This window comes from Platalea leucorodia (genome assembly GCF_965183815.1).
Source record: "Platalea leucorodia genome assembly, chromosome: 2".
Lineage (NCBI taxonomy): Eukaryota > Metazoa > Chordata > Aves > Pelecaniformes > Threskiornithidae > Platalea > Platalea leucorodia.
Window position 1 is genome coordinate 60,458,191 of NC_138824.1, and position 142,759 is coordinate 60,600,949.

At 41.6% G+C, this 142,759-nt stretch overlaps 5 protein-coding genes across 14 annotated transcripts; 4 read left to right on the top strand and 1 right to left on the bottom strand.

The window, feature by feature from the left end:
- Nucleotides 1–13,914: 13,914 nt before the first annotated feature.
- TEX30 (testis expressed 30) lies at nt 13,915–20,671 on the top strand (the record flags this gene model as incomplete). Its single annotated transcript, XM_082337629.1, has 5 exons — nt 13,915–13,952; nt 15,828–16,058; nt 17,531–17,582; nt 19,104–19,309; nt 20,498–20,671. Exons 1-5 carry the CDS (start codon nt 13,935–13,937, stop codon nt 20,669–20,671), a joined length of 681 nt encoding a protein of 226 aa, XP_082193755.1. The 5' UTR covers nt 13,915–13,934.
- Nucleotides 20,672–22,336: 1,665 nt separating this feature from the next.
- POGLUT2 (protein O-glucosyltransferase 2) lies at nt 22,337–34,339 on the bottom strand. The gene is made up of 10 exons (XM_082330717.1): nt 33,954–34,339; nt 31,516–31,721; nt 30,892–31,097; nt 30,065–30,142; nt 25,977–26,149; nt 24,696–24,933; nt 23,897–24,106; nt 23,468–23,557; nt 22,825–22,929; nt 22,337–22,608 (listed from the first exon to the last, which is right to left on the bottom strand). Exons 1-10 carry the CDS (start codon nt 34,130–34,132, stop codon nt 22,591–22,593), a joined length of 1,503 nt encoding a protein of 500 aa, XP_082186843.1. The 5' UTR covers nt 34,133–34,339; the 3' UTR covers nt 22,337–22,590.
- Nucleotides 34,340–37,650: 3,311 nt separating this feature from the next.
- BIVM (basic, immunoglobulin-like variable motif containing) lies at nt 37,651–52,697 on the top strand. Of its 8 annotated transcripts, XM_082305090.1 has the most exons (12): nt 38,061–38,560; nt 39,197–39,800; nt 41,270–41,396; nt 42,301–42,396; nt 42,492–42,596; nt 44,494–44,588; nt 45,931–46,063; nt 47,180–47,251; nt 48,121–48,204; nt 50,167–50,263; nt 50,437–50,485; nt 51,203–51,362. In XM_082305090.1, the coding sequence occupies exons 2-12, from the start codon at nt 39,311–39,313 to the stop codon at nt 51,244–51,246; spliced, it is 1,392 nt and encodes a 463-aa protein (XP_082161216.1). In that variant the 5' UTR covers nt 38,061–38,560; nt 39,197–39,310; the 3' UTR covers nt 51,247–51,362. The 8 variants fall into 8 exon arrangements, with proteins under 8 accessions (XP_082161213.1, XP_082161212.1, XP_082161216.1 ...); XM_082305087.1 differs by lacking the exons at nt 38,061–38,560; nt 50,437–50,485 and adding an exon at nt 37,651–37,718 and having other exon boundaries at nt 51,203–52,697; XM_082305086.1 differs by lacking the exons at nt 38,061–38,560; nt 50,437–50,485 and adding an exon at nt 37,723–37,834 and having other exon boundaries at nt 51,203–52,697.
- A 1,238-nt stretch (nt 52,698–53,935) lies between these two features.
- Nucleotides 53,936–68,119, top strand: ERCC5 (ERCC excision repair 5, endonuclease). Of its 3 annotated transcripts, none has more exons than XM_082305083.1 (16): nt 53,936–54,012; nt 54,436–54,554; nt 55,180–55,355; nt 55,863–55,978; nt 56,070–56,162; nt 56,969–57,029; nt 57,949–58,092; nt 59,008–59,215; nt 59,490–60,428; nt 60,834–61,066; nt 61,450–61,569; nt 62,037–62,250; nt 63,977–64,121; nt 64,959–65,159; nt 66,086–66,170; nt 67,526–68,119. In XM_082305083.1, exons 2-16 carry the CDS (start codon nt 54,467–54,469, stop codon nt 68,078–68,080), a joined length of 3,378 nt encoding a protein of 1,125 aa, XP_082161209.1. In that variant the 5' UTR covers nt 53,936–54,012; nt 54,436–54,466; the 3' UTR covers nt 68,081–68,119. The 3 variants fall into 3 exon arrangements, with proteins under 3 accessions (XP_082161209.1, XP_082161208.1, XP_082161210.1); XM_082305082.1 differs by lacking the exon at nt 53,936–54,012 and adding an exon at nt 54,074–54,258; XM_082305084.1 differs by lacking the exons at nt 53,936–54,012; nt 54,436–54,554; nt 55,863–55,978 and having other exon boundaries at nt 55,291–55,355.
- A 2,717-nt stretch (nt 68,120–70,836) lies between these two features.
- On the top strand, nt 70,837–90,284 carry LOC309586577 (protein-lysine methyltransferase METTL21E-like). The gene is made up of 5 exons (XM_082303719.1): nt 70,837–70,934; nt 71,890–71,974; nt 84,736–84,893; nt 87,436–87,553; nt 88,473–90,284. Exons 2-5 carry the CDS (start codon nt 71,905–71,907, stop codon nt 88,895–88,897), a joined length of 771 nt encoding a protein of 256 aa, XP_082159845.1. The 5' UTR covers nt 70,837–70,934; nt 71,890–71,904; the 3' UTR covers nt 88,898–90,284.
- Nucleotides 90,285–142,759: the final 52,475 nt, after the last annotated feature.

Genomic DNA, 142,759 nt, shown 5'->3' on the forward strand with positions numbered 1-142,759 from the left:
GTTGCCTCAGCTACCGATCCACCGGGATGGTGCCAGAGCGTTGCCTCTGATATCTGTCATAGTGTCAGAGGTGCTAACATCCAATTACAGGAAAAAATGAGCTCTGCAACCAAGGGAAAAACTGATGCTGCCTTTCCGTTGTCCTGGGAGATTTTTGTTCCTGGGAGAGAGGGGTTTTTTTGTCAAGTATGAAATAAATAAACCTACTGTGAGATGTGACTCCATTAAATTGAAAACAAGGGGTTCTTTTAATGTGTAGATATTCTTCCAAAGTACAAGGGACATTATACACAGAAAGATTTTGCTGATGTATGAGAATGAGGAAATTAAACTGTCTAGCAGTATCAAAAACTAAAGTTATCTTGATCAACCTCTGAGACCTCACTAAGTTTTGGAAACACAATTTACTTTTCCTCATTTTTATTCTGTTCATTTTACATGTCCATTGGCATGGTTTTTCATGCTTGTGGTTTTCAGGGTCCGTGGTGAGCTGTTACGTGAGTTAAACAGGCTGATGCAAAGAATGGCACCAGACATTACCCCCTGCACATCAGTATTTAGGAACCCCTGCCTCTGTGGGCATTAGGTTACCGGTGAACAAGAAGGCCTTCATGGTCAAAAATACCCTGGGGACAGTCCATTTCCCAACTTTCCATAATAACCTGCAACAAAAGAAAATCTGCCATGTCTACACGCAGACATAGCTGCTCCTTTCACTCTCTCACACAGGTTTGGGGTGTCTCTGCCTCAGCAAGCTGCGGTTCCTACCCTCACCCCAGGAGGAACTGGGAGATGCTCTGTCTTGAGACATGCTCCCCAAGGGTGACAGAGGCTGTGCTGGCCCTTTGCAGCTACAGCAATGAGATGGCAAAGTGCCACCTGCGGGGCCAGGCTGCTCCCGCTGCTCCCTCCCGCTCCTGTCACCCCACAGGGAGCTGACGCAGAAAACAGTCGGCAGGACACTAACCCTATAGGGGCAACACAGGGAATAATTTTCTCCAGCTTTTTGCCCATTCAGTTCCCTGAATGCCACAAGTTACTTTCTATGGGAGCGTTGTAAAGCAACTCATTGAAGGAACACAGGAGAGAGCGGGAGGAGGGCCAGGCAGTCATTGACAGGGGAAGGAGCGAAGTTGAAGGGAGTATAACCTCACATGGCCACCTTCCGACGGGATGTGGACATCTTGTCTCATAGCAGAGGCTGAACCACATGCTTGTGGCTTTTGGCAGTCAGAAGAAAATGGAAAGATGAACCTTCGAAGACTTGCTTCAGCAGCGGGAAGTCCAGCCCTGCTCACAGCCCCTCCGTGAACTCGCTGCCAGGTCCCCAGGAGGGTGCAGGCAGAGCATCCTTCCTCTCCAGCGACTGAAGCAAAGAGAAAGGTAGCCATCACCCCTTCCCCCACAGCCCAGCCCAGTGGCTTCTAGCCACACCAGGGCTGCCTCCTGCTGCCAAGAGGTTTGTCACCTCTCCTGACTGACCGGTAACAGCACTTTGGGCTGCTGAGGACAAGATGGCAGTGCTGACTTGCCCAGAAAAGGAGAGTCCATCACAGGGAACAGGAGCTGTGGGGCACGATCCAGTTGGGATTTTGTGGGTATCTCTCTACTGCCTGGGGGGACACCCAGGCATAGCCGTGATGGTGGTCACCTCATGCTTTTGGCAATATCTCCTCCACAGCCGTCCCCAGCACTGCCTTCCTTGCCCTTCCTGCAGGCACCCGGCAATTTACTGATCATATCCCATCATCATTTCAAAGCCTACCACTCTGCTAGGCCAGGCAGCCTGACATTACTGTTTGGGACATGGTGGCAGTAGGGTGGGAGGCTCCTCCAGAGCTAGATACTGCAAGCAGTTAGGGAAGTGGGCCCCGAGAAGAGCTTTGTGCTACACCCAGACCACTCCTATCTCAAATATGGCCTCAGACACGGTCTCATATCAGCAGAGAGAAATCCCTGACGTGCCTACCTCTTGCTCACAGAGCTGCCTCATGGGCTGCCTACTAACGCTACATATCTCAAGCACAGCCTGAGGAGCATATCTAAAAAAAATCATCTTCCGTGGGGGACGTTGGTCTTGCAGCATCTGAATGCTGAAAGCGAGGAGGACACTGCTGCCAGCACGCACAGCCCTGCCCAGGTGCAGGCATTTTCTGAGATTCCTCGTAAGCCCCGCGGCGCACATGAGGATGTGCTGTCCTCACCTCCATGGCATTAGCCACGTACGTTTTGCCTAAGCCGCACACCAGATGCCTTTTGCAAACGTGGTGTCCCTTGCACAAAGACTTATTTGTTTATATATTGCTGACTGATTGATCCCAAAGGACAGGCTTTGTCAGGGAAATACTCAATACGTGTTTCTGCCCTGTGGATGTGCCTTCAAGCTCATTACCGTAAGCACTGGTGGTTAGCTACCCACAGCAGCATGGGCTTCAGTCTGGGCCTCAAGCCCTACCCCACAAATGAACAAAACAGCTCAAGCTGAGCTCCATGCTGCAACATTCTACTGGTTTGATGCTACCCACCTAGAAGTGGTTTCACAGAATCATAGAATCGTTAAGGTTGGAAAAGACCCTTAAGATCATCGAGTCCAACCGTTAACCTAGCACTGCCAAGTCCACCACTAAACCATGTCCTCGAGCACCACGTCTATCCATCCTTTAAATACCTCCAGGGATGGGGACTCAACCACTTCCCTGGGCAGCCTGTTCCAATGCTTGACCACCCTTTTGGTGAAGAAGTTTTTTCCTAATATCCAACCTAAACCTCCCCTGGTGCAGCTTGAGGCCATTTCCTCTCGTCCTGTCACTTGTTACTAGGGAGAAGAGACCGACCCCCACCCTGCTACAACCTCCTTTCAGGTAGTTGTAGAGAGCAATAAGGTCTCCCCTCAGCCTCCTCTTCTCCAGACTAAACAACCCCAGCTCCCTCAGCCTCTCCTCATAAGACTTGTGCTCTAATGGTCTTTTGATGGGCTTTCTAATGGGTTTTCTAATGGGTTTCTAATGGGCTTTCTAATGGGTTTTTGATGGGCTTATCTGAAATGAGGGCACTACAGACATACCTCAGGCTGTTTTCACAGCACCGCTGCTCTTTCCCTTCTGATGGGTGTTTTGATGGGGATTTCTGCTGTCCAGGGAATATCTGGAGAAGAATTTTCTGAAGGGAGCAGCTGACCGGCAAGGGATCCAGCCACCCTCAAAGCTGTCATGTGAGATTTTTCACAGGATGCCAGAGAGGGCACCGAAATCAGCAAGATCACAGGTTTTCCAGGCATGTATTCCCAGTCACCCTACCTGTAACTATTAACACAAGCATTACTTCACAGTGAGCGAACTCTACCCACTCCACTTGCAGAGATGTAGCATGAGGCTCCTGCAACATTTAATACTATTTAAGCTCTCAAAATAGGGCTTTAACAAGGCTTAAATGCCAAGTTTGTGATAGACCTTCCAGAATGAAGTTTATTTCATCCTGCAGGCCTAATATTTATGAACTTGAAAGCAACCCTGGTACAAGTAAAAAGAAAAAAGTGCTGTTTCACCTGTGCATAAGCATATCTGCATATTTTTGTCAGTATTCCCATGTGCTGGTATTTGAAAATGCACCCCATGAAGTTTCTAGCCAAAGATTAAATGGTATAAATATAAACATGAGAAGACCTGGGGTTTTCTTCTGCTATATTTTATTGTCTACAATTAGCACTGCAAATGAAGAATGGGAAGCTCCAAAACTGTGAACGTAGCCCACCGATGCGTACGTATTGCAAGTCTCTATGTGCACCCACAGTGCACTGGACAGAAAGCCAGTCCTTGTGGCTTGGAAAATCCTTTTATCAATTGCGTGTAGGTTAGTCAAGACTTGTGTGCTGCCATATAAATGATGTAATAAATGTACATGTATCTTCCAAAGATGTAGTCTTATTTTCACAGCTGCTTTGGGACTGGGAAAAGTAAACTGGGAAATACAAGACCTTTTTTATTAATATTTCCATCATTGTCTGCCCTTGCTTTTCTCAGCAGTTTCTTGCCATCTCTAAGATGCAGAAGAAGGAAGCCTACGCTTACTACGCTCCTGCAGTTCTGGCTAAGACAGGAACTCAGGGAGCTCCAGGAGGACCAGGTACTTCAGCACGCAGAGGCAGCAACAGGTCCTCCATACGGAGGAACACCTAACTTGCAGTGTGTATTAGCTTTACCAGCACAGCTACTACTTTGGTGGCTTCAGTGCCTTTGCTGCTGAACCCATATCCTGTGGTATGTGCAGGTACAGCGTAGGCCAAGCTGCCTGCAGTTGGTGTGAGAAACTGTTAGCGCAATTAACACGTGACTAAACCTTCCTCAAGTTGATTGATAACAAAAAAAAAGCAACTGCCACTGGAGGATTTAAGGTGCCTTAAGAAGAACAGAAAGAAAGAAAGAGAGAGAAAGAAAGAAAGAGAGAGAAAGAAAGAAAGAGAGAGAAAGAAAGAAAGAGAGAGAAAGAAAGAAAGAGAGAGAGAGAAAGAAAGAGAAAGAGAGAAAGAAAGAGAGAGAGAGAAACAAGGGAAGTTGAGAAGAGTGTCCTGGGAAGGTAAAGAAAGGGATGTAACTACTGGGGGGGAAAAAGCAACACTTGACGTATTTGAGGTATTATCAGCCTCAAACAATAAACCAGAAAACTTGTGAAAGGTGGCCAGAACAAGAACCCATAAGCACAGGAACTTAAAGGAGTACATCTTCATGAAACTGTGAAGTCTCTGTCTTCAGGTTTCCCAGAGTCTCTGGGTGTTTGGCCAGCAGGCTGGTGATGAGACCTCTCAGCAAGGTCTGCAAACAGAAAACAAGCAATCCGCTTCAAAAGAAGGTACGCGGTGGGTTGCACACTTCCCCTTGGCAGAGGGGGAAAGGACAAACATCTGATGTTAATGATACTCTTTAATATAGGTGTAAGCTTACAGGGAGTGAGAGGGCTAAAGGGACTAAACAGATTACCTGCTGTGTTTGTACTGGTACAGCCTCTTCCTCCCTCTATTTGGGGCTGTGTCACCGCAAACACAAGGACTGCTGTCATAATGTAGCCTTAAAAGTTCTCAACAGCTACCACAGTGAATGCCATACAGCGTGACACTGGCAGGGACAGGACTAGATGACATGCTTGGCTTCTGACTCTCTAATTTATATGGTCTTAGGAAAATGCCCTACCACTTGCAAGATACTTAACTGCAGTGATGTCAAAGCATCTACTGAGATACGTTTCTGCTGCATCTCCTTCCATGGGATCCCATTAATATATATGGAAAGAAAGATTTTAAGAATTTTAATAGCTTGATGCATTAATGCAAAATTGATGCAAAACCATTCTTTTCTTCCAACTCTTATTTGACAAATCAACTGACCGAGCTCACCAATCAACTGAACTCACCTCCTTCTTTGCTGGTACAAATTCACTCCTGACTTCTAGTTGAGACAGGGTACAGACCATGTGAGGGCTTATAATCTCAGCCCAGCATTTAGACAAGGCCAAGAGCTCAAAGCAAACCAAGCATCCAAGAGAACGACAAGTTAATAAACACAGTTGGCCACCTAAGACTGATTTGGCCACGTTACAACATTGGGCTAAATCTGATCTTGATCCAAACTGAGGGCTGATAGATCTCCCTTAATCTGGAAGTGATTCATTTTCTTAAGGGTCAAAATTCTAAACTCACTGCCCAGAACATCATTTCCAAACATCAACCCTTTGGAAAATTAAAAAAAAAAAAAAAAAAAAAAAGAAAAAAACCAACCCACAAAACCAAATGCTCCACAGGGAGCATATATTCCCTTTGAAGTGTATAAAATTGCTGCTTTCCATCCTTCCAATTAAATCACAAAACAAATAGCACCATAAATCCCATCCTGCAGATGATCTTTCCCTAGGTTCCCTTTTCACCACCCCTTTCATTAGCTCTGCCCCTGTCCATCATGCTATAAAGCACAAGGCCAAAACCTCGCCATGTGCACCGGCACAACTGGCACAGGCGTGATGCAGTTTGCCAAGCCTGCCTCCTTCTGACTTTATCACCAACTTGCCTCTTGACTCCAGGGACGGCGTGCCTGATGTCATTGCTCAGACATCCTCAGTCTGATCTACTGCCATTGGCAAAGACCTATGAATTCCCTACGGAAACAAGTCCTCCAGCTTCTGAGTGTAATGTTACTATCCTTAGCGTTGTCCCAAAAGGCTAAAGTGCAATGAGCCTTTTTTTTTTTTTTTTTGTGGTTGTTTTTCAGCTAATGGGATTAATTGCAGAAGAGACATGTGAGAGACCTGTGATCTTAGATCCAGTCTCTGAAGTAAATGATTGGGCTTTGCTTGTTGAAATAACCAGGTGATCAAGGCAAGGCTGCGTGTCCCAAAGTTCAAAGGTTAAAACTGGGATGACAAGTCTCACATAAATAAAAGTCATGTGATGCTACAGGCTCTCTGAAATACTCCCCATGGATGAAGTCCTGTGCTTCACCTTTCTTTGAAACTTATTTGTGTCATATAATCTATTGATTTACAAGTGCTGAGGAAAAGAAGTGCCAAACACATCTGGGACTAAAAGCTGTCATGTGGACTCCGGTAATTTGTTGCCCCTGCAGCATCTCGTGGAAGATTTTCCACTTGGCACTAACAGAGTCCTTATAAAAGGAAGGCAGATTTTGTGACATGCAACCCGTAACTTCAAGTGGAGGTCAGAATACCTGACACGGTTAACTTCACATAGCAAGAAGCTCAGAGAAGAAATAGGTCAGGACACATTTACTGGTGTATCAGAGAAGCTCTTATGAGGCTCAGCTTTATTTAAAATGGATTTTAAATGAGCCACATGTACAACGTGAGTGTTACTACCTGCACCATTCCCAAATCTTCTCTTCCAGCCTATCAAAGTCTTTGCAATGGCTGTAAGAGCCACTCCTATACAATTTCATAACAGCTTTGATCCATTAATTTCAGCTGAGTTCCAGATGACTGACCCCAGCACGAGAAAAAAAACTAGCATAGTCTGACCAGGTCCTTCAGCCTTATTCAAAGAGCATTCTTTGTTTGGCCAACATATAATATTCCATTTTCTATGCATCTCTTTTGTACATTTTGTAACCAGAACTACAGAGCACAAAGAGGTGGGGTAGAGATCACTGACACCATACTTAACCGTGACTTTTCAGGTAGCTGTAAAAGATGTGAAGCGCACCGGTAAGAACTGAGGTGACAGTACAGTTGATTGGGATTGGAAGCTCCTGAACAACATTGCTTCCAGCTGGCCTTTCCCTCAGAGGGAGATTGCAGAAAAGAAAGGAGGGTGAATGCAGGACAGCTGAGATGGAAAAAATATAGTACACAGAAACAGAAAGCGGGGAGCTTCTGCTCAGTTGAGAGAGCATGCATACAAGGACGCAGGAAAAGGGTAAGTGGAAGGCTTTTCAGCTAGTGATGTGGCTGGGAACACAGGAGGGCTGTAAGGCAGGACATCGTCTTTCTACAGTTGATTTCTCCTGTACTCAGAAGAGCAGGTCTTGTGAATAACGAGATTTGCGCCAAAGATACTTGACTCAAGACAAATGTCATCTGTTCATATATGCTCAGACTGGTTTTAGATATGGCAGTAAATGCAAGACTTCAAGAATGCCCACCTACTTGGACTACCAAGTGCAGCAAGCTGTGAGCTCCTGAAAGCACGGGTGTGTGGAGCACACACACCGAGATGAATTCACTAGTTTGCTGAGCATTGAGCATAGCTCTGCATGACACCAGAGGATTTAAAGTAGCTGGCGATAGCTATGATGTAAGCGTTCCCCCACCTAAGACTCATCGAGCATAGTCAGGTCATGTCTGAACTGTCCTTTGGGCACACTGTGAGCTAAAGACGGCTCTGAGCAGTACCAGGACTTTTAAAAACCTCTGTCTGGGGCCATCCGTAGCCACATCTGTCAGTTTTCAGACATTTACAGGCTTGTTTCCTTGCTTCCTAACACTTTCAGTGCGCACGCATTGGTAGCACACCACATCCTGTTACATATGTAAATTTATGACAATGTGTAAGTTAAAAGAGGAAAATAAGGAAAAGCCAATAATTAGATCTTTCAGCTTAACTTCAGTTCCTAGGCACTACTAAAGCAAATACACGCTCTTTGTGTACACTGAAATCTACTTAAAGATGAACACTATACAGAATGGATTTGCTAAGTTGTGTCAAACCAAATTACTTTTTCCTCCTACCCCAGTGTAGCAGATTTTGTGAACAGCAGTAGATGTTGACTTTAGTAAACTTTGCCACTGCTTCTTTCTATCAGACTAGAGAATCATAATACAAATATTAAACTTCCAACAGCACACGTGCAAAGCCAGAAAACGCTTCTCAGTGATGCGAGCGATATCCTATCGGAACAGAAGAATAAATCAAAGAGGGTTCCACGCGCTCCTTTCTGGAACTCACTATGTTTAGAAATATACTGAGTTATAGAGTAGATAATGTACTTCTTAAATGTACAGGTAATGTGAGGCTGAGAGGGATTGCTGGAATGCTTTGGAGAATGGGGTTAGAAGGCAAACATCTGCATAAACAAAAGAAATGACCTGGAGGAACGATAACTGAGGAAGGTACGACAGGCATCTGCAGAGCCTCAGGGTTACCCTGCAGTTGCCCATGCTCTGACAACTTATGGATAAACAAAGGGCTTTATTTTCTAATTTGTGTGAATCTGTGCGAGGTAAAGGTAAAGAGAGGTGTAATGTCATTTTCTGCATCTTAGAATGAATCAATTTATTAATGGAAGAAAAAATGGCCTAGAAGCTTGCAACAAGATGCAAAATGTACCGAGTTCCCATATTTAAGGGCTGTAACACAGCGTTTATAACTATAAATAGCCATAATATCCAGATAAGTAATTCACTTGGATGACTGATGACATGACTGCAGAGGGTATCAGTTTTTTGGACTGAAAATTAAATGTTAATGAGTTTCAGATCTTAACACAATGTTCACGATAAAGGTAATCCTAGCAGCAGCAACAATGTTCTTTACCATCCCTAACCATGCTAATCTTCTGAAGAAGCAACAGATAGAAACAGAGTGAAACTTCAGAGTGAAAACATACACGGAATGGAGTTCAGCACTCCAAGATTGTACGAACATGCCAAAACTATTAATTCTTCCCTTGCAGCAGAGGGAGCAGAGAGGTTTGTTCCACGGGCTCCTGGCCAGGTCACTTCACTGTCGGCCAAGGGGAGAGAGCAGCTGGAGCCACCTCCCGCCAGCAGCCCCCCGTGCAGTCCCAGCACCCGAACGAATTGTAACAGCTGCCGCTGGAAAACAAAGTGGTTGCATTTATCATGAACGATGAGGGAATACAAAATCCCTAACAAAGTCCCTGAGAAATGTATAGCATCCAAACGTTGCCATCCAGAAGCACGCGTTATGATGACATTTTCCGTAACTAAAGTAAGGACCTTCCATTTAGCACCGCAACTACAAAGCCAGAAATGTTCCCAAAGAGTCTCGTGCAGTTCGAAAGGGAGAGAAAGTTTTTATGCATTGCACATTTGTTACCTGACGTTATCCGTGCTCCCAGAGCCTGTGACCAATATAATGCTACAAGACACCAGTACTCTGTACATGTCATAGTTTTGTGAAAATCAATATCTAACAAATACACATTACAGTGTTACTGATATCTTACAGTATGGATAGGCTAATTAACGATTGATGGACACAACGAGAAAGCTGAGATCACAGGACAAACTAGAATAATAAAACAATGATATTGTTATCAATGTCAAATGAACAAATCGCCTAATGAATACATTTTATCGGCCTGAATTACAGAAGTACCACTAATAGAAATGGTTTCAGTTTGGTTTGGGTAATTCACCTGACTAGCCTAAGGTCCCAAGGGAAGTTACAGCCAAGACAGTTCCTGATATCACTGGTGGGCAACATCCACGTCTGCAGAACGCGAGCATCTGGCTTGCTCTTCCACCCTTCCCGGAGAAAGCTGTCCCATGCAAACGGCTGAGTTCTCCGGCTCATCGTAAAGACGTGGCGATTGACACACGCCACGCTAAAATCCTGTATTTTTCTGCACGTTATAGTGGCCCTGCTTATCGCCTGCGCATCACGTCCTCCTTCACAGAGGACCTCAAAATCTTTTCAGACCCTCAAGAAGTTCGATGCAATAGTTAAAATTAGCCAGCGTTATGGACATCACTACTTTTTAACTCAGGAAACTATACTAGCTAATCAAACAATAGCTTGCTGATCGCTGTCAGAAAAATTAGTACAGGTGCTTTTGATACCGGTGCACACAGCATGTCCATGTGTTGCTGCGTATCCACATTCTCAGGAAAAGAAAAAATGAAGGGTGTTGGTCAAAAGTCAAGTTTCTAATTTAGAGTGAGAGTTGAACTTTTTAAATAAGTATGTATGTCTCCAGGCAAAACAAGAAAAAAAAATAATTTTGATAGTCTTTTATTAAGAAGTTCAAGAAAAGAAAAAATTGGTCTGTTTCTGATCCCCCCATGCCCTTCAGCCTTTAGTTATTTTGCACTGAAATACAGAAAAAAAATATTATTTTATAATTATTTTTATACATTTTTCTAAACAAATCTATTCTGACACAAGATTAGTGGGAAAGGTCATCTCTGTTGTTCCTATTGCATATAAATCTAAGTCTCTGGTATGAAAAGCTGTATTTATAATCCAAGGAAAAGAACAGGGATTGTCCGATGTGCTACCGAAAGTTAACAGGTTCCAAGTTTAGATGGGGGATAATCTCATTCTTTGATAAACAGCCACTGTTTCTTCAAACCCAGCTGTCTTTGGCATATCAAATCTGTCAGAGGTGCTTACAGCAGCATATAGGTTATTATAACACACAACATATATTCTCACTGGGACATATCAAATCACATACCTTTCATAATTTTCATATTTGATGACAAATTTAGATTATTATGCACTATACATTGTTTTCAGAATAAACTTCTATTTCCAGGAGTGATGTAAGGTTAAAGTTATAAAATGATGCCACGCACCTAAGAAACCATGTTTTCTTAGATGTTTAATTAAAAAAGTTAATTCAGAAGTTCACAAAAGATTTATAATCAGTATTTTCAAAGGTGGGAGCTTAGACTTAGACTCTTAATTCATATTTAAGCATGTAAAGAAAAGCATTATGATTTTCAATGACTGCTGGCAGTGAATACTTCTGGATTTCAGAAGAGTTACTCAGCACACTTGAAAATTAACCAGAATCTACTTATATGTCCCCCTAAAACCACAGAAACCTAATCTTGAGTGGCTAGATATGAAAGTTGCCTACTGTTGCAAAATTAAAAAAACATTTCATCACATTTAAGTCAACAGATTTCATTACACATACAGAAAGTCACAAAACCAGAATTTATCCATCATAAAATACATACCCACGAGCTGGAATCTAATATACCTATTTGTATCTAAAGTTCCTAGCCTTTGACACGTTAGCAATACTTGGGCCAGTATAAGGGACCCTTATCTTCCAGACGGAGAGCTATTGCAGAAAAAGTGTGGCAAAAATAGACTGGTCCGGCCCTATTCCCACGGACCAGAGGATTAAAGAGCAACAGAGTCTCTCCTTCCTCTGCACATTCACGTGTTCATTTGCATTGTTCAGGACCCTAGTGGGTCTTAGCTAGCCTACCTTGACCGCTGCTTATGCACAGAAGGGTTTTAAGTGTTGAAAGGAGATTAGGGCTAAGAAAACAAACAGAGAAAATAGGAAGTAAACTGGTAGCAGCTTGCTGTATGCAGAAAGCATAAGAAAAGTTTTCCAGTGGGAAGGGGTTACACATGGACAGATTTAATAGGATCCACGTTCCACAAGGGCTGCTCTGGAAACAAGCATGTGAATAACCAAAAACAGGAGAAATACAGCAGGTGGACTAAAGAGGGAGGAAAAACAAAAAAAGACAGAATGCAAAAATCAGACCAAGAAAGAACCAAAACAACACCAAAAATATAAGCTATACCAGAGCATGCATGCATCCATCAATTATAAGAAAGCAAGCAATGAAGAAGAAAAAACTAGAAAATTAATACAAAGTTTTCCTTAACTCACTCTCTCCTTTCTTGCATTCCTTTGTTCTGAATTGAGGTTGAGGTTGAGGTTAACTGCCTTGGGGTAACAAATCTTCTCAGTCCCCTTTTGCTAAGTATTTAATTTATAAAGGCTTAATTGGTGTTAAGTATTAAACAGAATAGTGTGGTCTCCACCCAAGATAAGTTAATCTGGCATTACTCTGAAGCATTTTCCTTCCCCTAGTCTGCTGGACTCCCCGAATGTGGGCTATGGCTCAAGGAGCTGCTACCTCAACACCGTTTGCAGTTCAGCTCCCAGCGACCTGAAGCGCATAACAACTCACGCAGGCTGTGCCGGTGGCTTTCACTCAGCTTTATGCTTCCGCATCTCGCTTTAGCTTGACATTTTTTAGGCAAGGTAGAAATTTAGACAAACAAAGCTTCCTATCTTTTTCGGCTTGATTACAGCTAAACTTCTACAAGTGTGTCCTTAACACTCAAAATTTTACAGTAATAAGGCCTGGGCCGGGAAATTGCCCGTGAGGCTGGCAGTCCTCAGACAGCACGGGTGGTCACTGAGGTAGCGGGTGCGTCCCAGCTGCCCTGCCGCGTTCACTTCTCAGAGGGCTGCGATATTCGGATCCCAGCGTTTGACAACATGCAGCCGGCAGAGTGACAGCGAGACGCTTGGAGCACAAGGCAGAGCACGCCTATTTCCCAGCAGGTGAACACATGAGAAACAAAGTTCCACTTGGTGATGGCATCTTCAATCAGCTAAGTAATAGGGCATTTTATATCATTTCATAATTTTATATAAGTTCATAATTTATATGAGTTTTATACACAGATAATGGAAGAAAACATGATCTCTGGCTAAATACCTTGCCATACAGGATTTCAGAAAATTTTTTTTTTACGTATCTGTGAAATACCCAATATATAGATACCACAAGCATTGCTGTAGAATACTGGTGCTGTCTTCCATCAGTTTAAGGCTGTGTTTTGAACACACTAGGTTTTTTATTGTGCAACGAAGCGCAGCGCAGGGGACAGCTGTATGTTGGTGCTTCCAACGGCAGCCACGGAGCCCGCCTCTCCTGCTTGTGAACGCCGCCGAGGTCCAGCCTGCCGACAGAAAACCGGCCTGGTGTCGCTCCGGACGCCCAGCTCATGTTAAGGCTCATATCCATGCTCCTTGAGGCCGGCAAGAACCTGATTTTCCAAGCAATTGCTAAGCGATTTTGTGTCTTACTTCTGAATTTTCACCAGCAGCCTGTGTTTTCCGCTTGTGGATGAATAAAAACTATTTACGGGGAGCGGCACGGACTCTCCAAACAGCACAGCTCAGGCGTAATGAATTCAGCAATTAAATAACCATCATTTTTAAAATTCCCTCTCTAGTCACTATGATTATTAAGACGTTTCTTCTTGATAGACCAACAGTGTTTAAAAATACAGTTACCAGTGCCCGATGCCCGCGCGGTGTGCGCTGAACCACGCAACCTGGCGATTCAGGCACGGCGATACCGGACGGGCCCCAAGTGCTCCGGCTTCTCTCGAGGCCCGGTCCGGGGACCCCCCCGCCGCCTCCCCACACGCCTCGGCCCAGCCCCCCTTCAAACTCCCTCCAGCGCGGCCCCCGCTGCCGCCGCCCGCGCAGCCCCGCCCCGCGCCGCCATTGCCGCTCCCCACAGCCCCCGCGCGCGCCGCCTGCCTAGCCCCGCCCCGACGGGCGAGGGGCGGGGCTTCGCGCACCTGTGGGCCAATCAAGCGCCACGGCAGCCACCCCGCGCGGGGAAGCCCTCTCAAGCGGCGGCGGAGCGGAGGGCTGTCATTCGCGTGACGTCACGGGCGCGGGGCCGGCGGCGGCATGAGCGGGCAGGCAGAGGTATGGCCGCCGTCGTCCTGGCTCCTCCCGCCGCCGTCAGCCGCCCCCTCACGCGTGGAGGGGCCCGGCGGTTCAGAGGCGGGCTGCCCTCCTCGGCGAGGGGCTCGTGAGGCCCCGAGCCCGGGGGGAGCCCCGCGGGGTCACCGGCGGCCGGGGCGGCCCCGGGGTGGCCGCAGGACGCGTGGCCCGGCCCCGCGGCCGCGGCTGGAGGCAGAGCGGCCGCCGCGGGGGTCCGTGTGCCTGCTTTGCCTTCGGATGCGTGAGGTCCCGCAGCCGGTGGCAACTGCTGTTGGCCTCTAAGGGGCGCCCAGAGCGGGGGAAGCGGCGGGGGGCGGGCGTGGTGCCGCCCCTGCCTTGCGGGGAGCGGGGTGGGCACGGCTGCCGGCCCGCCGAGCCCCGCCTGGCCTGGCGTCTTCCCTGGGCGGTGGCCCGGTGGTCAGGAGGCAGCAGCCCGGGCTGTTCAGACTCCTGCCCGTCTCTGTACGCCCAGGCGTGGCTGCTGCCCGTCCCAGGCGTCTGGCTGCCATCCTCTGCCGCCCTCCGCCCGTTGCAGGTGGGCAGAGGGTAAAGGTAGCAGCTCCGGGAGGCCGCTGGCAGCCGCCGCCTCCTTCCCCGCACGCAGCGCCTCTGTAGGGCCGCCGCCAGGGAGAGCCTTCGGGAGGCGGCTGCCCCGTGGAAGTGTGTTTCACCCCAGCCCCGGCGTCTTTTCCTTTTTTGCTTTCGGAAGCTGCAGCGCGTACGGGGGCACCTGTGCTGTCCGGCCCCCGTGCATTCGGCTCGACAGCAGCTGGTCTCGTGCCTCATGCAGCTCCTCGCGACGCCTGCCGCGGCTGCAGGCCCGCCGCCAGCCCGGAGCGGGCTTTGTCTGACCCTAGGCTGTCTCCCCCTGCCCTTGGGGACAGGCCGGCCTTTGACTACATGCCGGCTGCCGCTCCACTGAGTGGTTACCGCTGTGTAATTTGGAAATGCTTGCTGGGCTGTGTCTTACATTTCTGTGGTTTAGGCCGCTAGTTAGAGAGTAAGTGCCTTGCTTATCTTAGAATATCAGTTATACAAATAAATGAAATACATATCTTGTGACATCTGCCGATGTCTATTATTGAACACTTAATGAAAAAAGTCATTCCTGTCATTTTTTTCTTATAGCTGCGTGTAATATCTAAAACTAGTGTATTCAGAGCCATTTTTCATAATACTCTGTTTTGGTCTTTTCGCTATGCAATCGAGCTTGTGCATGGATCCTACAGCTACAGGATTAAACAGTTGCTGCCAGCACGGAGTTCTCTTAATCCTAGGTACTCCATATGGCTCTAGAGACCCAAAGTAATTTGGTTGTAATAAATGTTTAGAGGCTTCCTTAATTCTTTTATTTAATAATGTCTGTGAGAGAGGGGAGATAAAAATATTTTTTTTCACTACAAGAAACTGTAATTATAGAAGAGTTCATATTCCCTATTTATTTTTAAGTCTTATAGAAGAGTTAATTTTTCTTATTGTGGAAGACTTAATAGTCAAGTCAGTTATGGCAGTTAGCTCTTGAATAGCTAGATATAGATATATAGAGAAGGTAAGAAGCATTTCAGTTTATGCCTTGAAGCATCCTTTGAAGCTAGGGACACTTCATTTTCTGATGGAGAAAATAAGGTGTGGAGTGATAAGGTGACTTGCCCATTATTGCATGGAAAATCTTTGAGCCAAAGGTAGAGCTACTCATTTAGTACTCTTAAACAGAAGAAATAAAAGTGGACTTGCAATTTTAATTTCTTTCTTTCTTGTCTGATTTTTCTTCATCATAATGTGTAGACTGGGAACATGCTTTCCTTTTTTTTTTTTTTTTTTTTTCCTTAATTATACTGTTTCTTGTTTCATTTCTAGGTTAAAGTGAAAATACCTTTTGGAAACAAATATCTTGATGCTATCTTTTCTGTCCCAGAGAAGAAATCAAGATATGGAGTGATTCTTACCCATGGAGCTGGAGGAGATATGAATTTCCCTCACTTAGTGTCTTTGGCAGCCTATCTTGCATCCCATGGAGTTCTGTGCCTGAGGTTTACTTGTAAAGGCCTTAACATTGCTTATAGGACTAAGGCCTTCAAAACAGTTGTGGTAAGAAGTGACCAAATTATGCCAAAACTTAGATCCATGGGTGCACAGGATCAAACAAACAAAAAACCCCCAAATCCTGCCTGCTTCTGGCTTTCTTAAATTACTACCAGCTATTAGTCAAGCAGCAATGGGAAAATTAGAAATGATGGTTAGCTGAATGGAGCAGTGCCCATGAGCAGAAACAGCAGGAACAATTTTTATACAGGCAATAGCTAGAACAGCTGCAGCAAATATGTGGGTTTGAGGTCGGGGAGAAAAAGAAAAGCTTGAGAAAAGGATGTGAAGAAAGCAAGGATATTTTGTGGAAAACCAGCTGGCAAAAATGAAGTATTTAGGATGGTAACAAGGGGCAGGTGTTCTGGGAGGGCTTGGTGAGGGGAGGAGGATTAAGGGATACAGCTTTGGGAGTGGTTTTGAGAGGAAGGAAGCTGACCTGGGAATTGTGCTGGGTCTCTGAGGATTGGCAGCTGGGAGAACAAGCCTTGGGGGAAAGAGTAGGGGAATCTGGGTCACAGGAGGAGTTGAAGCAAAAGAGATTGGGAGTAGCATGTGGGAGCCCTAGAAACTAAGTAGTCTTTGATTTCCAAATCAGTTTAAACTGTTACATGCATGTTTTTATCTCTTTCTGCTGCTGCTACATTACTTGTTCTTATATACCTAGATTTATTTGTTAAAATGAGCAACCTTTTGTTGTAATAGTATCACCTTAGAGTATCCTCCTGTTCTGGAGGGTGTAGGAAAGAGTGGGAATTTTCTCCTGATCAGCTGCTTTTACTGGGGCGTGGGAAGGTACCTTGAGCTCTTTGCATCGAGCATCAGACATTTTTATCGGGGAACTAAGTCCAATTCTTAAAATTTGTATAATGTTATTGTAATTATATGTACATTAATTTGAGGTTAGACTTTGCTAGCTTTAATGGGGATCTGTTCTCTGTTCTTTTTTGAAAAAGCATAATGTTGTTAGTGCGTTTATATTAATGGGCTGCTGTGTAAAGATAATTTAAAGGCCTCGATTGCATCTGATTAGTTATCTCCTAAAACTGAAAAATTTGTTGCTGAATTTTATCTTCTCTGTTAGACATAAATGATTGTGTCTTAAACGTTGAAGGGCATTTTTGCTAACTGACTTTGCCTTCTGATGGGCTAAGAGTGTGCATGTGGTCTGTTACTAGAACTGAGTTGATACACAGTAACCATTTCTGTTTTGGTAACCTGATAGGGCATTTGAAACTTTAGACTTGCTGAGAACTAATGTGAAATTGCTTATGTTTATTATGTTGTTACTGCAAAATATTATGAAATCATTTGTGTGAAAAAACAAGGTAGCAACTTGTATGTATCTGTTCTTTATTTAATCTGCAGTGCTGAAAGAGTTTCCCATTTTGTGTTCAGTAGCTACAAACAAAAATATCCCCACCTCTCCGCTGCCTTAGTTCTGACTTGTAATGTTTCTCTTTGTCTCATTTCTTTAGGAATACTTAAAGCTTTCTGATGATTATAAACTTTCGGGTGTCTTCCTTGCAGGTATTGTTCTTGTTACCTATAATTTTCTCTCTTACACTGCCTCTGATGATAGCAATCTGCAATTACTTCATTTTTTAAGTCTGTCCCACTTTGGTAAGAAGTGAACGAACAGATGTGGATGGCAGGTGTCAGTCTGAGGTGGGCGCTAAAAGCTTGCTGTCTAACTTGGGAACAAGCTGAATAAACTCCTGCTAGTCAGTATTGCTTAGGGAGAGCACTTCAGCTATCTGCTGGGAGGACCCCCTTTACAGAGAGCTGAATGCTCTGTGATCTGCATTAATTGATTAGCAGGCCACTGACTGCAGGTGCCAGGCCCACTGACAGATCTGCGTTGGGGTGCCTGAATGCTGCCAGCCCCACAGCTGGCCGCGGCTCTCCCGCGGCTGGCTTGAGCAGCGCTGCTGCTCGGGTCGCAAGTGGGAACATCCAGCCTGCGGCTTTCACCCATGCTCTTGTGGGAGCGCGGCTGCCTAGGCCTATTCACCCTCCTCGGGATGCCACAGATCTTCCTCCAGAAGGAGGAAGGAATGAGGAACAGACGGAGTTTTCTAGGTCCCTTGGGAGAAAACTTCCTTGTCGCTTTTAAGTGACAGGGCATGAGTTCTCTGATAATCCATGTGTACTCATTAACTGCGGGTCTTGAAGAATTCTGGTTACTGGTAAATGGAAATCCACTTTTCTAAAGCAGGTTTTGGTAGATAAAACCTAGTGGCAGATAGAAAATCAGTTATATTATGTGAAAAAGGGAAGTAGATGGGTGTGATTAGGAATGACGTGATATGGGAAACCCTGAATGTTCTCTGACTAAGCGAAACCAAATCTGCGCTGAGGCAAGTTAATCCCACTGGAATCGGCTACTTCTAACACTCAATTACAGAGCATTGTCAGCTCATATGCCTCTTCTTTGAGGAGGTATTTTGATATCCCCTTGCTGTTACTGACTGATGTCATGCTACAAGTTCACACTTTATTATTTTTTTTTTCCCCCCTTCTACTTTTACTTTTAGGCTGAAGTTTGAGGTGTGCATAAACACTTGCTGGATTTGTTTTGGGAGTAAGGCATATAAAACTTTGTTTTTAGTTTAGGCTAGTTGGTTTAGTTAAGATTAAGGTTGCATGAAAAAAATGATAAAAGATAACAACATTGCTATCTGGAATTTCAAGGGTCTGGAGCATAGGACCTGTCCCTCTCTTCCTCCTGCCCCCAGGATGGGCTGTTGTTCCTTCCAGTATTGCAAAGGATCCTCTCCATTTATCTCTTTTTTTTTTTTTCCCTCCTTCTTTTTTAAATGAGGATTTGAAAACATAATATAACCAGACAACTATTTTAGCAGAAAATGTTGAAATTAGGATTAATATTTTTCATGGAGTAAATGAATAAAAGCATCCCTAGCATCTGGTACTACTGGTAGGCTGAAATACACTCAGCTGGGTTGTTTTTAGGAGTTGTTTACTCAAACAGAATGTAGATGAGATGACAGCAGATACACTTTTTTCCCTTTATTTTAACATGGGAGAAAGGCCGTTCCATGGGCTCACGAGCTGCCGCCTCTGTGATACGTCATCTTAGCCAGGAGGATGATGATGACTTCATTCAAGGTCTAGTATGTTTATCTTACCCATTGCATCGACCAAAACTTCAGTCCAAGTTCCGGGATGAAGATTTATTATTTATCAGGTGTCCGGTGCTGTTTGTCTCAGGATCAGCAGATGAGATGTGTGAAAAAGTGAGTACCCTTGTAAATCCTGCTGTGAAGGGGCAGTATGCAGGCATAGGAATGAGTCTGAGTGATGTCTGTACTGGTATACACAGCTGTGACTTTGATTAACAGCCTTCTCTAAATAGATACAGGTCTTCTGAAGGAAGCCTTGGGTAGGAAGCTTCATCGAACATGAGGAAGCCTGGGCGTGCTTTCTTTTGCTGCTTAAAACTTCTGGATCATGCTTGATCATCCACTTTAGCAAACTTATCTTTGGGCCACTAAAATACTGCTAATTTAAATATTTTGTCTTTTTTGGTAGGATAAGATTGGGCAAATTAAAAGTGGCCTGTGGAAGGAGCGAGTTAATTGCTATTCTGTTTTAACCATTTCAGGTTACAAAACATAAACACTGTGCTGTGCTACCAGTCCACATTTGTCACGTTTTCATGAGAAATTCTAGCAAAGCAGTTCTACCAACAAGTCAGACTTCTGTGGTAGAAAGTGGTATTTTTGTAGAGATGAAGAACAGGTGTGCCGAGATCCGAATACAGTGGTTTTCTGCCTTGTTTCCTTAGAAATAGGTATCTGTTGTTCTTGAGCAGTTCAGCTTGAATTTGGGACTGCGTGCAATTGGCATTTTCCATGCTTGGCAGTTTCTAAGGAGTCACAATGCTTTCGTGAGGAGTTGTCACCAACAGAAGTCAGGCTAGCAACCAGCAGGTCCTCGGACTGCCCTCTTTATGGGGAAAGACTTTCTGAGCTGGTTCTTGGATCTGTTTGCCGAGAAAGTTGACCAGAGTCTAAGCCAGCCTCTAGGGAATTATATTGCTACTCTGCCACTGTAGACAAATCTGACGTAAGAAGTTCTGTCATTTTACTGTTAGTACTACCCTCTGGCAGCAAGACTGCATTCCTTCGTCCTTCCCCCTTTGCGGGGAAGGAGCCTGCACAGGGTTGTGACCTTTGCAGTTTTTAAGTTCTAGTTTTCTGCTACCCTGTGTCTGAGTGAGGGCTAACCTTTGAGCAAATTCCACTACTGAACACAGTATCATCACGCCTTTTCTATCAGCATGTTTTTAATGTGCATGCAGATCCATTTTGTTTTTAAGAGCTGCCTATTACGTGTTGCACAAGCAACACGAGAGACAGCTGTGAGTTGTGCAGTTTGTAGCAGCTGGTTCTCTAACTTTTTCATTCTTATTTTCTCCATAGCAATTACTGGAAGGTGTGGCAAGCAAAATGAAAGCCCCTAAAAAAATCCACTGGATTGATAAAGCAAACCACGGGATGGCAGTCAAAGGACGAACAACAGATGATGTCATGGAAGAAATAAATGGACAAGTTTTTTCTTGGCTTAGAGAGATTATTGAACTGGAGGACAAATGATTCTCAATGTTTAAGCAGTATCTTCATGTGGCTTTTCCTAAATGCAGCAAATTAGAGTTTGTTATTTCTGAGAGATGTGTTTTTTAAAACAGGTATTTTCAGAGGTCTAAGTGTAAATGCAAATAAAACATTTTTGTGTGAATGAAAAAAAAATGTGCAAAACAATAAAGAACTTTTTAAAGGAAGAACAGAAAATGTACCGAATATTTAATACCATGGCAGCATTGTTTTCTGTGTTTCTATGCAAATAACTGTATGTAACACTCGGTGCTCTGCATTAACAAGTAAATGCTTTTGACTGATATTTGAAGTAATATACTGGAAAGAATCTATTTTGACAGAAAACCTTTACATGTATTTCATTTCTGAGTATATTGCTGACGCTATACTTGTTTGAAATGAAAACCTACCGCTTTGTAGGATTCTGTGAGCCCATCCCCTGAGGCTGGCCAGCGTGGGTTTTACTACTCCGGATGAAGCACTTGGTGTGTGCTTGCGGCTGCAGGCTTCCCCGCTATGGGCTGTGAGCAGCCTGTTGCTATAACCAAAGGTTATAGCAGGCATTAATTGCTTTCAGCCAAGCCATCAGCGAGTATCAGCTGAGACGCAACGGCTGGTTGGTCCCAAGAAAAGCGTCTTGGGTTTGTCTCCTGAGATGGCGGGCTCATCTCTACTGCCACGAGTGGCCTAAAACCTGCTCCGGCCATTCTCCATCTTACGGCTCACCGCTGGCTGCTGCAGCGCAACCACTTGGGTGTGAACAGGCAGCTTTAGCCTGGAGGTGCTGTATTGTATAAAAGACCTGTTTAAGGCTCTAGGTTAGTATAGTTAAATTATAACATATATTGTTTAGCACATGATCAAACAAACTATCCCTTAGGCTAACTTTTACTGTAGTAAAAATAATAGGCAGGTGAAAGTTAAAAATTGGCTACAATATTCTTCTGTTGTTTCTCACAAGATGCCTCAAGAATGCTGATCTCCCAGCAGTAATGTTGTTCAGTAAGCATAGCACACATCTAAATGTTTGCAAAGAAAATAACCATGTGGTTTTTAAATTGACTGGCTGTGTTACAGAGAAAATAAATCCTCGCTTTGGACTGGAAACATGTGTGGTAACTTTAGAATTTGATGAATTTAGACTTGACTTTAAATCCACCTATGAATCATTTTCAGATGATGCTGATATGCTCACAAAGTAACAGTTGAATTACTTGGTACCAGTGGAAAGCAAGTATTTTAAAAGCAGACTAGACTGTTCAAACAACAATCAGTTTAGTTTCAGTAGTCACTGCTCAATGCTACTTAATTCTTTTCATATTGCCAAAGAGACAGAGTTTCACAGACAAAACATCTGTGAAAAACCATATGGAACTTAAAACTTCTATCTAATATTCCTAAAGCGTCCGATGGTACTGTGTTTTTCTTACAGGTTAAAAAGATATATTATAAACCCCACATCATTGTTTTTGAGAATACTGATTCTCCCAGAAGGAACAGTTATGGTCTGAAAAAGAAGGCTTTGGACAGCTACAAGGGGTGGGGGAGTAGATTTACAATTCTTATCTGCCCTTTTTAGCAGAACATGCTGGTGAATAGACTCAGTATAACAAGCATGAGTAAAAAGTATCTGCGTTTCAAGGTATCTCAGGACAGTAACACATGACTGATACAAACATGGGTTTTATTTAAAAAAAAATTATAAAAATGTTTTTGAACAAGGCTCTGCAACCACTGCACAATAAAAAGGAAACAGGGGGTGCTTGGTTTTCTTCCATATGTAGATCATGATACGGCAAACTTCATAATATCCATTGACATTATCCATTGGCATTTTAATCCAAATTTTTCTTCTTTCCTTAAGAAGGCATTCTGAACGTAGGTAAATATTAAAAAAAAAAATATTTTACTTCTTTCTGTTAGAGTTCATCTTTGGCCTGTAATCAAGAAAGAAGAAACATTTTTCAGTTAATTGGAAACTCAGTTTTTAACTCCCTAGTCCTGCAAATACATTAAGAAATGTTTCCAAGTTCGACAGGCGTTAATGGTCTGGTAACTGATACCAAGGGCTACTGAGCAATGGCTGTTCCAATTTGGTTGAGTATGCACTGAAGACGCCCAGCGCTTTACATCTGACAGTGTATGTACCGTACCTTTTTTCTGTGGCAAGTACACGGAAAAAGGTCATCATCAGGCTGCGGCACTTTCTCCATCCCATCTCTGATTTTTGGCTCACTCACTTGCAAGCTGGCATATTCCTAGTTTTAGAAAAGGAAGGTATCGTTAATTCATAAACTTGCTAGATTGTACATCTGGTTGTAAATACTGCAGCAGCTCAGCCGAGTAATTCTGTAAAAACTCTGGGGCTACGCAATCTGTTACTCCATGGCGTGCCGCAGACAGGGTAAGCGGATACTGAGCTGCAGGCAGGAGCCCCTTCGGCTGCCTCACTGGAGTTTTGGTATCTTGGTGCTAATGCACGGGTATTTTCAGCTGTGGTTCACAGGGTGTGCGTCTGATGTGGAATTCTTTGATCATCGTGGGCAACATATTCTTGCAGATTAGATCAAGATTTATGCGATCCGACTGCTTGTCTCAAATTGCCACCGTAGTCTTAAGGCGTTTCACAGGAAATAATTGCATGCAGTGTTTGTAAACCAACTGAAGTTCTTAATTGCTGCTGCTTGCTTTGTGGCTTCAAGTACTGGACTGGCCAATTTCCAGCAGCTCCGTGGCCCTGAATTCTTTCTGTGGGATTTGTATTTTTGTGGTAGTAGTCGTTAAAAATATACTCACCTGGAAAAGTTTGAAATAGTAACAAAAAATGTGATCTCCCATGAGATTGTTTCTTGCAAATTCTTGTCCAGATTTTGCAATATTTTTTGCCTGTCAAAGAAAATAAAAGTTGGGGTTTTTTAAAAAAAATTCTCAAAAAATAGTAGCTATTTCAGTATTGATTCTGGAATTAAGTATAGTGCTGACAGTTTAGGATAACTTATTTATTTTTATTTAAGCATTCTTAATTTTAAAAGTAAGGCATTCTTATTTAATTTCAAATTAAGGGCAGTATTATGTATTTTTTAAAAAGTTAAACTATTTGTGGAGTTGATGACAATAATTTTTAAGTCCTTCTAAAAGATTTTTTTGTTTTAAAGAAACGCACTTTTTGTTCTCTCTATTTTGTCTGGAAACATCATTGCTAAGTACTTCTAAATGTATATTTACCTCTTCATCATGCTCTTTTGCCCACTGTAGTTTTTCTAGTAGATCACTCAGGTCACTTTTAAATGGAATATAATGTTTCCACGGCTGCAGCTCGTTATAAAAATGCTCATAGTAGATGGAGTCTTGCTTTAGCACCACACTGTTTCCTGCTAGTAGATAAGGCAATCTGTATGCTGCCACTGTGCCATCAATATTGATTTGATATTTATACTGGAAAGAAAATAATGACCGTAAGTTATTAACAAACAGAAGATCCAAGTAGCTTGGTTAGGTTATAGTATTCTGAGGGCACTGGTATTACTGACTTGCCGATATTGAGAAATGTAGGATTGGCTAGGCAAGCATCAATGTTTAAGGAGCTTTTATTATTTAGTTTGGAATTCATCACAGTGCAGGGTACACAGAGATGCCCTCTTCATCAATTAAGTTCTCCGGAAATTCTTAGACGCTCATCCTCGGATGTGAGGGTAGACGTGCCACTTCATCCACTGATTTTCCCACTATGTTAGTTATGTTAGTAGTCCTGATCGCTGAATCAGGAAAAAGAAATAAAAAGGAACTTGGAGTTACATAGATTACACAAGGTTCTACAGAACCTTTAGATGTAAATCAAACATTATTATCCTCAGCGTAAGAGCTACATAGCAGTTAATCCCACTGGAGGGATGCCTATTCATGCTTGTTATTGGTGTTGTGCTGAAAAACTAAACATCACTTTATTATCAATAATATATACAAAGTTATTTGATAATGGGAAACACCGAGAACCTAGTTCTATCAACAGCGGTTAGTGGCTTACCTTAAAAAAATCAAAAAATGAAATGTGCTTAACAATGGGCCCATAGAGGCTTTCATCGTGTTTAAAAAAAAAAAAGTTTGTGAAAGCAGCATCTATGATCTCTGGGTATTTTCTGCTCAGTTTTACAAGTTCAAGCCTCTCTTTGCGGCTGTCACGTCCTCTCCAGAATGCTGTGGTATTCTTGTCTTCCCATGATGGGCCAGTATTTGCTTGAACTGACATCATATCCAGACTGACTCTGGAGCAGAAAGAAGTGATTTAATAGCGAAGCCTACTGGAAATTTTTTTAAGTGCAATTACTTAAAAGAGTTTACAGTACCAATAGGCAAATACCAAGGATGAAGGTAAGTCCTGAGCACACCCATATATGCATTGTATCAGTATTTTTGCAGCGATAAAAATAGATAAGGAATGTAAAGTTCCCAGGCCTGCGGCAAGACAGCATCAGTTCAAGAACAACATGGCGTGTGGAAAGAGTACCTGTCAGCTGTCGTGGAAAAAAGTGGCTAGAGGTGGACACGATTGCCTGACAGATGAAGGTGATACAGGGTAACACAATAGCTCATAATGGTGATGAGGCAGTCACCATGGTCCAAAGCAAGGTTTTTATGTAACTAGCTTAATACAACATTTCACTTCCTTTGCTAAACTAAAACACATAAATTGTGGGGGCAGGAGGGAGCAAATTTAGGAAAAGTCTTGATAATAAAGACAAGGAACCTGAACGGAATGCAGTGAAATGACAAACAGGTTCAAAGTGCATAACAAAGATCTCTTAGAAGCTGGCTTTGTAGTGTTTCAAGACAGCAACAGAGTAGTTACAAAGGCCAGTTATGATCAGTAATCAAAGTGGGAGATGGTAGGTCCTAGGTCGAGAGTTCTGGCTACGTTGGGCTTTAATAGGTACAGAAAAAAGATTCTAGGAACATCAGGAAAAGAGAGCTGGCCAGTTGTCAACGTGTTCATGGATGGGAAACAAAGCAAACAAAATACCTACTCTTGAAACATTCCCTCTAAGTGCTGTTTTCAGTGACTTGACCATGTTTAGATTAATTTTGATTTTTTAAATAAAACAGGGAAGTATTTCAATATCTGTCATGTTATATAATACATAACTTGGTTAATGTTAAGATATGGATTACACAGTTATTGCCTACCTACAGGGTGCCAATGTCTCAATGAATAAATAAAGAGTAAAGCAGTTAATACACTGTTAATACAAATATCTTTTTGGAAGATCATTCACTGTGAATTCTGTGAAAATTTTAAGCAATTTCTTACCGTCCCATAGTCTCCAAAACTGAGTCTGTTAAGTCATATGTTGGCATGACAATGTCTTTTGACTCACTGGACCCACACCAAGAGAAGATGGGGTGCAGATTCTGTGGGGACTTCTTTTTCTCCAGAGGCCAGTCCCCCAAATTAACAAAAAATTCTACATCTGGCATTTTCACCTAAACAGAAGCAAAGCAGGCACAAATGCATTTTATACAAAGCAGTATTCTTCTGCCGTCATCTTGCATTTTGAAAACAACCTCACTAAGAGAAAAAATAGCCAGGTCTCTAATATACTTACTGTACCTGTAACAAATTATTAAAGTTTAGAAACATGTTAGAAATACTGAGATCACAGAGTAAAGCCTGTAAGATGATAATATTTTTTTTAAAGATCTGCACAAAGTCACATAAATGCTCTCTCTTTTTTTAAGGGATAGGAACACCCCAGTTTAGAGGATGTTTTCTTGTTATACTTTACATGATTGGCCACACAATCTTTGTACCAGGCTAGCACTGGGATCTAGTAAGCAATCGTATAGTTCCAAAGTAGGTTGAAGCACCTTGTTGACTGTATGGAAAATTGCTGTTGGGTGGTAAATTAGTTTTCTGTCACATCAGTGAACTGATTTGCCCTGTGACTGCACGATGACTAAATCCAACAGAAGAGAAGGAACAGAAATGAACAGCCATGATGAGAAGACCACATTTAATCAGCGCTGGGGTTACCCATTAAGCATAACATCCTCACTTATTTAAAATAGTTGGTAGTATGGAACCATATCTGAAATCACTGTCGCAGCCAAAAAACAAGCAAAATACTGTTGATGGCCAGGACGTGTTGTAACAACAGGACAGAGGGCATAATTTTGCTGCTGTCTGAAACTTCGATGCACCCTCCCTTGAGGATTGTGTGTGGTTCTGGTATTTGCAAAAGAAGTAAGGGAAGGTACAAAGAAAGGCAGCTACTACGATAAAGATGGACCAGCTGCCTTGGGAGAAGAAACTGAAAATGGTGGGACACTTCAATCTGGAGAGCAGAAGGCTGAAGGCGACATATGGTTGAGTTTTCCAGAACCCTGAAGGCATGTATAATGTCAGTGCAGAACTGATGCCATATCTGTTCTTAGTTCATCCTCTTCATGACATTATATTTTTAAAAAAATAAATCTTTACTACATCCCCGTCAGTTGCCTCTTTCAAAGCAAAACAATCCTACTCAAATTAGCTTGTCTTTGCATGCCCAAACAGCCTTCTTGCTGTGTAGTTCTTTTTCAGAAAGTGAAACGAGAATGGCAACGTTTTCACAAGACAGGTATGTCACAGGTTTTATACTGTGACATAGTCTTTTTTCTTTTGTTTTTGCCTCCCTCCTTAATAAGTATTAATTGGGTATTTGACTATTACGAACATCTGATTATTATACTGGCATTTTTGGAAAACTGTTGTAATAACTCCAAGATCTCTGTCCGGACTACTAACAGATAATTTAAAGATAGTGATTGTATGTGTGTGATTAGGACGTTTTGTTCAAGTGTTATCAACAACTACCTTAACATCTACAGGAGAAAATACCTTCTCTGAGGAAAGAACAATCATGAATGTTAATAATTCTCAAATTAAAATACACATATACATGTAAAAATAGAGTTTAAACATTGCTGACTCCTCATCATATATACACATCAAAGCATTTCTCTTCTCAAACCCCTTTATTCTTCAGATCAGAATGTCTGGTCACAGGCTAACATTTCATGATTCTTCTGTGGCCCAAATAGGTTTCATTAAGTCTCTAACTTAATTTATCTTTACGGACAGAGATAGAAATTAAGAATTTGCGAAATATCAAACACCCTCCTAAATGGTTGAAGATATGCTTCTCTAACTTGACAACATGGTAAAACCTTTGGCAGAGACATCCAGAAATTCTAAAGACAGAGACCCAAAGCAGTACTTTTGGTCTTCAGTATACAGATGGACAGAAAAGGTTTTATTGTGTACCTTCATTTCAAAAGGGGTTTGGCTACACATTCTAATCTTCAGAGCTAAACTTTTATTAGTACAGTGCCATCTAATGGTTATAATGGACATAGAAAAGCTACAAATTATATTTTATCTACATCCTCAATGGCAGAATCATTCAACAGGTTAAATCTTCTTCTCCAACCCCGTAGTGTCTTTCAGTGACACTGTCTTAATAGAAATCCCTGCAATATTTAATGGGGATGAGAAAAAATGTGTTTTCTAGATCTGTAAAGAGTTTCTGTCTTTGGAGTTAGCAAATCTTTTCCAACATTTAGCCTAAATACCTTTGATGCAATTTAATTCCATTATTTCTTGTCCAACACTACAGACACCAAGAACAGCTTATTCCATCTTCCACAGAGCAACCTTTTAGATAATTAAAGGCTACATTCATGTCTTCCCTTAGACAGTGTTAGATGTCCCCACTTAATCCTCACTTAAATGAATCTGCATTTGTATGTCTAGTCATTCTTACCACTTTCCTGTGCAATGTCAGTAATATTGAACAATCTTTCTTGAAGCATGACACCCAAAGGCGGACACAGTAGCATAACTGATCCATTACCAATCCTCAGCATAGTGGAAAGGTTACTTTACATTTCTTTCACGTTTTTGTTTTGTCAGTGTGTGTGCTTAGCTTTTCGCAACAGCATACCACTGTTGACTCATGTTAAATTTGTGATGCTGTAACCTTCACGCTTTTCTGCAGAAAATAACAACTCACTCCCTGTTTTAAATAGGTGTCATAACTATATGACTTATCCAGCCTTTGTGTAGTATCCTGCCCTTGTCACTTTATTTTATCCATTTTTCCATACAATTTCTCTTACTTGTTAAGAAAATTTTTAATTATGATGCTGTACTGTGAGGTGCTTGCAGGTTCTTTCATTTTTGTTATCTGAAAATTCAATAAACGTATTCTCTAGTCCATCATTCAGTGAAAATATAGCTAAGTTATTAAATGGGGACTGCACCTAGGACAAATCACTGAAGAATATATTTGTGACATCTTTCGCCTCTCTGGAAACATTGGCAACTATTATTTAAGAAAGGCTTTCCAAGCAGGTTACAGTAGCTTCTTCTAGGCAAAGTTTTCCTATCTTGTTTATGAGAAACTTGTGAGACTTACCCTCAAAAGCCTAACTAAAATTAAGATACTTGACATCCACACAGGAAGCCTATTATCTTATTATAGAAATAAATTATATAGTTATGACTTATTTTTTATGATAGATGCATGTTGTTTCATACCAATCACCTTATCTTTCAGCTGCTTATAAATAATGTGTTTATTTTTTATTAGATTTTTACAGAATTTCTTTTAGGCGAACAACTCCATACTTCAGTAGCTCCTCTCTCTTCTTTCTCTCCTTTTTAAAAGACAAAGTGCTTTGTCTTTTTACAGTAAAAAAATAGATATTAACTCGGATATCTTTGTATTTCTCTTACTGCTCTCTTTACGTAATAATCACATATTTGTGTGTGCTGAAACTTCAGCCCTGCTATATTCTGTCACTATGTACGTAACGTCAGTTTTTTTCCAAAGTTTCCCTAGGAAAGAGTCTGTGTGTACATGCTTTTTGCTTGTACATCAAGGGAGTTTCCCCACATACCACCTGTTGGGGTTTTGGTGCTCTTTCTCAACCCTTTCAGTCTTGTTTTCAGCATATGGAATTTAATGGAGAATGATGTACATTCCCTATTTTTTTCAGTCATCCTGTAAAATGTACTAGCAGAGACAGCATTTTCTATTAGATGCTACAGGATGATTTATTTAGTCTATAGAAAAAAAAACCAAACAACAACACACTGTGTCCAAATCTATCAAACTCTCCTATAAAAGCCTGCTATTCAATTAACTTTTGTGATACTCCATACACTGATCAGATAGCATTCTAGAACATGCCAACTTCAAACAAGGAAAATCCATCTGACCTTTCCATTATTAATCAAAGAACGAGAAGGGCTTTTTAACAGAAATAGCAACAAATATGCTGAAGTATATTTGTTAAGCCCAGGCTTCTATAAATTAGGACATATAAAATAAATGACTGTACAGATGTACTCACTTTTCTTGTCAAAGAAAGCAGTATGGCATCCATGAAAATTCTGAAGCCAACATGTTCCCCATACGTCTTTATATACACCTGAAAATAAACAAAGGTTTTACTGGTCTGGTGTTTTCATTTCAGAGAACGGCTGGTGCAATTTAGAGCTCTTTTAATCACTTAGTAAGTAACTACTCAGACAGATTGTATGGCTGTATAGATTTATAAATCAGCTGGGAAGCTTTAGAAATCTCATCTCTCTAACCCCTCACAGAAAAATGAACAAAAAAACAAGGACAAGCTTTGCTTGCTTTCACAGACGTTTTAGGTCTGTCTCATGGAAACAGAAACTGGTCGCCTGTTTCTGTTTTGTTCCATTGTTCTCATTTCCATATGAAACTCCACAGAAGTCAGTACAGTTTTGTTGAAAGAATTGTCGCTCTGATCCTCAGTGGAGCTAAAAGTGGTATTTCTTTACCTCAGAATTATGCACAACGTAATTTATTGATGCATGTCAAATTAGATGATTGTGGCACTCCACAGCAATATTACTCAGAGAACAGGAAACTGAATTAGCATTTAGGAGACTTGGGTCTGTGCCCAGTACTCATATTGATTGCTTGGAAAGTAATCTGCCTTCACTGTGCTTCAGTTGCAACATGGACAAAAAGCACTTTACAAAGTAGGGCAGATATTGTTGAGCTCATATACAAACTGCAAAGTATGCAAGGACAGAGAAGCAAGCAAGAGAAGTTTCCTGAAGAACAGACTACAAGAAGCCTCGCAACTGGGAACAGCCAAACAGCCACCAAACCCCCATATGGACTTCAGATCAACCCACTCCATACCTCGTTATCTTTGATGGTGTAATGACACAAACTCTGTCTTTGTCCAAACCTCTGTGGAATTTCTTTTGCAATCTTATCGGGATCAACAACGGGAAAATTTGCTAGGTCTCTTTGAATCTGTGGAATGCTTTGAGGGCAGTTCATCTCTTCCAGCCATGCACTGCTCTCCTCCTGAGGACAGTCACAGTTTTCATGGTAAACAGGTCCTATCAGGAACACAATTATTATTTTATTTTTAATAAGTCACACTATTGAGCTGTTGAGATCACAAAAGAGGGTCAGGCACTGAGCATTCATTCCTTAGGGCCAAACCTTCAACAACTCTAAATGGAAATGTTTAAACTTTTTTTGACTCCAATGGAGTCATGCCAAGATGTATCAGCTTGTGTGCAAGCCCTCTACATGTATTTGCTAGGCAACGGCTTCACAGCATTTGTTTCTTTTTATTATTTTTAATAGTACGCACAGGACACGTATAACAAATCCATAATCCCAATGGGATTTGATAGTCCGGAGAAGTACCGAGGTCCTGCAGAATCCTATCCTAATCCTAGAAGACATTCTGGGACACAGTTTATGAGAAAAAGCCATGATAAGAAATCTGTGTGTAGTGCTGCTTCTTACCTTTTAAAATATATGGAGACTTTGCAACATGTTTATCTCCAGTTTTGACTTCTATCTTCAGGTTTTTGTAGCTTGCATACATCCTGTATCTTACAAGGAAGGAACCATCCTTCCTGTCTAATACTTGCACACCAACCCGAGTGAACTGTTCATCAGGAGCAGTGATCTTCACCTGGAATGTATTTTCACCCGGTGATGAAGTGAACCTACCGAGAGAGTAAGTGGGAGCTTAATAAAAAAGGAAACACACAACAGCTTTCTTAGTCTGATCCATTCCTTTTCAAGGTGATAGATTTCCAGTGGCTTTACTGAGCCAAGCTAGGTCTTTATGAGCACATCCTAATGTTCGCAAGCAAGGCATGATTTTTCCAAAGAGAATTTTGTTAGGCTACTTAAAACGTCTCATGCTGTTAGAAGCATTAGGTATCAAGAAGGTTCCACTCAGACACTCATGAACACACCTCCAAAACCACCTGGTGCCCTGCATGTTGAACAGTGTTGGAAATATGGTTTTTGATTATATGGGAGCAGAGCACCTTTAAAAATCCAGCACAGCTCTTGACTAGTAGTAGCTCAAGTGTAAAATGATGGGAAGGTAGAGAGCATGCAGGTAAATGGATCTTGGTAGATGTATCTTGGTGTCCTGACCTGTAGGACAGGACAAGGGACAACAGTTTTAAACTGAAAGAAGGTAGATTTACATTGGATATAAGGAAGAAATTCTTTGCAACGAGGGTGGTGAGACACTGCAACAAGTTGCCCAGAGAAGCTGTAGATGCCCCATCCCTGGAAGTGTTCAAGGTCAGGCTGGATGGGGCTTTGAGCAACCTCACCCAGTGAAAGATGTCCCTGCCCATAGCAGGGGGGTGGACTAGACGATCTTTAAAAGTCTCTTCCAACCCAAACCATTCTATGATTCTATCAAAAAAAAAAAAAAAATGCTAGAACAAGCTTCACTTTAGCAGCTTACTAAGTCTGTTATTTTACATACAGAAGCAAAGTGTTTCCAGATTACTTTATTTTGCAGGTATTACTTAAGGAAGTAAAGAATGAAGTTAAACTCCTTAATCATTACGATATCTCATACGGGGGGGGGGGGGGGGGGGGAAGGATATTACAAATGCCAGTGTCTTGGTAGGGAAAAAACATTATAGTGGGATTATGTAATTCAATGTGTACTTATGACATTTTGGTAAAATTCAGCATACATCAATCATAGAAAAATCTCCATAAAAGCAAATAAAATAATTTGAAAAATCATGAAGTTATCACTTATCATTGAGGTATTAACAAAGTCAGCACAGTCAAAATGCTGCATTTGCCAACTTTCTTCTACCTCTTTAAACACACTCCCAAATGCATAAGGAGAGTTTGGGATAGAGAGAGAGGTGGTGGGAGTGGCTGGACTAACGGATTACAGCCCAGCAGCCCGGTCACCTTTCCTGAAACTTGTCCAGACATAGTAGAGAGCTGCCGGTTCAACTAAATGCAGGATATATTTACTCTCCAAGATAAACTGAACTGGCAGCTTCCAGACTTGCACGTGCCACAGTGCGTCTAATCTGGACAACCTGGGTGGAGCACTCTGAGCGCCTGTCTAGCTTGTACAGTCAGGGTTTCTTTCCTGTAGAAATGGAAAGCCATGACTGTCCTCTGAAAACTAAGTTTACCCATTTCATTCCTATGCAGTTTACCTAACGGCCTATAGAGTAATTCCTAAATTACTTTACTGATCTTGTGCCTATGCGTTTATGAGAAATACTGATGTTCCTAACAGTGGAAACAAGCAGGACACCTGAGCAGGTATAACATAAATTAAATATATTAGTTACTGTTAAGGTTTTGACAAAGCAGAATAAATCATTAATTGTTAGTTGGACTAATATGTGTGTTTTGCTGTTGAACATTTTCATCCTCTTATCTCATCCCCTTGTGCAGTTATTTGATACTCCTAAAAAGATTAATTAGCTTTTTCTAAGTGATAGACAGAAAAAGTCGCGTAGGGAGCCTTCAGCCTTCCCCTTCCACGAGAAAACCCCCGGTAGATTTCTGCCTAAAAGGTGAGAGTGTTCAGCTGGGACTCGGGCAGGCAAGGTCAGCCTCGCCGAGGACGGGGCGCTGCCGCCCTGCACGGCGGAGCGGGGGCGCGGAGCGGGACCCTTCGCTCCCTCACAGGAAATCCAGCAGTTACGATTTGGAGCCAGGGCCCCCAAGTATTTGAGCGGCCGCCCGAGGCGGGCAAAGCCGCACACCCGCGCACCGCGGGGGCTGCCGCCGCCCGGGGCAGGGCGCGCAGCGAGCTCTGCCGCTCCCCGCCCGCCTCCTTTCGCCCCCCTGGCCGGGAGGGGGGCGGCGGGCAGGGAACGTGACTTTTTAACCGATCTCTCGGGTTTTTTCTGCCCGCAGCCTCCGTGAAAAGCAGCAGCCGCCGCGCTTACCTCTGCCCTTCGGCGTCCACGGCCTGCACGTAAAAATAGCGGGCGGGGAGGGCGGCCTCCGCCCGCAGCCCGGGCCCCCATACCGCGCTGCGCTCGGGGCTCAGCCGCCCGCCCCCGCCCGCCGCGGCGCCCGCCGCAACGGCTCCCAGGGCCACGCAGAGCGGCCACAGGCCACGCATTTACAGCGCTTCCCCGGACGGAGAAACACCGCCGAGGCGCGGGAGGGGGCGCAGCCGGGACCTTCCTCCTTCCCTCACCGCGGCACCGGGCAGTCCCGCCTTCGGCGCGGCTGCATGGAGCGGGGCGGGGGGGGGGGCGGCGGGAATCGCGGGGCCGCTGCCGCCCTGTCCTGCGCCCGGCTGCCGGCTCGGCCCCTCAGGGCACCATCCCCGCCGCGCCTGAGGGGAGCGGGGCGGGGCGATGGCCGCCTCACCCACCGGCTTCCGCGGGGGCGGGCCGGGCCGGGCCGCACTTCCCGCGCGGAGCGGCGCTGCTGGGAGACGTAGTCCGGGGCGGCCGTTGAGAGGCGGTTGGCGGCGGGAAATCGGGGTGAAAAATGGAGAGTTTACAACGGGGAAAATGAGTTTTCAAAATCCTCCCCCGTGCAGCTGAAGCAGGCGCGTGAGGCCCGGCGGCGCAGGTGACGGCCCCGCAGGGCCCGGAGCGGCGGTGAAGGGGCAGCTCCCCAGCCCGCCGCCACGGCACCCGGCCCCCGCCTGGGGGGATCCAGCCGCCCTCGGGCCGGCAAATGACCCAACCGCCGGTTACGGACAGCTCGTGTGAAACACCGGTGCTGTTCTTAACTACATATAGCATCGTAGAATCGTTTAGGTTGGAAAAGACCTTTAAGATCATCAAGTCCAACCGTTAACCTATCACTGCCAAGTCCATCACTAAACCATGTCCCTAAGCACCACGTCTACCCGTCTTTTAAATACCTCCAGGGATGGGGACTCAACCGCTTCCCTGGGCAGCCTGGTCCAGTGCCTGACTGCCCTTTCAGTGAAGAAATTTTTCCTTATATCCAACCTAAACCTGCCCTGGCACAGCTTGAAGCCGTTTCCATTGCTTGTTACGTGGGAGAAGAGACCGACCCCCACCTCACCATCAACCTCCTTTCACGTGGGCTGTACACACGCATACCCAAATGCTTTTCTTTGTCATTTAGCTACAGAAACCTCACCAAAATTAAGGCTTCTTCGTGGGACAACTTCAATCCTAAAAGATACTTGCAATTTTGCTCTTTATTGCTTTTCTCTTATTAAGGCAAACAATACAGGAAATTGAACATCATTGAGGAGTCATGAATTTCAAGAAGATTTTGTATTTTGCACTTTGAAATACTGCAAATATGTTTATAGAAAAGCACACAAAAAATCACTTGCTTTGAGAAAATTGCAAGATGAGAAAGGATCGCTTGGGTCAATGAACGTAGTCTTTTCCAACCAGCAACATCATTACAAAATGCCTTAAAAAACTATCAGGCTCCAACTTTTAAAGGCAAAGTTTTTGTCTCCTGCTGTTCCCATTGACATGACTTTTCAGGACATCCAGCAGTCAGAAGAATTGCAATTTCCAGCCTGAAAATTCATGCAGGCCCTGTTTCATATCCACAACCCTTTAGCTCTTCTCCCTTCCCCATCTTCACTCTCTCGATGTATTTTACAGGCTGAAATCACGCTCCTTCTCAGCTTATGTTTTGCTTTATGACACAAGCCAGTCTCCTTCAGTGAAAGAGAACTTTAAGGATGGTTTTATTCAAAATGAAATTTCATAGCTATAGAACTCACAGAACATCCATCCTCTTCCTAGTGGGGTGGCATCGGCACATTAAAAACAAGCACAGCTGCAATGAAGTAAAGGTGACACACTTCTACCCTCCTGCTTTCGTCTCCTCCAGCTTTTCTCCCCCACATAAGCGCAGCTTGGGGAATGCGTGTAGAGATCTGGCGCTATTTGTCAGCAGGCAAACAAGTTGTAAAATAAATCATGCAACCTACTTTTAGTCCTGGCTGGCAAAGCCAACGTTGCTGCTATCCTAATGCCTATAATTTGGCTCAGAGAAAAATGCTTTGGAGGCAGAATTATTTACTTACTTCAAAGGTTGTTGGCTGACGAAGGCCCAACAGGCTTCCAGCTGGCAAAGACATATGAGACGCTCTCCATTATAAGCAGGTTGCCTTGGGATGAAGACACATCCAATTCTGAACCCGATCTAGGAGGTCTTGTCCTACTCATGTCCAGGGGACGGCAAACTTGGCTGTGCCAACAAGCGTTAATGGGCTTCTGTGCTGTTGCTCTGCCTCACCAATGAAAACTACCGAACGACAACATTTGAGGATAAATTTGATTCTTCCTTCCATTATGTGCAGCACCTCTCACAGGAACTATTGCTGGGAGTAGGGGCTCCGTGGGCTGAGGGCACTGTGCTGTAATCGCTAGCATTGAATCTTCTGTCAGCAGGACACCATATTAATGTTTTGATCCTTCTCTGTTTCTATTTTAAATTTTATAACTACTTCGTTATAAAAGCAATCATTTAATATGACAAATCTGAGTATTTAAAAATAAATAAATGTTAAGTAATTGTGGCAGTACCGGAAGTGCTCCCCTCACGCCTTCAGCGCGTGTCACCGCGTTTGTTCATGTTGACAATACGCTGGCTGCACTGAGACGGGAAATATCGTCAGTGGTTCCAGAGACTGTTACCTGAAGTGATCTTTTGCTCCTTTACACAGTTTTCCAGACGCATTTTTGTTATCTGTATTCTTACTACGGTCAGGGTAAACCAAGAGAAGCCTGGTGCAGATGAGATGTCCAGACGTCTGTCCCTTGCTCCCCAGGAGGGACCCTACGCTCACTTTTATGCTCCCACACCCTCCCCACCCTGAACGGGACGGTGAAGCCCTGTTAGAAGCGCGACACCAAAACTGAGCCCAGCCCTGCCGTGAGCCCAGCCCAGCCCAGCCGAGCCTGCTTTAACCTGACGCCGGCCGGGGGCAGGTGGGACGGGCGCCCCGGGCGCAGCCGAGCGGCCTCCGGCCTCGCCACCGGCCCGCAGCGGGCGGGCGGGCAGGGCGGCGGGCAGGCCGCAGTTTCGGCGGTCGGCTGCTCGGGAGCGGGGCGGCTGCGCTCAGCCCCTGCAAGGCGCGGGGCGGGCGTCGGCGGCGGCCGCTTTGGGTCAGGTGTTCCCGCAGCCGCGCACCCGTGAGCCGACGCAGCTTCACTTCTCCGACCGCGCCGGGAGCGGGCCGGGCCGGGCCGGTGAAGCCTCGCGTCCGGCTGCCCTCCTTCCCCCGGCAGCATCGCCCGCTCGCTCTCCCGTTTACGCCTTGCCTTTCCCGAATCCCCGTGCGATACCCGCAGCCTCCCCGCCGCGGGCAGGTGAGAGCTGGGGCCCGGGAGGAGCGCAGCCGCCGGCCGCAAATTCCCCGGCCCGGCCGCACGCCGAGACCCCCGGCCCGGCGCCGCCTCTCCGAGCTGCTCCTCCCCCGCCCGCCCGCGGGGCAGCAGCGGACGAGACCATGACGGCGCGGACGGGGGGGAGCGCGGCCAAAGAGGCGCCTCTCACAGCGCCGAGGCGCAGCCGGGGCCCGGCCGGGAGACGCGCAGCCGGTTCCTCCGAGACGCCGTGAGGGGCCCCGGGGGGAGCGCGGCCGCCGCCACCGCCGGGCAGCCCCACGCCCCCTCCCCCCGGCCGGCTGCGGCAGTTGGTGCCGGCCGGCGGCGGCGGCGCCGAGGAGGCGGGGGGCGGTGGGGGCGCAGGTGAGCCCGCGGCGCCGCGCCCTCCCCCCCGCGCGCCGTGTCTGTTTCCGGCGCGCTCGCGTCCCCGCTCCGCCGCGGCCCGGGGAGGCGACGCAGGCGGGCGCCGCGCCGCGCAGGTAACGGGCCGGGAGCGCGGGCCGCGCCGCCCAGCAGCCGCCCTTCCCCTCTCCCCTCACCGCTGCCGCCCCGCCGGCCCTCGCCAGGCGCTGAGGGGGGGAGCGGGGCCGCCCTCCCGGCGGGCCCCGCTGACGCCCAGCCGCGGCCCCTTCCCCCAACCCGGGGCTGTTCACTCTGGAACCGACTGGCGGCAGCGCGGGGGGCGGGGCCGTAGAGCCGCCCCGAGGCCCCGATTGGCGGCGCCCCGGCCCTCCCGCCCCTCCCCGGCGCTGAGGCCGGGTGCCCCCCACCCCGTGGGGGAGCTGGGCGGGCGTCCCCGGTGGGCGAGCCCCCGCGGAGCCGGTGAGAGCGGGTCCTGCCGGCGCTGCTCGGCAGAAGCGGGGCTGGGTGCCGCTGGGCTGCCTTCATTGCAGGCAGCTGCGGAGTACGTGCGTGTGTTTTATTTCCTCCTAATCTTTCAATTGGAGCCGCACTTGCGTGTGGTTGCAAGACCCGCTTCTGGCAGGGGAAGGCTCTGTTGGTTCCGTGCGGTGACCAGGAGCCGACGTCGCAGGAGTCCGCTCTCGAGTGGAAGTCCTGCCTCCTGCCTGCCAGGTTTCCCATCTGCGGCGTGTGTCTTCGTGCTACAGGCGTGTGAACTGCTGAGATGATGGATAACACATACTATCAATTTGCTTTTTAAAAAAGATCATTAGAAGCAAGCCAGCCTGCTAAATTTGTTTTTGGTAATTCTTAGCTACTATAAATAAAACCTGACGCTTTTTTTTCTCACATCTTGAAGAATAGGAGGTGCATAAAAATAAAAGGGAACCCTTAACAGCCATGCGAGGAAAGCAATGAAACAGATTGAGGCTAGTGTTGTTAATTTACAGTCAACAGAGGTAATAGTTACTGTGATTTTCTGTAAGCTTCAACTTCACTTGCAGCAAAAGTATGCAGGATTCTTCAGAATCAAGTGACCTTAAGTTGCTGTTCCTGTGATTTATTAATTTGTATAAGTCATTTTGTACTCCACATATGTAGGGTATCGTGACCGTAAGGAATAGAAGTGAGCAACCACAGCTATATAAACGTAGAAAGCTTTTCATTTTTTTTAATTTTATTTTTTTATTCATGTGCTGGTTTACAATTGTAATTACTCATGATGTCTTCATCATGGTATCGCTATGGTGTATGCTGTTGGCACCTCACAATAAAAAGTGCTGTTTGTAGAATTCTAGAGATGCTTAGGAAGACACGGTGTATGTTGTGATGTATCTTGAAGGGTATTTCAACTTTTATTGGATATGAGTTCAAAGATTAGCTTTGTATATATTTTGTGTTGATTGAGACACCTGTACTAACTTCTCATTTTCTTTCAGGTACCTCATCGATACCTTGCAGGGGCGATGGAGGCAATGATGCAAACTCTGTTGTAACTAAAACATAAAGAAAAAAATATTCTTAGCTGTACAATACTCTTTCAGTATCATTCAATGCCTAACATTTCAGAAGATGAAAAGGAGAATGGTTCTGGAAATAATGGAAACACTGAAAACAGACCTGGGAAAGAATCCCCAGAAGCTTCTTTTCGTGATCCCGTGAAGCCATACTGCATGTCAGACGCCTCCGCTGCGTCCTTGGTGTCTAGGGGAGATGGGCATTATCCATGGGGATGCCCTGTGACTCATACACGAGAGAAATTTTATACCATCTGCTCAGACTATGCTTTTTTAAACAGAGTAACATCTATTTGTAAAAGCCCAAGTGCTTCAGTTAGTGCTTGCCTGTCAAGCAGTGCTGCCTTAAACGTTGGAAATAACACACCTAGCTTACTCGGCATTCAAACTGGTGCTTCAGAGATAATCTATAGTGAAGATACTAACTTGGAAAGCTTGCCTGGCGACCTTGGAAAGCTTCCACTGGCATGGGAAATCGACAAATCAGAGTTCAATGGCGTGACCACAAATCTGAAGAACAAAGCAGGTGAGGTGGGAAGATTTGATGTTTTGAGAGGAAGAAGCTTCGTGTTTACAACTTGTTTGTGGAGGGGGCTGGTCAGCACATGTATCTCATGAGGAAGTGCTGTAGAAGAGCCTGTACGTCATTTCAAACAATTTGCTCATCTGGAAAGGAGAGAGTGATGTAGGGGGAGTGAAAGTCAAGTGTCAAGCCTGGGGAAGCGGCTCTAAAAGAAGGCTGGCTTCTACTTAACTGTGTGTGGGTGTTTTGGGGGTATTGTTTGTGGTGAATCTGGGTTTGAGTTTCGGATTTTTTCTCCTTCGTTTTTTGGAGTGTCTTTCTTTTCTTTTAGTAGGACCTAGTGCGTTGTGCAAGTGATTACTTTTACCTGTTAAGTACAGGTTTGTCACTTGCAGAAATGTTTCAGGGTACTTCAGAGATGTATTTTGAAATTACAGGTGCGGTTTATTTATGACAAAAAGGAAATGAAGTCATTACAGTTATTTAGGAAAGCAGTTGGTTTCTGTAACAAAATCGTATGTATTTTGATTTGCTATATGTATACGGTGTTAGGGAGCCCATTTCTTTAAAACTGGCTTCTTTGCTGCCTATGTTCTTTCTCTGCCTGGTCACAGCTTGCAGCTGTGTGTGCATCAGGCACTTGCATACACGCTTGGTTTTCTTTGTCCTGTAATCCCTCTGCTAATCTAGAGCTGGTGGTAGATTTTTTCCTTGATGGGTTGGCTAGCTAGTCAAGTTCCTGGTTTGTCTATTAGTGTGAAACCGGTTTAGCAAAACTTAAATACGGTTAGCAGATTGTCATTACCTTTTCATGTGTACATGTAGTGTCTTTAAAAATAAGAAACAAATGACAATATCTTACAGGATGCTAAGTTTTGCTAACGTGTGGTATATTTCATTTGGATATGATGGCTTCAAAATAGGACAGAAATATTCTGCTCTAGCACGTGGCCCAACTCTTAATTTTCCACTGTCTCAGTGGCTTACAAAAAGGAAAAGGCCTTGAGGGTATATTATTCTCACTGGATTTACATGTAAGTTTTCATCAGGAAGTGTAGCTGGTTACAGAGCTTGGCTGTGAAAAACAAGTGTTTCATTAGATTTCCCTGTGCATTTAATGTTAGGGGATTGGAAGTCCATGTTGGTCTGAGAGTCTTATTTCTGGGATGGCTGATTTAACGCATTAGAGTAATCAGATTGACTGCTCTCTCTAAACAGTCAGGCAGGTCGTCATTAATTCTGCTCAGAAAAACACGATGTTGTTTACAGAGCTAATGGCAGCTTTACAAACCTGTTGACAATCTTGATTATGCATTTGAGCTTTTTCCTTCAAGTAATATTTAGTCCCAGTTTGCACTTATTGACACAACCAGCATCTCTATTTGAGGTGCGTGCTGTTACTACAAATATTTAAGAAGAAAGATATAAAAGCTAAACTAGGCATTCATTTGTTTCTGAAATCTGTTTTGCAGGCAACATGAAGAAACAGGCGACAAAGAAAAAATCCCTAGACAAAAAAAGCAAACAATACAGGGAGTGTCCTCAGCGTTCTGCTCTTGAAGACGTGAAGGAGAGGAAAGTGTTGGACCTCCGGAGATGGTAGTATTTATGAATTGTGTTTAAGATTATCCCCATACAGTTTGTTGGTAAACACTGTTGTGGGTTACCTGATTTCAAACTTCTTAATAACGTCTTCATACTTTTTTTATTAGAAATGGGGATACGTTAAGCATATATAAACTGAATCTCATACTTTCTACAAGAAGAATGAGAGCTTCCCTCCCTTCTCTTGAAATTCTTAAAACATTTTTCTTTCTGAACATTTTTTTTCTTTCAATAAGGAAAAAATTTGTGTGGGGATTCATTGCTAAAAAAAATTGCAAGTTCATTAGCATGGTCAGGCACAAAGTAACCTTGAACATAGTAGTGATATATCTTGCTCCTGATTTTTCTTTTGACTGGGAAATACTTGATCTGAATCTGTCAGTTCTGTACAACCTATATCATGTGAATATAGTTCACTAAATTCACTTAGTTTAATGAATCCGTCTGGTTCTTACTGTGTATCTGTGACATCAGAAAGTTAGAGTTAGCCTAGGGAATCTGCAAGCCGGAATGACACTCCTTAGTAAATTGGTAGAGATGCAGTTTACTACAAGTTCACATGTTAGAAGAGACTGGATCAAACTCTACATTATGTTGGTACAGAACCATTTTTTCCTGCAGGATCATTTGTATAGAACTCGTATGGGGCTGTTAGAAATTTGACTGATCTGTATGAAATAGGGTAGTAGTATCCGACAAACTTAGAAATTGGTTAACATATTTGCTCAATTTTTTTTTTTAAGAATGTGCTCCTTTTTTTTTTTTTAATACAGGCAAAGTAAAAACCTTTAATATAACATGGCACTTCAATGGCGTGGCACACAGAAAAGTAGTTCAGGTGCTCCTGTAACTAAATCAAGAATGCTTACTAATGTGTTTGGGTTTTTGTTTGTTTTAGGTATTGTGTTAGCCGACCTCAATACAAGACTTCCTGTGGAATTTCATCCTTAGTGTCTTGCTGGAATTTCTTATATAGTACACTGGGAGCTGGAAGGTAAGTCACACATAGACCGCTTTGTCTCTAGAGAGTCTTAAAATATATTGCTAATTACTTTATTAAACAATACTTTTTTTTTTTTTTTTTTTCAGTTTACCACCTATAACTCAAGAAGAAGCTTTGCATATATTGGGCTTTCAGCCCCCATTTGAGGAGATTAGGTTTGGTCCCTTCACTGGCAATACAACTTTAATGAGGTATGTCTGGTTCTTTTGATGCAGCTAAATTGTTAACGTATGCAAAAATAACAAAACTAAGAGGTAGAACCTGTAAAAATACAGTAGTAGTTCATTTATTTAAAAAAAAAAAAAAAAGCGGCTGGCACAAATTAGTCTCTTTAAGTTTTCGAATAAAGCATACCTGGGTACTCCGACAGTGCCCAAGGAAACCTTTCGAAGAGTTTTTTGCACTAGCCATTTTGTATAATGCAATATCGCTACACAGATCAGGTGAACATGAAATTCTCTTTGATTTTTGGTTCATGGTTGCATAATAAATAAATAAATAAATAAACCATTGTTTAATGGCTGTATAATACTCTAATGAATCCGGTCTCCTGGTTAGGAAATTTTTTCTTTACCCTCATTTTCCTGTTTTTTGCAAATGCTTGTTAGATGCGTATTAATGTCAATGAAACAGCCTGAAAAGGCAATTAATATACTAGTAGCTTTATGTAGAAATTAATTTAAGAATTGAAAATGAGATAGTGAATGCTGCACCTTTGCTGCAATGAAGCTGTTCAGAAGGGGGGGGTGAGGGGGAAGAAAAGATGGGGCTGGAGTCACAGAAGACTTGGACTTTGAAATTCTGTTTCACTTCTGCTCTGCTGTTTCCTGATCTTGATGAGCTGTGTCTAAAATCATTGTCCTTTTGTTTGTTTGTTTGTTTGTTTTATTAAACTCATAAGGAATTTTAGAATTAAACAGGGCCAGGAGCATATTGTACCTGAGCCTTGAACATCTTGACAGGACTTTGGTGTGTTACCCTTCTGTGACATTTAAAAATGTTGCAGTGTTCTTGGCTGTTTCATGAGTTGCATTTGATCCAGTTAGTGTTTTTTGAAGGAAATATATAAGGTTTGGCACCAAATGTGAGTGCTAGTTTTGAAAATGTGGCAGCAATCTGTCTTCAATGATGTAGCCAGTATGCTACCATTAAAGAGTGTCATGAAAACTTCCTTCTCTGCTTTAGGAGACTTGGATCCAGATCCTGTATCTCTTTAGGAATATGTCAGGGTATAGCAATGCTTATAGACCAAGCTGATAAAACGTTTTGTTTCTTTATGTCAACAGTCTATACAGACAGAAGTTAAACTTAGAATTCTTCTTCCTTTTCCCCTGTGAGTGCCCTAAGCGCTGCAGAAAAGTTACCCTTATTAGTTTTTTTTTCTGCCTGGTCAAGTAATTTTTAAGTACTTGGCAGACTGGAAAACAGGAGGGCTGAGAGCCAAACCCGTCACTCAACATGGCCTTATAATTGAGGTATTATCTTCAGACATGTGAATTTGAATCTTTTGATGTGGAAAAGTAAATATCTGAGACTAAATGTTCTTGGTAGACCTGTCATCACTTACTGCTGCTGTGAGGAGTTGCAGTGTGGGACTCCTGTAACACTTGGGCATTGTGGAGCTTACGTGATGGAAGCCCAACACAATATGCAGAAAGTCTCACTTGAAGGGTCCTTCCTTCTGATGTCTTAGAAGATTCCCTTCATGCAGCTGACAAATCATGGTTGAAGCTTGGCATTTCAGAATTTGAGTGCCTTTCTAAAGGCTGAAATTAGAGATGACTGGACTGAACACATTTGAAACCAATGTTTCAAATCCAGCCCTTTGGTTTTTACGGATCTATGTCTGGTCTGAAAAAGCAAGATGGAGGAAAAGGCTTTGAGTATTTATTTATCTCTCTAGGATATGTTAAGTTTTGTTTGTATTGGGGAACCATGGTCACCCACAATCTATATACTGATGTGGTAGGTACTTAGTAGCACACCAACACTTTTTTCCTAAACTGTCAAGCAGAGGAAAAGTGGGAGGAAGGGCAATTGCATTTAATAACTCTTGAGTTACTACAATCTTTAAGCTTATTGTTTCAGATGGTTTAGGCAAATAAACGATCACTTCCATATCAAGGGATGCTCATATGTTCTCTATAAACCTCATGGGAAGAACAAGACAGCTGGAGAAACTGGTACGTAGCTAATCCTAAAGCATTCATCTCACAGTATATAAACTGAAAAATCCTGCAATGTGTAGCATTTGACAGGACAAATTCTGTAAGTAGTACTTCCAGTTTGAGCTAAGCTATCAAATAGCTCCAAGTTGCATGATTTTTCTGGTTTTACTTTTTCTCTTATTTTGCTAACAATTTCATTTGTACTTTTATTTATATAAAATATATTCTGTGCTATATATCATGCTATCACAGAACTGGAATTTTAAGGTATCCAGGAGGACACTGCACTTCCAGTTCTGTGTTGGTGTCCTGGAAGATAAGTTTGCTGTAATACTCTGGGGGAGCAGCAGGTTGTTATTTACGTGTTTTAGAAATCTATGTTGTATAAAAACTGAGAATGTACAGCACAAAAGTATTAATGTCTTTAATAAATGTTTTGTACTTTTAAAAATGCAGTTATAAAGTTAGAGAACTCCTCTATCTTGCATGACTTTAGCTAACATCTGTCTCGAAAAGTTAGGTGATTATTCTCAATTAGCTTACGAAACTGCATTTTTATGTTTACTTTTAAGTGTGCTACCTAAAGAAAAATTATACTTTCATATACAGTTTTATTAGCCTTTGGTATGGTCTGGGTAATCATCTTCTAACTGGAAGGTTCTTTAAAAGGATAAAACCATGCCAAAAGAAGTTTTGGGGGAGATTATTAAAGTGGGAAGCCCCTTGTTGTTCATGGCATCCCGTTTGAGAATTCTTTCATGTTTCAGGGCTTTTTCTAGTCTTTTTCCTGAAACTGAGCACTGCAGTCACGTTACAAAATATTGTATGCCCCAGTGTGGGGGGTGTTCCTGAGACTAGGAAGCTCCGAGAAGCTCATGATACCAAAATGTTTGGAAGCATTTAGGGGTTTGGGCAGTATCATTGATACGTGCTGCATCTGACTTGGGGCAGTGGGACTGCATTGTGTTGCAGTATGTATTTCTTAGGTTAAGAGATACTTTCGGTTGTGGGTTTTGTTGTGGGTTTTTGTTGTTGTTGTTGTTTTTCCCCAGAACAAGTAATTTTTAATATGACTTTAATCTAAATACAATGCATACTTTATATTGCATTTCCCTAGTACAGACTGGGTGGCAGATGTTGTTTTTTTGGGTTTGTTTGGGTTTTTTTTTGTACCAGGCAGGAAATTAAATACTAAGAAATTTGAAATCAAAACTGTATTTTGTGCATGCCTGTGAGGTCATGTCCTCTAATTTAAAAAGCAGTGTAACTATTTTATGTTACCAAATAGGTCTTTCTTGCTGAATATGTTATGCAGGATCCAAAGCACTCTGGACTGTAACCTGATCTTTCTTTGTAGCCGCAGGGGCCCTTGCAAAGCTAACACGTGGACTGAAAGATGAATCAATGGCCTACATCTACCATTGCCAAAATCATTACTTTTGCCCGATTGGATTTGAAGCAACCCCAGTAAAAGCTAGTAAAGCGTATAGGTAAGATATTGTGTTTATGCTTATTTTAGTGGAGGAAACATATAGAAAAATTTACTGCAAGTTAATACCATTTTTCTCCCTAAATAACATGAGTCTAAGAAGACAATCCCTGCCAAAATTAGCAGATACGGATAGTGGGGAGTGCTAAACAATGAAAAGAGTAGGTCACTGGTGTCAGGTGAGCCTCAGTCTTGCACTTTGCTTACCAAGCAGTCTACCTTTGGCTTTGTTGAAGATGTATTCACATCAAAGAACGGAGAATGCTAGCTCTGCTTTTGGAGTTCAAAATGGTAATTGTGTGCAGGTAATAAAGCGTAATCAACTGAATCTAATTTGTTCCCAGTGTGAGACTGTGACCATGGGGTTAATAAAAGCTTTTAGTATGTGAACAAAAGAATACAGAAATTTTTTATTAAGACTGCATTCACTGACATGCCATGTGAGTGGGAAGAGTTTGGAAAATATGCCCCAAGCAGAAGTCAAACACATCAGTCTGCTTAAATTTACCAAAAGGTTAATGGCTTGCTTAGTTGATCAGTTGCTAAGAATCTGCACTGGAAGAGCAAAGTAAAAAAAAAATTGTTTACTAGATCAAAATTGCAGTTTGAGAAATAATACGGTCCAATGTGTGGAAACTTAACATGTCTTATATCTAGTTTGAATTTATATTGTTCAGTAATGACTGAGAGCACAAATTTCAGTACTTTACCCATGATTGAAATGGATTCTCAGTCACTAGTGATGTTGTTTTTAAGTCAATATTAGATATTCTTCCTAAAAACAGATCTCTTCTAACAATGTAAGATGAAGTAATGAGTTCAAGGAGCTTTTATAGCCTTATTTTAGGCTGGAGGTCAGACCAGAAGAACATCCTGTTCTCTTCCTATCTTCTAATATCATACTGGGAGAAGTTCTGTTCAGGTTCCAGAAGCACTATCAGTAGATTCTGCAGCAGTTCTTGTTTACCTGTTTTTGCATTCTAGTTACAAAGGAAGGCTTTTCTTTAAAAATTAAGCTAGGAAATGTTTAAGTTCCAAAAGAAATGGTAGATAGGTTGCTAGGCTGAGCTTAGGAGACAGTTCTTAGGTCACCCACAGACTTCCTGTATGATCTTAGGTTGCTGGATTTGGACTCGGGGGACCTGGGTTCAGTTCCCAGTTCAACCACAGACTTCCAGTGTGACTTTAGGTAAGTCAATTAATCTGTCCTGTGTCTTGGTTTCCCATCTGTAAAATGATGGCATATATTGTTATTTTCCAGGGAATTATAAGTAAACAAATTATTGCAAGCAGTAAGGCCATATTCTGTCTAATTCCCTAGGCAGAAAAATCTCAGTTTTTGTTACAGTCGAAACTGAAGTAGTTTTTCACGGGATAATTATACACAGGAAGTCACAGAACAATCCCCTGTATCTCAGCAGTCTGTCCTGATGTCTGCCACAAATTTTCCCTGACGAGGTTACTGCAGGCTTTGAGTATCTTGGAAGTTGCTCACAAACTTGAACAAGTATTGGTTGAGGGTTTTGGTTTTTAGTATGTGGTATTGGATGCTTAGGAGGAAGGGCTTGAAGTTGCCAGTTGTTTTCATACAGGTTACCCTACAGCTGTTAGTAACAACTGTCAGCTGGGGTGTAGTTTAAAAATAGTGGAAGGGGCTCTTTAGTGGCTCTGTTAGACATCACAGATAGGGAGGAAGATGTTTGTTCCCGCTTCGTGTGGCTTTCCACAACTCTTATTTCCATTGTTACGTATATATTTATATTTGGATCTTGCACTAGACTGCCTTTCATCCGAGTAACGCTATTTTTTAGGAAGATCTGTCTTTTTCCCAAATAATATGCAATAGCTTTTATCATGCTTCCAGGCCCTGTGAAACAAAAAGTTTCCCTGTATGCAATTGCACACGCTATTTATAGTGCAGGAGCTGGTTTTTAGTTTGGCTGAGGAAACAATTTTAAATGTTAGAAAATCCTAAAAGGAACAATAGAATGTTAATCTCTCTTTTTCTTTTTAGTATGCACAATAAATCTTACTAGGATTGTATCTTCTATTGAACAGAGGTCGTGTCTTGCAGCAAGAAGTAGAATATTGGATCTTAATTGGAGAGCCAAGCAGAAAACATCCAACAATACACTGTAAAAGGTATGTTACTTGGTAAGAATTTAAAACAATACATTTTCTTTCAAAACAAATTGTATTTCTCTTCTAAGGGTCACCAAGCGACTTTATAGTTGTTTGTTTTTTTTTAATGAATATACTATAGTTGTAACAGAAACAGGTGCTTTAGTGAGAAACTTCATGTTTTGACATCAAGGCTGGCTCTACAGTTTTATATCATGTGGCAGGACACGCGTGGGCTGCTGAAAGCCAAAGCCTGTTTCTCTTGTTTGAGTGTGACGCAGCTCGCATTAGTCAGGAAGAAAAGACACCTCAGCTGCCTGCGATTGTGCCGGTTGTGACGTACAGGCTGTACCAACCTTACAGGAGTTTATGCTGCCGTTAAGGACGTACGCAGGCTGTGTCTGGGGTGTGCACAGGATATTATGCTGCTGTCAAGATCTCCTAGCTCAGACGCAGGTACAGCCCGTACTCTGTTGCATTATGAGCTTATCTGTGCATTAAAACAATACATTTATGATGAGGTCTGGCTCACGGGAAGTTGGTGTCTAAACCAGGCACAGACTAGGACAGCTACAGGGCACTATGTAGAAATGTCATTGATTAGTTATGTTTGCCATGATAAATTAATGGAACAGCTTTCTCGGCTTTACTTGGCATGCTAGTTCATCATGCCTAATATTAATTTCTGAAATGAGGGAACAGTGCAAAAGAACAGTATTTCTCAAGAAACCAATTCTGTGGCCAAAACATAAGTTGTAGCAAATAGCTTCTCTGCCACCCCCCTGAGTTAATTACGGAGTGATTTTTCTTGATACATGAGGAAAAGAGCTGGCGCGGGGGGGGCAACAAAAAAATCACACTTCTTCTTCTTTGTTTCCTTTTCTTTATTTCTAATTATTTTGAAAAATTGTTTGAAAGTGCTTATCTGTCCATTTTATACCCAGTCAGATCTATCCCAGTACCTAAAACCCAGATATCTTGTTTTGTTTTGACAGTGATGTGACTATGACAATAACTGTAAATAGCTGGATATTTTTGACTAGTGAGATTAAGTGCAACAAAATAAAAATCACATTATGCATGTGGTTGCTCTGATGAGAAATGGTGTACTATCCATCCCAATGACAGAATTTTGTCCTGTGGTATACAAGCTAGAAATGGCACAGGAAGAGGCTTCTGAATATAGAATACAAACCTTTGCAATATTATTTTTGATTGTGGAGACATTGGGACTGTAGCAGGAGGAAGAATGAGAGCTAGCAGAAACTTCATGCTTAAGGTAGGAGGGCAAAGGCTGGGGTAGAAATGGATTTTCTGAACTTGCAGGGTGGTGTTGGAGAGAAGCAGGTGATTAGATGTTGACAGAACTGAAAAGGCGATGTGTGGGCTTAAAGAGGTCTGGGATATGGGGATATTTGTATCATTTGGGCTAGAAGGAGCTATGCAACTCTGAAGAACTGAGTGAATGGGGAATGATTGAATTGATAGTTTATTGCAGATGGGAATTAAATAAAATGGAGGAGTGAGTTATGATGAGAGCTGTCTTGTAAAAACAGATTTAGTGGGCAAAAAAAGCAAACAAGGGTTTGAACAAAATTGTATAAAAGGGTAAGAGAGGATTAAATAAAGTAAAAGCTAATGTTTCTCCTTGCCTAAAACACAGTTTGCTGCTTCCTTTCACAAACTGATGAGTTGGTAAGGGTAAGCAACGCAACAAATGACTCATGGTGCTCTTACTCATTTTGGAAGGTGTTTCCCAAGAGCAGGAATAACCACTGAATGCTTTGATTAAAAGTAAAGCTTTTACATCTAGCTTGATGTCTCTAATACTGAGGCTTTTATATCTTTACACGTTCATTTGTCTTTAAATCACTGGTAAGACTATCTAAAGCTGCAAATCTGTATTTGCGTGTGTGTACATGAGTCTTAGTAGTGCTGAGGTTTCATAAATGTCAGCTGAGTAGTAATAATCTTATTCTGTAGGTGGGCAGATATTGTCACTGACCTAAACACCCAAAATCCAGAATATCTAGATATTCGACACCTAGAGAGAGGATTGCAGCATCGAAAAACAAAGAAGGTAAGGTAAACTTACTAAGACGGGAGGAAGTTTACGGTAGATTTTTGGCAAACTTATTCGTACTTCAGCAGTGTAAGGCAACTTCACTAGAAGAAATTTGTTAAGAAGTGTTGCTGAAGACAAAAGTCAAATGTGGGTACTGACATACCAGAGTCATTTATATTTACTTGCAGGACAAGATGCAATACAGCAGTAGCCTGGCATATGCTAGGATGAACCAAGGTATCTGCATATACAATATATTTGGGCACAATATTTAACCTTGCTGGCTTAAAATGTCGCTGCAGCAAGTGTAGAAATACTTTACAGACAAATTACAGACAGATCCTTTTGGTGCATGGCCTTCTAGCTACGTGTAAGCAGGAAAGAAAGTACAGTCGAGTAGGTTCAGACATAAAAGAATGCACGTCTCTCTCTTGTGCAGACTTACTGTCAATACATACAGCTTTCTTCCCTATAGACAGAGCTGTATCTCACGGGTGGGGGATGTATTTTTGATTTGCAGATTGAAAATCTATGAGAAATAATAGGCTGAAGAGATGATTTCAAATGTGGAGACCCTGTGGAAGACTGTGTCAGCAAGATGAGAAGGGACCAGAAGAGATAATTTGTGTGAAAGTGGCTGGAGAGTGAAAAAGACTAGCAGGACATAAGTTATACTAGCCCATGAAAGATAAAAAGAGTAACTTAAAAAGATGAGAAAGAAGGCAGTAATTGAATCTGGGAAAAAATCAAAATTGATTGAGCCGAGTTGTTTGTTTGTGGTTTTGTGGGGTTTTTCTTTGTTTGCTTGTGTGTTGCTTTGTTGGGATTTTTTTGTTCAGTTGGTTGGTTTTTTTAATGAATTCTGTTACTTGCCAAGAAGTTAATTTTAAATATCTGTGTATGTTAGAAATGCGCCTGTGTGCATTTAACAAAGAACCTTTTTACTTCGATTAGGTTGGAGGAAATCTTCATTGCATCATTGCCTTTCAGAGACTTAACTGGCAAAGATTTGGTCCTTGGAATTTTCCATTTGGAAACATCAGGCAGGATAAACAATCCCAAACACAAGGAATTTCCAAATCTGAGAGTGAAGACAATATCTCTAAGAAACAACATGGACGACTGGGTCGATCTTTCAGTGCTGGCTTTCATCAAGAATCTACGTGGAAGAAATCTAATCTTCGTGAGAGAAGGAACAGTGGGTATCAGAGTTATAATGATTATGATGGAGATGATTAAAATTAACTTTAGATAATAGAGTTGATATATTAAAGTTAGTTTTAATCAAGACATATTAGGGATTTTTAGTCCTAGAATACATATGAATAGAAATTATGGTATAAGATACAGCTTCATAATTATTAAAGAAATCTGATGATATGGTTGCAATGGATGAGATCTGATGTATAAACTGACAGATAAGCACAGATTATTGTACTTTTGCAATCAAAAGCAAATATGACAGCAAAATTAATCATTTTTTTTGAAATAATTGTATTATGTCCTGATCTGTGAAAACAAAAGAGCAGATTGAAGTTAGTCAATGTAATAAACAGACTTAATTGAAAATACTTAGTATTCAAAAGCATGAAGATTTATTATATGACTTTATAAAAAGGATTATTCTGCAGATGATGTAAGGATAAAAGTAAACATTGCCTTCCTTTTTAACACTCCATTTTATTAAGGCTGCCCATATCCAGTGAAAATAAAAAAAACACATAGGTTAGAAAACCCTGTCAGATTTACAAAGTGAATGTACGTTCTCCATTTAGTTCCCAGTAGACTTCTGTCAGTCAGATAATCATATTTTGTCAAGTAGGTCTCAGATGCTTTTCCCTTAGCTGGATACCTGTTTTAGACTGAGAGGAATCGCCTCTGGCAGGGAAAGTTTGAGGACGGACCTTCTTTACTGCTTTTGCTCTGTGGGTACAGCGGCTGAATTCTTATCCTGGAGCCTCTTGAGAGCACGGACTCGCTTAACACAAATTGTGAAATTCAGTATTAAAAAGCTGCATTTACCATTAGCCAAATGAGCCAGCTGAACACTGCGTTCTGTTGGCAGTTCTTTTCCTTGTTCGGTCTTAAAACCTCTGTCATTTTTCTGCTGCTCTTTTCATTCTGTGTGAAAGGGATGCAAGTGCCGAAAACTGCTGGCAGCCCTATTGATATTATATACCTCTCAGCCAGCAAACAATTCAAGCTTTTTCAGGTGTCCATGTGCAGTGTTGGTTTTTTTCTTTTTTTTCTAATTTGAAATGTATCCAGTTGTTTGCTCAAACACACCTCAACAGTTCTAACTTCTGCGTACAAATGTTCATACCTGCTCAAGGATTAATTTTTTTGACATAAACAGATTTGTCATGGAATGCAGGGGTTTTGTAGGTTGCTGCTTTTGTTAACCAAAAATGGGAGACTTTTAGACTTTTGTTCATTCAATAAAATTTGTTTTCTATTTTGTTGTTTGCTTTTCATTTGTCTCGGGAATGGTGACCCTACATTTAGTGAAGATTTTCAGGAAAGCAGGTAAACGAAGGATCAGAATTGCAACCCCTGCTTAACAAAGTAATCCTGGAGGCTGCCCCAGGGAAGTGGTTGAGTCCCTATCCTTGGAGGTGTTAATGTTTATTATATTATTTATTATAAGACGTGTAGATGTGGTGCTTAGGGACATGGTTTAGTGGTGGACTTGGCAGTGCCAGGTTAACGGTTGGACTTGATGATCTTAAAGGTCTCTTCCAACCTAAACGATGCTATGATTCTCTTTGCTCGTAAGCCTGTCCAGCCTCTGTGACTTAACCCCTAATATTTAACTTGCCAAATTCTGCAGGCTGATGACTGAACAAAACCCATGGGTTTTGAAAATGTAGATATTTTCCAGATGAACTATTTTCAGACTTTTATTTTTGCAACCCGGATTTGGGCTGAGGACTGGAATCTCCTTAGAATACTTGAGCTGAGTTGCACTGAGGAAGGGGAAGTCACCTCTGACAGCAGCCTGCTGCTCTTCTTAAATAGGCGCGTTGTGATGGACTTCGTTTTTAGTCACTTTGTTTTGCTCTTGCTTTGGAGACTGTCACACTTCCTCATAAAGTAGGTGGCATCTTCAATTCTCCCAGCACTAGCAGAAGAAGGAAGATGTGTGTCCTCGGGGATGTAGCAAAGGCTGCCCGCAGCCCGCCCTCGGGACTCCCCGGTGGGAGAGGCGGGGCGCTGGGAGCGGAGCAGCGGCGGTCGTGCTTCGCTACCCGGGCCGCTCGGCACCCTTCTGGCTCGTGTTCCGAGAAGCCACGGAGGTGTCTACGCGGCTGCTGACAAAAAAAAAAAAAAAAAAAAAAAAATTGTGGCGCTTTTTTGGTTTTGCGACGTTGTGTTCGTACCTCACCTCCGGGCAGGCCAGGACCCGGCGGGCAGCTGCCGGCCTGCTCGCTGTGGCCCGCCCGCCTCAGGCGACAGCGCGCCGCTGCGGCCCCTCCGCCTGAGGTGTCCCACGGGCGGCCGCGGCCGCGGGGGTCCCTCGGAGAGGGCAGAGGGACCCGCACGCCCATGGCAGCTGCAGCCGCGGCCTGCGAGGGGCGAGCGGGACCCGCGGCCCCGCGAACTGCGCTTCCCGGCGGGCAGCGGGGCAGCGCGAGGGAGGGCGCATGCGCGCGCTGCGCGGGGAGGCCGCGGGGCGGGCGCGGGGCTGCGAGAGGTTCCTCGGGCTGAGGCGGCTGGTACCGCCCGCCCCGCTGCGCTGCGCTCCCCGCCCGCCGCCGCCGCAGGTGAGCCCCGCTCCCGCGGACGCCGCCGCCTCCCCCTGCCCTCCCTCGGGCCGGGTCCCCCGTGCCTGCCCCGCTCGGCGCGGCCCCGCGGAGCGCCTCAGCCTGTCCCCGGGGCGGAGGGCGGGTGTCTGGGAGCGTGGCGGTCCCTGCGGGGAAGAGATGTCTGATGGCCGGCCGGCTGCCCGGCGAGCAGCTGTAACGTTGCGCTTGACCGGGTTCTTCTCAAGGCTTTTCACGTACCGAAAGGTGAGGGAACCGCCCGGAGCCGGCCCGAGCGGCTGCCGGGGCGGCGGGGCCCCCTCCCCTGCCCTGCCCAGCCCAGCCCGCCTCCTCGTTTCGGTGCGCAGCGATAGTGCGTCCTCATTAATAAAGCATACGTGGGTCGTATGATCGTTGGGCTCTTCCTTCTTCTGTTCCTCATAGATTCTTCTCTCAAAGTAGCTGAGAAAGGACAATGGGAGTTCAAGGACTTTGGAAACTGCTTGAATGCGCTGGGAGACCTATAAACCCAGAGACGCTGGAAGGAAAAATTCTTGCTGTTGGTATCCTTTCAAAGTAAAGCTGAGGAACCAAATTTGTGAGGGAGATTATTTTAACTGTTTCAGTTATTTCTACGTTATCTATTCTGTTTAGCTTTCTTTTTTTTTAATATATTTTAAATCATGACAATACTTTGATAAGTAGATTTTGTGCTTTATAGTATGTGGAATGCTAAGCTTTTTTTTTTTGTTTTAAAAAAGAGACTAATAGATTCCTTACACAAGTGTTGGGCTATAGGATTTTGTGCTTTATAAATAAATGCACTGCTCTTAGTAGGCCTGTAAGGTGAAAATGTTTTAAATACTTTTGCATCAACTTTCCTATCATATATACTTGGTTAAAGACTAGAAGGATGTGGAAAGAAGTTACTCTTCATTTATTTGTAAAAATAACTGGGGAGGTACTACTTGCTGCACAGTTGTTTCAACTCTGCTTTTTGTCCAGGGCAATAAGGGCAAGAATTTATTCTTCTCTGAAGTTCACAAGTATTTAGATAATCTTGGTTTCAATAGGCCAAGCCTGGAACAGTGGGCAAAAGCCACTCAGTCAAATGTGCACTTTATAGAAAACTATTAACATGGCATATGTGTAAGATAGCACATTTTTTCCTCTTAACGGTTCTTTAAGATATCAGTATTTGGTTGAACCAAGCAATAAAGGGAGCCAGAGATCGTGGTGGTAATTCCATACAAAATGCTCACCTTCTCACTCTGTTTCATCGACTTTGCAAGTTACTTTTTTTCCGAATTCGACCTGTCTTTGTTTTTGATGGAGAGGCACCGCTTCTGAAGAGACAGACCTTGGTAAGTACCTTTGCTGAGTCATTGTAATGCAAAATAGGATGTACATCTGCTGATACTAAGTAGCCATTTTCAATTTCCTTCTTCTGCTTACGCTTCTGAGCCATGAGGATGTGCTTGAAGCGCACTGCTGTGCAGGTGTTCTTTGCAGTCCCAGTCTTGATTAGCTGTTTGAACATGCAGCATCTCCCTTTTGATATATTCAGGTTTGATTTGTGTAGAAACCAGGTTGCAGAGGTAGATGATTGCATAAGCCTGAGCCTTGCTCTAGAATGGACCTGCACACAACTCTTTCAAGCATTTGTACCCAGAAGCTGAAAACTTTTCCTGAGTCCCACAGAGGAAACTGACAGAGAGAGATTTAGAGGATCTGAAGGCTCTGTCCCTATGGATGTAGGATGAGTTAGGAGTTGCTCATAGACTCAGCACAGGGAATTATAACAGTAATTCACTGGATGTGTATCTTCAGCATCCAGCAAAATCTCATTGGTGTTAATCTTATTTTCACAGGCTAAGCGAAGACAAAGAAAGGAAGTTGCCATCAGTGATTCCAGGAAAACTACGGAGAAACTCTTGAAAACATTTTTGAAGAGACAAGTTATCAAAACTGCTCTTAAAGGCAGAAGGCAAGAATAAAAATTATTTCCCCCTTGTTTATAAGTGGCAGGCAAGTTTTTACGTAGCTATTAATTACTTTCTTTTTTTTCTTTCTCTAAGCAATGAAGTTTTGCCCAGTATTACACAAGTTCGAAGAGAAGAAATTGATGATATGTATGTATTGCCTTCTTTAGAGGACGAAGAGAAGAACAGGTAGGTAGAATTAAGGAAAATAGCTTAAATGGCTATAATAAACTCAGATAAAAGTATAAACCACGTTTTTTTGATGCTCCTGAAAGGCCTTTGACCCATGAGACTCTTATGATACATAAAATGTATTTCTTTAATTTATATTTTATTTCAGTTTGGTTTTGGAGAGTTTGGTTTATAGGTCTGGATACAGAAGCCTTCTAGTTATTTCTGGGAAAGTAACAGAAGAAGTTTTCGGCCCACAGATGAAATTTCTACGCTGGATTCATGTTTAAGGATGAAAGTGCTGCCTCAGTCTCTGTGGCCATATCTATACGACTGAATGGAACTGATTGTTCCATCTTGGATAGTTGGTGTGTGGCAGCTTGATTCCGGTTTGCGTCCCCTCATTCAGTAGTGTAGATGTGTTCAGCAGAAGTAGGCTGTGTATGTAACTGCCAAACTTGTGACATCATCTTAAATTACACTAAGTGGGAATGTGAAACTATCCTTTAGATTACTCTTTGCACATCTTGTATATATTTTTATATACTCTAAATGCTGACCAAATAAGAATCAGGTAATGATTTAAACAGCAACAGTTGTCTCAGTCTAGTTTTAACTGATATAAGTTTGCCTTCTCGCTTTTTGTTCAGATCTTTTTGACTTGTGTACGTATTTGTATGTGTGTGTATGTGCGTTTGTGTGTGTACTTTGAAATTGTGTGGGAATTTTTGTACTTATCAGTGACTAATGTCCTTTTGCTTAAAATAGGAACTTTATTTTCCTAGGTAAATATCTACATCTTTTTTTCTCTTTGTGGTTTTTAGTTCGGAGGAGGAAGATGAAAAAGAATGGGAAGTGAGAATGAGCCAAAAAAAGATGTTGCAGGTAAGTGCGTCCTAATTGCCCTGTTACTGTGAACAATCCTCTCATTTGTGTGCTATGCTTAAAAGGCAAATAAAAAGGTTAAAAAAAAAAAAGTGTTTGGAGGTACAGGTCTTACTATCGTATGACTTATCAAGCAAACTAGTTAATTGTCAGTACTCTATGAATTCCTACTAATGAGGAAATACAAATGTAATTTTCTCCAGGAGAATACAGCAGAATAGGAATTTCTGCCTTTTTTTTTTTTTTTTTTTTTTTCTTTTGACTACCTTCTCTGCACCTGTGGAAAATAAATTGGTTTTTGTAATGATATAAGTGAAATGTATGCATTTGTGCACATGTGTATGCACATGTAAGACAGCATATTTAACAAAATTCCCATGCTTTTCCAAATATGAATTGATGTTGAAGCACTTTGGTCCTTGAGTTTTCACAGATAAATTCTGTATTCCCTCTGATGTGCTGATCTCATGGGAAGAGGAGAAAAGAAATATATAACCTAAGAAGAAGGCATAATGAATAATAAAATTATCTCTGCTTTCATCAAAGTGAAAAAGAAAAAACTTTTGGAAATACTGTTTATCTTTGAAGTAGTTCTCGCAAGAAGAGAGCCTCTTTGGAAGGATAAAATCAAACTAGCCAAGGCTATAGTACCTGCTTCTGTGGTTTATGCTAAATATCTTTTTGTAAAAAGAATAACACCAAGTTTCTCTGTGTAGTGTACATCAATAATGACGTACTTTACATTATTTTATTAGGTAGTAGTTACCTTTTTTCTTAACTGTTTTTTTCACAGTATAGGAAGTAGCAACAAAGATTTTGTGGTGTTTTTTTGTTGTTTGGAATGATGCTTTAAATATTTTATTGGTTTTGCTGTGCTATAATATAAAATAGATGTTTATGTTGTTTTCCATTTTTATAGGAAGAGTTATGTGAAAATCCTCATTCTGTAGATATTGAATCAGAAGATTTCAACAAGCTGCCTCCAGAAATAAAACATGAGATTTTGACTGATATGAAAGAATTTACAAAGCGAAAAAGAACATTATTTGAAGCAATGCCAGAGGTAACATTTAAAATAGTTTTCAAGCCATCAGAATGGAGCTATTGCCATTAATGCAGATGAAGATTGCATAAGAGTATCACATCTGGAGAGCTTTACCCCCCGTCCTATTTAATAGGAGATGTTACGTTGAGGGGAAAAGGAACCAATGAGATAATGACTCGTAACAGAGCCTTCCTGTGTGTCTCTTCAGAGTCCTATCTCTTGATTTCCACTAAAATTGGCAGAGCTAATTCAGTTTGGCAAGAATGAAAAAAATCATGCTGTGTCTCATGCTCATCACCATTATGCCCAAAATTTCAATTGCGAGAACACACTGCTGGTGTGGATAAACCAGCAGAATGAACGCAGCCTGAATTCCAAACCCTTGGGTTGTTAGGGGAGCTGGCAGCTGGGAAGAGGCTTTTGTAACTTAGGCAGACGTGTTACTGAAACCATTCAGAGAGAAATGGGGAATCCTTTAGTGCCACTTCTACAATAGCTTTTCAGAGCACAGTTAGATTTTAAAAGTACAATAGATGTCAGATCAAATGGTAGCTTGTGCCCACGTGTAAGCTAAGAACCATCATCTTAAAACCATCCACATGTGGGTTCTGTTTATAATTGCATTGTTTTTAAGATGGGGACCAGCTCCATTAGCCAGCTAAGTTTTGTTGGTCACATCACTGAGATTGCGTTGTGTTTAGCCAGCATTCAGAACTACTTAATGGTACCTTTTAGAATTGTCGTGTGTTACTGGGCTGGTGTTGCTGTTACTTGGGAGTGCAGCAGTCAGTAAGAGACAAATGTTTCCTGCTTAAAGGAAACTCTTAAAAGGCTCTCCAGAGCGTGGTAAATGAACTTGCTTAAACGGTGCAGCTAGTGGGATTTTATTTAAATTGACTTGGTTGGTTTTTTGTTTTGTTTTGTTTTTTTAAGGAGTCCAATGACTTTTCCCAGTACCAGCTTAGGGGTTTGCTTAAGAAAAGCAACCTCAATCGGTGCATAGAAAACGTACAAAAAGAACTGAATCAACAGCACTCGGGTGAAATCCAAACACAATATGAAAATGAAGGTGGTTTTGTGAAAGAAGTGGAATCTAGGAGGGTAGTCTCTGAAGACACTTCTCACTATATCCTAATAAAGGGTATGTCAGGTCGTTAATTTTGTAAAACCTCTTGTTTGGTGTGTGCAGCTGTCAGTTTTAAGAAAAAGCTGAATATTGTTTACAGGTGCATGTAGCCGATACTTTGTATGAAATGTGCATTCCTGTTAAGCACAATTAACTGTGATCTGTAAACGTGTAGAAAACTGGTTTATTAATCTCTATACAATGATGTTCATTATGTAGAATGGAATGTTAGTATAAAGCAGTTTTTTACTAAAAAAAAAAAAAAAATCAACAAAAAACTTTCTTTCAGGTATTCAAGCAAAAGAAGCTACAGGTAGAGACTTGGAAACTACTGCAGGACCCTCATCAAAAATGCTTGAATTTACTAAATCGAATAAAATCAATGAATCTCCTGCTAATGCAAAGCTAGTTGCATCTGACAAGTTGCAGACAGAGAAAGATGACCATGTGGTGACAGCACCACCTTCTCCTCGGACTTTGCTTGCTATCCAGGCAGCTATGGTAGAAAGCAGCTCGGAAGAAGAACTGGGAGAAGATACAGGACGATTGAACGTGGACCAGTCTGTAACAGAGGAAGGCAGTGTGTCTCCAAGAACACTACAGGCAATTCATGAGGCTCTGAGTGATGATGATAAAAGGGAGGAAGTTGTTGCTGTTAGAACTGATGGAGTGCTACCAGAAGGGAAGGATTTTCTGCTTAGTAGCTCAGATGAGGAAGATCAGATTCCTGAACTTAAAGAGGGAAAAAAAATACCTACATTTACAATTCATTCATCAAACCAAGTGATTGTGCAAGACACTGAATTTGAACAAAAGAGTCAGGAGTTGGAAAAAAATCATATCACACCCAAGGACACCAGTATATCCAGAGCTGAAAATTATTCTTGTATGGACGATACTAGAAAAGGCAAAGAAGATGTAGACAAAGAAGAAAATGGTTCCAAAATGGACTTAAATTCTTTGGGAGATAAGGATATAAACTTGTACATGCAGAAGCCAAGCTGTTCCCCTGTACAAACTAGTATAGGGGCGTTGAGTCATGCTGAAACAACAGACCTTTCTAAAAATGAGGAAAACTTGAAAATTTCTGAAAATACGGACGAGGCAATTTCGCGAACAGAAGAGAATGTATCTGAAGTACAAAAGGATACTACATTTTTTCCAGAAGCAAAAGGTCCTGAGGAGGAAAGAGAAGGGATATCACAGTCTGAAGACAGTGATTCTGATGGTATGTGCTTTTTAATTGTGTAAAAAGATAAGAAAATAGGACTTTATTGTATTTGTAGTCAGTTGAAGTTAACCTTTTCTCCTAGTAAGAAATGCTTTAAAATACATCTATTCTTACGTATGTAGGAGGTGGGAAGAAAATCTGAGCTATGTTTTTCCCCTTGGTGTTATGTTTTATCATTTAAACCTGAGTATACAATACAGAGAGTCAGGAAGGCATGCTGTTGTGTGTGTTGAACTTAAATGGTGTATGAATGGTTAACCACTTGGGTTTCTGTAATTTCACAATCCTTGTATCTATTTACTGCATATAGGAAAAAAAATCACTGCCCAGCTTAATGATGTGTACAAATACTTATTTTTAAACAAGCAGCAGGAAGTTGAAATCTTAATTTTCCTTTAATAGGAAGCTTTATTGAGGTGGATACTGAAATCAGTAATAAGGCTGAGTTTCCTACTAAATATGATGAAAAACTGAGTGATGAAGGAGCACTTCCAGAAATGGAGACAGACAGACATGATATTGTCACACAGGAGTTGCTGAAGGAGTCTGAGGAAGAGCAGATGGCAAACGATCAGAATGTTGAAAGAGAAGATGATGGTAAAGATGCAGTGGATGAGTGGCAAGACGTCAGTTTGGTAACTCCTCATTATTTGTTTTGAGCTAGTAATGAAGTGCTCTGTCCCCAAACAGTTTTTAAGGAGAGGTATTGGACAGCTTCTTACTGGTTCATTGCTTTCTCATATATGTATCTAATTCTGTGGGAACTGATTTTTCTTTAAAGATGATGGTTAACCATAATTTCTCTGAAATCAGGGAAACTTTTAAGGTTTTAGCACTCTGGTGAATAGACCTATGTCTGGTCTTATAATTTGCTCCATTAGAGAAGCTATGACAACTTCCAAGTGTGAACTAAAAGAGCATATACTACTAGAATAATTATAGTTGGAGAATTAGTGCTTTGCTTAACTAAGTATACCTGAATTGTTGAAATAATGAAAATCTTGTTTTATTTTTTCAGGAAGAACTAGAAGAATTAGAAAATGACCTTTCTGCTGAGCAGAATGTGCTTCAGGCTCAAAAACAGCAGCAGGAACGTGTTGCTGCCTCTGTAACAGGACAGATGTTCTTGGAAAGCCAGGTAGTATTTGTTGAATCATTTTGATTTGATATAGCATGATGTGGTGCCCCCCTCCACCCCAGTCAAACATTTTCTCAAAAGCTGTTAGTAATTTTCCTTAATTATAAGTCACCTCTTTTCTTCTTAGGAGCTTGTTTTCTTTAGTCTGCTTGATTTAAAATATTGAAAGTATTGAGATAATCTTGAATTCCAACAATTTTAAATAACTGTTAATGTTATAAAATAATAATAAAATGATGAATGAATCAACATTTTCTTAAGCACCAACTTTTTAAGGTTGGGCCAGTTTGATCTTTGCCTGTTGCTGTGAAAGGTGCAAATTGAACAAAAAAAAAATAGTAGGAAGTTACATTCAGCAGTATGGAATTGATGTAATCTGGGTGTTAGGTAAATTGTGATTTTCCCCTAGGGATTAAAAGATAAAAGCTAACAGATGAAACATTAACTGTTTTCTCTCCATCCTACAGGAGCTTCTCCGTCTGTTTGGCATTCCATATATCGAAGCTCCGATGGAGGCAGAGGCACAGTGTGCTATACTGGACCTTACTGATCAGACCTCTGGGACAATCACAGATGATAGTGATGTTTGGTTATTTGGTGCACGACATGTTTATAAAAATTTCTTCAGTCAAAACAAATATGTGGAATATTATCAGTATGTTGATTTTCAAAACCAGCTAGGTAAGCCTCAGGTATTGATTTGTTAAATACGGTCTGTAATAAGACACCGCTGCCATGTATTTTTCTGAAGTTGTGTTTTCCGCAGAATTTTGCGTATCTGTTATTGCAATGCCTGTTCTTTGGAGAGTCTCTAAAGACATTCAGTTGGGTTGCTGTGTTTACTGCCAGATGACCCCCCTGAATTTGCAGACACCCGCATTTAATACACTGAGTTAGTGTGATGATCATCAAGGCTGGAGGTGTGAACTGTGGTACCAGTTTCTGGGTAAATGTCAGCATGACTTTTCTGACATGGTGGGAAAATTATATTCTGATGTCATCGGATGTATAGTCTTCTGGAAATGGAAGTTAATTTTGGCCATAATGACCAATATGATGGTCATCATATTGTATGACACATAACGTATTAGAAGAGGATCTGCACATACATATGGTCTGTAAAAGGTTTTTCATTTAGTTAATACTGACAGCTTTTTTCTTCTTTCAGATTGCTCTTGTACCAGTCTAATCAAATTGTTGCTAATTATGTTGAACTACTAAACTTCAATGTCCCATGGTGTGTTATGGAAAATATGAGCCAGTTTTAACTTTTTCATGTGCCTTGTTTAAGGAGAACTCTTTTAAAATCAGTTTTGACGTTTTCAAAATTGAGAGAGGCTATAGACTTTGAAATAATATTTTAATGTTTTCAGCATGTAAAATTTCACAACATTTTTACGTGGTGAAAAATGTGTTTGGCTTCTTCTCCCAGCAAATTGAATGAAACATTTTTTTTTTCCCCCCTACTTATAGCTACTTAGGTATAAGTACTTAGGCATGCTACTGTAGCTTGCTTGGAAAGGATTGATGTAAAAGCATGTGTGTGATTTTTAGCTGTTATTAATGTACTAAACCAGAGCATTTATTTGTTTATTGGGGAAAAATAGTCACCATTGGTCTTCATGTCACATTCCTCCGCAGTCTTGTACTTCTACTCCTTTTCCATGCGTTGCATAATTCTTCTTTCTTGACAGTTGATGGATATCCTGACTAGCATGCTGATGGTCTTGCTTTGTGTGCTTAGACACACATCCCTCCTTTCCTTCATGGAAATTTTTTTTTTTTTTTTTTTTTTTAAAAATCTAAACTCCTGAAGCTAGTTACTAAAAACCAGTCTGGTTGCCTCAGATCTTATAGCGTACCAAGTAGAACTGGTCAGCTGAGTTCTTCCTTCTTTCTGGTTGTTTCACAGGCTCTTTTGGTCTACTTAGTAACCACACTAGCACAGAGCAAAAGGCTTCCAGTTTGGGAACACTTTCAAGGAGCAGACGCATTGATATTATGGACTGCAATTAAAACTGAGTGTTTTTATTTCTTATTCGGGGGTTATTAAACTCAAGTCAGCATTAGATGAGAACAGGACAGTAACTGTATGTAAAATGATATCTCTTAGCTCTTAGAAACCCAGAATTTCCCAATGGTCTTTACATTTTAACATTTTAATTTTGGCACGATGTATTTTCCAAGTTAGCGCCACTATTGGTGCTTGAGCTAGCAGCAGCATATTGACACTGCTCCAGAATATAATTTAGCAAATTCTGATGTTGAATTAAATGTAATTTTACAGAGTTAATGCCTTAGTGTTCCTTTTGTTTTTTGCCTTTCAGATAATATATCATTTTTAATTTGTAAGAGAACAGATGCGGAATCCACTGGTTTTATTTGGTTTACGCACCTTCTTTTACAGGGTTGGATCGAAGCAAGCTAATTAATTTGGCATACTTGCTTGGAAGTGACTACACTGAGGGCATCCCAAATGTTGGCTTTGTAACAGCGATGGAGATTTTAAATGAATTTCCTGGGCACGGCTTGGAACCCCTCGTAAAATTTGCGTATGCTTCATCGTATTTCGCTTTTTTGTCTCTCCATAATATGAATATTAGTGAATATACTTTTCTGCTGCTTAAGCATGCAACAAAACATATGACCATCATTAAGGAGACTAAGTTAACCGTAAAATATGTGACTCCATTATATCGCTATTTGAAATGGCAGGTAAATAAGGTGACATGTTGATACAGCACTTACAGTGAGACTAATGAAGACAATAGAACAGCTGTAGAACTGTGCGACTGCCTCTGAGTTCATTGCAGAGCTGGATCCATAGAGGAGTGGAGGTTTATTCTCCCTGAGTTTGTGAGAAGGTGCTGTAGCTTGCTCGTAGAGAAAAGAGACTTGATGAGTGAGGAATGGATGACCTGGAAAGAGACAGACAGGTAGGCTGTGGGGAAGAACAAGATTTGAAGAGGGCCAAGCCAGTTGGCAATGGCAAGGATGGTTAGAAGTCTTTTTTTTTTTCTTTTTTTCTTTTTTTCCCTTGCATACCAAAAAACCTCCAAAAATGATCATTATGTGTGGAACATCCTCCCCAACTGAGGCTGAATTTAGGGCCTTCTGTTTAGCAGCTTATGGGGAATCCAGGTGATGTTTGCTACTGTGGCTTACAATGGCTGCATTTACTGTGTATGTTTTGTCTTTTCTACTTTCAGATTATATATGCCTTTGGCCGTTTTTTATTTGGAAATTTCCTACCTCATCTCATGCAGTAACTGCATGAGTAGGAGGGAGTACTAAGTAGGGAGACTAAGGCTATTGAAATTAGCATGGTGGCTCTTGATTTCCAAATTATATTTTATGGAGGCAAATGAGTACTTTCCTCTGTTTTTCAGTGAGTGGTGGAATGAAGCTCAGAAGAATAAGAAATTGAGACCTAATCCACATGATACCAAAGTCAAGAAGAAACTGCGGGAGCTGCAGCTTTCTTCAGGTTTCCCAAATCCAGCAGTGGCAGAAGCATACCTGAAGCCTGTGGTGGATGAGACCAGGGGTTCGTTCACCTGGGGGAAGCCTGATGTAGACCAGATCAGAGAATATCCTTTTACTATATGCCAGGACTTGTTAGCTAACAGTATTCAGATTAAAGTTCATAAGGCTAGTTAGCGGGTCAGTAACGGAGTCTCAAATTCTTAACATCTCATTGGTGTGAGGGGCTCCCTGCCCCATCTGCATGCGCTCTCCTACAATGATACCAGCTCTGGAATGGAAAGGAATGCAGCCATGCGTGTGTGGCATTCAGGGCTGCTCTGCCCTCCTGAGAGAGTGGGCTGCTTCACTTTGCATGCAAAGAGAGTCTCGTAGCTGGACCAACTAGTTTCTTGTGATGTTACATTTCTGTAACTATGCTGTGCCTATTTCTATACTTAGAGCGGGATTGTTTGCACACTCCTGATATATGTTTCCCATTTTTCACAAGTAAGTTTTAAAACCTAGTCAGAAATGGTGATTCAGTCTGCGCTTTATCCCTAGTTATTCACTGCATTTCTTGCAATGATGTCTGTTTCTTGCATCTGTTGCAGCTTGAGCTGCAGTGAATTGTTGAAAAGTAGATGGCAATGCACGCAGAGCTAATAGTGTTTTAAACAGTAAATGAAACTTCCAGTGTGTGCAAGTGTAAAAATAAGGTTTACTTATAGGTATTTTGTCTTATGGCAGTACTGTATAGCCAAATGAGTTCTGCCTTCACTGAGACACGCTTTTGGAAATGTTGATATTAGAGGGAAAAGTTCTGTAACTAATGGAGATGTGACAGCGTGATTAAGATACATAGCGTAATACTGGAACTGTCCACATAAGTCACCTGTAATAACTTAAGAGTATTTGCTCTGGTTTTGTAGTAGAAAAAGCTTTCAAGTAGAGTAACTTTCCTCCAGACATTGTTTATTTAAGGAATTTTCATTTTATGTGTTTACAAAATACTAGTAATAGCCATTTTGTAAAGTTCCTTAACTTTCTGCACATTCTGTCAGGATCACTTTGGCTGGACCAGGACAAAGATAGATGAAATCCTTTTGCCTGTGATAAAACAGCTGAACTTGCAGCAGGTAAAGTATAGAACTATGTATAGTTTAAGGGTAAGTAGAAAATTGTAAGAGAAGCATTTTAAAAGGAACAGCAAGGCTTTCGTCTAAAATACATTTCTCAGAAACTGGGATTTGGCCTGTTTGGTTTTTTTTTTATCTTAATATGGATATATTTTTAAAAGTCTTTAAACTTACTTCTCTAGACTTCATTTCTGTATGATTTGGGTGTGCTGTGAGGCACTCTACATAATTTCACTTGTTGGTTTCAAATGTTGTTATCTATCAAGCACCTATCTCAAGTCCAGGTTGCTGTTTGTTCTGGATGTAACTAAAACTACAGGTACCTCAAGCACCTTTAGTACTTTTAAAAGAAAGCGTGCTCTCTCTAAAAATGATTCATAAAAATGCCCCTGAGATTTTGGTGAAGTGAGACTGACTGTTTGGTACCATCCATATCCTTTGAAGAGGAGTGCAGACTGAACCGTTGAGCAAGTGGCCATTAATAATATTACTCTAATTTCCAAATAAATGTTCTGTCAACTTTAATAAAACTTAAAAGTGAATAGTGGTGCATGCTGCGATACTGTGAAAGTCAGTTGTAAAACTAATCACTTAAACTCAGTGTCTTTTCTCCTTTTGCTATAAGCGAGATAGATACGTAGTCTAAACCAGTGTTCTAGGTTCTCTCTGTCTCTCAAAGGAGTGAAAGGTACCAAAACCCGTAGTTAAATCCATATACTTTCGGGTTGACTGGAACATCCTTTGGAAGCATCTGTCTCTCTTAGACAATTTTAGGGAGAATATCGAGGACTAGCTTAGTCTATACAGGAAGCCTAGGTGCGGTTGAGTAACACAGACCCATTGTGTGTGACTACTTCTAGTTCTACTCTTAAATCCTTATACTGTAGCAGCATGTGTTAAAATGAACTTGAGTCAAATGACCGCATTTTGTTGCACTAGCATATGCAAATGTAAAGTGCACTTACAACATTTGCTTAGTAAACATTCTGTTGTTTTAACAGCTTGAAGCTAAGGATGTGTTTGTAAGGACATACTTCAGAGCACTACAGAGATTGTCTGTATTAGGGTTGAAAATAGCAACATATGTCTAATCAGCAGCAGCACAATGTTCATGAAATTTCACTGGAGTTTGCGTATTATTTAGTTTCCGTAAAGGTTCTTGTTGCATAATTTATAATAAAGTGTAGGTATTACTATAATAATGCATCTTATTGTGCACATCTATTTCCATGCATATTAATTTCATTAGTCCTTTGTCCTGCTTTAATTTGGGATGCTTTATAGTATAGCTGAGATAACGACTGAATTCCCATCACAAAAACATCCAAAGGTGTTTCTCTGTTTATGTTTGATAGACTCAGCTTCGCATTGATTCATTCTTCAGACTAGCACAGCATGAAAAACTAGCTATTAAAAGTCAGAGACTGCGCAGAGCTGTGACTTGTCTGAAGAGAAAGGAAAAAGAAGAAGCCGATGAAATTCGGGAGGCCACTGCTGTTATGGAGGTTGAACTTAAACAGCATGAGGAAAGGAAAGGGGAAGGTACGGCAGGCTGTGCAAATCATCAAGCTGTGGGAACAGGAGTCCAAAGCGGAAAGAGAAGAAAACATTCAGATTCCAGAAAAGAACATTTGTATGGAGGTGGTTTTATTGGGAATTTGCATCTTTCAGAAACTTCTAGTGACTCCTCAGTAGAGGAATTGGAAAGCAGAGATTTAGGCAAGAGCAAAAAGAGGAACAATGTCTCTGCAATGGAGACAGCAGACCATAACGAGAAAAAGGGGTGCAGTAGCTCAAGTGGTGAGGATGAAGAACTGGGAAACGTAGTCATGGTGACTGCCAAACCTGTATTTGAGGGCAGAAAAAAGAAATCACAGAGTAAAAGAGGAAGAAAAAAGAAAAAGTCTTAAAGAAGAAAAATGTGAAAAGAGAGAGCTGTGTGTGCATGTTTTTTATGACTTAAGCTTTGTAAATATTCTAATGAATTTTTGATAAATAATAAATTATCCCTATTTGTCATGTATTTGTCATGCATTTTGTGTCCAGAACTTAACTAGGAGGGATTTTAAATGATGAAAAAAATGAATTTTACACATTTACTGATAAAGACCTAGATTGGAATTGATATAAGTTTTCTGTTTTGAGACTTTAAAATTGAGCCAAAATGTGATGCCCACTCATTTGCATTCTAACTGAGGTGAGATAGCTGTTAAAAATCACACACAATCTGTTGCTTCCTTAACTTCAAACTTAAATGAAATTTTGAAAGCAACTTGGATTATTTCTAGGTGCTGAGAGAAGGAAAATCAGCTCAGTTAGTGTTGTTTTCCTTATTCCCTTCACTATGCCTGTCTCAAAAGTTTTGTGCTCAAAGTAATGTTGCTTATTGAACCATTCATGAGACAATGCAAACCCTCGTAACATCTCACGGAAAATCGTACAGTACACTAAGTCCTCATGTAATCTGAGGCGCCGTAATCGTTTATGTTCTGAACGTAAAGGCCATGTTTCTAGGTTTGGAGTTACGTGACCATGTCCAGAGACAGAATTTGTCGGCAAAAGCAATGTTCAGAGGTACCTGCTGGTTGCAGCACTCATGTCGGATTAATTTGCGGAAGAAACAATGTGTTAGGCTCAGACTTCCCCCGCTTCACCTGTCTCTCCGAATGATTGTAGAATTTATTTATGGCTCCTGTGGATTAAGACAGAATAGCACTGGATGCTGCCAGTCATACTTGGGTTCTTGCGTTACATTTTAGTTCTTGCTTCTTTTGTCTTCTCATTTGCTATATCTACTTCCTTTCTCATTGTTTCGTTGTTTGAAGGTCCAAGTTCATACAATTAAGTTTCGTACAAAAGATTAGCCTCCCCTAAAAGGATGAAGGGCTGAGGTGAACTGGGTAGGATTTGGCCCTTATAGTTGCAGAGAGTCTAATACTTCATGTACAGTGTTTACTGGGCAAAAACTATCCCTTTTGATATTACTTTTACAAAAGATTATCATATTTTCAGGAAATTCTCAGTCTGGACAGCCAGTTTTACAGCAGTGGTTTGCAGATCACTCTTTAATATTACTGAATTTTGCTTTAAAAGTGTAGATCGGGTCTCGGTGATGTGTTTGATAGTTTCTAAATGTAGAAGAGCTCCTATTAATTTGTTCTGAAAAGTCTGGTAAAGTACAGAGACCTTCGGTTCTCTGCAGGGCTTGTTTAGTGTAATAATTTATTATTTTTCAGTGGCACCTAGAAACCCCCGTTGAGGTTAATTTTGCTAAAAAAGAGGTGAAGTACGAGACCGGTCCTGTCCTGAATTTCTTACCGTCTAAATAAGAGAAGTCTTAAAAATACCTCTATTTGTTCCCATGGCAGTAAGTGGTTGCAATCTGTTGAGCGAATATAAGTCTTTTATATACCACAGAGGAGTGGTACGTGTATAATTATGCACATTGACCGCTGTCTCATGGGGTAAAGTGGGCTAGGATTTTGGGGGTGGTGTACCTGCTTACAGTTCCGCATTCCAAGGCGAGCACGTATTTATATACCCCTGCCACAAACGCATCCCTGCCCCCTGGTAAGTTGCGCTCGGAAGACCCCTTTGACTCTGAAGAATGATATTTAGCTCTTTGGTTACTTTTTAGTAACGGTGAGTGGTTACTAACACTGTACCACTCTCTTATTTTTGTAAAAAAACGCTCCAAAGTTGGTCACTTTGTTGGTTGGAGCTCCCTTGCCTGGGTGCCTACTGCTGTTACGAAATCTGCTCCCTTACGTAAAGGACGCGGCGTGCGGTGCCCGCTCCGTGCTTGTGCTGCAGCTGTCGGGATTTGATATCGCTTCTGGCGCGGGGATGTTGGCAAGGCGTGACAGGCGCTTCAGAGCACCCTTCTGCCTGGGGCTGCCCGCGAGGGAAACGACCAGGCAGGTAAGGGCTTTTCTGCTAGAGTGCCGTCTTCGGAAAGCTGCAAGAAATTCAGGTAATGTTGACTGAAACAGAGCGGATGCTGGTGGTATTTCGCTTGTCTGTGGCTTTTACTCTAAATTACTGTGTATCTTTACTTTAAACAGCGTAACTCAGCAACTGAGCTGTTCTGCGCTCTGTAGTTGCTTGTAGTACTCCTGAATTCGTATGTTAGAGTCAGACAGGTTGTTGTCTAGTTCAGTGTACCTCAAAACATGTTTTTAGAAGGAAAAAAAATTGTAGAGGACCACAAAATACAAAGGTTTTCCGTTTTAGGGTGATTTTATAGTGCAATGTTTCTTGTCCTTCAGAATGCAAAGGGACTGATGATTAACCTGTTATTTTTATCTTCTAATGGGAAGAAAATTTGTCTGTCTTACACTTCTGAGGTAGATGACAAGTTGATGGATGTATGTAACATTTACTGCTTAATGTCCCAGCAGTTTCTAATGCTACTTATTATTTTGACGATGCACACAAAGACTTTGAATCCCACTGAATCTCTCTTCTGTTCCCCACATAATGTTCTTACTATTGCTAAGTTCATCAATAGACATAAATATAATAGTAGTATTTTTGTTCTATGTGTTATGGTAATGTGTAGAAACCCCCCAAGTTATTTTTCACCTTCAAATAAGGTCATGGCTGCCGGCACTGTGGTAGTAAAGTTAAACATTAAACCTGTGTGTCTTTTGTAGGGTGAAGTCAAGAGAGTATGGTGCATCCTCTCCAACAGGACAGGGCTGTTCTATACTGTCCTCTTTCGTCTGAAGTCTTGAGAGGAAAACCTGCCTAAGGCTTTGCACTGTGAGGAAATTTTCTCGATATTCAGCATATGTTTTTACTTTGATTGCTTTTTTTTTTTTTTTTTAACTAGATAGAGATACTCCTCCACCCATTGCCTTATTTAATTGCATCCCTATTGGGTGTTTAGACATCTGTAGATTATTAACTGTATGCTGCCTGTAACCATTCCTGCAAAAATCAATCAAACTCCCATATAACAGTGTAAGAGCTTTAAAAATTATCAGAGCAGTGATACTTTATTTTTTTTCTGTGAACTCAGTGTTTTTCTGATTGTAAAATATCAAGAATTGGAGACTATTGGTTATCTGTCTGCTTTTCTGCAGACAGCTGAAAATTGTGTTGTCCTCTGTCGTATTTTTCCTGTTACTTTTTTCTCCCAAGTCTACATGTTCTGTGTCTGTTTATATAGGCACGTACACATTCTGTTCCGCATGTTGTCTATAGATCCTGCTTCCTACGTCTTGTCATGTGCAACTTTTGCTAACAGGTTGTTTCCTTCCCTTCCAAGCCAATCAATTCAAACAAGATTAGATCCTTTTGGTGCAATTTTTCTTCTCTTTCAGACACTTGTTGCTACCTTTCCTTTCAGTCGTTTGTAAGCCTACCAACCCTGATTTGAATCGATTCTAATTTTAAAATTTCATAAAATACTTTTAAACATTTATCAAAGCTCTTTAAAAAAAAAAATCTACTTGCTTTTTCCTTTTTTCCTCTCTGAGAGTAGAACAGTTGAACTAGTTTGCTGCTTCTGGTTCTTTGAATATTGAGGCATTGAATATTGACTATTCAATATCTGGTGCTTTGAATCTTTATGTGTCTACATGTCTTCATTATCAATAGAAGTAAATTGTAGCATAATAAATGTAAAAATAATTTTCATTTTTTGTGAAGTGTTATATGGGGAAAAAGAAATAAAGTCATTTTATTCAGGCAGGCTTGTGTTTCTCTGTCGCAGGTTTTGTGGCATAGTATGGATTTGACATCATCAAAACATAATAATCTAAAAAATGAACTGGTAAGAGAATTGGAAAGACAAGAAGGTAAAATGTTTCTCATTTCCCTATATCTTCTTGTTGCACTTAGGACTATTGTTAAGTGTAAGGAACAAGGTGCCTTGCTGACAATGAGCTGTCTTCTCATTCATTTTTTCTGAGGAATTGTGTTTATGGCACTTGTACAGAAGATAAAAGAGATAGCGCTGTTGTAGTATTCTGGCTATGCAGTAAGTATCTGCTATACCGGCATACTCTGATCCCGGCAGTTTCCTACCAGTGCCTGGCATGTGGCCTCCAGCTATTTGCCTGCGACTGGTTCCAGGGAATGAAGCCATGACTATGATCAAGCTATTCAGGAGAGGTTGGTTTGTGGGGTGTCAGTTAGGGAGAACTGGTTATTACAAGCTTGGTTTCTGTCAAGATAGCCTCAAACCTAATCTTCAAATACCTTCAGGGGCTGTTGGCAGCTTTTTCTCTTAAGCAAGTTCATAGCTGCACATCTTTCAAGATCCTAAAGCATCACGAGTAATCCCCTTTTTAGGGATCACCAGGAGCAGCCGAAGTTTTAGGGCAAGTGTGTGTGTTGGTTTGGGATGGGGTCTAGTTATGTTCTACAGCTGAATGTGAAAGAAGTTGTTTTTTTAAAAACTATTTTATTTTTCGTAATATATTTTTTTTAAATCCCAGCTAAATCGTGGTCCACGTAGAGCCAGGCTTTTGGGCTTCTGCTTTTTCAAGAGAGCTCAGCGTCCGGTTTTGCTTTGCTACCTGTCCAGCAAGGCCAGGTGGAGCTTTGGGCATGACTGCAATACTTAAAACTCATTATTTGCTTACTGAAACGAATGCTTGTTATTTTGCTTTCAAATACTTTTTTCAAAGTACCCCAGATTGATGACCTTCTCTGGAAAGCTGACATTGGACAAGATGCCTGATAGGGATTGGTATAGATTGCTGTTCCACAAAGCACTGTTCAATTGCCTTAATCTGGAGATTTTCTTTAATGCAATTTACTTTCCTATTGTGTAATTCTGACTTGAACAAAGAGCTCAAGTTGATCCTATGCAATGAAGCATAATTGTTGGGGGAAGAAATATCTAGAAGAATAAATACTAAAGATAGAACTACTAAAGACTGAAATATTGATGACTCTCCTTATGTATTCCGTAGTACATGAGGGCTGGGGTAAAGTTGCCCAGGCATTTCTATGCTTCTGTAAGCTTGGCTTTCTAATATTGATACTCTCTTCATGCAGGATTCAGGGTGGGGAGGAGTGAGTCTGCATGTAATTTCTTTAGCTTTTGAATTATGAAAATAAATTGGGTTCTGGGACATTAGGTCAATGTATGCAAAATTAGTCAGTAGGACAGAATCTTTAGATCAAATGCACAAATATATTCCACTTACCTGGCAGAGTAACTGTGTTGATAGCAATAGCAGGTGGTTCTCTTCCATGTCTAGGAACACTAGTTTAAGAGGATGAGGAGACATGAATGGAAAATGAGATATCTTTACAGTCTCATCTGACACCAGGCTTTGGCATATTAAATTCCATGCCAGGTTCTGGAGGTGAAGGGTGCTGAACCTGCTGCACGGAGACTTACCTGCTTGATCACCCTGAGCCTGTGCCTTCCTTGTTCTCATCCTTTTCCTCTGCCTCCTTCCTCATTCCCATTTCACTAACTTCATCTACCGAGTCTCAATCTCTTTTTCTTGGGGTTATTATTCCAGTTGAGTTTTTCTGCAAGTTCTAGTCTGAGGTCTCTATATTCGGCACCTTCCCCTTTCCTTCTTAACTGGCTTGTCACAAGTTCTCCAGGTTAAAACTCTTTATTATTGTTCATGATTCCCATTACTGCTGGTTCTCAGCTTACAGGTAGGTCCTCACCCAGTCTGATTTTTCCTCTGGTGTCTTTATCCAATCAGTTCTCCATCACATCTGCATTGTTAGACGTCTCTTTCCTCTCATGATTTCTTTTGATCATTAGCTTTAACTCTCCTAGGCTAAACTTTTCGGAGATCAGATTCTGCCACTCCTGTCTTCATTTCTTGGTATACTAAACTACTTTACCACAGTTGCATTATATAAATTCACCCCAGAATGATTTTACCTCTGACACGAAAGGAGGAGAGCAAGTTTGCAAGGCGTACTTGTCCTTGACACTCCATCGTCTCTCTTCACTTGGCCAGGGCTCAGTTTTTAATCCATAAATATCTGAGAAAATGCTGACCTGGTAACCTTCACATATCTCCCGGCATTTTAGAAGGGACAGACTCCTTCTACTCACCCTGTTTGACAGATGTCCTAATTGATGGCAATTCCTGCGATCATTTCAAGTCTCTGGGTGGAGTCCAGAAAGGTGCCTTAAGTGGGACATAGTTGGAATGGAGGCAAGTAAGCAGCAGCCTAACCCTGTGTTGTGTTTTAGCCTGGCAGGCAGCTAACACCACACAGCCCTTCACTCACTCCCCTGCAGTGGGATGGGGGAGAGAACTGGGGGGAAAAAAAAGTAAAGTTCATGGGCTGAGATAAAGAGAGTTTAATAGGACAGAAAAGGAAGGGAAAATAATAATAATAATAATAATAATAATAATAATAATAATAATAATAGAATATACAAAACAAGTGATGCACAATGCAATTGCTCACCACCCGCCGACTGATGGCCAGCCAGTCCCTGAGCAGCAGTCACTGCCCCCTGGCCAACTCCCCCAGTTCTGGCATGTCATTACAAGGAAATAAGAGCGTTCAATGGCACAAAGCCCTCTTGACTGAGCAACGTAAGAGATATGAAAGATTAGACTAGACAATGGCTTACAGTGTCTAAATTACTCATCCAGAGCCTTCCTATCCATCAGGAAATTGGCTGTCAGCCTTTTATAATGTACGTTAGACCATCTAATTTAATAACACAGTCTGCTTTTGTAGTCAAAGGGAAATCATTTAGTTGTCTTTAGAGATTAAATAGCTGCTGAGCCTAGACCTGAAGATGTTTTCAATGACAGACAAACATGATGAAGTAACAAGGGGAGTAGCTGGCACATTTGAATTATTATGTGTTTATGAGATAATCTGACTACGGTACTTCTATTTTCAGCCTTCTAATGGTTTTGGATGACCTGTGACTTGAATGGGGCTGGAATATCAGTGGTGTGAATTTCAAATTGAAAACGCACCCCTCAAGCCTGGGTAAATACATAGACTGGACACTGTGAGCATACCCCTGTCCTGTTCTTGCCTCCTCGTGCTCTGAGCTAAGTGCATCTTGTCTCTTGGCCGAGAAGAGGCTGCCCATGGGTGGCAGTTTTGTATTTCTGCATTTCAGAGTGTCGAGTTTCAAGCATTATATTACCCTGTTGTAGCATCTCAGTTTAATCAATATAATATACCTCATCATTGCCATCACTTCAGCAGGTTGAGCTTGTAATGAATGTACTGGAATACCTGCACTCGGTTACATGATCATTTCCCTCTTTGTAGGTAGGGATGAAGTAAGGAAAAATTAGCTGTGTAGTTTAGATAAGTACTGGAACAGTATTTTGCTTTATATTCTTAGAAAGGTGTAGGTTACATCCGACTTCTGGAAAGTCAAGGAAGGGCATGATTAGATTTCGCTCCTAACCCCTTCCTTTAAGGGTCCTCAGGCTGTAATGTAATGGAATGAAATAGAAATAAGTGGAATGAAATAAAGATACTAAAGTGATACCACCTGGAATTTGGGGACTATTCTGTGTTTCAGGATTGCATATGTTTCCATGGAGCCATCTGTAATGCTTGCCAGACCAGGGCTCTGATTCTGAGATGTCAGTAGCTCAGTAAAAATTGTGAGACTCCAGAGTCCCTTAGAATTGAGACCTAATGTAGATTTGGGGTAAACAACTTCTGAGCCATTGTAAATACCCAGATGGATTCACAAGGCTACCTTCTGATGATTCCTATCATCAAATAGGAATGTAACTTTTCTCCAGTCATCTCTAACAGTTACAGAACTGGTTGCAGATCTATTTTCTTACTGACCTTTCTGCAGGTATTTTTTTGAGGTTGGGATATATAGATAACTATTTTTATATATATATAAATATATATATATATGTATATATAACATATGTAGTGAATATTTTATATATATATATATATATATAAAATACATCTTGAATCTTTACTTTGGTATATATAAAATACATCTTGAATATTTACTTTGGATGACTCTAGTTCCATGTGTCCCGAGTGGGGAGATCTGAAGAGCCTTGGCTATCATGAATTCTTGGAACTTTCTCTCATGCATTACTCAGTCAGTCATGTCAGTACAGGTAGTCCTCCTGTGCTCATCAAACTCAGAGGCAATTGCTGAGAAGTCTTAGAGGAACCATTTACGTCTTCACAGCTGTTGATACATGGTTCTTAAAATATTTGTAAGTACAAGTCTAAATGGTAAACTTTAAATCTAAACTCTACAGATGAGAGTATATTTCTTCTGAAGAAGGGAGAATATGTTGCTGTAGGGCTGAACTTTGTCAGGTCAAGTTCATGATGAAGGCTTGCATTTCATTCCTTTTGCCAGCTGGAGAAGATCCATCAAAGCAGGAGAGAAGCAGAAGATGGCTGGGTCTTATTTCCTTATCACCTTGGGCTGTGACACCATGTGACCTCAAGAGATTAAGTAGGGTCAGGCCAGCACTTGAAAGAGACTAATCTGTATTTTTCCCCTGTAGGTTGTTTTGATGAATCATTGGGTGAAACTATTGTTTCTGAATTAATGCCATCCTAATCCATTAGCAAAGTACTTGGAGGACGTTTTCTTACTCTCTGTGCTATTTGTGAATGAGTCTGAAAATGGAGATATTGACTGCTAGTATATTCTTCACAGCTGTTATGTGGAAGGGCCATTTTACTTCATTTTTTAGCCACATTTTAATTCAGGTATCTAGAGTAGTATCTTTTTTTTTTTTTTTTAAATATAATTTTAATTCAGCCCCCTTGTCTTTGCTGCTTTTCCTGCATTTTAAGTGCTGTTTAACAGTGCCTGTCTCTGATCCTTTTTTATTCAGTGGAGAATGCATTAATGTAGGCAGTATCATTAGTTATGCAGTGAGAGATATAACATATGCTATTAATTGATGGAAGATACCCAACTGAATTTTAAGGTTACCGTTTCCTGATGGAGCTGTGTACTCCCAGGCATGATTTTATGTGACAATTGGTGTAAAGGAAACAGCTGATCATGTAGCACATTTCTAAACAGGCACTATTTCTACTCATTCCAAGCAAAAAGTGTGAAGATAAAGATAGCCTAAGGCCCATTTGTGTGATTTGCTTAATAGTTAAAGAAAAAGATGCTGCAACTTGTTCCATTCTGACCTGGTCTGTCTCCTGTTTTTTTTCTTTCTGCTTTCCCTTCCCCACTTGAAGGAGTTCTCCAACTCTGTCTCAGCAGAACTCACGTCCTTTTCTTTCTTTAGGTTCTGTTCTAATATAAAACATTTAATTTGACATTTGAAGGTCTCAGCAAAATCCTCTGGTTCCCTACACAATATTTTGCAGCTTGACGCGCGTTTCTCTAACTAACCTGCCGCTGACTTCACAACTCCAGTCTTCCTCATGATTTAGTATGTCTCTTTGGAAAACTATGTTCACATTTCAGTTGTAATAATGATGATTGCTTTGCCTTTGAGAATGATGTTTACATTGTTTTCTTAATGATGTGCTTGATACAGCACAAGATGTGTCAGCAGTATATGACTTTTCTCCCTCAGCCCTGATATCAACTTAAAATCAAGGGAGTTCAAAGAACATGCTCCAAAGATATTAGACTTTTATGATAAACAATACTTTACCTGAAATATTTCAAAGAACACTATAAGAAATTAACCCATTAGGCAGAAAGTCTTAAGAATCTTAAACATTCAAAGTCTATTTCAAGAAGAATTTGGGGTATCTATAGATGAGAACTTCTTGGTGAACACAAGTCCAAGACCAAAGGAACGCTATCCGTTTCACTAACAAAAATTACCTCAATTTCTGTATGTTACCTGAACAGGATCAGACTGTCTCATCTTATTGTAAATAAGGTTCTAGCACCTGAAACTCTAGTGGTTTCTATGTATACCTGCTCATGCAAAGAGATGAATAGGCTGAAGAAAGTTATTCTATGTACATACCACTTCCATGCATCTCCAAATCACAGAAGAGGAGTGAGGGCAAACCTACCTGGTCAAACCCAGGCAAATGAAGAAGGGAGGAACCAGTCCTAGCAGACCTTTAAGTTCTGACAGTTTAGTATGGGTGCTCGAGAAGTATTGCTGGAAATGCCCATTACGCACTTCCATTCTTATAAGAATTGAGAGTCAGGTCAGTCAAGCCTCCTCTTCTCTTGTCTGACCCTACTCTACTGATGAGTCAGCTCTTGTCTTAAAATGTCATTAAAATAATTAAAATCCATTCATTGAGTCATAATTCCAAGAATTTTTCTTCCTGAACAAGAGAATATGGACTAACACAGAGGTAAACACTTCCAGGAGAATAACTTCCTAACAGGTTTTTAAGTCTGTTGTCAAGAAACTAATTTGATCAAAGTACCAGCAGAACTTTCTCAATGTTTGCAGGTATTAAAAGACTTCATCTCACTTGGATTTTGGTTAATCTGATAACAATTTTCTCGTTGCTTGAGAGATTTCCCACTAGTTTGTTATTTTTCTGTTCTGACTGCTCTGAAGGCCATTACAGAAAAATTAATTTCTTTCCTCTTGTGCAGTCCCACAAGAAGTTTAGTTATTCTGAAAGATATAAAGTGGAAAATAGAAGAATGCCTCTTGCAGTATGAAGGGAAACTTATATGTAAGTAAGCAAATCTGACTAAAAGTCTGCACTCCTTATTTTGTCAGCACTCTTTGTGGGAATCATTAGCATCCTGGTCCTGATAAAATTTCTCATTAGGGTTTTGAAGCCTGTCTACCACATGATGCATCTGATGAAACAAATATTCTTCTTGATTTTCCATAATAGTAAGATCTTCTTAAGGGGAAGACAAAAATATAATAATTATGTAAACTTCTCCAGATAACCCCTGTGGGGGATTACCAAAGGGATAAGATGGCCAAAGATTTAAGTGGTGTTATTAATCAGCAGATTTGGGATTCTTCTTTCAGGGGTGTGGACAGTTTAGCTCAGGTAGGGAGCAGTGGCCTACAAACTCTGTTAGTGTAGGTGCTATGCAAGCCTTAAGTAGAAAGATGGCTGATAATGTAGGGAATAGGCAGGAAATATTTATTGAACACTAGAGGGGTAGCTGTAATACTGCTAAAGTTTTATAGATCTTCTGGCAGAAGCTTTATAAGTTAAGACTTAATAAGTTACGGCTTCTCAACAAAATTGGGTCCAAAACAGATGTCAAGGGAGAAAGAATCAAGAAAAATGGTTGTAATTGGGAGGTAATAGAAGGAATAGCTTTTTACTTCCACAGCTAGTACTGATCAGAGAACAAGATCAGACTGCTCTAAGCAATCAGAGAAGATTAAAAACAGGCTATCTCTGGTATGCCTGGAAACAGGATGATATTACACATATCGTAAGTGTATTTAATATAAGACAGCTTCATATTAATTCTTTCATGAGAAAAGATCAATTTTGCCCTGGAGCAGCATTTCCCTGGCACTTAACTCATGTTTGTGCAGAGTTCCCTGCTTGCAGGCACAATGACGCGTGTGTTTTCTCTCAACTTAACATTAGAGGCTTGCAGAAGACCTAAAGGCCTGCCACATACTACTTATTTCCTAACATCTTAAAATATCATTGTTTCAATGTTGACTATTTTATTTAAGTTATCTTTATACAATTATACTCTTTATATTTTTTCCAGTAGTATATGCATTACATTATTTTTAAATTTGTTGTATCCCATGATTAGGGTTCCCCCCCACCCCACCCCCCAATAAATATTGGAGTACCGTGGGTTGGTTAGCTGTTTTTTTGTTGTTGGCGTTTTTTTCGTTTGTTTGGGTTTTTTTAACTTTCAGATTATGTCTTAGTGTCAACATATTAAGATTGAACATGAACATTTTTGTTTTTTCTTCCTTGTTTGTTGTTGTTCTCTAGTTTCCTCTGATGCTTAGAGTAAGTTGAGTTACAAGCTTAAAGCACTGGCTAATGAGACTGAACGTCTTGCTGATGTGTTTTTGTTTAGTATCATCTCTTTCTTTGTTCACCCCTGCTTTTGTTCCTTGGTCGTTCTATGACAAGGAAGGGAGAGAGACTTTGTCAATAGGTTATGGCAATAAAAATACTGAGGCATATGGCAGAGCAAATGGCAACACTTGAGGCCATCATGTCCTGTAACTGCAGTGATTTGAGGGGGAAGAAAAAGTGAAGAATCTTTGGTAGACCAATGTGTTTTATGCTGATGAAAACATATATGTTTTCATTTTTAATAGCCATTGGGCCTGCAGTTTCCATGCAGATCCCATCTTGATATTTGTGATTTCAATGGTAACTGCAGGCTTGATACAGAAACTCTGCTTTGGACAAGATTGTAACCCAGTTATCTAAATCTCTAGCATGCTTTCTAGGAGGTGTAGCTTGTAAACATGTTTTGCTTTAGCTAATTTGCCAAGAGATCATAGTTGGCTGTGAAAGCAAATTTCCTGTGAAAACTTGGAATGATTTTAGACTTTGCTGAGAAAATGCTCTGGACAGCTTCACTTACAATTTTTTTTTTTTTGTAACATTATGGTGCAGCTTTGTGTGATGATGGCAAAACTGAAACTGGCTTGGTATTCAGCTAAAAAAGAATGAATCCTCTCCTGTTAGAAGACTTATCCAGGATTATGTTAGCTATCATAAATATCCTTTGCTTAGCAACAGGGATGGCATTCAGGATATCAAGCCAACTGGAAAGAATCCCTCTGACAGGGCTCTGTTGGGGTGGGTGGATAAGCTTTCCTGATAACACTAGTGCTTTTGCTCCTGTCTGGTATAATTTGTGTTGCTAGGATCTGTTTCACAAGTTTTATGACAGACTTATAAATGATACTGTGGCTCCTTTTGTTTACTGTCAAAAAGAACCATAATGTGGGCAAAATGAACAGTAAAAGGATATGGAAAATAATAAAAAATCTGGGCACATAAGACCATGAGTGTCTATACTAGGGCGGCTGTTCTTGAAGGGAAAAAAGTTAAAAAAGTTCCTTTGATTGCTGAAGTGGAAAGCAATATATGGTAACATTCCACTTTACTTTTTATGAACTTGGCTTCTTCAGCAAAATGGGAAAGAAATTATTTAATCATAAACTGAAAACTTCAATTAGAATTCAGGAGAATTCCCATGTATCATGCTAACCATTAATGGTGAAATGCATTTTTATTCACAGATGTAATTCACATTCATAGAATCATAGAACAGTTTGGGTTGGAAGGGACCTCTAAAGGTCATCTAGTCCAACCCTGCTGCAATAAGCAGGGACATCTTCAACTAGATCATGTTGCTCACAGCCGAACTGACCTTGAATGTTTCCAGGGATGGGGCAACCTGTTCCAGTGCTTCATCATAAAAAATTTCTTCCTTATGTCTAATCTGAATCTCTCCTCTTTTAGTTTAAAACCATTACCCCTTGTCCTATCGCCACAAGCCCTGCTAAAAAGTTTGTCCCCATCTTCTTATAAGCCCCTTTTAAGCACTGAAAGGATGCAATAAGGTCTCCCTGCAGGCTTCTCTTCTCCAGGCTGAACAACCCCAACTCTCTCAGCCTTTCCTCATAGGAGAGGTGCTCCATCCGTCTGCTCATTTTTGTGGTCCTCCTCTGGACCCGCTCCAACAGGTCCATGTCTTTCCTGTGCTGAGGACTCCAGAGCTGGACGCAGGACTCCAGGGTGGGGTCTCACCAGGGTGGAGTAGAGGGGCAGAATCACCTCCCTCGACCTGCTGGCCGTGCTTCTTTTGATGCAGCCCAGGATACGGTTGGCTTTCTGGGCCGTGAGCGCACATTGCTGGGTCATGTCCAGCTTTTCGTCTATCAGTACCCCCAGGTCCTTCTTGGCAGGGCTGCTCTCAATCCCTTCATCCCCCAGCCTTGTCACCGATCTCCATTGGGACATTGAGCTGTTGACCACTACTCTCTGGATGTGACCATCCAACCAATTCCTCATCCACAGAACAGTCCAACAACACTGTTGTGGGGGATCGTGTCAAAAGGCCTTACAGAAGTCCAGATAGATGGCATCCGTAGCTCTTCCCTCGTCTGCTGATGTAGTCATTCCATCATAGAAGGCCACTAGGTTGGTGAGGCAGGACTTGCCCTTGGTGAAGCCATGCAGGCTGTCTTGAATCACTTCCCTGTCCTCCATGTGCCTTTAGCATAGCTTCTAGAAGGATCTGTTCCATGATCTTCCCAGGCACAGAGGTGAGGCAGACAGGTTGGTACTGCCCAGGGTCCTCCTTTCTAGCCTTTTTAAAAATGGGTGCAATGTTTCCCTTTTTCCAGTCACCTGACTGCCGTGACTTTTCAAATATGATGCAGAGTGTCTCAGCAACTACATCAGCCAATTCCCTCAGGACTCTGGGATGTATCTCATCAGGTCCCATACACTTATGTTCACGTTCCTCAGGTGGTCACGAACCTGATCTTCTCTTACGGTGGGAGGGACTTTGCTCCCCCAGTCCATGTCTTGTGGTCCATTCACTTGAGAGTTGTGGGAAGAGAGATTGCCAGTGACGACTGAGGCAAAGAAGTTGTTGAGTACCTCAGCCTTCTCCTCGTCCGTTGTTACAAGTTTGCCAATCATGTTCATCAGGGTGGGTATGCTTTATTTGATCTTCGTTTTCTGGCTGATATGCTTGTAGAAACCCTTCTTATTATTCTTTGCATCCTTGCCAAGTTCAGCTCCATCCGCGCCTTGGCCTTCCTGACCTCATCCCTCCACAACCAGGTAGCATCCCTATGCTCTTCCCAGGATACCTGTCCCTGCTTCCACTGCTTGTGCATTTCCTTCTTGCCCTTTAGTTTGACCAGCAGGTTTTGACTCATCCATGCCGGTCTCTTGCCTTCCTTTCCTCATTTCTTATACCTGGGTATCAAGAGCTCTTGTACTCTGTGGAAAACGTCCTTAAAGATTTGCCAGCTGTTCTGCTCCCCTGTCCCTGAGGACAGTTTCCCAGGGGTCCTACTGACTAAGTCCTTGAAGAGCTGGAATTTTGCTTTCCTGAAATTCAGGGTCCTGACTTTACTCTTCGCCTGACCCATATCCCTCAGGACTGCGAACTCCATCAGTGCATGATCACTGCATCCCAGGCTGCCTCCAGACTTGACATCAATGATTAGCTCACTTGTGTTGGTGACCAACAGGTCATCCCATCTGGTAGGGCTGTCTATTACCTGGCTTAAGAAATTATCCTCAATGCATTCCAGGAATCTCCTGGATTGCCTACAGCTCGCTGTGCTAGTTTTCCAGCGGATACTGGGGTGGTTGAAGTCCCCTAGCAGGACGAGAGCCTGTGAGCACGACGCCTTCTATAGCTGAAGTAAGAAGGCTTCATCAATAGCTCCCCTTGATCAAGTGGCCTGTAGTAGACACCAACCACAAGGTTCCCTTTGTTGCCTCCGTCTCTGATTCTTACCCATAAGCTTTCAACCTGCTTGTGGCTGTTCTTCAGTGACAGCTCTTCACACTTTATCCATTTTTTGATGTAGAGGGCAATGCCTCCACCCCTCCTTCCTCACCGGTCCCTTCTGAACAGCCTGTAGCCATTGATAGCTGTACTCCAGTCATGGGATTTGTCCTACTAAGTTTCAGTAATGGCAACTAGGTCGTAGCTTTCTAGCAGCACGGTGGCTTCCAACTCCTCCTGTTTGTTGCCCATGCTGCGTGCATTGGTGTAGAGGCACTTCAGCTGGGCTGTCAGCCGTGTCACCTTTTTAGAGGAACACCTCTTAATTCCTTTGAGGTATTTCACTGCTGTTTCCCTGTTGGCTCCAATTACCTCAGGAGGCCTGGCTCATCTCCGTAAGACTTCAAGTGTGTTGCAGCATAGCCAGCATGTCTCAGAGCAACAGGCTGAGGGCCCTCGCTAGCACCCTGTCCCTCTAAGCTTGGTGTGTCATCCCACAGCTTGTCACAGGAAAGCCTGATATTATCCCCTTCCCCCTTCAAGTCTAGTTTAAAGCTGTGTCAATGAACCCCACTAGCTTGTGAGCAAAGACCCTCTTCCCCCTTTGAGAAAGGTGAATCCCACCTGATGCCAGCAAGCCTGGTGCCGTGTAGGCCATCCCATTATTGAAAAACCCAAAATAGTGTCGGTGACACCGGCCACAGAGCTATGTATTAATAGACTGGGCCCTTCTGCTTCTTCCAGTGTTGCTGCCTGCAACTAGGAGAGAGGGAAAAATAACCTGTGCTCCAGATTCCCTTACTAACTGTCCCAAGGCCCTGAAGTCTCTTTGGATTACACTTGGACTACCCGTTGTGGCTTCATTGCCACCCACATGGGAAGAGCATTAATGGGTAATAGTTTGAGGGCCATACCAGGCTACGAAGTTTCCCAGAGATGTCCTTAACCCGGGCCCCAGGGAGGCAGCAGAATTCCCTAAGAGGAGGGTCTGTCTGGCATATTGGATCTTCTGTTCCCTTTAGAAGGGAGTCACCTACAACTACAGCCCATCTTTTCTTCCTCGTGGAGGTGGTCATGATACGGGGGGGTAGGCCTTTCTGACCTATTCTGTTCAAGTAACATTCTTGCTTTCAAATCAGCTTTTCAATATAAATTGGTAGTTTCATTATCAGTCCACTCAGCCTGTTTGACCTTTTATACTTTTGCTTCCAGGGGAAAAAGAAGATGAACAGATAGTTGCAGAAATCATGAGAAGGCGTTTTTTCCCTGCTCTTATAACTCATAAAGCCTGGGAAGGCTTTCACTTTGCTGGCCATGAGATAAGAATTACAGAAGCCACTGATTGTTACGGGGCAGTCGTCTGGCCATCGGTACAATATTTATGCAGTATTGTTATTTTTTTAGTTTTGGAGTCTTCTAGCACTTTTGTTTTGCATGATAAATATATTTTGCATGATAAATATGTTTTGCTGTATGTTGTAAACCCAAGGAAAACATTCTGTGCTTCCCTGTCTGCGTTCTGCAAATCCCAAACCTGAATTTAGCCTGCTTTCATATGGACTGCTAGTTCTCAAAGCTTAAATGGTATTTCTTGTTTGTGCCCCTATCATACAAGATGTATCATCGTGTGTCCCTGCTCACCTACTAGTAACTTTTGATCCTATTGGCCAATTACAAGCATATTTTGCAGGAAATATGGCAGTCATGATGATTACATTTCTGTACATTTTATAAATAGACAGCTGTATAGCAGGCAGATCCAGGTTGTAGGAACAGCTGTGAGATGAGCTCACAAGGTATTAACACTCATAGAAGCTACTCAACCTATTCATGTGAGAAACAAATTTACCTTGTAAATACACAGACATGGGAAAAGGTTCAGCTGGAGCTTTCAGTTTCTTAAGCAGCCAGAAATCTAGTGGGAGAGAACCGTTGTCCTTGGCTCTTGATATAAGAACCATCACCATGCCCACCATACAAAGAACCTTCTTCAAGGTTTTGAATCTGTGTAATGCAGCTAACTGACTTTTTTGAAATAATTAAGAGTGAAGGGAATCACTGCAGTCAGGGAGGTGCCGTGATGCACCATTGACACTTGTGGCATTCAGAAAACATTCCTGAAACTGAACCATCTTCAGGAGTCCCTATAGGAGGAGACGACTGAAACCCAGGAGGCTCCATTTCTGTCCCAGTGGTATCAGCCTCCTGGGATCATACTGTTTTTAAGAAGTATGGTCATAGTTCAGTTGAGGAGAGTTAGCGTACTCTGCTGTTTTGAACTCCAAACAATTTTCCTTGTCTTAGCAGACCTGAACAAGTCACTTATACTATATCTCTTCGTGGCCTCAGTGCATGTCTTCAAGAAAAGGTTGGCTGACTGCCAATTATTCTCACAAAATCATGGGCTGTACTGAAAAGTATATATATATTTTTTTTTTTCCTGGAAGGGTTTAGCCAGTTTTGCTGTGGAAGGAAGGCAGCCCTTCTCTCTGTGTCTTTTCACATTCTCCCTTCCTGTTCCATCCAGCAGTATTTGAACTCTTCTGAAAAACATCAGCCAAATTTATCAAGAGGGCAGAAACTTGAAGGAAAATAAAGTTTCTGCATGTTTCATGGAAAGGAAATCAGGTTTCAAAGTTTCCCTAATTTAACCCACAGAAATTTTGATCCTGCCAGCCAGTTTCTACAACAGAATATGGCAAAACTCCGAGGGAAGAAATTATAAGAATATATGGAACTAACAGGAAATCTTAATGTAATGTGTTTTTAAATGCCAGTCAAACATCAGACACAATCTTTAGGAACGTGGCTTTAATAACTCCTGATGCTCACAGACTTATCTCTATATCAAAGCTTTGTTGATTATGAGATATATGTAATTCGCATAAAAGACCCTACTCTTCTTGCTCCGAATTAAGAGGTAGAAAGCAATAACTTTGTTTGAATTTCTAGCATAAAATTGGGTCAACAGTCCAGTTCCTTTCCTTCTGCTTTTTAACTGGTTAAAAGCAAAACTAAGAGTGTAATTTTGCTGCGCCAGACTAAGCCACTAATAATTGCCTTTGCAAACAGTCATCTGTATTGCAAGAAGATGTGGCAACCATCATATGTATTTGCCAATGGAGACTATATAATTATTGAAGTCTGGTAAAAAATGTGGGAGACAAACTGGAAACTACCTTTGCCAGAGAAATAAAATTAGCAATTTCTATTTCAACAGTGAACTAAAAGTCATTGGTCAGTATGAGACAGGGCAGAAAAGTCGAAGAAGCTTCTTAATCATGCTTTATAAATGCATATATAAGGACTCTGTTGTAGAAGGTTCTTTGTGGCTTTGTTTGCTATAAAAGTTTGCTAAGCTTAACAAGGTAAGCACATAGAAACTGAAAGCGAACTGGAAGAAAAGGGCTAAATCTATTGGTCCCTTTTGAATCATTATGGTAATTAATTATTGTTAGAAATAATTAACTATTGGAAGAGCTTAACAGGGGTCGTTGTGGGTTTTCTCTCAGAAGCAATCCTTATATCGAGATGTCTTTGTGAAGGACACATTTTAACTCAACTAGAAGTAAGTGCAGTTATAAGCAGGAATTGCTGACTGGAATATTATAGCTCATGTTATTCAGCGTGACAGATCAGATAATTGCAGTTGTTCCTTCTGGTTGTAATGCCTTGCAAGCCTATACTGAGGCATGTTGTGGCATTTATTTTGTCAGCCTATAGAGCTCAAAGATCATGGTAAGCTGTGATCTGTTAGAGACAGCGCTTGAATGAATATTGCTCATTTGAACAGACATGAATTTTTGAACAGACAAGAATTTTTTTGCATGCTTTTAAATGACAATATATGTTTAGTAAAGGGATTTATTTCATTTATTTGTTCAGTATGTTCATGAATTCCCTCCCCTACAGGCTCTTGTTCTGTGTTATTTTTTGGAAACGAATTCTAAACAATACAATTTGCTTGACAAAAATGTGATTGAAATTGGAGCTGGAACTGGATTGGTCTCCATTGTAGCCAGTTTACTGGGTGAGTACATGTCATTGCTCTTATGCTCTTGGAAACATCTCTCAGGTGAATACTGGAAAACAAAGGAAGTGGCTCAGTTCTTCTAAAAGACTGTTGTTTGAAAGATTCCAAGAGCAAGAAAAAGTAAATTTCAAAATGATTTTTTGAAAACCTACTCTGTTATTTTTTTCTGTAAAGCTGAGAGTGTAGTGATGCAATAAAGGAGGTCCTAGTAGATGATGTTGCCATTAACAGTGTAAAACAGGGGACCAAAATAAGAAACTAGTGGCCTCACAGGATGTCAGTGGCAACCAGATGAAGCCAGATGTAGGTATGACCAATGCATCACCTTCCACTGACCAAACAGCTCTTGGATGCCAGGTCACTTTCTTTCCATTTGTGCTCAGCATTTTCTTTCAGCAACTGATCAGCAACTTGATTTTTCTGCTACAGGCACTGTTTTCTCTCATGGTAGCCTATTCTTCCTCAAGAGTAACCCAGATCAGTGACTTCTGCATTTTAACAGAATTTTAGCTTTCTGTAGTCTGAGAAAGCTTCTTCCTATGTGAAAAGGAAAGGACCTGAGGCAATGCTTAAATCCTATGCTGACTTCTTGGAGTCAGTAACTGGTATTCTTCAATCCCTAGTTGCTCGCTGTACTTTTAACCAATATGATATCAAGATGCAGTATGTATCTTATTTCTCCCCACCCATCCCCAGCTACATTTAGATGGCAATCTGTAGAGTAGAACTACTGGGAACCAAATATTTATTTTAAGCACAATGGCTAAGGGCTATTGGGAGCATTTACATTGTTTTGTTCCCCTCAGTGAGAGCAACCTGGTAAAATCAGTTCCTTGTGCAGTGGCTTTTGTGAATGGGCTTTTACTCAAGTCTTGAAGTATATTCAAAGATTGTGTTGGTTTTCTCCCTGTCACAGGTGCACTTGTGACTGCCACTGATTTGCCAGAACTGCTGGGAAACCTTCAGCACAACATTCTCCAAAATACAAAGCTGAAGTGCAAGCACCAGCCTCATGTTAAGGAATTATCTTGGGGAATAGATCTGGAAAAGAACTTTCCTAGGTCTTCCTGTCACTTTGACTACATTATGGCTGCTGATGTAGTTTACCACCACCCCTTCCTGGACGAACTCCTCCTAACTTTTGATCACTTGTGCAAGAATGACACTGTTATTCTGTGGGCTATGAAATTTAGGTTGGACAAAGAGAACCAATTTGTGGGCAGATTTCAGACACTCTTTGACTTAGAGGTGATTTCTAATTTCCCCAGTTTGAACATAACCTTGTATAAGGCCATGAGGAAAGGCAGGATGAAAGCCAGACCTTCCCAACTGATGGTCTGAAAGAGAGATACAGGGAGGTGACAGCTTCAGCTGTTCTGCAGCTTGTTCTCTTTTTAATAATTTCCATGTTAGTAGCTGCTAAAACCTGCATGAATGACATTTTTAGACACAGCTAAAACAAAACATTAGATTCCTAGTGCATCCCTAACAAATTCCTAAATTCAATTTGCTGATAGTTTTTTACACAGAATAAATGTATCTGATGTTTTCCTGACTTTTATGCGCTAAGCTGACAACACTAGTAACTTTCACAAGTCTTACCATTATTGTTATGGGTCGTGTAATGAATATTTCCAATAGTTTTCAATTGCAGCTTTGAACGATGTCTTATAAGATCAACAAATCAGCTGAAACTTAAGACTATGATAAATCTTTGTATTTAAAAGTTGTGATGTTAAATCTGATCTTTCCCCATTCTCACTATCATGTAAATCCTTCCTTTGAATAGCCTTTATAGGACATTAAATTAGCTGAAAAAAACACACCTGGAAAATATACTGTCATAATGAAGGGACAGAATATATTAGTTACCTTTTGATGTAATGATTATGCTTTCTCCCCCTTCCATTTTTTATTTAGATTCAAGGATTCTTCAACAGACAGCTGCACACACGAGGCAAGAGGGACTTAAAAGTTTTGTTGCTTGAACAAAGGTCTTGTAAGTAGAGTACAGCACATCACCAACTGACCTTTGCAAAGACCTTAAATTCTTGGAGGTCTGCTCCTCCAAAAATAGACTGTTATCTGGACCTCAGGGAACAACAACGGAAAAACGACAGTGGCTATCAAGAGAGGAGTTTTGCACTGCCGGCTGGTGGTGACTGGAGGCAGAAAACTAAACCAGCCTGACACGGTGTGGCTGAGGCATGGGTAGGCTTAGATTTTTTTTTTTAATTTTTTTTTTCAGTATGGGCAAACAAAATACTTTTGTCCTAGCCGCTCAGTACTGTGTGTTCCTGTTTCAGTGGTCAGATTAATGTCCTTGGCCTATCAGAGAACTTTATTTTGGGAAGGTTAATAAAATGATTACCTGCACACTCCGTATTTTCTGATTCTGTTTATAATTGAGTGTGAGAAACCTTCAAGCCCCTTGCAGGCTAGAGAAGCAAACCCAGCTCATGTGCTAATGTCCAGGCGGAGCTTTACTACCTCTTCTGTAGCAGGCGATTGCTCTAGTAATATGAGGGCTCTGGGGGCTGTCAGTCTTTATCTTTTTAGGTTCTACTTGTATTCCCTCCAGGAGTTTTTTATGTATTGTCAGATTTGAGCGTTTTTTTATGATGACTTCCAGAACGTACTAGTGTTTGTACCTCTTCTTGTGACAGATGCATGTTACTTATTTATTTACTCTACTGCCTGGCAGAAGTATGGGGCAGAACTGTGATAAATGACTGGTATAACTGGAAGGTACTCTTACTCCCAGCAGAACATTTGGTTTTCTTGGCACAAAGGTTCCCAGCATTAGAGATGAAGCAGTGCAGAGAGCAGAGCGCGAGCCGTCAAGCTTTTCCAGTGGGAGCTGGGGATTGCATGTGTGAAAGGAGATGGTGAAGAGAATTTTGAGGGGAGGATGGATGAGGATGTGGCAGGAGGGATCTGGAGTTGGAGGGAGGATTGCAGAGAAAAGGTAGCTGTAGGGAGAAGGTGAGATGGAGGAAGAGAAAGAGAACTATCGTTGGCAACAGTGATACTGGCTTCAGAAAGGGTTAGGAACCATAGCACAAGGGTAGACCATCTTTCTTGCTACTGACTGTAAGGGTGGCATCCTTGGTGAGCCACGGAGGATGACTCTGTGATAATACTAGAGCAATCAGTATGTCTTAGCCCGGGACAGGAACATGAGAGGAAAGGAAGCCAAGCACATTGACTCTACTTTCTGGCTCTCCTGCTGGGAGATCACATGTAAGATTTTGTCTTGGAGGTTATTAATGAAAATGTTGTAACCCTCATCAGTTAGTTTCTTGTGGCAAGGTTTGTAGGTAGAGGTAGCATCTTTTATTGGATCAACCAGTATAGCTAGAAAATTAGACTCTATGCCAGCTGGTATGGAATATTGCCTCCACTTACAGATGTTATTATGCTTAAGTCCTTAAATCATTACAGCTGTAGAAAAACACAGCTACAGAATGGAAATATTTTTTCCACACTGTGTAATAGAAATAGTTCAGCTTAAGTGAATAAAGAAACAAACATGGATCTCTGCCATTTCTAGATTTCTTGTCCCCAGTTCCTTCCTCCTAACTCGCTTGCAACCATCAAATCCACTGCAACTGAAACTCTAATCCTTGCACCCTGAAGGGCATCTCTGTTTACAAGTGTTTCATGGATAAATGGATTTGCACTGTGATTAATGGGTAACAGCGAAAATATCTTGTGAACTCCAAAGTGATGAAGGCTAAAGAGGAAAAGGAAGACTGCAGCAAAGCAGTTAAGTGTGATCACTTTTAAATGGCTGTTCTGCTGATTAGCCCTCCTATTTGGGCCGCAGGCTGTCCTCTGCTGTGTTCCTGCTGCAGTCAACAGGAAGATGTGTTTGTAGAATGGATTCAGTATTGGGCTCTTTAAGCCCAACAGCATGTTAATATTTACTGTAATATAACATTAGTCCTCTTTCTCACCAATCTGTCTAGCACTGCTGTGTGAAGCTTCCTGGGAAAGCTCTAGGGATTGGCTGCTCTGTTGTACAGCCACCTTTTGTCCTCTGGTATGATGGGCAGGTTATTAGCCATGACCAGTGGAGGGTGAGTTTGTATGTGGCATTTACTTATGGAGTTTATTCCTGCTCTTTGAGAACAAATCTCACATGAATGTCAAGTATTACTGACTCCTAAAGTCAGTCATAATTTTAATAATCACTTATTCTTTGTTCTAATATTTCAAATAAAGAATCAAGTTGTCGGTCAGTGCATTATATTACTAAAACCATGGCATTCGTATCTGTAGTTTGTGAAAGGCAGAGTGAAAAAAAGGAGAGCAAAATTTGTGAGTGAAAGAGCTCCACCTATGAGGAATGCCAGAGAGGCTGCCTAAGCTGGTAGGCTTTTACAGTGTCTTCTAGAGTTTTGTGGTAATCATACTAATTGTAGAAATAAATTGGTAAGTATGGTGTGGGTTCAGTAAATTCCTTGGCTTTTCCATATTCCAACCTAAGAATAATTTATTGAGCAACAATATATTTAAGTAACTTGACGGTATTTGTTAGATTTTCCACAAACAATATGCTTTTCAAATGCTAATGTTTTCAGGAAGGGTTCTTTTTGTATAAAGTGTATATAAAATCATTAAAGTGATTTACTTCGCTGCTTATTATATAGCATCTCCATCAAGGTCTTTTACAAATCATTGCCTTTTCCTTTTCAGAGTTAAGGTAACAAACACTTTCAACATTGTATGGTTTCCATATGGTCATATTGAGTTTTTGGCTCTATCTTGTTGAATTGTGATTTTGCAGCTCTGAGTGACTGGGTTTCATTTGCATTATTAAACCCACCAATTTGGGCTTTTGCCTCTTATAACAGCTGTAAGAAAAAGCTGTAGCTGCTGAACACTTAGAAAAAGCATTCAAATGACAGTACAGATCTGCTGTGCAAACCTCGTTTTCATTTAGAAGCAGTGATGGAGAACCAGTCTAAGAAATGCAACTGCCAAAAAGTACTCAAATAATAACTACCCATGGCACAAATGGCAGTTGAATGATGAACAACTTCTTATATTAGCTATTATACAAGCACTAGTCAGTGTTAGATGAGCAAAGACGACTAGCTGCCACATGTGTCCTCTTTAATGGTGATTGGCATTAAAGATGCCTTGAGTATGTCAGCACACGCGACACAATCATCTGAAAAAATACTACATTTACCAAACAACAGAGGATCCTGAAACCTGAATGGGTCTAGAAGACCCAGATTCAGCTGACGCCCTTTGAGCTCTGGAGACCTGAAAGGTACAGGATTTGTGCCCACTCATAGCCACTGATACTGCACTGGTAACTGTAAGGTGATCTCAAATAAGTTCAGTAAGAAAGAAAGATAGATAGATGCTGTCAAGATGTCATTGCTCTATGGATGTACTTCAGAAATTGATATGTTTGCTCTTATAATAACTCTGTGACGTCAGGGAAATATTGTTACACAGGTGTAAAGTAAAGAGGGAACTGAGCTAAATGTCAAGTGATTTAACCTCCGTCACAGTGGAGAGTCCAGTACCAAAGATCTTTCACGGTAAAAATAACATTTCCTGTGCTCTATCTTGCTTGAATTTGCTTATCTTAAGGAAAAATTTAAATTGATTTTATTATTATTTCATAAAAAAAGTATTTTTCTATGCCACACTGAATAAATTATAAAACCCCTAAGAGTATAAGCACTCAGCAATAGGCAAGAATAAAACCTTCAAATTTCCCTTTTGCATAGTTATGCCAGCCAACCATACAATACACAGACTGCATTGGCTACTGTGGAATTTCAGAATCATTCAGGTTGGAAGGGATCTCTGAAGGTTACCTAGTCCTATCTCCTGCTCAAATCTGGGCCAGATTCAAATTCCGAACAGGTTGTTCAGGTTCTCCAGTTGGTATATGAAAATCTCCAGGAAAGGAGATTCCACAACATATCTGAGCAGCCTGTTAATTTCCATTTTTTCTTTCCCCCACATATCCAACTGGAATTTCTCTTGCTGCAACTGGGCATCTGTCTTTTGTCATTTTGCAGTGCACCTCTGGTTTCATCTTGTTTATAACCCTCTTGTTAGGTAGTAGAAGACAGCCATTAGATCCACCCTTAATCTTCCCTTCAGGCTGAACAAATCCCGTATCTCAGCCTCTGCTTCCTTAAGCCCCTTAACCCTTTGAGTCCTCCTCTGGATTCTGTCTAGTTTGTTAAGATCTCTTTTACTAGTGGCTCCACAACCGCACGCAGTACTGCAGATGGGGTGTCATGACGCCATGTAGAGGGGTAATAATCACTTTGAATGATCTGCTGGCTGCACTCTTGCCAATGCAGTTAGCTTGCATCAACTGCAATGCTACACCACTGTCTTTGTTCCCATTCCATCAGGACATCCAAGTCCTCTTCCGCAGAGGTGCTCTCTAGCCAGTCATGGCCTGTGCTGTTGCATGGTGTTATTCTATTGGACTTTATGTGGATTTTGTCAGTCTATTCCATCAGCCTGTTAAAGTCCCTCTGAGCAGCCACTCTGCCCTCACCCCAGTTTGATGTCTTAACAGTATTTCATTTCAATGTATTTAATCCATTGTCCAGGTCACTGATGGAAATGCCTAATGATATCAGTCTCTCTCCTGACCTGTCCACTGCATCGCTCCTACAGGCTGTTAGCTGGGCTTTGAACTTTTGCTCACTACTTTTTGAGTCTAATGGTCCACTCATTTTTTTTAACCACTTCATAGTCCGTTCATCCAGTCTGCATCTCTACAATTGAGCTACAAAACCTCTATGGGAAAAAATGTGATAAAATTTATCAAAGAAAAAACAAATTATATCCATTGTGTTCTGCTTATCCACAGGACCAGTCATAGACAGCAATTACGTTGTTCAGGTCCTTAGCAAATTTGTATTGGTTGTTTGCAAACAGATGTGCTTGGAAAAGTCTTCCAGGAGGGTTTGTTGCATAGTCTTCCTGGGGACTGAGATGAAGCAGACTGGACTGTAGTCCTCTTGAACCTCTCTCTAGTTCTTTTTAAATATGGGATAATATTTGCATTTTTCCAGCTATTGGGAGCTGTCTCTGCCACCTTTCAGAGTTGATAGACAGCAATCTTACAGTGGCATCAGCCAGCAACCTTGGCATCGTCAGAAGCATTCTGCCCAGTCCTGTGGACCTCTGTATGCTCAGCTTACTTAAGTGGGCCACAACTTGATTGTCCTACCCTACTACTACCTCTTTCACCAAACTCTGTCACTAAGCACAGAGATATGAAAATCCTGAGAGCTGACCTTGCCAGTAAAAACCAAAGCAAAGAAGGAAGGAATTAGCTCAGCCTTTTTCATGTCCTGCGTCATTCAATTCCCTGCCCCATTCAGCAGTGGATTAATATTTTCCGTGTCTTCCTTTTGTTGTTGATGTACCTATAAAACCCTTCACATCCCTGTCTTCTAATCCAGCTGGGCCTTGGCTTTCCTAACTCCACCATTGCATGTTTGAGCAATGGCTCTGTATTCCTCCTGGGTAGCCCATCCCCGCTTCCGCTTTGTAGGTACTTCCTTTTTTCCATTTGAGATCAGTCAGGATATATCTCTCATTCATACTAGCTTTCTGCAGAGCTTGCTTGACTTTCTACATGATGGGATAGACCAGCCTTCTTTGAGGAGGTTGTTCCTGAAGATCAGTCAACGTCTTGGCCCCTTTGCTCTTCAGGGCAGTCCACAATGGGATCCCACCTACTGGTTCCTTGAGCAGTCTCAAGTCTTCTCTCCTGAAATCTAATGTCTTTATTCTGCTACTTGCCTTCCTCACTTTTCTGAGAATCTTCAACGACCATCTCAGGGTTGCTGCAGTCAAGGCAGCCACAGCCTATCATATCCCTGACCATTATTTACGACTAGCAGACTCAGCAGAGTACTTTCCCTATCTGGCCAGTCCAGCACCTGCATCAAAAAAATTGACCCCAAAGCACTCCAGAAACCTCTTGAATTGCTTGCAGTGTTGCAAGTTACCTTTCCATCATGCATCAATATTGGTTAAAGTTCTTCGTGAGAAACAGGGACCATGATCCTGATGCCTCCTCAGCCTGTTTAAAGAAGGCTCTGTCCACTACCTTGTCTCTACCAGATGGTCTGTAGCAGGTGTCCCTGTCGGTCTCTCCTCTGATCCTCCCCATAAGCTCTTGGTTAGCCCATTGCCTCATAGACAGCAGGGTGCCATGCATTTGAACCTCTGCTTCACATAGACTGCAAATCCCAACCCCCCGTCTTTGTCCTCTCTTCATGTCCTTTTTAAAGACCTGTGGACCACAGCACCACAGTTATGCTGTTTATCTGAAAGACAAGGCTCTAAAATATACCAGTGTGACTCTATTACTATCTCCAAGGAAGAATGGTAATTGGAAATCGAGAGACAAGTAAATCAGGATTACTTAAGAGATGCTGCAGACTCTTAGGAGCTATCCAGATATAAAGCCTGAATGCACTGAAATCCTGAGTGCTCATGTTCTGGGAGGTTCATAATTACATGACTTTTCTATAGAACATTATTCATCAATTGTTAGACATGATTAATCTCTAGTATCAGATTATTGTATTATTGAATTACCCAGATTATATATTATCAGATTATTATTATTATTACAAATTAGCTATAGGCCATCTGTCCTCTGTGTTATTGACTCTACTCACATTCCTTTCAGGCTTGAAAACAGTTCATGAAAACAGAAAATGTTGTTGCTCTCATGATACCCGTGACTATTACACCTATGTGTGCAGCAATGACTGTTGCACTTCGAGGTGCTCAGCCTTGGTAGCAGAGTAAAAGGGTCATTAGATATTGGCTGTGTTCCTGCCAGGAGTCAATCAGCTGATAGTAGCATTAGCACTCCTGTATTAATTGGTAGAACTGTTTGGGCACTTTGGGTAACTGAATGGATTTCTTGATGGTGGAGGAGACCATCTTTGTTTGGAACGCATGATTTCTTGTGGTTTCTTCTACTGATCTCTCAAAAGAAAATTGTTAGCAGTGTTCCCCAAATGGCCTGAACAATTGCAAAATGTGGTCCCAATGCCCTGACAGTGAAATTCTGGAATGCTCTGCTGTCATGCCTCTGTAAAAAATAAGAAAGACCTGTGGCTCCATTCCAGTTTGTTGAATCTTGGACAGTGTTGTTTTGATTTACAATGGGAAGACACAGGCGGGGATAGATGGTAAGTCTGATTTAGAGGATCCAAGACTACAAGCAGAAAGAGTACTTCCTTGGCCATTTCTGCTTGATATGGATGACTGAAAATATTTTAAAGTGCGCTCCATAAGCACAGTCTGCCTCTTTCCAGACTGGAGTGCTTCATCAAAGAAAGGAAGATTTTGGGGAGCTTTTTAGTCTGAATTAAGGTGAGAAGTGTCACAGTTTCAGGGAGCCATCTGGGATTTGGGTGGTGACAGTGAATGGCTGAGGAGGCCTGTTAGTGCCCTGTCTCCCAAGATGGGTAGTACCCAATGCTCTAGCTCAGGTGCCTGAAAGACTTTGGCTCAGACTACTTGCTGGACAGAGACTCTTCAACTTTTGAAATCTGATTTTCCTAGGAGCACAGTAGGCAAATAAATGCTTTCAGTCAAAGTGTGTTTGTTGAAACCGTTAAGTTCTGCAAAACCAGTGTTTTGCACTGTAAGAAAACTTTGTCAGAACATTCCCAGCTAATTCTAATTAGGAAAATGCAGTGGGAAGAAATCTGTTGAACAAGCTGTGCAGAAGGTTGCAGAGATAAGAAATCACATGGAAATTATCGCTGAGCTATGTAAAATAGCCCAGCTTTATTCAATACTTATTTTCAGTCTAGTGCCCATTTTTCAGTAAACTCCCAGCAGATAGTCCATATAGTAGCCATAAGCATCTGAATAATAGAGGTACGGGAAAGTTCATATAAGAAAAGCTGTCTGACACAGCCTGTGGAGAGAAATTTGCCTTTTAATAAGTACATAAGGGTTCCCACTTGTAATCTCATCACTATCTATATATGGAATGTTTAGAGGCTATCTGGGGTGTAGCTGCAATTTAGTAAGGTCTAGTTAGGGAGAACAAAGATTTCTTGTGTGTGTCTCTCATTGTTGGTCTCACACTAACACTGAACACAGAAATTCTCTGTTTCTACCCTTTCTCCATAAATGTAGTTGGTCCCCCATATTTTTTAATCTCTTCCTCACAGGTTGTAATGGCTCGGGCAAAAAGGGATGACAGAGTATAGAAAGAGGAGGAAAGAATAGATCTGGGACTTTTTCATGCATATGGCATTATTCATTTTTTCTGGCTCATAAAAGTTTGATATAAAATGTATATGCATTTTAGAGAGCGCTCTGAAGCCTCCTTGCTGCGTCTTCCCGGCTGAAAGCCCTTTTTCATTCATGCAGGGTTAAGCTTACCCTTGGGTCTTTGGGGTCTGGCCCCATGACTCATACCTTCCTGGATGTAGAACAGTCCAGACTCAAAAACAATGCAGAGATTGTTCCCACCTAGCTCAAGGGTCAGAAGAGACCTTGGACTAGTCTTTGTCTTCTCAAATAAGTGCTGTAACCACTAGACAACTACATAAAATTTTGTACAACCACTTCCAAGTCTGGATCAAGAGACACCTTCCATTTCTTTCAGTGGGAGAAGGAGATATACCAAATTTAAGCAGACTAGATCATTGCCAAGGTGTTTAAGTTCTGTGTAATATAAATGGAGAGATGGAGGCACTGACATTAAGTGCATTTGAAGACTCAGTGGATCTCTGGAGGCATTGCCTCCAAGCTAATTTCTAGGGAGTCTTGATAATAATACTGAAGGGACTGGATTCGTCCTTGCACCTTCAGGCGCATACCTAATATTTCAATGAGATAATGCCTAAGTCAAGCATGTAAGTTAGGAGAACTTAATTTTGCCTTTTTTTTTTTTTTTTATTTGTTAGATTTCTCTTAGTCCTTAAAAGAATTTAAGGACCAGTTCATTTGATAATAAGTCTTTTCTTCCCAGAGGATCTTCTCTGCAGGTGACACAGCACTTCAGAGATAAGCCCCTGATATCAGATAGAGTTCTGTCTCTTATGGTCCATAAGCCAAGTACCAGATCACCACAGGAGGTACATATTTCTTATTCATATAAAATAGATCATCCCTTGAAGCTGCTGCCATTCCAAGTAGATGCAGATACCAACAATTCTGTTGTTAAAGCATCTTTGAAACCTGACGTATGTTTGGCAGTTGATGTTTCTGATATCAACACAGTTCTGCTTTTTTTTTGCAGCATACAGACAAGTGTTTTGACTACTTAGTGATGTTTGTGAGGCTTTCACTGCATTACATATAAGCTTTGGATATATGGTAACTGCTGATTAACTAGTACTACATGCAGTGTTGCAGGTGCTATTGAATGCAGCCAACACCTTCAGTCTACATATTTGCTCCTACTGTGACACTTGAATTTTCTTGGCTGGATCCTCCCAGTCTTCCAAAAAGTGTGAAGCTAACCATTTGTTTTTCAGGAAGCAACCCATTTAATTTTCACATCAAGGAGGTTTGTGTTCCATAGAAAACTTCCACTCAACATTTGTATTTCCAGACTTCCTTATTTTACTTCAGCTGACCTGATCCCTAGACCATCTCAGGTCTTCTATGCTTCCTTATCTTTGTCTTCCCAAGGCCATGAAGTTCCCACACAGACTCAAAATGGTGTGTTGCCTGAGCAATGTGTAATTTGGATCAAAGCAAGCACTTTAATATATTAAGAGTTGTGAATCTCTTCTCTTCTCTTCTCTTCTCTTCTCTTCTCTTCTCTTCTCTTCTCTTCTCTTCTCTTCTCTCTCTTCTCTTCTGTTCTCGACACCATAATCCTCTGTGATACACTTTTTTTGGAGGACGAATACCTGGGTATTCCTATAAGAACTAATTATCACAGAGAAATTCTACACTTGGTGTAGTATCCCAAGGTTGCACAATGCTGTTTGTGTCTCTGCTGAATCCCAAACCCTGTTCTTCAGTCTCTTTTCACAGGGATTCTTCTTATGAGGGCTCTCTGCAACAGGAGGGCAATACCTCCCTTGGTGTGTAGAAATCTCACTTAATCTTGTCGCAGTATTTGGAGTTCATGTCACCCTTCTGCTGTTCCTTGCCATCCAGGTTGACAGTGGCAGGTGTCTCTTCCTTCAGCCAGAAAGTCCTTTCCAACCGGCTAACAGTCTGTGCTCTCCTGTGAAATGCAATGCCCATATAAATGTGCTGAAGCTCTGGGAAGTAAGAAACAGGAATTGCGCCATCTTTTTGCATGTTCAGGGCCACCTTGTGTCAACAGAGTTGCACAGCACCATCATGGTCTGAGCCTTCCCTCCGGGTGGTCTGGGATCCATCCATACAGGGGACCAATACACTGAACAATGGGTATGTCTGTCACTAGTATGTTTCCCCAAAACCAAGAGCACGGTAATGACTGGGCTGAGTGATGAATGGGAAGATTGTGATAACATCTTACAAACATTGGATGTAAGGTGGGCTTTTAATAATTGGAGAACAAGACTGTTCAGAAGACCCTGGTTGCACCTGTCTGCAGCTGAAAGATCTAAAGGACTTGCCATTTTCATGCAAAGATAGGACAAGATCCTTGGAAAACCAACTGTGAGAATTAGAAGTGGACTCTGTCACTGTTTATGCAACTTTACTGCATCCCTTTTGGGCATTTATGGGCTGCTACTTGGAGCTTTGTGATATTACTGAAATGTGTTAGTTGCCTCTGTTGCGTTTGTCCTTCAGTCCTTTATCCAACAAAGGACCCCCTCATCTCTCAGGTGTGTGTGCTGCTGGGAGTCACCTGCATGGTGAATGAACCTGTAGGCAAGCTCCTGAAGCAGAAAGAAGTAATATCTACCCCTTTTAAAGATGTAATCTCTGTAGGTACTCTGATACTTGTCCTATCAAGGCCCAGAAGGATTTCCTGGAAATCTGGCACTGAGATGGAGGGACAGGAAACAACCCTTTTATGGCTGCAGGTACTTCTGTGGAGGGGCATGGGAGCCTGTGTATGCCCCTACAGATATTGCAGAAGAGAAAAAAAAAGTGCTACCACTGCTTGTGACTACATCCCAATAGCACCACACTGAAAAGGATCAGTTAGAGTTGCTTTTCCATGACTTGATCTCATCTTAAACCCACATTTTTTCATTTATGCTTATCAACAATCAGACTACTGGCTTGTACCAGTATAGGTCTTTGAAAACCACTAGCCTGATATAGTATTTTAGTAGCTTGGAAACCATAAAGAAGAGTGCCACCTACAAAAATTAGTGCTGGGTATGATGGTAGCTTCCACCTCAAGCCAAGTCTTGGCTCAAGAGGAGGTTGAGCCTGCTGGCTTGACAATGTGTGTGGAGGTATGTGGCAGTATATGGCAAGGATTGTTAACAGAATAGGATTTGTCATACTGTGGGCTATATAAGGGACTACACTGTTACATCCCTTCTCCCCCAAAGTTCATCATTCCATCATGGGAAATGTTTATCATCACCTGAGCAAAGCTGTTGAACTCATCAGAACCTGAAATACATAAAATTTTTGAACCGTAGTATCAGAAAGTATTTAGCTACTCAGCGTACACATTTCTGCATTCTTCTTCTGCCACACATTAACTCTTCATTCTTCCAACTTGAATTTTGCTTTTCCATATTTTACAATATTTAATTTTTTTTTTTTATAACTTATGAGGTTTTTCATGTTTGATAAGGAGATATGAAATTTGTCCCACTGAACTCTAAATGCAGAGATGCTGCTAGAAGGATTTATAGATAGATAAAGAAGCCTTGTTTAATTAAAGGCATACCAGCCAAAGAAATGGCTAGATAATAAATTATTTAAACTTCTCTCTTGTGACTTAATTCAAGATAACATAGTTAGTTAGTCTTCAGCTTTGATCCAGAAGTACATGGATTCAATTTCTGTCTCCATTTCCAGACCCACCTGTCACACATAGATAATAATCAGGGATAGTTTTACCTTTCCTAAAATAAGTTTAGAAGTGTAAGAGACTCATGTTGGCCACTGGAGGTCACTGTAGCTCTACAAAAAAAAAAAACAGAGACCCATTAATTAACAACTGACGAGGGAAAGGTTTAAAGATTGAGCGTTCTGGGACTTTCTGTGTTTACGGTGTGAAAACTGTGGGATAAAAACAATAAAATCCTATTGCAAAATGTGACATATTTTGGCACATATTTCTTCAAATTGTGCATGTTTAGGATTTATTTTAAGCAAATAGTGTAGGAGTCCACTTCCCACGTGCTCCTTCTCTACATGCTGTGAAGATTTCAACTGCTCAGTGTGAGAGAGGAGGCACTACGCTAGTGCCCATTCTCTCATCTTTACACAGGGAAGGGATTTTCCTATCAAGAAGTATTTCCAGCCTCATGTGACTGATATCTGAAGCCTCTGCTTCCCTTAGCTGGCCACCTCTTTGGGAGACCTAAACCATGAGCATGTAGGAAATGTAGATTACTGGTTTTTGTGATTTCTTGAAATTTCACATTTGTCTTTCGCTGTGCTCTCCAGACAGTGAAGTGCAACATCTGCCTTCCAGCAGGCAGATGACATCCTCAGCCACGGCAAGCCCTGCTGCACCCCAGCTCTTGGGGCAGGACCCAAAAGCAGCTCTCATTACTCCTGGTCACTGAGGCATACGCAAGCACGGTAACTGGCTACAGCTGCTCTGTCACTGAACTGCCTTGACATAAACTTGTTACCTGCTGCATGTGTAGCAGTGACACCAAGGGAGGTTACAAAACCTATCTGAAAAGGTGGTTAGACTTTCTGGCCATTATCCTGCCCTGAGCTCTTTGCTGCTGCAGCGGTACTGCCGTCAGCCATTGAGCCAGCCAGTTTAAAGCCAGCTCGGGAAGGATGAAATTTTGGCAGTAATACCCAAAGTGCTTTCCTGCAGCAAAGCACTTTAGCATATGCTTATGCTCAGGCATAGCTATGTCCCTGACTTCAAGTGGTGCATAAGAATAGGGTTGGAGAATGTAAAAACTTTGTAAAAGACACAAAATTGGTTAAGTTCTTGTACCAGGGTGCTTATGAAGCTTCCTGTCTCTTGTACTCTAATAGCTGCTCCTTGGAGATCTCTCACAGGAAGACATAGAACTTGCCTCAAAAAAGCCTTCAGTTAAAGACAATCAGTCAACATTTAATATGAAAAGGACAACTGAGGGAAAATGCAGAGGGACTGAGATTCTACTCCACAGATCCACATCTACTAAAAGCACTGAGGTCAAGGTTCATCCTGCCCAAGGTACAAGCCTCGGTTCCCTTTTACAATTCAGCTCTGAGTGGATTCCCCCTCTCTGCCTCCTTTGAACTGTGCAGAAGAAAGCGTAAGAGTGAGTGAGGGTTGACAGACACCTCCCTGGTACAAAGTGCCCACCTTTAGGTGACAGTCATGCCCAGTGATGAGTAAGATGAGCCATGCTATCAGCAGTATGAGAGACTTGGCTTGGAGCAATCTGCCTGTTTCACCAGGAATAGGCTTCTTGTAAGCGAGACAAGCTGGCAGACCACATGGCAGAAAAGGTGACAAATGTGGTGCATTGCAGAGAGAAGCCATGGTTGCTCACATCTCTTTCTCTGAGGGAGGTGGTAACAAGACACTTCAATAGAAAATTCATGCATGCTTAAGTGTTGGTTGTTTATTATGTGTATTGACATCTGATAGTTTATGCAAATAACCCTCATGCACATGTCTGGACACTGATAAGGCAAAAGGTGGCTAACAGGCTTGGAAGACAAGTGTGTTGTGGATTAAGATAAAAGATGACCAAATCATGGAGTGGAAGCCTATAGATTCATCTCTCTGCAGATATACTGCATGCACTCAGCATGTCACACCTGTAATGGGCTCATGCAGAGAACAACAGCCCTGCGAGGTATGTGGGGTAGGTATGTAATATGTCTGTTACTGTACTGCAGCTGCTAGTTTTATGCCTGTATCTCAATAAAGAGGCAACAAATTTGGAAAGGGCTTGAGATTTTGATGTTTCCATTTCAGATCATGTGTTGCCTCATTTTCCCTGGTGACAGAATGTCCAAAAAGCCTCTTTGTTTCCTGTTGGAGATGCTCAAAATGATTATGAATGGGGCCTTCATGAGTGTCCGTCAATCCCTTCCTTAGGAGTATTGCCACTTAGGCCACATATTTTTAAGGCTGATATTATCTGTTAGAGTTGTTCGGTGTGTTCATGGACTTGCACAGCATCTCTGACTCACCCAAGGAGCTGTTAGGACATTAATATTGACATATTTGACTTCACTATGTGCATAAATGCGATCAATACATCATCAGAATTGAGTCCTGAGCCAGAGTTTGAAGGAGGATAGAGAAATGCTATTCCAGGACAGTTCACTGCACGTGTCCCATGCACAGAAGATAGCTAGTGTAAAAATGCCTATGAAGACATTTGGGCAAAATGGGAAAATGGGAATAGGCTCATGGCTGGTGTCATTGCTGGGCAATGGTACCACAAGATGTATGGACCCTCTGGCACAGACGGGTTGCTAAATCCTTGCCTGTCACAAAGCTTGTCTCGACAGGATTATAGACAGAAGGGAGAGGCTGGTACAAAGGACACCATGCGAGGGTCAAGGTGTGTGCTCTGCTGCTTCCAGCTGGCAGAAACTGTAGAGGTTTAAAATGCTGACTTTGAAGTCTGATCTGATTTACTAGCCTTCTGAGTTTGTTTCTTTGGAAGTCAAGTGTGGGAAGAGACCTTATTTGGGGCTGCAATTTTCTTTCTGCCATGCGAACCTATGTTTGAGTCACATCAGAGACAAGCAGAGAGCAGTGGCACCAGGTTTGCTTGGAGGGGCCTGACAAAGACTGCCAGGAAAATGTGTCTGAGCTGAATGCGGAGGGCAGGCTGAGTCTGGATGCTGCACCTGGGTTTCCTGGACAGACCTGGAGAAAAAGGGACAAAGAAGCAGCCAGGTACAGCAGTGATCCCCAGAGAGGGGAGCATGTGCATGCACCGGTCCCCAAGGGAAGGTAGGCGCTGGTGCCCCTGCTCACTATTGAGAAACCTCCTTCATTCCTTTTCAGAGAGAAAATGGAAACCATAGACTTAAGAACTCATCAGCCAGCTTGGTTGTTTTCAAAATGTTTTGTGTTTACATCTTTTTTCTACCATTCGATTTGAATATCAGACAGGGAGAAGGATTTCAGAAGACAGGTAGTTTCCAAGGGATATGCAGCAAGGATTTCACCGTAGGACAACTTCTCAAAGGGAAATTTTTTAGAAAAGTTAATATTTGATCCTGACCTCCGGTGTAATTTGGAAAATCAGCTCTCTAGCTCCTGATAAGAAAGTGTGGCTGACAACTCTATAAAAACCAGCCATGCTTTAAACAGGAGACCTGACATGTGAAAGACATTATCCATCAGTCTGTCCTTAACACCACATCAGCATCTCCGGGAGAAGTAGGACCAAACACAGGGCAATGTACCTGGAGCTCAACTTCACTAATTATTGGTAACTGACTGAGTGATTTTGGGCAAGCCTCTGTGCTCCTGCCTCGGTTTTCCTATCAGTCAAACATGGTTTTCCTGCTGAGTGCTATGATGTCTGCCTTCTCTCTGACACTCCAGTATTTTCAGTCTGCTTACCAGTTTCTCCCTCTGTTTTTCCAGGACAGCTGCTTGACCTGTTACCATACATTTGACAGGGATATCTGGCAGCCATGGCATAAGATGCCTTCCCCTCCTAGATCTTCCAAAGGAACCTATAATGCATCTCATTCTCCATAAGGCTGTGTGACACCTCCCGTTTCACACAGACCCATGTTCACCAAGGTGGCACATCTGAGAACAATAATCAAAACCTGCTGGGTCTATGGTTTCAATCTGCTCATGGTCTCCCTGCTCTTTCTACCAATACCAATCCTAATGTAAAGGTAGGTCTAACTTCTACCCAACCTTTAGCTGGTGGGGATGAGCAGATTAAAGCAAGTCCTCTTTGCGTACACTTGTGAGCCTGGTTCAGTGCAAAGCTTGTGCTATTATGGGTCATGAAACATAAGAGAGGGAGGTGGTAGTGATAACTGGATGTGTCAATCCATGCCAATAGTTTCACCAAGTCCTTTCTTGGGTCCTTCATGGCAGGTTGCCTTTGGAGGAACAATTCAACCTCTTGCTTTCTCTTCTCCTTTAGTAGACTCTGTCCTGTGTAACTTGATGTGTTGTTTCCTTTTATTCCTCTGAACTTTTTGAGAGTATGTTGTCTCCACCGGAATGATTTGGAAGCACAGGCAGGTTGGGGGGGTGTCACTGTTGTCCAGGAGAGGTCACGGTCAGAGCCCCGCTCACCTCCAGGGCTCAGGCACATCAGTCACACAGGCTGCATGAAGTCCTCTTCTTATCAAAACAGGTGAGCCTTATCTGCTGGCTGCTGCAGATGCTCAAAGCATTGCCAACAAATGCAGGAACACTGTAATGGTCTTTGCCAGGACACCTCTACAGTAAGAGAGAACCTGTTTCCGTGCTTCATGATCACGCAGAGGTGGAAGGACTGCCCTCGCTTTCTGTCAGAGCAGCTCTGTACAAGACAAGGGAAGGGGAAAGTGTCTCTGCTCTCCAAACCTGGCTCTCTTTCTGCTGGGATGGACATGCCAGGACAGATGGCCAACTTCCCTGTTCTCCCCCTTCTCCCTGCCTGCTGGGGCTGTCCTGAGCATCCCGGCTTTTTCCCAGCCAGCAAATGCTCTATTGCATTTGGACCTTGCTCTGCTGTAACTTGTTTCTGCAGGGAGCTCGGAGATGTGGCCATCCTCTGTGGCAACTTGCACATTCCTGTTTTTAACATTATAAATTAAAAAAAAATCCCACCCCCAAATGAACAGTTTGTCAGCTCTGAGCTAGCCACTGGTTAAGACACATCATTCCCCACCTCAGCTTGACAAGATGTGGCAGTGGGTGTGACAAAGACCCAGAAAGAGGGTGCAGATGGACATGTACATGCAATCGTTCATGTGCTTATGTTGTGTGTAGCTCAGAGCTTTGGTGGAAGGTCACTTCACTGGCTTACTTATCTTGCACGGGCAATGGAGGCATTTTCTCTGATTGCTCATGGTGCTGTGTGTTCTTGAGTTACCAAGGGTGGGCAATTAGCAGCACTTGTTTCTAGCTGTTGGGATTTTGGTTGCAACATGCACAATTTTGGACATGCTTCTGAAAGATCCTCTCTCAGAATTAAAAGATCACAAGGAAATTTAATCTTTTATTTTTATTTTTTTCTTAAAAAGAAACAAACAAAAGAAATCTGTCTGTGTTTTGTTAAAAAATTGCTGCGGGTTGTATCCTGAACTGCTATTCTCACTTCCCCGTGGTAGATACAACAGTAACACGTGATCATACATACCCAGCCCATCTTTCACTACACATTGTACACAGTGAATAATAATGTCTGACTGTGGGCCATAGTTTAGAGAACATAAAGTTGGGCAATTTGCAGTAAAATTTGGATTTAGACACATTACTGCTAGTCTCCATCATTCCCAGTATAACAGACAGTGGAAAAAGGCATTAAAATAGTAAATCGTCCACTGAAAAAGCTGTAAATCCAGACTCTGCTATGAGTTTACCACCGCAGAACTGCCTTAATGAGCCATGGGCTGCCACCTACTGACATGCTGTTCAGCAGGAGACTGAAAGCAAGAAGGCTGTAATGTTAGAAATGTTATGGGCTTCACTGGCAAGCTGCAGAGGGATGAAGAAATAGGTAAGGAGGAAAATCATTAGTCTGTTCGTGTTCGGAGCAGGAAATAACAGCTGCAGCTCAGGGAGGTAGTGTTGTCATACTGTAACTGCTTCAACATCACATAACTTTGTGATAAAATTTTTCCTTAGGATTTATTTGCCACTGCCCTTCACCTTGCAAAATGAGCATGATATTTGGCTGATGCAGTTGCACCAGAGGAATGGGTACTGCGAAGAAAGGAGGCAGGTAGGCATGCATTTGGCCCAGTACAACTTGAAAGGGTTCGAGTCTGATTCAATATGCTCAAAATCAGAAAACAAGAAGAGCCACCACTTCTGCTTTTTAGATAAGTCTCAAGATTGTGAGGGCTTGATTTAGCACCGCTGAAATCTTCAAATTATCCATAGTATAACTGTCCAAACAATTGAGATGCAACCAGAATTGTTGAAGAAATTGTACTCTGAGCTGGGAATCAGAAATGTATATATTACTAAGGGAATTGTTATTATTTAACATTATAGATGTAATTACCTTAATAAAGGAATAATTATATAGTATACAAATATAATTTTGATATTAAGAATCATTTAGATTTTAATATTTAGATATTAAAAGAAATGCAAAATTCCCCTGTTGAATGAGCGATTTAAAGAATTACACTGGTTATACCACCAGGGGAATTCAGCTTCTGCATGAAAGAACCCAAGCTTTAAGCAGCACAGCAAAGGGGTTTAAAATGAAAGCAAAGTTAACTTATTTTTCGCTTCCATTTTGTGTCTGCCATTATGGGAGGTACTGATTAATGTATATTTCCTAAAACATTTTCACAGTGCGTGCAGGAAAGGGTTGGATCACTGTCTCTGGACTGGGATTTATCTTGCATAGTTTCAGACACTCACATTGTCATCTTCTGCATTTTCTGCTAGATAGCAGACTTCCTGAGTGCCTTAAAAATAGATGCTTGAAAACACGATTCACCTGTCCTGCTTTAAATGCCTAGCTAAGGATGAGATGAGTCTTGTTCCTCTCTGTTGGCAGTGAAGGGAACTGACACAGCAAGTTCAGACGAGCCCACCCCCTTCTCTCATCTGAGTCCTGAGAGCAGACACAGTTGGAAATGGTGACAGAATATTTCCCCAAGTACCCTACCACTTTCTCCTGCCCTTGATTTAGAAAACCTATGCAGAAAGGGAGACTAAATTTCTCTAATCAGGTCTACATGATCTCTGATGAGCAGCTGTGAGAGCATTTGCCAGCACAAGGTTCCCGTTGGTGCCCAAAAGTTTTGCCTACTTTGGGGCATGCAGCCTGCAGGCAGCTCACTGGGGTGGTGGGGATCTCAGTCTGCTCTCCTCATGCGATGCCCTTCACTTGTACCTGGGCAGCACTGGCAGTTTCTGCCCATGCAGAATTTGGCTCTTGGTTTGTTGTGGCGGTGGGCCAGCTCTCAAGTGCTGTAGACATATTTCTCCTTCTTCCAATTCTTGGCTTTTCTGTTGTCAGGAGAATCAAAAAAGACCAGCTGGGGTGATAGTTCTTGCAAGGAGGACACACAGTCACCAAGATCCTAACTGAAACAAGCAATTATTTCCCAGGTGAGAACATTTCAAGGACAAGCTGCCTTAGGATAAGAGAGCAACAGGAGCAGAGTGGGGGATACCTTCCATCTAGATGAGAATATGCTACAGAAACTTGCAAATTTCAATGAAAATGTAATGAAAACTTAGCCTTAATTTTTTCCCTATAACCGGCCCCCTCACATCTTACAGCTGATCAATAATTTGCTTTGACATCTCAGTTGCAAAAAGAAGGGTGAAAAAGGGAAACTCATGGTAATATGCCACCTAATTATATCTACAATACAAAATCATTGCTTCAGCTGTATCTGATAAACATCAGGGAAGCTTTAAACCTAACTATGCATGAAATTTCTAACAGACTTACCACATGTGTGAAAAATGCCCGCAAAACATTAAAAAGGATAAATTCTACACTTTATTGTGTTCTAATTAAATAGACAATGAGGCACCGTATCTGGTTGGTTTTTTTAAAGCTTTAGATTCTTGCATATCTCATTATAATAATTAACAATACCACTGCAAGTGAAAATCTGTTTTGAGAGAGCTGATGCCCAAGTTGTCATGAAAGAGAATAGTGAGGAGAATTGCTTTCTACTTGGAGAAAAGCAAGCTGTGAGATTTCAAAAACAATTATCATGACTGTGAAAAATCTGCTTGGCAGCTCATTTCATTTGTGTCTCAGGGTTGCCATTCTTCCTTTTCAATGGTTTCTTGCTAGGTCTAAATACAGACCTCCAGCCTGAAGTTAATTCCCCACTTCAACTTTTAAACTCACTTTTGAAGAGAACTGGGAGAGAATTATGTTTGGTGACTTCCATGATACTCAGCATTTAACTACACTTCATTTTCACTCCTGGATCTAGATGTCAAAGTGCCACAGAGCTATTAATCCATCCTGCAGTGTTTGCCATTTATTCCTACTGTAAGTTCTTGTTTTGCTGTGGTTGGCATTAGAAAATGCAGGCTAACCGTAGCAGGGCCATCAGGAGCCTGTGTCCGAGGATTTGACAGTCTGAGCTCTTGCTTTTGTGACTGTTTGTGCAAATGCTTAATTTTACTCTCCTTAGTAGTCCCAATGTATGCATTAAGGCATATTGTTTTTTAATAAAAAGGGAAAAATGAGGAACCCTTATAAACAATTTCAAACGTTAAGCCTTGTTGTAAAGAATCCCTTGATGCTTTATAATGTAGAAACAGTGCTCTGTTGATCACATACAGTGTTTTTAATGTGCTGCTATGGGGAGTGTCAAGGGTATTCCTGTAAGGGGAACTGGAACGAGAAGTGCTTATTATGGGCTCCTGTTAGGACTACACTCCTGAAGCAAAACTAAACTATGCTCTATTAAATTTTATCTTGGCTCTGCTGCCTGGAAAAAAAAAGAACAAAAAAACACGGAGGGTTATAACCCCCAAAAAAGAATGGGCTTGAACGGCGATGTTGCTGGTATTTTTCTAATCTAATTGAAAACATATTATTTTGTGAAAGATATGACATTAAGCAATTTGTTTCTCTCATGCTGCCTATTTTGCTTGCAAAGATTACCTTTTAAAAGGTAATCCTTGATACCATATCTCTTCTGAAAACACACTGTAAACATGTGCATGGCTAAGAGTGTGGCAAAATGTGGTCAAAAGGAGGCGCAGGCAGATGGGAAAGAAGGTCTCCTTTCCCTCAGTGAGGAAGAGGGGCAGAAAAGCATTTGGAAACACGGGGGTTTGGGAACAAAAATTGTCTCTCTAAAGCTCTGGTTGCAGAACTTGACACTTGTCAGAAGAGGGCCTCTTTCCTTTGTTGTGTTTCTTGGTCCCACCTGTTTGCTGCCTTCATTTGTCTTTTGCTACCTTGACGGTGAGCTTTTAGTGGCAATGACTGTCGTCTTGTGTAGGTGTGGGTTTTTAATGCACATAAGCAGAGGGGGATGTGACACTTTCTGTCTTAGCATAACAGTAATTAATACTGAGATGACTGGCACTGGATGCAGCAGGGATTCTGCCTTGATTTGAAAAGGCATATTGAAAATTTTACACATATATCCGCAGCTACTTATAATGACAAATTTGAGAGTAACAGTGAAAGTCTCTTTGGTTTGTACAAGACTGGTTATGTCTGTTGACCTGTGCATAACTGCTCCATGAGTTTTTTTATATTTATATTTGCATAGATTTATACTGTATACTTTGAGGGCCTTTTTTAAGAGATGTGACATTACTCCTGCTATCTCTCCACTTATGGACAGAACTTTGAAGGAAGTTCTCTCCATAAGCATTAATGTGGGATAATGCTCAGCTTTTCCACATCTAACGAAAAGAACAGGGAAGATATGACTCTGAGCCCTTTGGCCTGGAGACAAAATATCCCACATCTTGGGCAAGTGCTCAGACTGCCGAGTAGTGATACAAAATGAAGACATTGATCCTTTCCTCATTGCCCTGTTACTGATGGACTCTGGGCAGCTGACCTGTGAGGTCTAGGGTTTGCTGTCCTCAGCTGCAGGGTCTGAATTCCTCCTTAGTACCATAGGACTGTCCTGCACCAAGTTATGTGGAGGGTGACATATGACAGCTGTTGTTTTGAAGCAAAGCAAACTAAATGTCACAGAGAGCAAAATTCTCTTTAGAAAACTCTTTTTATTCCAATGAACACATGCTAATTGCTTGCTAGTGGACATGAACGTACTGAAAGGAGGCCCTGCTTATAACATCTGAAGGATGAAAGCCATTCACAGTGTTCAAACCACACTGAAACACTGTTTTCCTTGCTTACAGCTCTGAACCACTCTCCTCTCCTGCTGCTGTATTTATTGTTTAACTGAGACTAGTCTATTATTTAGCAAAGCAACTTGGGAGGCAGTTTTTAATAAAAGATACTATATGAAATAAAGTTTATTGTATTATAAAGCTGTATGTTGCAACCCGAGTGTTACAACTGGCAAATCAACAACAAAACCCAAGTGATGATTTATACGTTCTGCTTTCACAATCAGAAAATGAATTTTTCTCTTTAAATATTATATACCAATTTTCCTCCTCATCACATGTTCGTCAAAAGTAGCAGATCAGAAAGGCACTGCCATTTCTTTGCCTGGACATTAGAGGAAACTCCATGTACCTACGTACTTCTGTGCAAAGCGTCTATTGAGGCATTAATGACCATTGAAGGAGCTTGACTGATCCCTTGATGACTGACTCTCTCTGTTTGTGGAAACCAGAGTTGTCTCTGTCCCTCCATTTCTCCTGCCATAGCTCTGACTTATCTCTTAGACTTTCACCACCCCATGCCAATCACCAGCTTTGGTCACATGAGTCTGTCATTTCAGTAAGTGTGGGAAAAACTCTGATATGATGGATACGCTACAGAAAATGCTGTTGTGGTTTAACCCCAGCCAGGAACTAAGCACCACACAGCTGCTCACTCACTGCCCCCCGACCTGGTGGGATGGGGAAGAGAATTGGAGGGGTAAAAGGGAGAAAACTCATGGGTTGAGATAAGAACGGTTTAATGATTGAAGTAAAATAAAATAGAATAATAGTAATAGCAGTAATAATAATAATGACAATAAAATAATAATAATAATAATACAATAATAATATACAAAGCAACTGATACACGATACAATTGCTCACCACCCATCGACTGATGCCCAGCCAGTCCCCGAGCAGTGATCCCCGCCCCCTGGCCAGCTCCCCCAGTTTATATACTGGGCATGACGCCATACGGTATGGCATAGCCCTTTGGCCAGTCTGGGTCAGCCCCCCTGGCTGTGCCCCCTCCCAGCTTCTTATGCACCTGGCAGAGCATGGGAAGCTGAAAAGTCCTTGCCTAGTGTAAGCACTACTTAGCAACAACTAAAACATCAGTGTGTTATCAACATTATTCTCATCCTAAATCCAAAACACAGCATGATGCCAGCTGCTAAGAAGAAAATTAACTCTATCCCAGCTGAAACCAGGGCAGCTGTGTACAAAAATCACACTTTTGATTTCAGCTGTTTTGAATGTGTTCTCTCTATCAGCAAAAATAAAATTACCTTTCTATGACTGCTGACAAAAGTTATCGATTCTTTAACCAAAACTTTTGCAACACTGTAAAAATTTGAAACATAAATGTATTTATTATCCATGATTTTCAAAATAAGTGTGTATCTTAAGGCATTTGGAAGAGCAAAAAAGCTTTTCACATACTGCTTTTTGGCCTTTTTACCACAAGGCTTTTATTTTCCTTAGAAGCCTATAGACATTGTGCAACCACTAAGTATCTGTTTATTACTTTTATTTCCCCTATTTTGCTGCAGCCAGGTGGATACTGCCACCCCCACTTTTGCTGCCTCAGCTACTGCTCCATAGCATGGAGTGCTGCTGAGCCCTGGGCCAGCTCTCAGCACAGTTGACTGCACTGGGTATATCCAGACAGTGTGGCTCCCCAGAGACCTCCTCAGATCCTCCAGCTCTGCTACTTGGTTACTAGTGTCTGGACTTTAAGTATTTGCATTTAAAATGCACTGTCTTCCAGTCCTTACAGAAATGGGACAAACAGATACACAGTTTGGTCCTGAATTTGAGTATGACATACTTTTAGCAGTCTAGGCTGTAAATCCTTGGGCCAGATGAAGGGAGAGTTTATCAGGAAAAAGATTAAGCTTAAACCCAGCGTTTCCACGTTGATAGCAGCATTATTATTGCCATCAAGTGCATGCACTGCATGTCTCACTAGTAAGTAGCTCTAGCATATCATTCAGCTTCAAGGTCTGTTCAAAGGATTTTTTGTTGTGCTGTTGTTAGCTGTGGATTGACCTTGCTTTCTTCCCCTTAAGTTTTTTGTTTGTATGAGAGACAAGTTTTAGAATAATTTTATAAGCATTTACAGAGACAAAGCTAAATCTACTCAGGCCATCTCATGTCATGATGCACAAATACTCCAGCTGAAAATTAAGATATGTTATACAGTTATATTTTAAGTGTATATATGTATATATTTATATATATACATTGTAGCAGGTTAATATTTAATATTTGGTTTGTCTTATTTAGGTGTGGCTGTTGCAAGGGGAAGAGCATCAGTGTTCTCATTGGCTGAAACTTCATTGCAAACAGATACTTATTTCACTCATACTTTCCCTTAGCCTCTGCAGCTAACCTGATCCAGTTGGCCATGGTGCTTCTTGGTGGCTAGCCAAGACCCTGGGGTGCAGAGCTGGGCTTCTGTCCAATATGTTTGTATGATTTGTGGGTGCACAAGCAAAGAATATCTGCAAAACCCTTCTTTTTTTTTCAGATTATACAGGCTGGCATCTTCAAGGGTTTACCTCCTGTCCTCTTTTTTGGCCTCCAACGGCGCTGCTCTTTCTGAGACTTCTCAACAGTGTCTCTCTCCTTCATCCTTATCAAGGGTAACACTCTTTCTTAGTCCTACCAGTAGTGTCGCAGTTGTTTAAGACCAATTGTGCACTACAGATGTTTCCCTTATCACATGCTGAAGGTTGAAACTACTGGACCTCTACAAACCCATTGTTCTTTGGCTGATTCCACAGATTGCGCCTGGTCAATATAATGCACAAACGATCTTCCTTCTACTTGTTCAATATCATGCACAAATAATCTTCCACACACCTTGTGATCAAAGCACATTCACCTTCATCAGCCACATAGTGATCCTAAGAAGTAGAACATGCTGGAGCATTTGTTGATTAATGAAGTTGTTTTAAACATAATACCTGGGTGGTGTTTTGGTATTCCTGAACACAGAAGACCAAATCAGTAGTATATTTGAATAAAGCAAATGAATGAAAGTCTTTACAGTCCATCTTCTTAATTCCTTGTCAATCTTGGTTGGTCTTGATAAAGTGTTTGAAAGATATTGGCACAGATCTCAGCATCTTGGGTTTTTATAATCTGGCATCCTTAAGTGACATACTATATACTTTTAAATTATTGTTATTCTTGTTTGTTTGTAGCCCTCCAGCCGTTTCCTACAGGCATTTCAGTATTAACACCCTATCCACCCTCGCTTGGTCTCAGAATTACACAAAATAAGGGTTATCCCAGGATCTGACTTTAGGTATCTACTATAGGTGCCCAAATTAGGAATCAGCATAGACAGTTCAGGGAAAGAGTTCAGATGCTGCTTCTCTGTGCAGACAGCCTAGGCTTCCAGCTCAGGAACCTGCCTTAGACTCCTTAAGCTGGATTGTGTTGCAGCAGGATGGAGCTGTTCACTGTATGCTTTGAAATTATTCAGTGGTTAAACATGTTAAACTATACATCATTATCTGCTGAGTGTAAATCAGATGAACAGTTTTCAACTGTGCAAATAATCTGTCCTGTCTTGCACATTTGTTTAAATGAAAACCTGCAATTAGGATGGTAGACTTGCATTTTGCTTGGCAAAATCTTGGTGATAAACTTTGGTGGCCAGTGTTAAAAATATCATTGCAGTCATATAGAATCATAAATTACCACTCAAATTGAAACTATATTTGCTTAATCATTCTTCTTCAATACATGGGACTTCAGATGGTTTGAAAAACAGACTGAAATTGCTCTTGGTTGTACAACAACATTGATCCTCATAAGATGAAAAGCCTCTTATATCTCCTTTTAAAAGCCTAGTGTGTTGCCATAAAATGAATCGTTTCATATGAATGTCTTAGTTCTATGATTAATGATAAAACTGAAGAAGTTTTTTTATGATGCAGGAAAACATTTAGCTCTATCCAAAAGAAAACACCAAAAGGAGGGTTGGGAAGTTCATCAAATGGGCAAGAAAATTTGAGAAGAATTTTGTGGTGACCGAAGATTACAGTTTTGCAAATTCTGGCTTTTGCTTTGGTTGCTTGTCTCTATATAATACATCCATTAAGTGCAATTTGTATAACTGTGATAATGTCAATAGGTGTAGAATGAAAAGTGCTGCAGAAAAGTATGTATGTTTTGTGTGTGTGTGATGGCTTTGTGACTTCGTATATGTTGGGAGTGGGTTCAGGCAAAGAGTTTGACACATAAGCTTTATAACAATAGTGTCTAAGGAATCGCCTCATAACACAGTAGTGCCTCACTCCAGAAAAAATGGAGCTCCTCACTCATGGCTTGCTCTGTGGCAGCTCCCTTGCTCCCTGACTCTCTCAGCCTAGCCATGGCTTCAGCTTTTGCCGCTCCTGTTACTCCTCACTGGCAGCTACAGCAGTGCCCCATGGCCCGAGCTCACCTTTGATGACCTCAGGCCCTACCTGAAGCATGCAAAAGTGGTTACAGTGCAACTCATAAGTGCCATTTGGGATTCTGCAGGGTACCTGAGACACCTGCCTGGGCCTGGCAGATATGCCATGCGACTTAGGAGAGATCTGTGCTCTTCCAAAGGGGCAGGTGCAGACCGGGTGGGTGCTCTGGGGCATCCAAAATAACACTGGCTACCAGTGCTCAGGCAACTAAATCACACTCTCAGACCCCCCTCTTTAATCAAGGCAGAGCAATAATCATTTTTAGAGGATGGTTCAAGATACTAGGTAAGTTGAATCATACTGCTATTTTTTTTTTTTCTGTTGACTGCAAAAGACTCTTCAGATGATAATGCTCCTAACACTAAGCATCTCAGTTTGATCAGGTCTGGGTTTGTATGTCTAGCTGTTCCAGATGACACGGTAACTGTGCAGAAAAGCATGTGCTGATTCTAATTAGTTTCTGATTAGACCCAGGCAAAGTGTTTTTCTCTGAATAACATATTTACAAAAAACCCCCTACCGTTTCAAGGTGGCTGAAAATAATTCATGATATTTGTCTCAGTTTTGCCAAAATACTGGGTTACATAAAAGTGACAGCAAGCTGTAAGGAGAAATCAGAGGAGTTTACTTTGATCTTTTTCAAAATGGTTGTTCTCACATGTGTCTGCTTGGTGAGGTTCTCATACCGACAGGAGCAATAGGGGACAGACACCATATTGCCAGAGGAGGACACATGTGCTGCCTCTTCTTCCTCATACCCTTGCTTGCCTGCTGATAGTTGTTCAAAGTCTTATTATCTTTACTCTTCAAATCCTGATTAGAAGCCTGTTAGTCCTTGACGATGCTGGGTTGGCTGATAGACTGAAGCTGTGGTACATCATGCGCTTAACTGCTTCTCTTTGCTGCTGGTTTGTTTTCATTTACTTGCTGCCTCAGAGCAGATGTCAGCTCGCTGGAGGCAAGGCTGGCCTCCCTGCGCTGGGGCTGCACCTCTGCCTTGCTCAGGGTGCTGCAGACAATTATCACCTTCTTCCCCTGCCTAAAGATTGTCTCTTCTCGTCCTTCCCAGGGATGTGGGGTGAACATGAGGGTCCTTTGATAATGTTGCCTCAGCCTCTTCTGCTGACGCCACTACCTTTGTACATTTAAGCCAAGAAAGACCTGGCTTAGAGAGGGGATTGGGCCTTAAGTTTCCCTTTTACTGAGTCATTCTCGTTCTGCATTGAGTATTTCAGAATATCACACAAAGCAGAGAGGCATCAATGGCAGGGATTACAGCCCCATCAGGAACAGCCCACAGCTTGTTTGTTAGGAAGCTCTTCTGGAGCAGGGTGATCCCTTACGTGGGACCCACACTGGTGCTGTAACTGTTGGGCTGCTGGCCTCAAGATGTGCTGCCTCCTTCAGCAATCTTGCGAGTCTAGCTATTTGTTTTCATTCCCTTTCCCTTTTTTTTCCAAATGTCAGGATGACAGCACATTTTTCAGGGGTATTTTTTTGCTGGCTTGTTTTGACAAGGATTGGCGCATAGCACGGCTCCATCCCCTGGAACGTGTCTGTGTGTGAAATAATGAGCAGCAGTCATTGCAGAGCTTTCAAACTCTGCATACAAAAGGCAGGGGTAACCTGAGATATCTCAGCCTAAGCAACCAGGATTGCTGAGGCTTTAAGAAGCACCTAATTCTCTCCATTAGCTACACAGGGAATAAACAACAAGTCTAGGGGAGAAGGACTGCTTCCCTCAGTGCTGATCCTATCTAGCTGCAAGACAAATGTCTAAGGAGGGAGGGCCAAATGCTCTCTCCCCACCTTTGCTGTATGCATTGACAAACGCTAGAAAAAGCAGATGCAGTGACATTAAGATACAGTCATAAAGTATTAGTAAGAGACCTTGGGAATTCAATTCACTTGGGAACTTGAGCAAATTGCCTTTTAAAGGCTTTCTGTGTATCAACAGGGATTGCGGCAGAGGGGATGTTTAATTTATTTACTTGCTGTATTAAATTAGATAATTTACACAAATTATCATCCATAAATTGGCCATGGAGGAAATCAACCCTATCTCTATGAATCAGTTTATCTGTGACCTGTTTTAACCTACCTGATAGGATTTTGATGCATAATTAATTAACTAAACAGGACAAATGTTGTCACTCTGAATGAGGTTCTAGCTTACTCATCTTACGAATCACAGCTGTAGTTGTTCATCTCATTGGCCCTGCATTACTCCATGATATACTCTTCATCTGAAAGACTGCTGGCTCTCTCAAAAAATCTATAAAATATTCTATTTGATATCCATCGACCTAGTTGCTTATTTCTGCTGCTGAACTCATTTCCTCTGAGGTAATTGAGTCAATCAGTTTCTCATTATTTAGCTGATCCAGCTTTGGCATTTTAATTTTAGATATTCAATAATTTCTAGTCTATCAGCTTCTAACTTTGATATACACATGTGTTTATTACTGTATGTTAACAATTTCCTTATTATTAATTTTGATGCATTTGATATGTTATCACTAAGAAACACCTAACCATTACTTGTGAAATTGCCCTGTGTTTTGAACTATTTTTATAATGGGTTTATTATTGATACATATAAATAACCTGAAATGTGAAATAGACATACAGACATTTATGTACAAAATCATGGGCACTAAAATTCAGTTTAGTAGGAAGTTGAAATAGCTATTTGACAGTTGTTATGGCTAAAGAATAGTCAGATATCTAAATGTCTGTATTACGATGACATTTACAAAATTATTTGTAACTATTAACATATGTATTCAGCAACTAGAAGAGGGACAGGTATTTAACAGTAAGGAGAGAAGATCATGATATACCATATTTACTATATAATTTTAGACATAAATTGATAAGCATGTGTAAGAAGTTGGTGTGAAAGAGAGAAAGGAGCATGAAGAGAAAAACATTCCTACCACAGAGTGTCCCCATTTTTTAAAATTATTTTTGTAAAGGAAGTTGTTCTGCCTCTTTTTTAACTCTCCATTTAACTGTTGAAACTTTCAGCATGGAATCCCAGAAAATCCCTTTGCAAATCTGTATAAAAAGTCCTTTACTTGCAGCAGGTCTAAAATGCCACCTTTTGAGTTCCCTGGCTTTTGATGCTTTAACTCCCTTGTCATCAAGGATGTGGCTGGGAAAAATTAGCACTGAAAAGATAACTTTCAAGGAAACCTTGAGCTAGTGCCAGCTTGCTAACTTGGGCCCTGAAGCTGTCCTTTAGCTGGAGCTATAGGGAATTAGTGCACTCAACTTGGAAGCTGTTTCATGGTGACTTTTGATATAAACATATTTTTATTTAAGCATTTTGATCATGCTGTTGTTGTTACGACACAATTGTCTGTAAGTCTGGTGTTATTAGCCAACTTGTGCAATGATTGAGAGGCACATGTAAACTAATGTTCCTTTACCATAGTGTTCTGGGAAAGGAAACCCCTTCCTGTGCTCTGGCAAGCAGCATCCTCATGACTGCAATGGTCTGGGGACTGAGCCTTGCCCTAGCCTGACATGATCCCAAGATGAAGGGTGTTACAGTAGACATTGCCCTCTGAGGTTCTGCCTACACGGCTGGCCTTTGCTGCCGAACTGCAAACATTTATTGACTTTATCTGACAACCTGATATTCATGCTTTACCATTCTGAGTGCTAAGATACTGTTTGTGAATTTAATGCAGGGGGTGAGTCTGCTGCTGGAACCAGAAATGTGTGAAAAATACAGCTGTAGCATGAAAAACTAGAAAATCAAGGAGGTAGTGAATACAGCCAGGCACAAGTCAAGCCAGCTTCTGGGAAAGGTCAGCCCAGTCCATACAAGAGGGGAAGAAACCTCGGGCCAACGAACTCGCATAAATTAACTTTTGGCACTCCATTCCCTCTTGGGACTTTAGACACTGTAACGCTAGCAAAATGCAGACAGAAGCTTCAGTTCATAGTCTGAAGAAAAGAAAAGAAAAAGTTGAACAGAGTAAGAGGCCACCCAGAGCATGTAAAAGGGAAGAGAGAATGACTGCTGAGGAATTCTTTCCTCTGTCTTGCTTCTCTCTTGTGTGTTGGAAATTTCATCCTAGTAAGCCATACTTTCTTGTCACAGGCTTTACTTTGATGCCAACCCCCCTGAAGACAAGCTCTATGAACAACAACCTGATAGAGTACCTTTTGCAAAAAGAGGACACCATTCCCAGATAAAAATCTCCTCCACTGCTGTTCTTCAGACTTAGCAGTCTTATATGATCATCAAACCCTTCCCAAGTCCTCTCAAAGCAATTTCTGCCCTTGCAAAATGCCACTTATCTTCCAGCTCTCTGATCCAACATAATGAAGTTGTTGCCTCCCCTGGTTTTCTGCAGTTCTTACCTGCAGTGAGTAGTACCTAGGTACTACTAGAATGGAAGTAAATCATGAGCTTCAGGTCTACAAACTAACTCTCAGAGCTTGCAAGCTCTGAGGTGTTGGCACTAATTCTAGAAATTGAAAAGTCTGTTATTCGTATGCATTCTTGTTTTTGTTGGTGAGCATAAAATACATTGACTAGTGGGCACTTCCAGAGCGCTATTCTCCTACCTGTTAAGGAGCAAGGCAAATTAAAAGTTAAATTGGGCTTCATGTATTGTGTATTAGTAGATCAATTCTCACCTAGTACCAGTGGAACAGAGACAGCGCTCAGATTGTTTGCTGATGTGTTTCTAATATGAGACAGCCCTTGAAATGTGACATTGTATTTAAAAGTGACCTAAAAGCCATTTAGACAAAAATTCAGATGGGATAAAAATGCTGATGCAGTGTGTATAAATATTTACACATTTGTTAAGAAGATGAAACTCAGTACTAATTTTAACACTGTGGTAACACCAAAGAGGGCAGGATAGTTTTATGGTTATTCTGAACTTTACTTTGAGTGAACATATGGTAAGCATCACTGAGCTCCAGGTCCTCCACTGTCCTTAGAGAGCAGTATATGTAAAGATGAGATTTGTGATCCTGCAAACCACTCTGCACTGACAGAGTGTGTCACTGGCAAATTGTCACCAACGACCTAAGATGAAATTGCCATTGTTTCTATACTTTGCATAGTTTCAAGAATACTGCCTGTGAGAAGGCAAGAATGACAAATGAAAACATGCAGGGTAACTTACATTCAGGGTCATGAGGGGACCAGGTATACATGTGTACCGTGGAGACATCTATGGCTGGGTTCCTCAGGTAAACTTCCTTTACAGGCAACAGGGAGGAACAAGCATCTCCAGGCTAAATAAGGGAGGAACAAGTATCTCCCATCCTAAATAAGGTGTCAAGCACAGATTGGACAAACCATATCTGAAAATACATCTGCTAACTAGGCACTTGGGATGACTAGTTTAGATGTGGATTGGAAAAATCAGGTGAAGATGAATCTGACTATGTCTGATTTCTCGTTTTTCAGTGTGCACATTACGGCAATACTTACTGCTCTAGGTGCTTTCGATCAGTCCCAAAAGTTATTTCCTTCTGGCTCTGTCTTTTCTGTTGAGATAAGCATATGTGTAGCTTTTCTGTTTTGAGTCTACTTTAAGTAGATAAATGTTGCACCATTCCAGTGTTGTCCCTTACTGCATTAAAATTTGTCATTTTCCTTGAGGAGAAAACTGAGCCCACAGTGTAGAATTTAATTTCATTACACTTCTAGATGTGTGTATCAGCAAAAGCTTGTTTTATAGAGCATACTTTATGCAGAGTTGAAGGTCATGAAATATGAGATGGTTTATCATTTCAGTGGAAACCATATACCACATTTGCTATGTCATTATGCTGCTGAAGGAGAATAAGAGAAATTAGTTCACCTACTTACTGTTTATCAGGTACCTAAATGCTGTACTGTTTACTGCTTTTCTGAGCTAGATATATGTTTCTACATCTTTGGAGGAAAAAAAGGATTGAATCTTACTGAAACTTCTTAGTTTCTCAGGTGAAATGTGGGTTTGTGGCAAGCTACAAAAATATAATTAGAGGAGGCAATACACAACTCTACTAGGAAGTTTAGATCCTTCTGCTACAAAGACATACATTTTTGTTACAATAGACAAATCTCTTTGTAATGAAAGCAGAGTAATCTCAAAGCAATTCAGATGCATTTCTGTAGCAATGATAGAAAGATCTTATGGCCCAGTAAATTTTTGTTGCATACAAGATACCAGATCATTTTCACCCAACAGGAAATAATTTTGTTTTGTGCTGTTTATCATCAGTGTCATACAATCTATCAGTCTCAATGTGTCATATTTTCCAGCACCAATTATGTGAGGACTCCAAAGCTCAAGTCTCCAGTACTTCCTGGAAGCAAGAAGCTTGGGGAGAAAATGAAGAGATTTGTCATAAGCCTACGCAGCTCACTCTGGTTCCTGCATTATCCTGAACTTAAACAGGGCCTTGAACTCCTGACAGCATTACGAAACAGTGGTCATCAGTTCTTTGCTCCCAGCAGCACTTGTTTCACTAACTTGAATCGCCTCAAAGTTAAGTGCCTGGACTCTCTTTCCAGTTAATGAAGAGAAATCACCACCTTCACAGTGTGATTCATCTCTGCTGGTTTAGACATTTTGGCTGGGGCTTGCACTCCACCCACCTGTTTCTATGGGATCAGTGGCTAAAAAGATATTAATGTACTCATGTATATGGATGGCTCTTCTGCAGCCTCTCATGAAGAAGAAATGTTCACAAAAAATAAAAAGAACAGAAATGGAGACTTTTTTTTACTTGAGTGAGAGAAAAAAACCCATCTTTTTCAAAAGTGAGAAAAAAGAGGCATGAGAATCAGTATGAGAGAGAGAGAGAAGATGGCTAAAGCGAAGAAAAAGCGAATATTACCTAACATACTAGAGGGCAATCTCACTCTAGATCTGCTTCCATTTTGTTTAATAATAACGCTCCTGCCTACTTTATGGAATAGGATGAAGCCAAAGGCAAAGACAGCATTGCAAATGACCATATATCCATTAGGGAATTAAAGATCACTGTGACAGGAGTGTTTAGAAGACTGAAAAATCAGGCCAGCTTTAAACATTAAAATTTAACTTTACTAAATTAATTAATTAACAGCATACTTCTTGGTAATGGATAAATCTTACACAATATTAATCATCACCATTTTGTACACAAACCTGTTAGTCTTTAACACTTACCTTGAATCAGGTGTGAGTATGAAATATCAAGGACCTGATGCTATGTAGTTAGCATGGATGGCTACAGTCACTGATGGTCCTTTGTCATGAAGGCTGAAGGGATCAGGCTTGAGAGCTTGCCCATGAGAGATGTCAGGGCTGAAGTGGGCTTGTCTTCTACAATTTACCTTGCTCATGACTCATGATTTTCTGCTATTGAGCCCTCCCTCCCCCAAAAAAGGGGTCTTCTCTGCTCCTGATACTGTTTATCTTGTTTTTGATTTTGCCAGTCATCCTTCCTGTGTATTTGGGAGGGTGTCCTGCCTACTTGCTGTCCCTTTTGCTTATCTTGTCCTTTGTCTAGCAGACTTTTGTCACATATTAATCCAACATACAATGACACCCACCTTTCTTTGTCCCTGTGGTGATCTTCTTGCTTGCATACTTGAGGTAAAATGGTTGCACATTCTGTCTGGCTATGCCATCACCATGTTACAAAACACTTAAATACTGTTGCCAGTTATACTATTTTAGTGCTTATATTCATGATCAAGGCACATTAATATTGACTATACTCAGATTAGTACATTTATAATTTGTAGGGGGTCATAGACCTCTGCATTGGCTACTAGCGAGTGTCCGATAGGCATCAGTTACTGTTAGGTGTTCTTACTGTGATGATAAAAAACTACAGGGATGAAAGGAGAGTCAGAGCTCAATGACTGAGAGATGTCTGTCTTATCACCTAAAACTACTGTCTGAGCGGCTGGGTTCAAAGTAGAAGTCAGGAAAGTCACAGGAAGAAAGCTCACATATTAAGGCCCTAAAGGAAGAGAGATGTTTCTGACATACACTAAGGTTGTTGCTTACCCCAATCCAAATGAAAACGTGGGAGTCCTGACTCCTCAGCAAATCGGAGATGCCTTGGACACTGTATGGCTTTTTGTAAAATCTCAAATCTAATCAAAAGTCTGGGTTTCTATTCTGAAGGAGCTTTGAAGCTTGCTTCTAGACCTAGCAACTTTTCAGTTAAGGGCCATGGTCAATAGGCAGGAGGATGATTTCCCTAGAAACTCCAGATCATCTCATTTAAGTCTTATGCAATGGTGACTTTCTCCTATTCTTACTAATTTGGAAATACTGTAATATTACAGACTCCATGTTAGTTCCTCTCGATGTATACCAATGTACCTGCAACCAGCTGGACACCAAGCACCGTGATTACCCAGGAACCCAGAGTCTGTCTCCTCTTCCCTTGTTTTGCTCCAGGCTGACCGAGGTGTCAGCTGTGTCTAAACCAATCCACACAACAAAACATTAGCTTTCATCACAGGGGCTGATGCATCAAGTTCCAGATCTTGTGGGGGTGAAAGCCAACAAATGAGGTAGGACTGTTCTTTTTAAGTAGCTCATTTAAAGCACTTTTTGATGAGGTTAGGGCACTGGGGTGCTGTGTTCATAACTACCTGATGTGCAGTGAGGCTAAATTAAGATTCTTATGCTTTTTAACTGCTCACCACTGTAAATGGTACAAACTGATACAGTCCTTAAGAATTTAATTTGCATCAAAGGCAATGCCTGTAATGTATCTGAGAATGTAAACCTTGGTCAGTTCTGACCTCTAAATTCTCTAAATTCCAATGAACGGTAGCTATAGTACTATTTTATTTCACGATGCAGTACTCATTTATCAGTGATTATCTTGAACTTTATCCCTTTTTGATTTTATAGAGTTAACAGTTGATGAAATCAGAATAATACAGTGCAGGCAGTATTGCTGGAACTTGTGTAATGATTAGCTTGACAACATACCCTTAAAGTGAACGGCAGAGATTTGCTCCAAAACTTATTCCTTTTTTCATGCATCCATGAAAGGAAGAAGTAATAATAAGAAAAGAATAGTTTTATGGAATGAAGCTTCAAATTAATTCTATACTTTCTCTCTATAGTTTCTGAGAGGGCTCTGTGAAAATCTCCTTTGAAACTCAGGGATAGTTCACACTTTCTGATTTTGGGTACTAAAACTTTAGGTACCCAACCTAGTTTAGGAAGTAGTCTCCCTCTCAGTCTGAATATAAACTCCCTTTAGAGAGAGAGAGGCTACTTTAGGGGGTGATTTAAAGCAGAAATATAATTTTGAGTGCTCTGAGGTTGCATAGAGGAATACAGCGGTCTCATGGTGTCTCGTCATGGCTTGTTTCCTCAGCAAGGGAGCCACTTGGCATGTACAAAAAGCAGACCCTGTGGCAGTCAGCAATGCAGGTATTACTCCCACTGACTAGGGCTCTGGAGTGAAACTGGGTGGGCTTCAATGTGGCAATACCTTTATCTCCCCATTGTGTACGCAGGGAGCTCAGGAAAACCAGGCTTATTTGGAAATACTAAGTGAGTGCTGGTGGTGGAAAGACTAAGTGAGAGCAGGTGGTGGGAAAGCCCTCCACCATGTTCATTGTTGGTCAATGATTTTCCAGAATGACAAAGCAAGTGTTTGTACCATGCCAGTTTTGCTAGTATCTGATACTTCATGCATTCCTGTACAAGTTTTAAAAGGAGTGACAATACCTACCAAATAAAACTGCAGCCTTTTGTACTCACTTTACCCTCTTTTTATAGAAAACTAGATGGCTACATCAAAAGAGCCATCTTTGTCACATGAAATATTTTGGGGGATGATGTAAACCATTACAATTACTGTGAGATAGAGGTATAGCAGCTGAAGGTTTTAGTTTTAACATAGTTACATAGGCTTCTCTTTCATACCAATAGGAGATCAAGATTAAATCTGGCATGTTTTCTCTGCTTTAATACTCCTATCTAATTTTCCTTCTTTTGGCACAAATATATGTACTAATAGTACATTAAATGTTAGTCTTCAACCTTTTTGTATTTATTTTATTTGAAAGTGAATACACTTTCACAAAAAGTACTATCAAGTTAAAAATTATTTAGTACTATAACTTTCTTCTAAGTTTCTACTAGGATTCATTATTTACATGACTGTCAGCCTCACTATTATTTAAGGAGGTCCTATGTCTTCAGCGTTGGGAAAGAGCATGAAGGAAGAAGGTTTATGGGAAAGTCAGCCTGTTACACTGAATCATATGCAAAATATCTTCCGATCACACCTGATATGACATCAGCAAATTTCAAAGCATGGGAGAAAACACAAAAGTGGGTGAGTGCCAGAACACGCTAGAGAGAATGGTAAGTTTATGCGAGACTGGGAATCAAAACAAGCTAAAATGCTCATATTCAGTAGGCCAAGAATGTGCTAATTCACACACATGCAGTTTGGCTGGGATGTGGGAATGTGGCAATTCATGTGTTTGTTTCTTTCGAAAAGTCATTGCACTACAGAAAAGGAATTCTTTGCTTTCCTGACAATTAAGAACCACAAAAGGTGCTACGTACAATTCAGAGGTTCACTCAGAAATGCCTGATGGGTTCTTGTGTGACAGTAGGCTCTGAAGACACCCCCTGCCCATCATGCTGTGAGGTTGGGGCTCGCTTCTCGCACTAAAGCCTGCTAGGGCTTTCCTGTCTGTCCTTTCGCATGTTGCTGGGCAATGCGATCATGCAGAGGTCTGAAAGGAATGCCTGGTGTGATCTGACACCTCCAAATGGGATCGAGGAGGGCATGGAGTCCCCAGGAGCCACAGACTCCCTATTTTGCTGGCTGGGGGCAGATATCTGGCAACCTCCCCTTGTGTGGGGCTGCCTGTAGGCACCAGAGCTGGCACATAGCCTTGATCCCATCCTTGCAGGAAGGCAGTGATGGACTTTCTTTCAGATAAAAGGTTTCACTCTGAGAATAACAAGTGGTGAACTTCTCCTTTTTAAATGTTTTCTTACTTTTTAGCTCCTTTCTCTGCCTGTCTTATTCTGGTAACATATTTTAGATTCACAGTCAGAAATTTCAAATCTGTTATCTAAATGGCATAAATCGATTTTTCTATTATTTGTTGCTGTTTGAATATTCAACTTGCATTTACATGTGTAAATGCCTATTTATACATGATCAGCATATTTTTAAAATTTACTAGTCATTTTCATGGTGACAATGTACCACCTTAGTGCCAGTAGTTGAGTGGTAAAGGTTTTTAGTGACAGAAGAACAGTGGAATTAGACTTGAATAATTTATGGGAATTATTTTGATGCTTGTTTTTGCTTCCATAGGTTTTTTCATGGGTTCATTTTTAAACTATTTATAGGCAAAAAGAGACATGAAGGAAGAGCTAGAGTAGAAAAAGACCATAAGCCCTCACAATTCATATTGTACCAACTATTAAAAAGTATCTCCAAGCCTTCTAGGCTGGTACGATCGTCCGATTATTATCCACTATTGGTTGTTCAGGTTGGCAGTGACCAGGGGTAGCTGGTAGAGGTACAAAGATGATCAAAAGGGATTTTAGAGAACTGGGGCGATTGCTTGAAGGATCAGGAGCGCAGGTACTGTTTTCCTCCATCCCTTCAGTAGCCGGGAGGAATACGGAAAGGAACAGAAAGACCCATCTCATTAACACGTGGCTCAGAAGCTGGTGCCAATGGTGGAATTTTGGGTTTTTCAATCACGGGGCAGTTTACATGGCACCAGGCCTGCTGAAGAAAGATGGGGTTCACCTGTTGCAAAGGGGGAAAAGGATTCTAGCTCAGGAGTTAGCAGGCCTCATTGAGAGAACTTTAAACTAGATTCGAAGGGGGAAAAGGATAAAACCAGGCTTGCTAGGGATGAGCCTAGGGGTGGCATGTCTGTGTTGGAGAAGAGATTAATAGCCCAACTAAAGTGCATTTACACCAATGCACGCAGCATGGGCAATAAACAGGAGGAGCTGGAAGCCATTGCGTGGCAGGAAAACTATGACGTGGTTGCCATCACGGAAACATGGTGGGATGACTCATGTAACTGGAGTGCTGCAACGGATGGCTACAAGCCCTTTAGAAGGGATAGGCAAGGAAGGAGAGGTGGTGGGGTAGCCTTGTACATTAGAGAGTGTTTTGATTGTCTAGAGCTCAACAAAGGTAATGATAAGGTTGAGTGTTTATGGGTAAAGATCAGGGGGAAGGCTAATAAGGCAGATATCCTGGTGGGAGTCTGTTATAGACCACCCAACCAGGATGAGGAAACAGACAAAGTATTCTACAAGCGGTTGGCTGAAGTCTCACAATCTCTAGCCCTTGTTCTTGTGGGAGACTTCAACTTACCAGATATCTGCTGGAAATACAACACAGCAGAGAAAAAGCAGTCTTGGAGGTTCCTGGAGTGTGTGGGAGATAACTTCCTGACGCAGCTGGTAAGCGAGCCAACCGGGGAGGTGCCCCGCTGGACCTGCTGTTTATGAACAGAGAGGGCCTGTCTTGGGCACAGCGACCATGAAATGATAGAGTTTTCAATTCTTGGAGAAGTAAGGAAAGGGGTCAGCAAAACCGCTACCCTGAACTTTAGAAGGGCAGACTTTGGGCTGTTCAGGAGTCTGGTTGACAGAGTCCCTTGGGAGGCAGTCCTGAAGGGCAAAGGAGTCCAGGAAGGCTGGGTGTTATTCAAGAAAGAAGTCTTAAAGGTGCAGGAGCAGGCTGTCCCCATGTGCCGAAAGACAAACAGGCGGGGGAGAGACCAGTCTGGCTGAACAGAGAACTTTGGCTGGAACTCAGGAAAAAAAGGAGAGCTAATATAACACCCATCTACAAGAAGGGTCAGAAGGAGGATCCGGGGAACTACAGGCCTGTCAGTCTGACCTCGGTGCCGGGGAAGGTCATGGAGCAGATCATCTTGAGTGCCATTACACGGCACGTGCGGGACAATTGGGGGATCAGGCCCAGTCAGCATGGGTTTGTGAAAGGAAGGTCCTGCTTCACTCACCTGGTCTCCTTCTATGACAAGATGACCCATTTGGTGGATGAGGGAAAGGCTTTGGATGTTGTCTACTTGGACTTTAGCAAGGCCTTTGACACCGTTTCCCACAGCATTCTCCTGGAGAAACTGGCTGCTCACGGCTTGGATAAGTGCACTCTCCATCATGTTAAAAACTGGCTGGACGGCCGAGCCCAGACAGTGGTGGTGAATGGAGTCAAATCCAGTTGGCGGCCGGTCATGAGTGGAGTTCCCCAGGGCTCAGTGTTGGGGCCAGTCTTGTTTCATATCTTTATCAATGATCTGGATGAGGGGATCGAGTGCACCCTCAGTAAGTTTGCAGATGACACCAAGTTGGGTGGAAGTGTCAATCTGCTGGAGGGTAGGAAGGCCCTGCAGAAGGACCTGGACAGGCTGGATTGATGGGCTGAGGCCAACTGCATGAGATTCAACAAGGTCAAGTGCCGCATCCTGCACTTGGGTCACAACAACCCCATGCAACGCTACAGGCTTGGAGAGGAGTGGCTGGAGAGCTGCCTGGCAGAAAAGGACCTGGGGGTGTTGGTTGACAGCCACCTGAACATGAGCCAGCAGTGTGCCCAGGTGGCCAAGAGGGCTAATGGCATCCTGGCTTGTATCAGGAATAGTGTGGCCAGCAGGACCAGGGAGGTAATAGTGCCCCTGTACTTGGCACTGGTGAGGCTGCATCTCGAGTACTGTGTTCAGTTTTGGGCCCCTCACTACAAGAAGGACATCGAGGTGCTGGAGCATGTCCAGAGGAGGGCAAAGAAGTTGGTGAAGGGTCTAGAGCACAAATCTTATGAGGAGCGGCTGAGGGAGCTGGGGTTGTTTAGTCTGGAGCAGAGGAGGCTGAGGGGAGACCTTATTGCTTTCTACAGCTACCTGAAAGGAGGTTGTATCGAGGTGGGTGCTGGTCTCTTCTCCCAAGTAACAAGCGATAGGATGAGAGGAAATGGCCTCAAGCTGCACCAAGAGAGGTTTAGGTTGGATATTAGGAAAAACTTCTTCACCGACAGGGTAGTCAGGCACTGCACTAGGCTGCCCAGGGAAGTGGTTGAGTCTCCATCTCTGGAGGTATTTAAAAGACAGGTAGATGTGGTGCTTGAGGACATGGTTTAGTGGTGGACTTGGCAGTGCTAGGTTAATGGTTGGACTCGATGACCTTAACGGTCTTTTCCAACCTTAACGATTCCATGATTCTGTGATTCTATGATTCTACGCTTCAAAAAATGGTTACTTCATTAAATAAGAAACACGGGCTAGACATGATGTTTCTTGCAGTGGACACAGAATTTTAAAGATACCTGTTAATAGTAAAATACTAGAGCAGTGAAAAAAGGATTTGGAGAAAGTAAGATGCAAGTAATATTAATTCCTAGAAATGATTTTGAAAGTTTTAAACTGGAAGTGAAAAATTAGCTCATTGTGTAAAATCTTAAGAGCCTTATTCCAGATGAATGACGAGTAGAAAAGTGCCAAATATTTCCAAGCTTAACAGCTTTTTTGGACTACATGGGTAAAATTAGGAGAGAATTCTGTGCAAAGTGTTAAGTAGGTGGTCAGAAAATCTAAACATAACTCCTATTTTCATCTCAATAAAAGGGCAAAGGTGTTTTGCAATATATAAATGCCTCAAATCAAGCTGAAACTTTTTTTTAATAATAAATAAAATATCAAAAAATAAAGTGATGAATGAAATAATTTAGGAATTCTGTTTGTTCTTAGTTCAAGACTGGTGCAGATTTTTCTGAACTAAAGAAGAAGGATTATCTGCAAAGTCTTATAGAATTAAATGTTTTCCAATGCATTGAAGACTATGTGTTTGCACACTGTTCATTGTGTTGTGCTTGGTAGGAAATCCTTGGTGAATTTGTAATAGGGTAATTAATTTGGGAGATTATTTTAAAATATCATTTGGACTCATTGTTTCAAGGGTGCAGCATGAAAAGCTAAACTGGTTATTAAACAATTCAGTACAATGAACTTGACTTAAAAAATGTCCTGGAAGTTTCAAAAGAACTATATATAGCATTGTAAGAGTACCGTAGCAGAATTCAGGATGATTTATTAGGATCACCAGTTCTGAGGCTTATGGGCAGAAAGATAAAAACTTCAGTCCTGACACCTTGAAAGCCTTCTGAGACAGAGACAATTAGCCCTGTATAAGTTATAAAAAGAAACGTGGGTCAGGAAAATGCTTTGATGAGAATGCTGCCCAGTCATCTTCTTTTGAAGAGAGAAAAAATGTGAACTTTGCAAATGAATGTGCTGGCACCTCCTAAGAAAAAACAGTGCTTCCTCTACTGTAAGGTTACACGCTGCAGCCTTGCTAACTATAGTAGAAGGAAGGGGATACTGTTATAGAAGGAAGGGAAAACAGGTAAACACTACCAGTACTGACATTGTCTCTCTTTTTCTTGAGGTCAGAGAGAATGTTATTGGCAAACGTAACAAACTGTCCTTCTGGTTGCTGGGAATACAAGATCCAGGAAGCGCCAGCACAGCTCTGTGTGGGAAAGGTACAGTCAGCTGCCGGAAGAATTTGGTAAAGAACAAAAAAGTTGGGATGTAAGAAGGCCATAGTGTTTCAGTGGTAGTAAGTGATGATAAATTTCTTTAAAACCAATAGGAACAGAAAATTCTTACTGAAAACAAGAATCGTTGAAGTTCATTACCTGGATATCATACATTTATTCCACATTTTTAAAAATGCTATGCTCATTTTTACATCTTCTCCATCTTGGTTGCTGATTCATTTAATTTCCATTTAAAAAACCCCAGAACCAACACCCCAAAATGCCATAGCTATCATAGCAAAAGGATGATGGTGTCTTCCATATATGACTTGAAATTAGGTCCAGGAAAAAAAAGAGGCTTTGCCTTATGAAATGATTATAGGACTGATTATAGTAAATGACTATAGGTCCCCCTCTATAGTGGGGGACTCATAACATCATTATTTGTGGTCTGCAGGCTATTAGCAATGTGATAGAAATGATACTGTGTACCTGTGAATGATGGTTTTGTTATCTCAGGGCAAAAGCTTATGCTTCTAAGTATAAGTGGTCTGATTTTCCGATATGTTTAACATGCACCATGTAACAAAATCAGTGGTAAGTGCCTAACTTCTGCTCAGAGAAAGCAATGGAAGCTGTGGGCGCTCAGTACCAATTAAAAACGAGGTCATTTCCTCAAAGAGGCTTACATATTGATGTGGGCCCTTCATTTCAGATATCCAGGTTTCAAAATTTTGAGTTTAATACAGATTAATAAAGAAAATCAGCCAGTGAAGAACTTATCTCTATGCTCCTCACTGCTTTTCATTGCTGCTGCTAAGGGAAAGCAATGCCAGCTGTCTCTCTAAGCAGATAAGATTATGACGAGCTGCAGTAGTTTAGTAAATTGCTTCTCACTCATTTTATAACATACAATAAAGTACGTCTAGCAATATTTTACTGTTTTGTTCTCGGGGATATCCTTACACACTTCATGAGATGATAGTTTTATTAGGATTGTTACAGGTCAAGGATCGTCGTTAAAATTGGCAGAAGGCAATGGGCCAAATTCTTCTGTGAATTGCACATATACAAGCTTGCTAGGTACAGTGATGTTGTAAAGGATGCAGTTAACATGAAAAATGTGTCCTTTTATCTGTCTACCAAATGCTTTGTAAGGAGATTAAGAGCAAAAGATGTTTGTCTTGTACACGATCAGTTGCAGGTGATTTTGAAAAAGCTCAGAGCTCTTGGTGTTTCTGCTGAGAGGCCTTTGGACATAGACCTACTCTACCTTATCATATTATTTTTCATATATTTTTTAGGCTAAACTATAGATCATGGGTCTCTGTAAATAAAGAAAAATGTTGACTCAGATGTATATGTAAAAAGTGACTTATTATTTAAACAGCCTCAGTTTTGAGTAGCTATTTTGAACCTGATAGAGGTCCAGCTTCTTGAAAGATATTCTTTAAGATGCACCCAGCTCCACACACTTTAACAGACATTTAGGAGTCATTATTGATATGTAAGCTCTCCGCCTCCCATTCCCCAGGCTTTGCACCAATAACACTGCAACAGCAGCAATTGCACGCAGTTGTAGCTGAACTTGGGATGTGGCTGAGCACAAAAGAGAATGAGATCAGTATTTCTGACAGGTAAGGAATGGAGAGACAAAATTCCCTTGCAAGTGTCTATACAAGACAACCAGCATCTGCTGGGAGTTCCGCATTGAGTCCTGACGCTTGCCATACTATTGAGTTAACCAGGTAGAAAATACCTTAAGTGTCAATACATATCTGTTTTGGAGACTGGCAGTTCAGGGAGACTGAGGAAATAAAGGTTCACAGCCATGCAGGGAAAGCAAAGCCTGACTACACATCACCATAGGAAATACAGGACAGATTAAGTGCTAACTGTTGAAGTCCCTATTTCTGATTTATCCAACACAGAACCAAACATATAAGAGTTTAGTGGATTTTGGGGTATGTTAATCCCTTTGTGCACAAAAAAATATAATTATAAAGTATCTGTAGTGAATGACATGCATTAAAATACCAATATAAAATAGAATAAAGTAGTAACATGAAATAAGATATTTACACTATGGCAATGTCTCCTGTTAAAACTTCCTTGTGCTGACAGCATTGTTAGCTATCTCTTGCATGGTTTCCGTGGCTCAGCCTCATAGTAGAGGATAAATCAAAGCCATGGAGCTTATATATATTTCAAATACCACTAGTTTAATTGCATAAGACCTTCGGTCACTCAAGTAATCACAAGTGGGGCAACCCCTTCCATTGGAAATCTGACACCAGTACTGCAGCAGAAGGCTGCCTACCAAAAACTGTCTCATTGCAGACAAGTAAGATGGAGTGTGAAATTTCCTAAATCTCAGCCAGGTGTCACAATAGAAGCACAGAGTCCATAACCCAAAAGCTGCTAAATTGTGATACAACCTAATTGTGAACATTTTCTTGAAAGTTAAGAAAAAAGACTGAAGGCTCAGGGAGAGTTCCACTATCTTACGTACCAAAATCCCTCAGTTGTCTTGTATAGGCAGTGGGAGCATAAGAGACCCCAAAAAGCATTTCAGATCCTGAAAAAAGATTGCTGCCTGGAATCATGCTTCAAGCTGTCTCTCCATGCCGTTCCATTGACAAATTAAGTAAAGCAGCCTCAACTCATGTATCTGCAGAAGACTAATTCATGTAACTTCCTCTCTAATACCTTAGGTGTTCAAGCTGAGAGAGTAATCTTCTCTCTCTCTCTCTCTCATCAATGAGTCCGTTGGACTTGCTCCAGTAAGTCCTTCTCTTTCTTGCAATAGGGACTCTCCAGACTGGATAAAGCACTCCAGCTGTGGTTTCACAAGTCCCAAAAAGTCCTTCCCTGGATCTGTTGTCTGCACTTTTACAGCCAGGATGCTGATGGCCTTTGCTGCAGCAGCTGGTGCCTGTTCCACTTGTCCACGAAACCCTCGAGGTCCTTTTCTGGAGAGCTGCTTCCTAAATGGGTGCCCCGTAACCATACTATCTATCTCATGGGGTTGTTCCCACCTGAGATGCAGGACTTTGTATTTGCTTTTCATAGAATCGTAGAATATTTCGAGTCGGAAGGGACCCATAAGGGTCATCGAGTCCAAATTCCTGCTCCTCGCAGGACTACCTAAAACTAAACCATATGATTAAGAGCTTCATCCAGATGCTCCTTGAACTCTGACAGGCTTGGTGCCATGACCACTTCCCTGGGGAGCCTGTTCCAGAGACCCACAACCCTCTCAGTGAAGAATCTTTTCCTAATGTCCAATCTAAACTTCCCCTGACACAGCTTCATTCCATTTCCTCATGTCCTACTGCTGGTCACCAGAGAGAGAAGATCAGGACCTCCCCCTCCGCTGCCCCCCTTGAGGAAGTTGTAGACTGTGATGAGGTCAACCCTCAGCCTTCTCCAAGCTGAACAAACCAAGTGACCCCAGCTGCTCCTCATAAGTCTTGCCCTCGAGACCTTTCACCATCTCGGTTTCCTTCTTTTGGACATGTTCTAACAGTCTGATGTCCTTCTTATAGTGAGATGCCCAAAACTGCACATAGTACTCAAGATGAGGCTGCACTAGCGCAGTTCAGAGTGGGACAATCATGTCCCTCAACTGGCTAGCTATGTCGTGCTTGATGCACCTCAGGATATGGTTGACTCTTTTGGCTGCCAGGGCACACTGTTGACTCATGTTCAACTTGTCATCAACCCAAACCCCCAGATCTCTTTCTGGAAGGCTGCTCTCCAGCCTCTCGTCTCCCAGTTTATACGTATAACCAGGATTAATGCATCCCAGGTGGAGAATCTGGCACTTGCTCTTGTTAAATTTCATACAGTTGGTGATTGCCCAACTCTCTAGTCTATCCGCATCTTCCTGTAAGACCTCTTTACCCTTGAGGGAGTCCACAGCTTCTCCTAGTTTAGTATCATCAGCAAACTTAATGTACATTCGACTCCTGTGTCCAGATCATTCATAAAAACATTAGAAGTTCTGCTGAACTTCAGAAGGTTCCTGTCAGCCTATTTCTCCAGCTTGTGCAGCTGCCTCTGAATAGCAATATATTGACTGCTCCTCCACATTTGGTACTATCTGCAAACTTGCAAAGAGTATACTGCTATCCGCATTGTTAATGAAGGCACTAAAATGTTGGTCCTGGTATTCATCCCTGAGGGATGTCACTATTAACTGGCTGCCAGCTGGACTTTGCACCACTCATCACAACTCTTTGAGCCCAGCAGTCCAGCCAATTTCCCACCCACATTATTATTCACTTATCTATCCCATATCTTACCAATTTGGTGATATGGAGACTATGAAGACTGTGTCAAAGGCCTTGCTAAAGTCAAGGTATGCAGCATCACCTGTCCTCACCCTTATCCACAGCACCAGTCACCTCATTACAGAAAACAATCAGGTTGATCAGGCATGATTTGCCCTTGGTAAATTAATATTGGCTGATTGCAGTCACCTTATACTTCATATGACTGGGAAAGGTTTCTAAGAGGATTTGGTCCATCATCTTCCCAGACACTGAGGTGAAGCTGACTGGCCTGTAGTTCCTGGATCCTTGTCAGTGAAAAATGAAGCAAAAAAGGGGTTGAGGACCTCATGCTTTTCACTGTTACATGTCACAGTCTCCTTAGCCTTCCTCTTGCTGCTGCTGTCCTTATAGAAACCTTTCTTGTCTTTTTTCTTCTTTTTTTTTTCCCTGAAGATCTTCTATCCAGATTTTCTACATAATGACCAGACACTGAATCTCTTTTGTCCCATGCGCTATTCACAGAGGAGAAACACCAAGACAAAACAGAACCATATAGCTGATTTGCTATAGGGTATAGTGAATCCCACCTAAGGATGTCTGGGATTCTCTCAGCACAGAGAGCTCTTTAGGTGGTGAACCATTATCACAGCAGGATCTCTGCAGCTTTCCTGCCTTAATTCTGTCTTCAACATAAGAGGCATAAACTGGGAGAAATGATCATCAGTACAATGAACTAACTGGTACAATTTAAAACAAAACAGGTGTAGGAGTTCATGCCAGCTGTGGTAGAATTCTATAAAGGTGGTTATTTTTATGCTAGGAGCTATGCTGAAAACATTCATGCACTTCATAAAATCTTGTAATATTAACAGGATGAAACTCCTGTAAATAAAAGTTTTAACTTCTCTGTCAGATGCAAGTAGTCTTTCTGCAAAATTGTCCTTCAGATAGTAACCTTTTGGTCAGAGTTTATTGCGTAATAAATTCCAAGCATTATATTTGCAGAGATATATAGACAGCCAGCATTATGCTTTGCACTTTCTGCAGTTACCTCTGCATCAGCCTTGTAGGGTGCTGCAGGCTCCACGCCACGTGTTGCGTAATGACTCATGTCCCTGTGCCTCAAGGCTGGCCCTACCCAGGGTTTGCTTCTTGTATTCACCGCTGCTTGACCGTAGCCCTGGGTATCCAATGGGCTCTGTGTGGTGGTCTTATGACATCAACATCATCATCATTATATGAGTTTTCAGTTCAATGTGCCTGAAATAATGCAAGTGGTTGTGTTGCAGCCCATTAGGGTAGTGATTTTATAGCATGCAATGGAATACCTATGTTTCACAAGCACATGGGAAGTCACAGGTGAAAATAGTTCTACAAGCTGCACGACAGTGGATGACCAGGTATGAAATTAGTGTGGAAATCTAGTTCCTTATTGTTAAATACATTTTTTCTTTTGAAATCAGACTTTGCTTTAATTAGCAATAATTACAGGATCCTTCTATTTTTCCCTGACTCCAGCTCTAGTTTCATTTTAAATGTAGTTTTATGGAATCCTTTTACAGCTCTTACTAGTGACGATGGTTTTCAAATGCCGTCAACTGCTTAATGTTTAACATGCTTTCTGATGTCCTTAACCTTAGAGGTTATCAGATTAGATATTCAATCCCTACAAGGTGGAAAAAGAAAAGGAAAATTTGCCTGGCTGATGTTGAGAGTATATGCTAAGACTACTCTACAGAGGTTTGCATTAAGACATGATCTGTCATTACTTAGGAAATTGCAAAGGTACTATTAGCTATTAGTTTTACATCATTACTAGAGTATGAATCTTTGCAAAATATTATTTCTTTCAGAAATTGAAACGAAGTTCCATAAAAGTACTGCCTTATCCACTGCACAGCTTGAAGACAAAAAGGTCTTCACGCTTTGCTGAAGACAGCAAACTTTTCCCTCTGTACAATGCTTTGGGAAAAGTGGCTGTACAAAAACATATAGATACTAATAACATGTTGACTTTGTCCTGGATAATAGTCAAGATTGCAAAGCTGCATGAAAGCAGTAGCTGCTTTCTATCTGGAAGCCGTATAAGGCCTCTTTCTTAAGTATATACAAGCATCTCTGACTGTGGAATTAGTGCCCCTAAAGATCTGTTTACAGTTTTTCCTTTAACTTCCTTTGTAAGTATTTTATTGTAATATACTTCTAAGTAAAGTATTTCTACAGTAATGAGAAATCCACCAGTACTGACTTGGTGCCTTTCTGTTAGGAAGGCAGAGTGGTGTATAGTGAACATTCACTCCAGATCTGTGGGAATCTCCCATGAGGACCTTGCCAAGCAATGGGAACAGATAATTTAGGTTCTGTTTTATTTTTAATTTCTCTGCAGAAAGCTGAACCCAACCAAGTGCATTGTTGACAGAAAGGGATTTCCAGAAGATGCTTGCCTTTGATCTCCTGCCATACTGTGTTATGGAAGCTATCAAGTGTTCTCAGAGCTGCTAGAGCAAAATTTGCCCTCTGAATGCTCTTATCCATCAGAGCCGTGTCCCATATCTGTAACAGCTGTCACAATTTTCTCACAGAGTTATCTCCATCTGAAGGAGAGCAGGTGTTATTTCTAGCACTCCTTCGCGGCCTGGCATCAGCAGTCTCTCACTATCATCGCAGGACCATGGCAGTGCTCCAAGCTGTGCGTTTCCCACAAACACCGGATTGCAGGGATCTAGGGATTAACAAGAAGGCCCCCACCTAATTATCTGATAAAACTATAGCATTCAGGGCTTTGTTTCACCTACCTATATTCTTTTGCCTCCAGTCATATTAGAGGAATATTAGAGTTCAAATGACCATCATCCCAAGGATCGTAGGTCTCGTTTTCACTTTCTTTGAGCATACACTGTGGTCTCATGAAAATCATGTTCTTAGCTAAATGAAAAAAATGCTTCCTTTTCAACACCTCTTTTAAAATACAGGAAACAGATGGCTCTCTCCATGCTTCAAAACTATTACCACTTGATGTGAAGTATCTTCAGTGTTTGAATTTGACACATGCAAGGGCACTGCTCTCTGCTTTAACATGTCTTCCATATCTTGAAGATATCTAGGGATGTTACGAGATACCAGTTCTGAGCAGTTCCTTAGGCTATGGCAGCCCTATAGTGTAGACACTTTAAGAGAAAAAAAATGTCAAATCACTATTATGGAAAATACTGTGCCTCAGGCCAGTTATACATCTGTATTTCCTGGTAGCCCATTCATGAAAACTGACTGTCAAAAAGGAAGAACCATCTCTGTTTCACCTCTGTTACTCAACTGAATATGTCGCAGCACCATCCAGGTTTACGACCCCATTCTGTTAGCCAGAGCACAATCATGTGGGAGGACAGGATTCTTCTCTGTATAGCTCTAAACAGCTATAAATTAACATATAAATATGCTCTAGACAGCATATAAATTAACTTGCCTATCTAAAGTTCCCATTTATCTATTTTTGATGAATAATGTAAGAGCATAATTTAGTCTGAAACAAAAACTTTTAGGGAATTTGAAACAATCGATGTTGGATTCATGAGCCTAAGAAACCTCACGGGTTTTTTAGCTTTTAGATCTGCTATTTCTTTATTACCTACTCATGCTCCAAACTGTGGCTTACTAACTTTGGAGCTTCTTAATGAATGTGGGACATTCATTAAAAGATCTTGAGCAGTCTAAAAAATACTTTATATACCTATATTTTCAGCAATGAAATTTGTTTTTCTAAATATTACAGAGTAACATTTTAAAAAATGAAAGATGGGTCGTAAGATTTCCTCAGTTTTAAATTCATATAATATGGTAAAATTTCCCTAACTATTTTCAAGGAAGCTTATGCTACTGGCTTTCCACACTGAAGTTGATTAGAGCCTTAATGGTATCTTAAATGGTAACGTTCAGTACCCTAAGTCAGAAAAAGAATTAGTATGGAAGTGACTCATAAATACAACGCATAAATTAGAGATCCCCAGCAGCAACATACTGTTACTTACCAAACCTTAGAAAAAAAGGCAGAATCTTTATAAGTCATCATTATGGTTTTGAGTTGTAGAAATGAAAAGCATTGAGCCTATTTGGAACGTTTATTATTTATTACTTTTCCTCCAGATACTTTTCTTCCTCCATTGACTTCATGGACAACTGAAGGAAATACTAAAGGAAACAACTATTTTGGCCTTTGTGCAAAAGAGGAAAGGCAGCGGTATTACCATCTCCTTCGCTTTCAGCTATGTTTTAAAAGTTGAATACATTAATAACCAATTATATAACTTGGAAGTCTAAATGTAGGCTGGTATTTGTGTCTGGGAGTCTTATTTCCACATTCCAACAATTTTGGGTATATTCCTTTCTCTGCTGATTTTTCAGCTTGTTAGCTTATGTTAAGCTGCCACTTCCCTCTCTGCTATGGAGGGTTGTTGCTGTGAATCCTGCTCTCTGCTGCCTTCCTCTTCCTCTGTGTCATACATGGAGTTCAGGCAGTGACCTTGGCGTGCTCATCTTCCTGAGCCGGGCATTGTTTGTTTGTGGGTGTAGTCCTAAATGACTTGCCAGGTTGTCCCAGGAAACATTTGACTAAGCAGTAAATTGAACCCAGCTCCTAAACTGTCCTTCAAACTATTTTCCTAATGTCTACTTGTCTTTGCATAAAATATCCAGGCAGATCACATTGCCACATCAGCCTTTTTGCAAAGAAGTAATGGCTTTGGGATGGTGGAGACTGCACACGCATCAACTAGAGAGATCATGTGTTCTCCTTTGAGATTCACGTTTCTATTTGAAAGACCATGCATTAGGTTGAGTACTACAGCGGCCCACCTAAACAAATAATTGATATCTGAAGCTTCCTGTAATTGGGCATTTGACTGATAGTAAGGATTGTAAGTGATGATATGGACAATGCAATAAAACCTGATGAAAGGTAATGAAGTCCTGCACTTCCTCTGAACAGATTTATTCACTTACTTTCTTCTGATGTCTTCAACAGGACTAGAAGCTCAAGCTGCCCAGTCTACTGTTTGTGGGTTGTTGTCATGGTTTAACCCCAGCCAGCAACTAAGCAGCACACAGCCACTCGCTCACTCCCCACCAGTGGGATGGGGGAGAGAATCGGAAGGGTAGAAGTGAGAAAACTTGTGGCTTGAGATACAGACAGTTTAATAGGTAAAGCAAAAGCCGTGTGCGTGAGCAAAGTAAAACAAGGAATTCATTCACTACTTCCCATGGGCAGACAGGTGTTCAGCCATCTCCAGGAAAGCAGGGCTCCATCACGCATAACGGTTACTTGGGAAGACAAACGCCATCATACCCAATGTCCCCCCTTCCTTCTTCTTCCCCCAGCTTATATACTGAGCATGACGTCATATGGTATGGAATAGGCCTTTGGCTGGTCTGGGCCAGCACTCCCCCTGGCTGTGCCCCCTCCCAGCTTCTTGTGCCCCCGGCAGAGCAGGGGAAGCTGAAAAGTCCTTGACCAGTGTGAGCGCCACTTAGCACCTATTTAGAGACAGCTTAGCACTACTTAGCAAGAACCAAAGCATCAGTGTATCATCGACATTGTTCTCATCCTAAACCCAAAACACAGCCCCATACCGGCTACCAAGATGAAAATTAACTCTATCCCAGCTGAAACCAGGACAGATGGCTATTAGGAAAGAAAAGTGCTCCTTTAGAAATCAGGGGGTTGAAGTGCTTTAATTTCAGCTCTCATGATTAAGGCTGTACAGTTTAAAAATTGAGGGTAAACGAGGCTGGCATTCTAGAAAAACTCAATACAGATCAACTCACATCCAGTTATTTTTTCATTGCTACCCTAGAGAAGAATACCTGGATTACCAAAATAGCAAATATTAGTGGAGGTTCATTGTGTATCACAGCAAAAATTAAGAGATAAGCTAAGAAAGAGATAGCTTCTGGTCTCAGTCATGCAAGTGCTAGAGATGGATTTACTAAGAAGGATTTCATCCCACGACATTTTTTTAGCCCTCAATCATTTGATTTTGGTTCCTATGATGGAAAACACCTACAATGTGACCTCATCCAATCTTTAGAACACTCCCATTAACCTGTAAGGGAGATATCAGGAAAAGAAGTATCACTAGAAACCCAAGTTCTCTTTATTTGATGATAGATTTGATCCTTAAGTGGAATTACCAGATAACAAAAGTAACAAGTGAAACTGGACACGATCTCTTTCTAGAAGCCTTCATTACACTTCTCTCTCTCCCTGGCCTATTTGGGCATTAGGATCTTGCTTTAAGAAAATCAGTTCCCTCAGGACTAAAAATCTGAGTATAGGTTACATGCCAGAAGTAGGAAAATTTTACCTACCCCATGTGAATTTTCAGCGACATCTAATAGATGCATATATTTTGTGTGTCTATATATCTGAATATTATGTACACACATATGGCAATATCTAATTGACATGAAGAAAAAAAATCCTCTTTAGAAAAGATGTTAAGCTGTATAAAGGTGTGATATACATATTAAGAGCCAAGTTAGAAAGGACTTTTGCCATTTAAATTGCCAAGTTAAATATGGTACAACTGAACCGAACCTGTCCCTCCAGGCATGCATAAGCCTATGCTTGGGAGCTCTTGGAAGCTAACTTAGCACCAGTTGTATCTTATTTAACTTGGCCATATAAAGGGCTAACCCTTTAGCAACTTGGCTCACACTGCCTGTATCACACCTTTACATGACTGACCTTCCCCTCTCAACTTTCCCTCATTTAGTGCATGCTGAATGTTTTTGATCAAATCTGATTTATGTTATTTTGGCCAATTAGCATGAA

What these genes read in the sequence shown, in the direction of transcription:
- POGLUT2 (XM_082330717.1), bottom strand. Translation starts at nt 34,132, where the DNA reads ATGCGTGGCCTGTGGCCGCTCTGCGTGGCCCTGGGAGCCGTTGCGGCG. An exon ending in GTCTCCATATATTTTAAAAG is followed by an intron (nt 31,098 to 31,515) that starts GTAAGAAGCAGC and finishes TGTTCCTGATAG; the next exon opens with GACCTGTTTACCATGAAAAC. An exon ending in ACTATTTCAAACTTTTCCAG is followed by an intron (nt 22,930 to 23,467) that starts GTGAGTATATTT and finishes TTCTAAAACTAG; the next exon opens with GAATATGCCAGCTTGCAAGT.
- BIVM (XM_082305087.1), top strand. Translation starts at nt 39,311, where the DNA reads ATGCCTAACATTTCAGAAGATGAAAAGGAGAATGGTTCTGGAAATAAT. An exon ending in GGCAATACAACTTTAATGAG is followed by an intron (nt 42,597 to 44,493) that starts GTATGTCTGGTT and finishes TTATTGTTTCAG; the next exon opens with ATGGTTTAGGCAAATAAACG. An exon ending in GACTTCCAGTGTGACTTTAG is followed by an intron (nt 47,252 to 48,120) that starts GTAAGTCAATTA and finishes TCTATTGAACAG; the next exon opens with AGGTCGTGTCTTGCAGCAAG.
- ERCC5 (XM_082305083.1), top strand. Translation starts at nt 54,467, where the DNA reads ATGGGAGTTCAAGGACTTTGGAAACTGCTTGAATGCGCTGGGAGACCT. An exon ending in TGAAGACAGTGATTCTGATG is followed by an intron (nt 60,429 to 60,833) that starts GTATGTGCTTTT and finishes TTCCTTTAATAG; the next exon opens with GAAGCTTTATTGAGGTGGAT. An exon ending in GATGTAGACCAGATCAGAGA is followed by an intron (nt 65,160 to 66,085) that starts ATATCCTTTTAC and finishes AACTTTCTGCAC; the next exon opens with ATTCTGTCAGGATCACTTTG.
- LOC309586577 (XM_082303719.1), top strand. Translation starts at nt 71,905, where the DNA reads ATGGATTTGACATCATCAAAACATAATAATCTAAAAAATGAACTGGTA. An exon ending in AGAATTGGAAAGACAAGAAG is followed by an intron (nt 71,975 to 84,735) that starts GTAAAATGTTTC and finishes TTTTGCTTCCAG; the next exon opens with GGGAAAAAGAAGATGAACAG. An exon ending in GGGCAGTCGTCTGGCCATCG is followed by an intron (nt 84,894 to 87,435) that starts GTACAATATTTA and finishes CCTCCCCTACAG; the next exon opens with GCTCTTGTTCTGTGTTATTT.